This window comes from Diabrotica virgifera, chromosome 9 (genome assembly GCF_917563875.1).
Source record: "Diabrotica virgifera virgifera chromosome 9, PGI_DIABVI_V3a".
Taxonomy (NCBI): Eukaryota; Metazoa; Arthropoda; class Insecta; order Coleoptera; family Chrysomelidae; genus Diabrotica; species Diabrotica virgifera.
Genome location: NC_065451.1, coordinates 956525 through 1078420, shown reverse-complemented (window position 1 = coordinate 1078420; position 121896 = coordinate 956525). Strand labels below are relative to the sequence as shown.

Here is a 121896-nt window from a genome sequence, read left to right as displayed (position 1 = left end):
CATAAGTCAATTTTAGTCCAAGTAATGAAGCTTAAAATAGGACAAAACCTCGCAATTTTTACAGAATGTATCGATTTGCTTGAAAATTTGAGAATAAGTAGTGGATAGTCCAAGGATCAAAATCTATATGATGCCAAAAGGCGCTTTTACCATGGGGGTGGTTGCCACCCCATGTCAGGGGTGAAAATTTTTTATTATATTTTGACCGCAAAAGTTGCTAAAAACATTCATTCTAAGCAAAAAATGTTCTATACATTTTTTTGATAAAATTAATAGTTTTCCATTTATTCGCTATCGAAAGTGTTAGTTTTATATTAAAAAAATTAATGTTTTTAATCAGTTTTCTGCAAATAGCTCAAAAAGTTTTTGTTTTATCAAAACCACTTTGCTTAAAAAAATGTACCTTTTGAAAAAATCAACAAATCAGTGTTTTTAAATTTTCTTTAAGACCAATAGTAATCGAGCTATACTTTATTATATGTTGTGTCTTCTTCGGCAAATGCTAAATACTGTAGTTTCAAAGTCAAAAGACGGGAAAACTATGCATTTTTCGAGGATCACTTGTGCAAACTAATTTGAAGTATTTAAAAATATCTATCTTCAAAAATAAAAAAAAGTCTAGCTCAAAAATTAGGTGGCTTATAATGAAAAGAATGTCAGACCCTATATTTTTCAGCGAAAAAGTGATCGAAAGCAAACCCATAATCACCACCCTGATTAAAATTAGTCGTTGACCTTATTTCGTCTCCTTTACTTATGTATTATTAATAGGTTCTAGAAGTTTAACTGGTTTAGAATGATTAGTTTTAAAAAAAATGGAGTCAAAAGCAAATATCGAATTTTTGAAGTTTGGTAAAAAATTCCCTTTTCTTCAGAATAGAAAGATTATCATCAGAGATACAAAAAAATATTTAATACAAAAATTGTAGCTTATTTAATTCCTAAGAATTTGGTTTGCAAAAATTTTCTCTACGGTAAAAATTGAGTGAGCTATTGACAATTAAAACTTGTAATAACATGCAAAAATCACCACTACCAACCCTTTCAAAGTCACCACTTTTTGCGACTGAGGATTTTAAAAGGATTTGGTATTAACAGTCTTATAGATCTTGTAAAAACCTACCAAATTATTTTTTAACAAACTTTCTAACATGAAAATTAAAAAGGTTACGGTTAAAAAATCAATATATTTTTTTCAAAACAAAAAAAAAGAAATCTAATTGGAAGCATAATAATATAAGTTGGCTTTGCTTTTAGTCATTGGCCTTATTAATTCTTCTTTATTTATGTATTATTAATAGATTTTAAAAGTTTGACTGGCTTAGAATGATTAGTTTTTAAAAAACTAGAGTTAAAAGCGAATAACGACTTTTTGTAGTTTGGTAAAAAATGCCATTTTCTTCAAAATAGATAGATTAGCATCAGATATACGAAAAAAATGTTTTAATATGAAATTGTAGGTTATTTAATTCCCAAGAACTTGGTTTGAAAAATTTTTTTCTACGGCAAAAATTGAGTGATTGGTAAATGAGTATATATCGAAAAACATTGATTTTTTCTATATAAAACTAACACTTTCGATAGCGAATAAATCAAAAAGTATTAATTTTATCAAAAAAATGTATAGAACATTTTTTGCTTAGAATGAATGTTTTTATCAACTTTGCTGTCAAAATATAATAAAAAATTTCCACCTTTAAGATGGGGTGGCAACCGACCCCATGGTAAAAGCGCCTTTCGGCATCATATAGATTTTGATCCTTGAACTATCCACTACTTATTCTCAAATTTTCAAGCAAATCGATCCATTCTGTAAAAATTGCGAGGTGAAATGCTTCCGTTCCTGGACTATTTATGTAGAGGAACAGGAGTGAATGTTGTGCAATTAAAAAGGAGAAACAAGTAATGCATTTGGCGGAAATGAGAACGCTTAGATCGAGACAAAAGGAATGAAACAATGGGTTTTTGCACGGATTTTGTTGTTCTATATTTTATCTTATATTTAAAAATTTCTCGCAAGGGTAAAGAAAAGGTCTAGGTACGTCTAATCTTGAATATATCTACATGTATACTGACTATAACAAAAATCATCGTTAGAAGAGTTTGTAAAATCCATAAAAAGTTTATCCTAGATTAGGTTAAATGTTTTTTATGCCTTTACATTAGGATATACTGACTTTTTTGTAAAAAGAATTTCGTTGTATTCCTAGTAATTATGCAACCAATAATACAAATCCATCATTTTAGGTTTGTTCCAACACGACTGAGAACCGTACATGTAACGATCACCGTCCTGCGCAGTACCATGGAACGTATTATTTCGGTCCCATGGAACCCATAGAACGTTAATTATCTAGTAACGAAACGGTAATCTGACGGTTCTTGGTCGTGTTGGAACAAACCTTTTGTGATTAATCGAAAAATAAAATTTTGTGACCTGTTGGTATCTAGAATGGGAAAGGCGAATCCGCCAAAATTTAGACTGTCAAAATAATTTATGCAACCAGTAATGCATTATCTCAGTGTGTATTTTTATTTTATTCTTACCGTGAATAGAGCTTCTTTTGGCTTCTATAATATATTATGATCTTTTAACATTCACCACTTGATTTTTTTTGTGGTGCTCTCCCGTATTTTGGTACTTTTATTTGGTATATTTAATATAAAAAATTACAAAACAGAAATTTTGCGTTCCCCGTTTTTCTATGTGTTTAATTTTGATCACCTACATTTTCTTTTAAAATATTTTTATTATGAAATTTACAGTAAGTGTATTAGTACTGTTTACTAATTAATACATATTTTGTGTATATATCTCTAAGCAAAATAAATATTTTGTGTTAATTTAATCAAATATCTTTAAAGTTGTATTCTTCCCCATGTAAATGGGCCCTCTATTTGACAGTCCGACAGTGTTGCCACGTCTAATACTGTCTTTTCCTTGTTTATTATTTTAGAATTTTTAATTTTTTATTTTTATCAAGTTTATCAAGGTGTGTTTGACAATTTTGACATGACGCGTCATATATCGACCATTTTGTCATTTTAGCAGTTTTGTCGCGTGTTTAGTTTTGTATTTTATTCGGCGTTGAGCTTTGCAGTGTTCTTAAATCAAAATATCCCGGTTCAGGTGAGTTTTTGCTACCTCTACGTCTTATTAGCATCGTATTTTTGCGGATGTAGCCACGAAAACATTTACATTTCGGCATCTTTGATTTTAGGAGAAACACCATGTCTAGACATCGAGAATGGGAGCTTTCTTGTAAAGTTTATGTAGGCAATCTGGGTTCGTCGGCCAGCAAACACGAAATTGAAGCCGCGTTTGGCAAATATGGACCGTTAAGAAACGTTTGGGTAGCCCGAAGTCCCCCGGGATTTGCATTTGTGGAGTTCGAAGACACCAGAGACGCGGAAGATGCGGTTCGAGGTTTGGACGGAACGTAAGTCAACTCTTCTTTTAACTCATTGTGATTGTAGGCCAGCGTCCTGTTTATAGGACACTAAAAATTTAATTGTTTTTTGAACCATTAAAATTTGTTTGAATTTTAAGAAAAATATAGGGTGTATATTTATGATATAGTAAACTGAATAATAAATTTTGTTTGATTATACAGTAAAACCTCCCTTAACCGAAAAATCGTTTGCCCCAAAACGGCTGACAGTTTCAATAACTTTGTCAATAAAAAGTAAATTTTCATTGTAAAACGGAAATAATTCGATGTTCATTTGTCAACATCTTCAATATTGCTTTCATACAACTAAAGAACACAATTAAATATAGGAGTACAACACATTGTGAAACCTCATAGTATTTTACCAACGTTGACCAAGAATACTATGTACAGTAAAACCTCCGTTAACTGAAACAAAACACTGTTAAATATGTTATTTTCCTTGATTTTATTGCTTTTTTGAAATTTACGTATTGATGAAATTATTGAAAATGTCAGCCATTTCGGATAAACGATGTTTTGGTTAAACAGGTTTCGGTTAACCCAGGTTTTACTGTAATTTGATACAAGAAGAGTACAAAAAATAATGTTACTTTTAACTGAAATTCTTGTTATCTGAAATGACCCTCCCCCCAATTATTTCAGTTAACGGATTTTACTGTATACAAACACCCATTCAACAAAACAATGATGATTATTATTTGTCACAATAATCACAAAAAATCATTAAATAAATCCAAAGAATATGAAAATTTTTTATGTAAAATTCCATTTAATTTAACCCTCTTAGCCGGTGTAGGGTGCAGCCGCACCCCAGACCTTCTTTTTCTCACCTATCTTTTTTGATAATTTTTTTTTATTTTTGTCCTTTTTTTTATTTGCATTAAATTCGATTCAAAACACATTCCACCCATTATAAAATTTAAAACCCATTGCTTTTACATGTTTTTTTGGAAAAGTGACTGTGGGGTGCGAATGCACCCCACACCATTGTTAACATTTGCCATAATATTTTTCAACTTATAATTTCTCAAGAGTGTTCTCCAGATAATTATGTTACAATTTTACGATTCTTTTGTTTGAAATAGTATTAATATAAAATTTGGTTATACAATTCGCAAGATTTTACTAGAGTTGGTGCTGCTTCTTGTGTAGGAGGATATAATATCACGCTTGGAAGCCTGTGTCAGTAACTATTTCAATAGAATCCGCCAATACACATATAAGAATTATTTGTTTTGGTGGATTCAGTATATATTTCAGTTTCTTCCCACGTCCTGTTGAGTATAGTTTCCACCTATATTTCTGTTGTTTCTGGCTTTTATTGTTTTTAGTCCCTTTATTTAATTTTTTTTTCTTCCTTTGTAGGAATTGTATTTCTACTACTACAGTAGAACCTCGATTATCCGTCAGGGCACCGGACTAAGGGTATGACGGATAATCGAAAAGACAGTTAACAGAACATTAAAAGAAAATTAAAAATTCATAGTACAACTCTCAAATTTCTTGAGAATACCAATCGATGAATTATTGCATATGCGATGCAGCTTCTCTAGATTATTTACGCAAATCTTTGTCAGTTACAATAGGTTCATCAACATAGCTACAGTCAAATTCCAAGTCTATGTCAGCTTCTGAATCTGTTTGGTTCACCTTTGTTGCCATTTCAATGATTTCTTTATCTGTCAGCAATGGATAGTTTGTGTCCTCATCACAAATCAAATTAACTTTTTTTTTATTTTTTTTACATTAAAATTTTTGCTTATGTAGTCAATACAACTTCTGTATGTACCCTGACGGTTAACAGAGGTGACAGATAATCGAGGTTCCACTGTATATCGAGGGATTCGAGAGAAAAACCGATAACTAACGAAACCATTATTAAGAAATATCGCGATTAAAGATTTTAGGAAGTTTGAAGATTTAATATCGTCATAGGAAGTTTTATCAAATATTTGTTATAGCCAAATGGCAGAGAATTTAATATTTAGTTAGAATAATTTATTTAAGTTTAATTTATAAAAACCTATTTACAAAAAAAATAAAATGTGACATTTATCGGGTTTTACTTTGTTGAATGAGATAACATTTGACTTTATTGGTTTTTATTTTGATTTTTTTTAGTTATAAAATAAAAGTTAATTTTATATTATTCTAACAAAAATAAATTAATCTGCATTATTTTTAGACAATTAAAAGGTAAAATGTGTGTTCTTCCGATTCTTCTCACATTATTACGTCTGGAAATTTGATCCACGATATAATTACCGTTTTTTAAATTGTTATTCAAGCATGCACCTCTTCTGGAAAATATTTTCTTGGCACATCTTTATCAAATCCGTTTTCTTTGCTTCACTTATTGGAAAGATACTTTTATATAACTTTGGTAAATTGCCCAGAGTTGGTAAGTCTATGGTTGCTTTTTGGGATGAAATTTGCTTTAGCCTTTGAGGGCGTAGAGTAGGAGTTTTTTTTTTTTAATTCAAACCAATATTTTCTGATATTTTTATTAACTGGTTACCGTTTTCCGCTATTGTCTTCTTTACAGTATCATCCAGTAGAATTACTGTTAGCTACAGTATTTATTATTCCATCTGAGAATATACAAAGCGTTTTTTAAAAAACTTTTGACACGCTGGAATTCATTCATGGTAAGCTAGTGGAAAGAAACATTTCTTACTAAATGTTTGTTCCTTTCTTTGAGAAGTTTTAGGGGCCAGTCTAGTCCTAATTAGTTTGACAGTTATATTGTACAAAATAAAAATTTTTCTATACTAGACTACTAATACTAGACTCCAGTCATTTCTACAGAGTTTCAATAGTCTTCAGACAACTTTTCAGTACACTTAAATTTAAATTTACAATTGATTTGCTGTGGTACCTTGGAAGCTCTGAGTTTGTTTTTCATTATAAATTAATATGGGAACCATTCTAACCGCTTTTTTTGTTTTCGTAATATTCAATAATCAATTTTCGCTATTTTTTACTGGGTTTTCGCAGGAAAAAAGTGTGCTGAAATTTAATAAACTCTCATAGTCTAAAATTCTTTATCGGATTTTCGCATGAATATTTTGTCAAAATGAACAATTTTGTAATCTTCATCTCCGATAAAATTAATTATCAGTTTTTAACTTTGAAATATTTCTAATAAAATTAGTAGCTTTACACAGGAAAAAGAAGATAAATGATTCTACCGGATTCTCATATTATAAATATGTTTACAACAAAGTATTTTTATCAGTAAAGTTATATATCGGGTTGGTGTTATTTAAAAATATGAGTTAATGGTTTTTACCATATTTGTTTTTATTAGTTATTGTGCTTAAAAATGTTAATATCAAATAATAACATTTCTCAGTGGTAGGAGACGTGTTTTTACTACAGCAGAAATAAAAATAGCAGATTTCATAATTTTGGTATTTATCAGGTTTTCGCTCGAACCCCTCGATATGATCATCTTCAATTTCATGGATTGTTTCCCCTTCTTAGTTTTTCTCTAAAGTAAGTTTACCAATTTCTCAATATTTCCTTTGGTTCATTTATTAATGTCCCTTCATCATTTTTCATGTATGGGTTATTTTTCTGATATCTTCTCAATTTTCTTGTTTCCTTGTGAATGGATCTTATTTACTTTTTTTGGAAATAAGATCCAAAATTTTTCTCTTGGAGTTTGTTTTTGTTGTATTTACTTTTTGGTTTTTGCATGTTTTTTCATAATTCTCAATTCTCTGTTGTATTCTTACCTGCTACTGTCACTAATATTTCTTTCTATTTTTTTTTTCTAATTGCTTCTGCTCTAATCCAGCTAAAGTTTCATATACTCTTTTTAGTTGTTCATAGAATGCATCTTCCTCCTCTTCTGTGGTAGCTTCTATAGTTGCATGAACATTTATTATGCTTATGTTTTGTTGATCCCTTTTTAACCTGATTTTCACATTCTATCCGATATTGGCTTGATATCTGATATCTTATTTTGAGTAAGTAACAGTTTGCTAATATTTATATATTTTACCAGGCGCTGTTGTGGCACAAGAGTAAGGGTAGAGATGTCAAATGGACGTTCTAGAAGAGGTGGTGGCGGTGGAAGGAGAGGACCTTCCCGATATTCAAGGTGATTGATTTTATTTAATTAATTATATATACTTAATCTCACAATAAGTCTCAAGTGTATTTATAATAATTTAGAGATTAATCTGTAGTCTACCGTGTTCTAAGAGATCGAAAATGGCAGTATTTAAATAGATATGTGTAATTTGAGGCTTATTAGTGAGATAACTTTTCAATTTGTATAAATATTGTCCGATATATCGAACAGAAAGTCATATTTATACAAGTTGATGATATTATAGAATATTACGATAGCTATAAAGTGGTTTCGCGCTCATATTTCAGGCCTTCAGCTCTTCCCCTCTCTCCAAACAAGGACCAATGGTCCGTTACACATCTCTTCACCTCACATCGACTAAACATCTACCCACCCTGACCTGTGGAGCAGATAAAATTGTCATCAATCTACTGAAAAATTATTTTTCTCCAATAACAATTCAACTAGATGTTCAATCCAACAAATGTACAACACAGAAGTTGGCATTCGGCACCATAACCACTTCGGCATCATTAACTTTTCTTCTCGGCACAACACTATCTGGGAATGCACACAGGACAGATCAATAACTACAATCCTGCAAAAATTTTAACAATATATTGATTATCTACCGGAAAATCATCAGCACTTAGTAATACTTTAGACTTTTTATATCTTACCTCATACTTATAAAACTAGATCAGGGACGTATCTATAAACATCATTTTTTACTTTTAAACAATATACACTGCACGTCGGAAAAACCGGGCCACCCACAAAATGGGCCATTTTTGATGTCTTGAATTTCCTAAACCTGTTGTCCGATTTAAGAAATTTTTGTAATACAGTAAGGTCTCTTTTTATGCCGATTATTTTTATGCGATTTTGAAGTTATGCGGTTGGTATTTCATTCAAAAATGTCCATTATTAACAATTAGTATAATTAATATTAACTATTCCCATCCAGTAGTCCGAGAGTTTGCAATTCGGGTATTCCCCTTGTTACATGATGTACCATGCAGCTATTATATCAATCTGAATTTCGCATTGAAAGGTATTATATAACCTGTAATTGTTTTGAAAATTAATTTAAATGTTGCTGATTTCAAGTTGCAATATAATAAAATTTTTGATATAATTAAAATAAAAGCACATTTTGATTTCTGGATTGAAACATTTAATTAAGTGTCATAAAGTTATAGGTTCCATTAGAAGAGGTTTTTGCAATCTCAATATCGTTAGTCTGCGTTTTTAATTTCTTCTTTAAGATTTTGACAAATGAAGAACAGGTCAATGAAGAAAAAAAACATCAAAGACACAATTTTTGGTGCACAAACGTCCACCATTTTATGTGATTTTAGAAAATCACAGAATGTATCCCTACATTTTCAATGCAAGTTAATTTTTTTTTGTGGATTTTTTTATATGCGGTTTTCTGAAGAACGTGTCCACCGCATAAAACGAGACCTTACTGTACGTTATAGCCTTATTCTTTAACAATATTACTGTAATAATATTGTTGCTAGACAGGTAAATTTGTCATTGTATACCGGGCGTACCCATCAAACGCTTTATTTTCTCAAAGTTCACCACACACTATGGAATATTCTAGCATTTAAAAATACTGAAATACTACTATATCCTTATGTTTTCTTAACATTCTGTTTTTTTATTCATTCGCTAGGTTGGATAATAAAACTGTTACAGTTGGAAAAATGAAAGAATACCCATGATCAATCACATCAATGACATATTATTCAGATTATTAATAATCTATCTCTCTCGTTTGTTATTTATGAAAAAAAAACAGCAAATACAAAATATGTGATTAATGTGATCGTTCATGGGTATTCTTTCATTTTTCCGGCTGTAGGAACTTTAACAATTAGCCATGTTCTTCATCAATAGAGGGTGTTTCTAAATAAGTGCAAGAAACTTTAAGGGGTAATTATGCATGAAAAAATAATGACCATTTGCTTGATAAACATATGTCCGCAAATGCTTTGTTTCCAAGATACGGGATGTTTAATTTTTTTCTTAAAAACTGAAGATTTATTTGTTGCTCTAAAATCGGTTGAGATATAATGAAATTTGGTAGGTTTTAAGAGGTAGTTACTATACATTTTTTGACATACAATTAAGAATTTTATATTCACCTTTGTCCAACATCCTGAAGGCCACTAAGGATTATGAGAAAGAAGATGTTCACCATTGGTGCACCTATGGGTCATATTACCTGTATGCGTGCCAATGATGAATATTAAATTCCTAATTGTATATCAAAAAATCTCAATAACTACCTCTTAAAACCCACCAAATTTCATTTGCATATCTCAACCGGTTTTAGAGTCATAAATAAATCATGAGTTTGTAAGAAAAATTTCACCATCCTCTATCTAGGAAATGAAGCATTTGTGGACGTATATTTGAAAAGCAAACTGTCATTATTCTTTCATGCAGAATTACCCCTTAAAATTTGTCGCACTTATTTAGAAATATCCTGTATTGATAAAGAACATGGCTAGTGGTTGGAATTTCCTAACTTTTTTATTATCCAACATAAGCGAATGAATTAAAAAACAGAATGTTAGAAAACCTGAGGGTATAGTTGGGTTTTAATTTCAGTATTTTATAAATGCTAGAATAGAATATTCCACAGGGTGTGGTGAACTTTGAGAAAAAAACACAATTTTATTGGTACACCCTGTATATAATGACAATTTACTGTTAAAGTATAAGGCTATAACATATTAAAAAATTACTTAAGTCGGACAACAGGTTTGGAAAATTCTAGACATCAAGAATGATCCATTTTGTGGGTTGCCAGTTTTCTCTGACACGCAGTGTATTAAAGGGTTTTAAATTGTGATTTAAAAATTTTGACTTTTGAATTGGGAAACAAGATTAAAAGAGTTTATTTAAAAAATTTCACTAAAACTAGACATAAAAAACTGATTATTAAATTTTTAAATAAGTAGGAGTATAAAAGAACAGACATAATTGTTTGCAAATATACAAAAAATTAGTTGATGTTTTAAATTATCTAGAACACTTTATAAGTTGCTTTTACTAAGATGCTAAATAAAAAGTGATTTGTCTGGTGGCTGGTTAAATATCATCAATGAAAACGAGCTGGGTCAACTGCATCCCTCAACCAAAAAGTGAGATGTTTCCAACTCATTCAACTATCCCCCACAACAGGGAAACATTGCTGATAATGTAAGAAAAATAGATTTTTCTCATTGTTACATATTTTTTTAAGCACAGAGTTTACAAATATTCATTAATCAGATTGATGATTAGTAATTTTAAATGTCGAAGATGTATTTTAAAGATATGCAACAATGACTTTAGTAGTAAGTGTCTCGGAACCATACCAGAAATACCTCAAATGTTATTTGTACATGTTTTTTTTCTGTTTTCTCTCGCCTTTGCTGCCGAATTTCTAATGCTTCTAGTAGGTTTTATACATGTATAGTGTTAGGAAATATGCTATGTTGTGCAGCTTCAAATTTCTTCTCGTGAGTTCTTAGATGAGTTACTTTGTTTTTTAAGGTATGACAGATGTATGAGGTTTTTTGTATTACAAAATTCTACATTTTTTATGTTTGATTGTATATACTCAATTTTATCAATCTTATGTTTCATTTTGATGAATAAAAAATCATGAAATATGTATTTTCTCAGTAATTACTTTCGACAAAAATTTCTGAACCACACTCACTGGCACAAAATTCTGCCACCCAAAATTTTTGATTAAGTTTGACAATTTATAATTTTATTATTTGCACTCCGATTTTCAAGATTCTTGCATCAGTTTATAGGTACATGCTTTGGTGTCGTTTGTTATTTTGATAACAAAAAATTTTTGCTTAGATGGCATTATACGGGGGTGAATGGAAGTGTTGTATTTTCTCCTTAACTTTAATAAATTCTGTGGAAAAATTGGAGGATTGATTTTGTTACATACTGTTTTTGTATAATCCTGGAGGTATCCCAAAGATTTAGTTTTTTGAATTATCCGAATATCTCTTTTCTTGTAAGAGCTGTACAATTTTTTGTAAATAAAAACACTGATTGACTCCTAAACATAAATATCTTAAATAGAGGTTGGATTGATAAGATTAGAATGGCCCGCATGCAGTCCAGATCTCAATCCTATTGAGCATTTATGGGATGAATTAAAAATAGCTATTCACCATCTCCTAGGCCTCCAAACAATTTGGTACACTTATTGCCCTGGTAGAGGAATATCAAGCTATTCCCCAAGCAAGGATAACACATCTTTATTCAATGCCAAACAGATTGCAAGCAGTCGTTGCTGCAAGAGGTGGCCATACCCGCTATTGAATTGTTTTGTGTTGTTAATTTTAGTGCATTTGATATTTTTAATTAAGTAAACCTTCAAAGCAGTGTTTTTATTTACAGCTTTTAAATGAAAAGAGATATTTAGATAATTCAAAAAACAAAATCTTAGGATTAAACCTCCAGGATAATACAAAAGGAGTGTGTAACAAAATCAGCCCTCCAATAGGGAACTTACATAAAATTTTAAATTCGAAAAAAATGTTATAAATCACAACAGAACATAATTTAAAACATGTATCAAATATTAAAAAGTTTTGTTTGGCCCCTAAAGATGATTAAAAATTCAAATTAAAACAGGTGGCCCAAAACGCGTCGTGACGTCATTCGTTTAAATTATGTTTACATTCTTCCAAAAAAGTAAACAGAATTTAAAATTAGACATTATAAACGTCAGTAAAAAATACAGTTATGTAACCTCACAAGTGTTTTTGATCGTTTGAACTATTTTAAATGTCATTTAATAGTGTCAGTGTCAAAACGAATGCCAAACCTAATAGGGAACTTGCACATTTTTTCATTGCATAATAACATTCAGTTTCCTTTAAAAATAATATTTCCAAAATTTCACGCCTTAAAACCTCATAATAACAGAAGTACAAATTTAAAATCTATATATTTTTTTTTGTTTTCTGGCCTTGGTTTTGAGAACCTTTAGTCAATTTAAAATAGTTCAAACGATCAAAAACACTTGTGAGGTTACATAACTGTATTTTCTACTGACGTTTATAATGTCTAATTTTAAATTCTGTTTACTTTTTTGGAAGAATGTAAACATAATTTAAACGAATGACGTCACGACGCGTTTTGGGCCACCTGTTTTAATTTGAATTTTTAATCATCTTTAGGGGCCAAATGGAACACAAAAACAACTTTTTTATCTTGGATACATGTTTTAAATTATGTCCTGTTGTGATTTATAACATTTTTTTCGAATTTAAAATTTTATGCAAGTTCCCTATTTTTCCACAGAATTTTTTAAAATTAGGAGAAAGTACAATGCTTCCATTCACCCCCCGTATAATGCCATCTAAGCAACAAATTTTTGTTACCGGAATAATAACAAACGACATGAAAACATGTACCTACAAACTGATGCAAGAATCTTGAAAATCGGAGTACAAAATAATAAAGTTATAAATTGTCAAACTTAATCAAAAATTTTGGGTAACGGAATTTTGTACCGGTGAGTGTATTTAGAAGCGAATGACAATTCCTAGATGTCAAATCTTTGAAATGAGAAGAATTAAGACAGATTTATATAGAGGTGTGTTTTGATATACAAAATTAGGCTTTTCGTTTTGTTATTTTACTAGCCAGGGCTGTTTCGTCGCTGATCCAAGTCCACAGAATTTTAGAATGTATTCTTATATATTTTGAGTATGATCGCTGTTTAGTAATTTTTCATTTTCCAGGTAATTGACCAAGATAATGGTCCTGTTGACCAAGCATTTTTACATTGTTCTGTTCTATGCACCTCTTACTGCATTGACTGATTTTTAGCTGTTACATGTGACATTGTCAATTTTCTTGTCTCAATTGATTCTATGATTCTTAGTTTATTAAAGTTAATTATAAATATCTCGATTAAATTTTAAAAGATTTTGTGGTATGTTTGGTATAAATATTTTTAGTTTGTGTTAAATCTTCCATCTTTTCTTCCCCTCGATTAATGTTACATACGTGATCTGGCAACTGCTTATTTTGACTTCTAACAAACGTTTATATTTTTAAGGTCTAGATCTCCGAGACGTTCCAGAAGTCCAAGATCTCGTTCTCGCAGCCGAGATTCCAGAGGACGATCTGATTCAAGGGACAGACGTTAAATTTTAAGATTTATCATTTAATTTATAAGTTCAAGAAGGAAAGATTTTCTGGATAATAAGTATAATCTTGATATTTTACAGTTTTTACAATGATTTTTATTTCTAAGTTTGTATTTTGTCTATATTTAGTCTCGTATTTTGACTTCATAATCAAATAAAGAAATTACACGTGATTTTTTAGTAAGTCAGTCATTATTTTATCCTATATTGAAATCCTTTTTAGAAGAGCCATGGAACATAAAAAAATATTAATTTGATGATCTTATTCATAAGAAATTGATTACAAGAGAAATGAGCCCTCCATTTTCCAAGTGAAAATGTTGGTTAAAGAAGTCAGCACTCATTCATACAAATACGTTTGCTGAAAGCTTTGAATTCGAGGACTTACAGTTTGACATTGCTATTAAACTTAAGGAATCATCAGGAAGATCAAAATAAATCGAGTGAACCCAATTCCTGTAGAGGATAAGGTTCAACCATGAGTTGTGTCAGTATTACAAACAAAGAACCGTCTATAGCAAATAATGCAAAAACACAAAGGTTGTGCGGGCTAGATCACCTTATAAAAATGGATAATGACAGAAAACCTAGTGGAACGTCGACCGAAGTGAATGAGGGTGGATAACTAGAGGAGAGCAGTCAGAGACTTGTTTATGCTTGGAGGGGGAGGGTGAACGTGTTTTCCTTTGAAAAATCTTTTTAAAACAGAATGTAATGTGAAAAACAATATTTTTATAGGCCCTCTATTCACTGTTGCCAATTTTCAATGTTCGGGGGCTACGATAAAACAAATTATGTCTACTACTAATTATGCAACCCACAATTCGTATCTTAAATAATGATTATTTTTCAGAACTCTAATTTACTTTTTAAATTGAAAAAAATCTTTTTAGACCAGACGAAAACGGCGGGTTCGTTGGAAAAAATATTCCCATGAGATTTTTTTGCATAATCACATTTGTAATACACCCCAGAATAAGGTTAAGTCGCCCACGAGAAAAGTGTTCCAAATTTTTTTTAATGAAATTGTAAAAATTATTATTTTTGGCCTGGACAATTTTTTAGGTTTCTTAGACCATTCTGGACAAAAAAGGTCTATTGTAATTTTTCTCCAGTTGATGGTTTTCGAGTTATAAGCAATTTAAAATTTGAAAAACGCAAAAATGGCAATTTTTAAGACTTTAACTCGGTTAAAAATTATTATTATGAAAGTCAGAAAGTGACTAAATCAAAGTTTAAAGCCCCCCCCCCCCACATGATCCTGAAGAAATGTGTCATTAATTTATTACTAAGCTGTTATTTTTAATTATTAACAATAAGCCGTAAGAGCGTATTGACGCGGCTGTAAATGTGAGTGCGAGTATGATGCCCCATTGGACTGCCGGAATGGCATCTCTCTCGCACTCACCATAGACGGCCACCTAATACGTGGCGGCGTTCATTATTATTACTTAAAAATAACAGCTTAGTAATAAAATTATGACAAAAATTTCTTCAGAATCTTGTAGGGGAGGGAGGGGCTTTAAACTTTGATTTAGTCACTTTCTAAAGTTTTACCTAATTTATTATAAGCCTTGAAAATGGCCATTTTTCGTTTTTTTTTTCAATTTTAAATTATTTATAACTCGAAATCGATCAACTTTAGAGAAAAATTACAAGAGACCTTTTTTTGTCTAGAATGGTCCAAGAAAACTAACAAAAATTTGTACGGGCCAAAAATATTGATTTTTGCAATTTGATTAAAAAAATTGTTAAAAAAAATAGGACCACTTTTCACGTAGGCGACTTCTTGTTCTTGAACCTTATTCTGGGATGTCTCACGAATGTGATTATGCAAAAAAATCTCATGGAGATATTTTTTCTAACGAACCCGCCGGTTTCGCCTTGTCTATTTCTCTCTAGAATATATCGTAGAAACAAAAATAATAAATAAATTGCATTTCCAAGATTATCCTGTATCATTATATTTTTGTCTTTACGTATCTGTCAACTTTAAAGTGATTAAAGATATTTATTTATTTACAGGGCCGTAACTACCATTGGGGCAACCGGGACAGTCCCCGGGGCTTCCGTTTGGTTGGCCGGCGTGCATAGATTTTAACGAGGAAAATAAAAATATAAATTTTAAAAGCCGATCCCAACGAAAGATTTTAAAAAGACCACAACATAGTTTTAATTTTTCACTGGGGAAATTAGTCTTTTCGATTAAAATGCAATTGGAACAGAATAGGGCCCCTGAAGACTGAGCTAAGCTGGGGCCCCCGACACCTTAACATAAAAAATTTAAATTATTACTTACGAAATCAGTTATTTCGGGGTAACAAAACCTAAAATGCCATTGCAAGAGATGGCCCGGGCTAAGCTGGGTATGACGTGGTACGTTAACCCTTAGCATTGAACAGAACTTCTACGAAATAAAATATAATATAGTTTATATTAGTGTACATATGATAAATTAGCGGCATTGACCGCTAATGAACTATGTATGTTGTGATTTAGTATTGTATATATAAACCAACAAGAAGAGGCGACGACTCATTGAGATCAATCGTTAGTCACGCGACAAAGAAATAATACGCTAGTCGTGACATTGTAATTGTTTACATATAGACCGTTGTTATGTTTAAATCGAACACTGTTGAAGTTCAAATATAATTATAGTGGGCGCTATAGCTCGGCCACCAGACGTATTACCAACTCATGGGGCCCCCGAGACCTTTCGTAAACATATAAATTGTGACTGACGAAATTAGTTATTTTGGGGAAATAAAAACTAAAATGCAACCGGAATAGGGCCCCCAGGTCCCAGTTACTTTCTCTTAACCAATTTACCCCAGACCACATCTTGGTACATGAAAGGAACCACATATTGAAAAGAAAGGTACCTATAGATAAGATAGAATGAGCACATTAGGATCAGTCACACCAGTACACTGACCAGCTTCACTGAGTGTGTTTGGCTCACTCTGCAGAAGCTTAGGGCACCTTAAGGTGCATTTAAATAAAAGCGAACACGAACGAAGGAACGAATTCGTAGGTGTTCGCTTGGTTATTCGTTAGGTACAAAGTAAGACCATCATTGTAGCGAACGAACGCATTCGTTGATAATCCGTCCGCAATGTCAGATACAGATGAATATGTAATCATTAGCGCTGCTAATTTTATAGTTATTGCAGGACATGCTGAAAAAAATAAAGAAGAGAGTGTGGTGTTTACACAGGAGGGAAAATGCAAATATCAAACATTTTTCCGGACCCCCTTACTGGAAGTAAATTCCCCAGACCTCCCGGTAGGGGCCCCCAACATCGTACTTACGGCCTGCCAGAACAACATAAATTCTGAAGTTGTAAATAATAAGCTATATGTAATAATATATTTAAAAAACATTAAAAATTGTAAATTCTCGATAAATAATGTTAATCCGACATTTGTTGATGAACTGTAGCCTTCACGCAATTGCTTTTCCCTTGATAAATCGTATAAACTATAAAAAACGTAGATTTTCTACAAAAAAGTTTATACCAGTTTTTTCATATAGAATTTGATTTTGTTGTTTTTTTGCAAATCTTGAAAACTTTAAAAATTGTAAATTCTCGCTAAATACATAATGTTAATCCGACATTTTTAGACGAACTGTAGCTTCCCCGCAATTGCTTTTCCCTTGAGGAATCTTATGAACTCTAATCGTGATTCGAGAGTGCCCCCCGTAACATTCAACGTGTCTTGGTTTGTTTATTTCTAGTGCATCTTTATTGTGATTTTAGTATAGGCATAATTCAACTCATATTGATTGATTTCTACAGCTTATCTCTAAAAATTGAGTCAAGCTCATTCTAAAACTTTTTTTTATTGTAAAAAGCTGTTCTTCAGTGACTATTCTTACCGGGCCATTCTAAATACAATACAACCTGCCACATCCGGACGATTCTACCGTCCGCATCTACCGAGAAAGGCAGTCCTGCTGTTGGACAACAAACCCTCGCATGCCGACCCAAAAGAACTAAAAGATGGCGAAATAAAGTGTCTTTTTTGCCCCTAAATTGTGACATCCCTCTGTAAGCCTATTATAGAATCTATAAAGTGTATATCGACAAAAGCTATTGACGGCGTTGTTTGCTGGAATGGACGACGCACAGTGGTGAATTTTGCCGAACACCTGGCCAAAATGCAAAAATTTAAGTCTATATATTCCGAGAAATTTTATATGAATCTTGCTCTGTAGGTTTCTGAGGATCATAAACGGCCATTGAGAGTAGAACAATACAAGCATATCACATATTTTTATTAGTGTAAAGTTGGGATTGAACGAAAGCGGACCGAATAAAATTAAAGTGTGTTATACAATTGAGGCATTGTTAGGTTTTCGTTTAAAACTATAGACGTATATTATTTTGTTATTTTATAGTGGATGCTATTTCTGGAGGTAAGTGGAGTATTTCAATATACTTTTTAGATTCTTTTCCCTAATATAAACTTTATTTACAACATATTTATAAAATGATGGCAAGAATGTTCAATCGTTTTCTGTTTACCAAGTTTTAAAATGGGAAAAGTAAAAAATTCGGCTTTGCTCAGCAAAGATTTCTTGCTTAATAAATAACTTAATATGTACATATATAAATATTCCTTAAGAAATCATCTGCAACAAGTTGCAAACTTAGCGGAATTCTTCATTTTAAAAAACTGTAACATGCTGGAGAATTTCTACATTAAGAGACTTTAATGTTATGGTCAGTTAATAAAGTAAAAACAAAATATGAAGCAGCTGATCAAGTAAATTTACAGTTTTTTTTTACACAAGAACCGCCGTTTTTTGTTATTTTTTTTGCTTTCTTCTTCTTTTTTTTAATCTTTAAGTTCTTTTACCTTTATGTATAGGTCTATCTTTTTGCTTTCTTATTTTTATATCTTTTAATAATTTTGGCCGTGTGTGTCCAAAAATTTTGACTTTTTTTAAAAATAAAATGCATAAACGATACTTTATATTACGAAGTCAAAAATAGGAAGGTCAACTCTTAATACATCTTAATTGTTTTGTAAATGGATCCGATTAATTATAATTATTCCCTACCAATGTGTGGCTTCTTAACACAAAGTTTCGTTTATGCATTTCATTTTTAAAAAATTAAAATTTTTGGCTCACACGACCAAATTTATTAAAAAATATAAAAGGAAGCAAAAACATAGGATTATCTTCTTCACGTGCCATCTCCGCGACGGAGGTTGGCAATCATCATGGCTATTCTAATCTTAGATGCTGCTGCTCTGAATAGTTCGCTTGATGTGCATCCGTACCTTTCCTTTAAGTTACGCAACCATGAGATTCTTCTCCTTATTTTCAAATATTTCCAGTCTTTTGTTGACTCTTCTTATGACTTCGTTGTTTGTTATATGCTCGGTCCATGATATCTTCAGGATTCTTCTATACACCCACAGTTCAAATGCTCCCAACTTTTTAGTGATCGACGCGTTAAGTGTCCATGCTTCTATCCCGTAAAGCAGGATCGCAGTGGTGTCATGGCAAAATTAGCAGTGCCGGAACGCACTGCTAATTTTTGTTTACAAAACCTAAATTCTCTATTTATTTTTTTTTCTTTTCTTAACCAGTGGGAACGGTGTTCCCACACCATGACACCACTGCAGGGTCGAGAAAATATAACACCTTGCCTAAAGTCTAATTTCAGTTCTCTTGCACAAAGTACCTTTCTCATTTTATTGAAGTTTGTTCTTGCTTTCTCTATTCGAACTTTGATTTCTTTGGAGTACTCCTACATAAGAATACTATAAGATTATATATAAGAGTAATATGACTTAAAGATTAAGAAAATGAATAAGAAATAAAAAAAATAACAAAAAACGGCGGCTCTTGTGTAAAAAACTGTAAATTTACTGGATCAGATGTTTCATATTTTGTTCTTACTTTATTAACTGACCATATAATATTAAAGTCTCTAAATGTACAAATTCTCCAGCATGTTATATTTTTCTAAAATGAAAAATTCCGCTAAGCATGCACCTGGCTGCAGATGATTTTTTGAGGAATATTTATATACATTTTATACTATTTATTAAGCAAAATATCTTTGCTGAGCAATGTAGACGTTTTTACTTTTCCCTTTTTAAAACTTGGAAAACTTAAGACGATTGAAAATTCTTGCCAATATGTTGTAAATAAAGTCTATTTTACGAAAAAAAGTCTGGAAAGTGTATTAAAATACTCCACCTACCTCCAGACATAGCATCCACTATAAAGTAACAAAATAATACACGTGTATAGTTCTAAATGAAAACCAACCAATGCCCCAATATTATTGTGTAACACACTTAATTATTTGGTCCGCTGTCGTTCAAATCACAACTTTACACTAATATAAATATATGATCTCATAGGCGCCCATACCCATGGGCACGGCCCCCCTAGCTTTAAACTATAATATAATATCCAAAGTATACAAAATGTAATGTGCAACACCTTCACGTCTGGCTCTTCCCCTAAAAAAATTTTTAGATGGGCGCCCATGCATGATCTGCTTGTATTGTTCTACCCTTAACGGCCGTTTATGATTCTCAAAGGCCTACAGAGCAAGGTTCATATAAAATTTCTCGGGGTATACCATTAAACTTAAATTTCTACATTTTGACCAGGTTTTCGGCGAAATTCACCACTGTGCGACGGAGAAAACGTTACAGAGACTCTATAAGAAGTGGTCTTGACATCAGGATTTTTTCATACTCGGATTCGTCGGTCGTCACATTGATCCGGATGTGGCAGCTTTTACTGTATAAAATTTGGGGTATTGCCTATTTCACAATCCATTTTGTAATCCGTTTTGGAATCCAATAAAAAAGAATTGAAGGATAAATGAAACACAAAAAAAGGTCAAAATACGTTTTTAATATTCCAAATTTGTAATACCTACAAAATATCTTAAAAAGAACATTTTTAACGTTGGGATAAAACAATATCTCAATGTCATTATTGTTAATTTCTTTCATAACACTCTGAAAGATTAAATTCTTTAATAATTATTATTGTGCTTAATAATATAATACAGAACCAAATAAAGTAAATGCCAGTGTGACAAAATAAGTCCATTAGGCATTTAATCATTCAAAATTAGTTCTTTTGGTGTAGAAAGAGGGACCAATGCGTGATATAATATATGTTAATTAAATACATGCACCATTATTGTAGCTTATGTTATAACAAACACTTTTAGGGTCTTGGAAAAGATGCCTGACAGGTATAAAGAGATCTGGCGCTAAAAGGCTCAATGCTGTCTCTCCTCGTGTTTTATAAGTTTACAGAAATTATTTAAAGGTGAATAATAGAAGGGAACAACATCCATTGCATTGGCGGAAAAATCAATAAGACACAAGAAGATAGATGTAAAAATAATTGCAATCAAGCAACTAATTACAATAGCTTAAAAAACATTGTTAGATTGACCTCCTGACTGGCTGATCTAAAAAGAGAAATCTTCTGCACCGTCGACAGGCAACCAACTTTACGGAAAATGCTCTCGTACAGTTATTTGATACTTTCTTATAAATTCATAGCTCTACTATCAAATACTGACGTTGATATTGCCGCACAAATATGTGCGAAATAAATAATATTATTATTATAAATTAGAAACAAATTCCTATGGACAAAATATTTAAAGTGATCTAAATCATATTGAATATAATGAGAATATAATGTATGTAAGTCAAAATAGTTCTAAAACTGGTATTTTTTAGCGAATTTCTAAGCAGTTGGTTACACTGTGACGATGTATAAATGTCATAGATAAAAATTTAAAAGCAAATTCAGGTATGTGATTTGTTTTAGTTATTATAGACCTATACGAAGAAAACCTAAGTTGAAAATATGGCATTTTTTACAATAAATTGTTAATTATTTAAAAAAGGCGCCAAAATCTCTACAGAAAATGTATAGCTTTTATTTATATACATAAGCCTACAATAACTAAAAAAGTTCAGATACCTGGATTTGTTAAATTTAGTTTGTCATTTTTTCTGCACGATTTTTCCTGATCCTACTCAATTCTCACTATGTATTTTACCTACATATCCACGAAAAATTAGTAATAGTGCAAAAATAGATGTTCAAGATCGGAGAAAATTAAAAACATCATGAAAAATGCCAAATCTATTTGGCATCTAACTTTGAATTGTTATTGAGAAGTTTTGTTAATTGTACAAGGTCACCAACGCCAACCAAATTCGTTAAAAATCGTAATCAAGGTACAAATAATAATCAATATACAGTAACCGCCATGCTACTAGACAAACGGGTAGATTGAGGTAATACAGTCGTGGATCCTTCACTTGTTGCACTGTTTACTTTTATGTCTAGTGACGTCTGAACGTTAGAAAATGTATAGAAATAGAAATATAAACATAGAAAATTGACAAGATGATCGAACAGCTGTATTTAAAGTTTATAGTTGTCATTTAGTCCAGGGCGCATCTGTTTTGAGGTGGACGTTGAGAGGTGACTCAAATTTTTTTGCAGAAATTGCTTTAAAATAACTCAAATAATAATATTTGAGTTATCCTCCCACTCAGAAAGGTCCGGAACATTGTTTAAATAATCAAAATGTCAAAATATGAAGGAAGAATTCGATTTTTTTCTTCGTTTTTTGATTACTTTAAAAGTATTAATTTCCGAGAAAAGTTTTACTGACATAAAAGTTGCGTAATTAAATTTGCTACAAAATAGAATTGGTTGAAAATTTAAAAAATGGTCACCCTTGTTGCAAAATAACAATAATTGCGAAAAAACAAGTATTCGCATTTTACGTTTTTCAACCATTTATGCTACACCTAGGACCTTCATATTTTACCCAGAAAAACTTTACGATACAGTAAAACAATACTCTAAATTTCATTAAGATCGGTTTAATAGATTTTGCAAAATAAATTTTACAATCCAGCTTTCGCAAAAAAATTCATTTTTTCAAAATGTTACAGGACTGAAAATAAAGCAGATAGCAAGTTGAAATTTTTTTTGCATATAGAAGAGTACTGTACCTTTCATTTGCAATTTGCAAAATTAAAATTGATTAACTACCACGGCGCGAGTCAGAAATTTTTTTAAATAAACATTAATTTTTGGTGCTACGTGCAGGACAGCGGTGTTAGATTCACACAAGTTGATTTCCACCAAAATTTCTCCCAATCTTTATCTAATATATTACAGTGGAACCCCGATAAGTCGGCCCCCGATAACCCGGAAGACCGGCTAACCCGGACCGATTTTTATCAGACAAACATTTCAACAATAAAAATGTATGTAATATAATATTTGAGAGATAATGAGTATTTGTGTAATTTTAACTACATATACGATAGTAAAAATGACTCATGGCACACTACGTTCATTGTCGTGTTATCGGAAACAACAGGCACCTGTAGTATCCTTTATTTATTTCAAACTGTCTTAGCATTGTTTAAAAAAACTAAGACTATTAAAAAATTCTTTTTTAAACAATGGTCTTAGTCTTCACTGTTATTAAATAACATAACATCGTTGCGATTGAGACTGTATTGTGTGTAGTACAGTCGTATTGTTCGCTTCCGTTCTGTAATCATTCGTAAATCTATTTAGATTTTGTGTTTGCGTGTTTTTTTGTCTACGAAATGGCAACAGAACGTAAAAATGTTGTAGTGACAATGGAAAAGAAACTAGAAGCATTAGGTAGAAGTGATAAAGGCGTAATTGATACGTAATTTAGATGTGTACTGTGCATATATTATTTCATGTTATTTCAATTATAACGGAGTTTATCTGTAAGTATACCGTATCTTATTAATTTTTACCATTTTCTCCGGCTAACCCGGATTTTCGATAACCCGGATCAGCCGCGGTCTCGATTAATCCGAGTTAACGGGGTTCCACTGTACTTTCTTACTCTATATTTTGTTGTATTTTAATATTTTAATTCCACAAAAATCAAACTAATTTTATTGTTTGTGAAATATTGTTTAAACGATTGCATATGTTTAAAAATAATAAACTTTTATTCTCCAAGTTAAAATATATTAACAAAGAAAGTTTTTGCTAAAAAAGTGTTATTTCAAATAACAGAGTATGTGTTTTTACACATGTGTTTTTAATAACAGAGAAATGTACTAAAAATTAAAATGTATCAATCATTATCAAAGGTCACTAGAATGTCTAATCAGAGCAAACTATCCGTTGTCCTGCGAGTAGCACCAATAATTAATGTTTATTTAAAAAAATTTCTGACGCCGTGGTAGTTAACCGATTTTAATTTTGAAAATTGAAAATGAAAGGTACGGTATTCTTCTATATGCAAACGAAAATTCAACTTGCTATCTGCTCTAGTTTCAGTCCTGTAACATTTTGAAAAAATGTTTTTTTTTGCGAAAGCTGGATTGCAAAATTTATTTTGCAAAATCTATTGACCCGATCTTAATGAAATTCACAGTGTTATTTTATCATATCGTGAAGTTTGTCTGTGTAAAATATGAAGGTCCGTGTAGCATAAATGGTTGAAAAACGTAAAATGCGAATACTTGTTTTTTATGTTTTTTTTTTCGCGATTATTGTTATTTTGCAACAAGAATGACTATTTTTTAAATTTTTAACCAATTCTATATTGTAGGAAATTTAATTACGCAACTTTTATGTTGGTACAACTTTTCTTGGAAATGAATACTTCTTAAGTTATAATCAAAAAACGAAGAAAAAAATCGAATTTTTCCTTCATTTTTTGACATTTTGATTATTTAAACAATGTTCCGGACCTTTTTGAGTTGGAGGATAACTCAAATATTATTATTTGAGTTATTTTCAAGCAATTTCTGCAAAAAAATTTGAGTCACCTCTCAACGTCCAAATGTACTAATATTTTTACCCCTGGTCTAATTGTATTAAAGTTATAAAGTATAGTAATATTTTTGGTGTTTGAATAAAGTTTTTTTTTAGTTGTTTTTTAAGGTTTTCAAGTGAAGAACAATTATTTTCAATAGTTTTATGATAGTCACATGGCATGACAGACATAAAAGTCACAGGTGAGAACGGGCCGGATTAGCCCACACCTAGACCGTGTGTCTACTAGCATGGCGCTTATTGTATATATAACCCAAACATCGGGATGTTCTACAGGAACAACCACTTCTTCGCAACTAAAACTACCAACATCTTCAACACTAAACTGTCGCCCTTCCGGAGCGCATTTAAGACGGCGGTGGCGGAGGTGGTGACGTCAGCAAAGAACTGACGTCTATTCCGGGTGGAGGCGGCGGAGGGAAACTGCTCGGCGGCCAAGACGTGAACGGTGGCGGCGCTCCAGGCGGTGGCGGTTGATTCGACGTCCATGGAGGCGGTAGCGCCATCGTTTGTGGCGGACTTGAAGCACCAGGAGGTGGTGGCGGCGGCATAATTCCCGGAGGCGGCGCTGGAGGCCATGGCATCGGCGCAGGGGCCGGCCAAGACGGCGGAGGGATGCTGCCGCTTGGTATCATTTGCATCGGAGCTCCAGGCATTGGAGGAGGCATGATGGGTCGAGGAGGTGCTTGGGTTTCAAAAATGTTGAAACTTGAAACTGAAATGGAACGTGTAGTATTAGAGTAATATCTTACAAATACTTAAAAATCCTAAAGTATTAGAAGTACTGAAATAGTATATTTAAAACATATTGCAATAACTATTTACAAAACCCACAAGGAAAAGAAAGTGTTTTTCCTGTAGTTGGCTGTATATCATCAATCACAAACATTGGAAAAAATCCTTTGTAAAAAGTATACAATTTTATTAAAATCCCTTTAAAGGGCTACATCACAACAAAACGTTTTCGATTTTTATAAAAAAATCATCATCAGTGTTAGATAAACTGGATGCTAGCTGAGCCACCAAAGAAAAATATCCGGGTAAAAACCCTTTAAATATAACATAGATGCGTTAAAAGTGCAATGACTTAATGGCGACTAAATGTAATTGGAATGTAAACAACTCAATTTGGATCCCACGTGTTGGGAAATTTCAATACATTATCTTAGGGCATTATCCTAGTTGCCATGTGACCATCATCAGGCATTTTATTAAAGTATGCTCCTTATGCAAGTTTAAAATCACCAGTGGCATTTGCACCAAGTAGCAAAGTTAATCGTTCTTTAGACCATTTATAACCAGGCGCAGATTTTTCGGTTTTTGAAATGTACGTGCGATCAGACATTTGCTTCAAACAAAGTCCTGTTTTGTCTACGTTAACCACTTGTTTAGGTTTATAACCACCTTTTTCTATAATTCCCTTTAATATGTTAAGATATTCCTTAGATGCGGCCTCATCTCATTTTATTTTAAAATTATGCATAAACAAGTGGAAATAGAAAAGAGTGTGCATCGAGATTGCGTTTGCTTGATAATGACAACATGGAACCGTTATAGCGAAACATTTTAGGCCGTATATCGAAACCGTGCCATTGTGCCGTAATTGAACAGGGCCGTTATAGCGAAATGCCGTATACAGAGCGGCCGTATAGCGAGGTATGGGTGTATTTAAAAATAATAAAACCCACAGATTTTCAAATCAAGATGTTTTGGACTTCAGGAATATTCTATTTAGACAGACTCTGCTTAAAACCGGCAACACTGAGCTGCAAGGTTCCATAAGTTTTATATTGGGATATGCTGCCCACACTGCAAAGTGACTGCGGAACGCAGAATAGGAGTAATAGTAGAAGAATCCGGATCTCTAGAAGCAGAAATCAATAGCAGAGTAGAGAAAACGCTACAACTGTATAATACAATGAACAAAAAATTTATATGCAGAAAAGTAGAAAAGAAATACATACATAGGTATTACAGAATACATAAATGAAAGTTTTCAAATCAGTTTATAGACCTGTTCTGACTTTTGGCAGGGAATCATGGGTACTGATGGAATAGCAAAAGAGCAAGATATAAGCTATAGTGATGCAGTTTTTAAGAAGAGTTAAAGGTGCTACTAAAATGGATAGAATAAGAAACACGTATATAAAGAACGAACAAATGTTTTGCGGATGATCACGATATTGAATATATGACCCGCAAAATCATAGAAGAGTACCGGAACTGGGGTTTAGAAGTGAATACCAAGAAAACGGAATATATGTGCGTTAGAGGTATACAGCAGGATCTAGCGTTGGAAAATGAAATAACTATTAATAACTGTCAGGAATATAAATACTTGGGTCTTAAAATTACACCAGATGGAACATTGGACAATAATATCCAAGAAAGGTGCACACAAGGAAGAAAAGCTATCGCATTATTGAACAAAATCCTATGGGACCAAAGTATATCCAAAGAAAATAAACAACATCTATAACAGCATTGTTAAGAGCATTATAACATATAGCAGCGAAGTTTGGCCACTTAAAGAAAAGTCCGAAAATATGCTCAGAACAACTGAAATGGACTTCTGAAGAAGAGCTGCTAGTATATCAAGAATACATAAAATCAGAAATACAAGAATATTGGAGATAATGGATGTAAAGCATACAATAATGGACGATATAAAAACAAAGCAACTAAGATGGTTTCGCCACGTACAACGTATGGAAGACGACAGATTACCCAAGCAAGTGCTACGATGGGCACCAAAAGGGCGGCGGAAAAGAGGAAGACCTAGGAAAAGCTGGATAGAAGGAATCCATAGGGAAATCAGAGAAAGAGGCTTGAACGAAGACATGTGCTACGATAGAGAACAATGGCGATTGGGAATCGGAAGACGTCGTAGAACGTTATGAACCGATTATATATAATAACCGAATATATAATATAATATAAAGAACGAACTGAAAATACAATCCACATTAGAGTTATTATGTCTATTCGTGCAGCACATCCTGAACTTACCCTGAGGGAGAACGCCTGCGAATAACAAAATTGGACGTTCGCTAAGGCTGAATTTTCCCCTTTGACTAATGCGCATGCGTTCACCCTCTGGATAAAATCAGGATACGTTCATGGCATGCTGCACGAATACGGCTGATAGAAGACAGCTGAGTTGGTGGGGTCAATTACACTGAACGAAAGATACCATACCAGTGAGAAGAGTGCGAGAAGCAAAAATATTAAAAAAAAAGAGGAAGATCAAGACAAACATGGGATAAAGTCATCGGAAAGATATTGGGGAGAAGAGAAGTGACATGGACAGATACAAGGTAGTTGACAAAAACCGCAAAGGATGGAAGAAATTGCTTAGGAAGTAAATTAAAACTTATACAGTTAGGGGAGTGCATATAAATTTTCACTTCGGAAAAATTCAAACAAGATAGAACTTTTTGTAATTTCATTAAGAAATGTTTAATAAACAACATATCAAAAAGTTCTACTCGAGAATTGGGTGCTTCATTTTTTAATAAACAAAGAACTGCGAAATTAGATGTTTTTTAAATAACTCCGAAAATATAAAATGTAGAAAAAAACTGACTTGACCGTTGAAAAATTCAGAAAATTTTACAAAAAAAAACCCTTTATAAACATTTTTCTAAAATTAAATCTGTAGCTTCTATAATTTTTTATTTATAACCCTAAAGTCACCCTTCTTACAAACATTGGCGCACTGTAAACTAGCGTACGGCGAAGTGCATGGTTGAGTTATTTTAATGTAATTCTTTAACTAATGGATCAAATGAAATTTTATAAATTGATCATGAAAGAAGAATAATTTAGCTATCTTATGGTTGTAATAAAAAGAAATAAAATGTATGGGCATAACTATGGCGTGGGCGGAAAGTGAGACTTACATATGAATTTAGTTTAAAAATTATTTAAAAATGTGTAACTAATACAATTTTTCTTATAAAACTCTCAATTTTGCACAACTTACCTTTCAGACATCTTATTAAACGATGTTTCTCTCAAAAAAAAATCTCAAAAATTTAATTCAAATGATACGACGCACAGTGGGGCAGGAGAGCTAAAAAGTTGGCATAAAATGAAAATACTAAATGCAGTATTTTCTGTCGCATTCATTTTAATTAAATAGTACACAATCCTGCGTATGATTTGGCATCATTTTTTTCCCATTAAATCCCCCTCCACCAGTTGCGACGCGCCGCAAAGGGCACGTGGTCCCGTGTTAACAATGCATAGGCCGCGATAACGTGATTCGACTTACGTTTAATCCACTTATTTCAAGTCAAAAGTTAATTTACTAGTAAAATTGGCTACGGATATTTGATCTTCAGGAAAGTGACAATATTATTACAGATGTGATATAATAATTAAGTAAATATAGTCTCTTATAATATGTTGTTTAAAATTACCTGTACAAAATATCAAAATATGCATTTTTCAAAAAGAGCAAGTGATTTGTTAGTGTTCCCAAACTGAACCAACTTTAATTTTGTTTTATTTTGAAAGCTTGAGTATTATTCTTTAAAAAGTCATTTTAACTTTTTGCTCATATTTGCTCCTTTTTTCATAATTTCATTTTTTGTGAGGTTATGTTCACCTAATTAAATTGAATAACACTCTATTCTAATTTTTCGTTATTTGCATAATTCAAGCATAATAATTCAAGAAAGTGTAGTAGATCCAAAACAAATTAAGATGTATTCCACTTTTTGTTGATTAGTAGTGATCCACTGATCACAAGTAAAAGAAACATAAAAAGAAAGAAATTAGAACACCTGGCAGTGGAAGCACTGCATATTAGTGAATAATATATTATGTTCAAATCTCTGAATGTGCAAGATGTTGACGTCACATCTGATGATCCTGATGATGATCTGTAGTTTAAGCTTTTCAGTATTTTACCTACAAAATTTTATGTTATTCTTATAAATATGCGGTAAATGGTTTTAAAGAACAATTTGATTAAGCAATTTTTCAAAAATAATGTTAACACAATTGTTTTGAGATATAAATAATATTACATAACAAATCTACATAAAAACAAGTAAATTAGACTGTAGATTTATTTTAAATTAAAATTACTAAACTTCAAATATCATTTAAACCAATATCGGTAGTAGCTACGGACATGCAGCTTTGAAAATTTTGAGCAAAACATTTTTTGAACAAGCCATCCTTCAAGGAAAAATATTTGTAAAGCGAGACTCAGGAAGAAGAAGAACATCCTGGTTAAAGAACTTCAGAACCTGCTTTAACACAACATCTGTGCAGCTTTTCCGCGCTGCTGCAGATAAAATAAAGATTGCCATGATGATCGCCAACATTCGTCACGGATAGGCACATTGAGAGGAAGAAGAAAACATTGAAAAAACATCGTTTTTGTTTATGTACAATGTACACACAACTTATAATATTTGAAAAAAAAAATTGGCCATAATATATCGACAATGATTTAATGCCAACTTATGTTGTCTCTTGCCCCACTGTGCGACGTCTCAAAAAATGTAATTTTTGAAAACTTCGTAGTTTTTCAGAATTACCACCACTTTAAGACGGTATTACTCAAGTTTGAACAGATTTATTACAGTTCTATAGGTGCTTTTTTAAAGATTAGGATGTAATCTTTAAAATGCACTGAATTATTTTACTTTAGAAATGAAATACACTATTTATTTTTGAGAAAATTAAGAAAGATAACAAAAACGTAATACAAAAACCGAAAATTATGTACCAGTTAAAAAAATGTTTATACAAAGTGATCAAAACTTTTTTCTATAAAACTTCCCTAAAATACATTTAATAATAAGCTTCAACAATAATAAATGTTCAACAAAAAAATTTTTAGCTCTTATACAGTATGTCTGCGTAACTTGAAACCTATTGATAACTTTTTTATTATCAGTTTTACGAAAAAAAGTTAGTCTTTATAAAATACTCTGCATCGTATATAATCTAAGATGCAACCATCAAATGTCAACTTTTATTAATTTTATACGATGTATGTAAAAAAATATGAATTTCACTAAAGAGTAAAGTACCTTTATATTTCACAATATCGAAAAATGTTATTAAGAAAAGTTGTTTGGAATTAAAAAATATGTTTCAGTGTTTAATTACATCCTTCTAATTAAAATATTGTGAATAATAAAGGCACTTAACTCTTAAGTAAAATTCATATTTTTTACATACCTCGTATAAAATTGCAAATGATATATGTTTATTGTATCTTAGATTTTAGACCAGGTAGAGCATTTTATGAAGAATAACTTTTTTTCGTAAAATTGATAATAAACTAGTTATCATAATTGTAATAAAATGATGATGGGTATCCGTAATTTGAGAAAAAATTGAAAAATTTTTTTTTCGATTAGAATGATCAATTGTATATTAAAACTTAGTTTTTAATTTCAAACAACTTTTCATAATAGTATTTTTTGATATTCTGGAATATGAAGGTACTTTACTCTTTAACGAAATTTATATTTTTGACATATCTCGTACAAAATTGATAAAATTTGATATATGACGGTTGAGTTTTAAATTTTTGACTATCCAGAGCATTTTATAAAGAATAACTTTTTTTCGTAAAATTGATCATAAAAAAGTTTTGCATGTGGTTCCTAGCTACGCAAACATACTGTATAAGAGCTTCTGTATAAGAATTTTCAAATTGTAATGCCATATTTGGATTCAGCATAATCAAAAACAAAATAGAAACATATTTGATCAAAGTAAAATGATGAATTCACTATATTTTTAAAATTATTTATACAAAACAATTGTTATAGTTTAATTAAACAATTAATAAACAATTAGCAGCAAAATCTGCGAGTAGAACTTTTTACTTAAAGATGTATATAAACTAACGAAAAAAGTTTTAGAAAAATATAAGCTTGTTTGAATTATTCCGAAACAATGCATGTTTTCGTTCTAATTGCACTCCCCTAAGTTATATGGTAGAAAGGTTTTTGATTACACATATCAGCGTAAATAAAAATACAAACCTGGAGGTGGCGCTGGTTGCTTTCTCTGATGATTGTTTCCGTTCTGCATAAAAACTGGTTGTGGACCTTCGCCCAATTCGGCCATCAGAGATAGATACTCCTCGTCTATTTTCGCTTTGTCCCCTTGTCCAGGCAACGGAGGACCTCCTTGTCCTGGTCGTTTAGAGCGGCAATCGCGGGCTATGTGACCAGCTGCTCCACAACTCGAGCAAACGATACTGTTGGTAATGTTCGGTTTATCCGGGCACTAAAATTACACAAAAAGGCTTAAATAGATTGTTCAAGTCATTAAATGAACCTTAGAATACTTTTGAACATTTCCTCAGACTTGGAGAAAATGATCTGTTTTTACTTTGAAATGCCCCGTTTTCCCCATGTCTAGGGAAAAAGTATTATATGAGTTAGAGAGCACATAGCATATTTACTCATTTTGTTGAAGTGACTTAACAGACTAGATATATACAATTGAAGTTTAATAAACTTACCAGCCAAGATTTATGATCTGTGGCTCCGCAGTTGTTACATCTCATGCCATCATTCTCTCTTAATGTACCATTTAGTTGTGCGAGTTCTCTCAGTTGCATTCTCCTAAGATCGTTTTGATTTTCTGGAACTTCTACTCCTTGACGTATGACTTCTTTGATCTGGAAAAACAATGTTATGATGCTACGAACACTATATGTCAATATGTACAGTATATTGAAACTATGATAGACTGTTCAGTTATACCAATATTACAGAGAGCCCTCTATAGCATATTATGCAAAAATACAAAGATTGCGCTGGGCAGGTCACCTTATAAGAATGGATAACGACAGACCAAGGATGAGGGATATACGAAGTGAGAACCAATGCTAAAGAGATATTGAGACTGGACAACTGGAGGAGAGCAACTAGAGACAGAGATACTTGGAGGAGGATGTTGGGAAAGGCCAGGGCCCGACTTGGGCTGTTGCGCCATAGGAGAGAATATATACTGTCTTACTGAACTAGCTAGAAAGAATCAAACAGACTAGATAAAAATAATATGTAATGAAAAACAAAAGCAAAAAAGGAAATACAATGGGAAAAATATACATTAACGAAGATATGCACAAAAAAGGCAAAGACATACAGGAAAACTTATGAAAAAAGGTCCAAGTAAAAAGAGACAATCGAAAGAATGTAAAAGTAAGGTTCCAAAAACTTATAACAGACAACTATACAGAATGGAGATGGGACAAAGAGAGTGACGAATTAACTTCTCGAGGAGTCATACAATATATGTGAAGAATAACAAACTGGACAAAGCGAAGATGATGATTGGCAAGAATAAAACTTATTTTTTCATGATTAAGAGAAAAGAACTTAAGGCAATACTCTCATAAAAGACCCTTACCCTTTCTACAGCTTTCTTCACACACTCCGGATTGGTGGCTGTAATGTAGGCATGCAACGGTTCGTCCTCTCCTGGGAGTGGCTGTCCATCCTTTCTTCCGACTTTCCCTTCCTTGACAGATCCTTTTCCTCTTATGATAATCTTCGCACCAGTTTCTTTTTCCATTGCTGAAAATGTGAGTTGTAAATATATTTTATATAACGAGATCAAAAAGACTTACTCTTTAGGGTATTTCCTCTAGGACCAATTAAAAGACCCACAAAATTAATTTCCGGATGTTCTTCTTGAGGTATCATGACTTTGTCGCTAACTCTGGTTACTGGTGGTCTAAAAAAATTAAAAAAAGTTTAAATGTTTCGCCTACGATTTTTTCAAACTTAGAAAACTACTAGAAACGATTATAGGTATACAGTGAGCACATACAGGTTGGAATAAATTCAGTAAATGGGCGATTTTGGAAAAAAATCCCAAAATAGGTCGATTTTTATTTTTAAATTGTGATTTTTTGGCATATATATCATACTCGTGACGTCATCCATCTGGGCGTGATGACGTAATCGATGATTTTTTTAAATGGGAAAAGGGGTCGTGTGGTAGCTCATTTGAAAGGGTGTTCAAGTATCTATTCAGTAATGTAAACAATAATATCATTATTTATATAGGGTAGCCAAAAACAATTTTTTTAAATTAAATTATCTGAAATAAAAAGAAGAATATATGTAATTAATTTAACTTAAAATACATTTTACTGCTGTCAGAAAACAGGAAAAATGTTGACTTGACAAATAAAAATTGTTTTTAGCTTAAATTCAATATTAAAGCACCCACCCCCACCTGCCTCTTGGCAGTTTGAACATTTAATTTAAGCGAAAAGCAATGGTTATTTTTAAAATAAACATTTTTTTTTGTTTTCTGAGAGCAGTAAAATGTATTTCGAATTAAACAAATTGCATACATTCTTCTTCTTGTCAACTAATTTAATTCAAAAATTTTTTGGACACCCTGTATAAATACTTATGCTAATGTTGATATTACTAAATAGATAATTATATAACCTTTCAAATGAGCTATCACATGTCATTGCGCACAGATGGATGACGTCACTAATATGATATATATGCCAAAAAATCATAGTTTAAAAATAAAAATCGACCTATTTCGGGATTTATTTTCAAAATTGCCAATTCACGAAAAAATGAATGTATTCCAACCTTTACGTGCTCACTGTATAAGGTTTTTGAACACCTAGGGGGAGCATAGAGCTTCAGTGAAAACGCGCCGTTGGGTTCTATTTTGCGCTAGGGCCTTCACCTCACCAAGACATTCCTTGACATCTTATCTCGTCCATGATGAAACTTCTCCAAGTTTGCACTGGGCAACTTTTCTTTTTCCTTAAGGATTCCACTTTAGGGTAGTCTTTGCAATACAGGAGCTATTTTTCCAAGTGTATGGCCGGTCCAACCCAACTTCCTTGACTTTATTTCATTTTATACCCTCTTTTGTTCAGATAGGTGTAGTAGATCTTCGTTTCTGATAATGTTAGGCCAGGAAATACGAACAATTCTTCGTAGACATTTGTTAACAAAGATCTGTAGTTTGTCTGTAAGGGTTTTTGTCACTTTCCAAGTTTCACATCCATAGAGTAGAATAGACATGACATTTGACTGGAATATTCGGATATTTGTCTTTGTAGATACAAGACTGTACTATCAAAGTACATATATGCAAAGAAATTGAGACATGATAAGAATAACCAGCCGAGAGATCTATTTAGAAAAATACGCTACTTAACAAGAGACTTCAAAGCCAGAACTTGGGCCATTGAAGACAACACTGGAACTCTGAGAACAAACAGAGAAGATATAGCAGAGACATGGAGATCGTAATGCAGGGACCTATATAAAGATGATCAATGCCAAGAACCTGTTAACTAAATCTCTGACGAGGTAGAAGAAGAACCTGATATACTTGAAAATGAAGTAAGGCTAGCGATCATTAAGCTCAAATATAATAAAGCACTAGGTCCAGATATGATAACAGCAGAAATGCTGAAAGCCACAGAAGAAATTCGCGTAAAATTACTTCATCTACTCTGTAACCAAATATGGCATTCTAAACAATGGCCTGAAGACTGGACAAAATCTACAATAACAACAATTCATAAAAAAGGCAGCTTCCATTGCGACAATTATAGAACTATTTCTCTTATATCACATGCCAGTAAAATAATGCTACATATAATCAATGAGAGACTAAAAACATTCCTTCAAACAGAAATTCCACAAGAGCAAACTGGATTTACCAAAGGTAGAGGTATTCGAGAACGCCTGTTGAATATAAGACAGATAATCGAAAAATCTAGGGAATTCAATATTCCACTGTACACATATGCTTTATAGATTATCGTAAGGCGTTCGAAAGGGTCAAGTGGAGACACTTATGGCGAATACTGAAAGAAGTAGGCGTACCCCAACACCTTATTTCGCTTATAACTGAACTATACAAACACACTACTGGATCAGTTAAAGTGCTTGACACACTTTCAAACGAATTTCATCCAGAACGGGGTGTCAGACAGGGATGTATACTATCTCCACAATTATTCGATATATATGTGGAGAACATTTTATGAGAAGAGCACTTGAAGGATGGGAAAAAGGCATCTCAATAAATGGTCATAAAATAAACAACCTACGTTTCGCAGATGACGCAGCCCTTCTTGCAAATAGTCAAGCAGAGCTGATTGATCTTATACGACTGGTTGAAAACGAAAGTCAAATATTTGGTCTGCAATTAAACATATCACAGACAAAGATCCTGATAGTGGATAGACTACATAACAATCATCCACACATAACCACAATTGATCGGTTTGAGGTTGTGAGCTCATACTTATATCTGGGATCATTAATCACAAACACAGGGTCACTACAAGAAGAAATAAAACGTAGATGTAATCTAGCAAAAGTCGCCACAGCAAAAATGACCACAATATGGAAGGACTGTCAAATTTCAAGAGCGTTAAAGATGAAGTTGATCAACTGCTTATTTTTCCCAATACTAACCTACGGATGTGAATCTTGCACCCTGAGAAATTCGGAAAGAAAAAAGATAGACGCCACGGAAATGTTCTGTTGGAGACGAATGCTACGAATTCCTTGGACCGACCATCAAACAAATAATTCAATTTTAAGAGAGCTAAAAGTTAGCCAACGACTCTCCAGTAAAGTCCATCTCCAACAATTAAAATACTTTGGACATGTTATGAGAGCAAATACAGAAAATATGGAAAGACTCATTATACAAGGAAAGGTGTAAGGCCGAAGATCGCGAGGAAGATCCCCAACAAGATGGATCGATCAAATTACGGAAATATGCAAAAGACCTATGCATGAGTTAAAAGAAATGACCAGAGACAGAGATCTTTGGAGACGGACAATACACGACATCACGTTGACCACTACACTCCCTCCGGGGGGTCAGGATTGAAGAGAGAGAGAGTCTTTGTAGTACATATGATGGCCAGATCTCCAAACAGAGTTGAGCATGTTTAATACTTGTTGAGCTTTTTGTATCATACGAATATTGTCTTCTGTACCTCCGCTTTCTGTTATGATGGCACTTCCAAGATACGTAAATTTTTTCACATTTTCAATCTGCATGCTGTTAATAGTAAATAGTATGTTGTTTCTTGCATTTATTCTCATGGATTTGGTTTTATTAATATTTATTTTCAAACCTACTTTATTGGCTTCAGTGGAAAGTATTTCCAATTGATCAGCCACATCTTTGAACCTTTCTAAATCGCTTAGGCATGAGGTTAACATCCATTGTATACCTCTTCTGTCGGAGTCTAGTTTGGAGAGAACATGGTCTACAGCTATTTTAAAAAGAAACTAGAAACGATTACTCACTTATAATCAAGTGGCGGCTTGAATTCAGGATTGATGCTTTGCATTCTGAGAACCAAAGTGTGCCTGTCCTCTTCAAGACGTTTTCTCGTACGAAACTCCCTGGTATTCAGACGTTTACCATCGCTGCTATAAATCGGCTCAGGTGACGGTGATCTGGACAAACAACAAACGGAAAATATTTAATAAAAAATGTTTACGTTTTAAAAAAACTATTAAAAGCTAAATTAAACATTATAAGGTAATACAATGTGTTACGCGGATTACACTGGAAAACACATGCTTTGTCCCATACATTATCTTCACTATTTGTGTGTATTTTAACGAATAGACTTTAAATATGCAATCGAAAATAGTCTATCACATAAGATATTCCTCAAAATTCTACTTTATTTTTTATTTTTACGTATTTTTTGAATTTTCAAATATTTAAAATAACTGCTACTACTACATGTCGGCCATAGTTTCTTTTCTATGTTTCTTTCCCTGAGTTCTTTGTCTATTCCTTCGCTCCAACTTGTTCTCGGTCTACCTCAATTTCTCTTTCCTTCTGGTTGCCATTTTAGTATTTCCTTTGGTATTCGTTGTTCATCCATTCTTTGTATACGTCCGAACCAGATAAGTTGTTTTGTTTATAAGTCATCCGTGATTGTTCGTGTGAATCCCACTATTTCTCTAATGCGTTCATTGGTAATCCTTTCTCTTCTAGATCTTCCACAAAAATCCATTTCCATTCTCTCAGCGTTGCCAGTGTTCTTTCTTTCGGTGGCCATACCTCACAGATGTACAGAGTGATACTTTTCAATAGTCTCATATCCTCTTTTTATTTTCTTTTCTGATGGATTGGTCCCATAAAATACTGCTATAATATTGTGATGGCTTTTCTACGTGCTGTATTTTCTTTCTCTTATAGCTTTGTCTAATGTTCCATCGTGCGAATTATTGATATCTAGATATAGGCTATTGGTTATGTATTTTAGAAAGGAACTACAACGTTAACGGGGTTTTATTGTTTCATATAGTAAATGGACCTCTAAATATGAAAAAGCCGCGGACTGCTACCATTTAAAGGGGTGAATTAGTCCCTAGGCACAGGGCGAATTAGGGTGAGTCTTATGCACGTTTGGTACAAACACGTCTACAGGAAAAATTTTCCAGGTTAAATTTAATATCGAAATATCACATTTTAAAGTCAAAAATATTTTGTTTTACAAAAATATATTCAAAAGAAAAGCAAGAAAAAAACACGAAAGGTAGCATTTTTGTTTATTGCCCAATAACTCTTTTCTACGGGGATATAGGTATAGGTATTGCTTCACAGAAAAAAAACTTCCATCCTTCCTCTTTAAAATGACGTTTGGTGTAAGTCTGTATGATTTATAGTTTCCAAAATATGATTTTTCAAATTTCGCCACTCACAACAATTTTGGGCCATTTTCCTTGTTATTTCGCAAAAATTGTTCTGTAACTTTTTTTACGTAGCTTTAGGTATATTCAATGTTACATTTAGTAAGAAGAAAAGTCAATTACCTTTAAAATGGTCTTTAGTAGACGGCTGTATGACTATTTTTAAGTAAGATATGGTTTTTCAAAATTTTATACTTTTAATGTTTTTGATATATTTTAAGATTATTTTTCAATTTCTCGTTATAACTTTTTTAATGTATATTTAGGTATATACATTGTGCAATAAAAGGAAAGCTTATTTTCTTTACTTTAAAATGGTGTATTGTAAAAAATTCTAGGTCTATTTTTAAACAAGATATGCTTTTTCAAATTTGACATATACACATGCAATAGGTCCCACTAAGTTGGAACCATATGGAAAACTTTTTATTATTAACTTTATGAAAAAAATTATTATTTATAAAATGGTCTGCATGGTCTAAAACCTAAGATGTAATTATCAGATATAAAATTTTATCAATAGTGTACGAGGTATGTTAAAAAATATGAATTTCGCTCAAGAGTAAAGTACCTTTATATTTCACAATATCGAAAAGTGTTATTAAGAAAAGTTATTTGGAATTAAAAATTATGTTACAACATGCAATTATATACTTCTAATTGACAAAAATTAAAAATTTTTCTCAAATTACGGATAATCTTGGATATGCTACGGATATCTTGTTTAAAAATAGTCCGAGAGGTGATTGCAATACACCATTTTAACGTAAAGAAAATAAGCTTTTTTATTCCAGAATGTATTGTTATATTCCTATTTGACATGAGAAATAAAAGACTATTCTTATATTTAAAATTCAAATTAAAATAAAAATTTTCATATTTCTCAACCACGAGCATATAAATTTTGAACACCCTGTATAGGACAAATTTTGTAAAAATAGTTATAGCTAGTTTTTAAGAAAGTGTTTTCGCAGAAGTGTTGACTAGCAATTAGGATGCTGGTTTTAAGAAAGTGTTCTTTGAACTGCTTATCAAAACCACAGACAATATAGTTTATTATACAAAAGAATAGGTCATTAAGTTTTTCAAGATATGCGGGTAGGTAATTCATTAGCCGCACGGTACATAATAGTTAAAATATACCTGTGTATTAAGATTCTTAAACATAGATAAAAATATGATAAGTGTAGAAAACAGAATTAAAATAGACGGAATATTATTTTTTCTTGAAAATCCATAAAGACATGTTTAGAAAAAGGAAAGAGTTTTGGTAAATACGTCATGATTGAAAGTTGTTCTGATTGATGGGAAAATTAATTCTGGAGGAGAACGATTTGGAAGGATGAGAATGAATGAGGAGAGAGAGTCAGTCTGTTTTGTTGGATCGAAGGGAAGAGTCCAGTTTTGAGGGTAGTGTACAAAGAAAAGTAAAAGGCCGGTTGGTTTTTGGAAAAGTGACAAACATCATATCGTGGAACGAGTAATAGGCCAAGTCGAGAGATGATATAACTCCTTGAGTCTAAAGTATCCAGTGTTTGTTTTAAGCGTTTCAAAAAGTTGGAATACTGCATCAGGAGAAAGCCGGAACGAGTACTGTACGAGGCATAGTGAGGAAAGGGAGAACGAATTTGCAGAGGAGCAGGGACATTATTGGAAAACGTGGATGAGTTTCTTTGGATCGCAACACCAGCAAAGAAGGAAACGTGTTTTGTGTGAAGACATTGTCGAATCATCAGCAAAGGTCAGTTTTATTTTTTGTTGAGACATGAATGTATGGTTTTGCGTATTAAGTACCACAGTGCATATTGAACTACACATTTCACTATTATAAAATCATCAAACCTCAATCAATTTTGTTACTTATAAATCATCATAGTTGTTTTTTTTATATACAATAATATTGATAAAATCAAATTTTTTTATATCAAAAAAATTTGAACAGGTAGAACATCCTGTATAGCAGAGGTAGAGAGATTCATAGTTAATTATTTAAAAAAACAAATTTGGAGACAAAAAGAAATAAGATTCCCATTTTCATAGTTGTTAGATAAAATAAAGATAGAAGAATAAATAAAATGTGCAATATTAAACATTTATTTCCGTTTGATAAAATAAACGACTTTTTATAAATTCTAATTGAAATTCATATGTGTATTATTTTATTCTCTTTTATCTATCCCTATTAGGAAGCCACTGAGAAATATTTTGAAGCCACGAAAGTAAGTATTGATAGCATAATTTAGCTCTGAGATTTACAATTTATTTATGTTTGATTTGTTTGATTAATGAGATAATTAATTGATTAATTAATCAAAGTAGATCACAACAGTATATACCTAAATGTACAAGAAAAAAAGTCATAATGAGAAATTAAAAAAAAATCATAAAAAATATCAAAAATCATTAAAAGTATAAAATCTTGAAAAAGCATAACTTGTTTAAAAATAGTCGTACCTTATACAGTAGACCATTTTAAAGGTAATTGACTTCTCTTTCTACTAAGTGTACCACTGCATATACCTAAAAATGCGTCGAAAAAAGTTACAGAACAATGTTTGCGAAATAATGGGGAAAATGGCTCAAAAATTCTGTGAGCGGCAAACTTTGAAAAATCCTATTTCGGAAACTATAGGTCCTAGAGACTTCTACCAAACGTCATTTAAAAGAGGAAGAATGGAAGTTATTTTTCGCTGAAGCAGTGCCTACACCTATATCCATGTGGAAAAAAATTATGGGGCAAAAACAAAATTGCTTTCTTTCGTGTTTTTTCTTGCTTTTCTTTTGAATGTATTTTTGTAAAAAAAATACTTTTGACTTTAAGATATGATATTTAGATAGTAAATTTATCCTGGAACAATTTTTCTGTAGAAGTGTTTGTACCAAAAGTGAATGGAACTCACCTTAATTCACCCTGTGCCTAGCGACTAATTCACCCCTTTCTCAAAAACGCACCCATTTAAATAGTAGCAATCCGCGGTTTTTTTCAAATATAGAGGTCCGTTGACCATACGAGACAATAAAATCCCGTTAACGTTGTAGTACCTTTTAGCTCTCTTATTTTGAACATAATCAATAGCCTAATATTTGCAGCCGTAGCATTGCTTTTCCGTGGTTATGTCGTCCACTACGATATATTTTTTATGTCCTCCAATGCACAAATATTCGCTTTTCTTTTTTATTGAAATCTAGACCCCGTATATCATACTCTTTAATTAACTAGGGACAGCCTACATTAACATGACTGGCCTTTTGGCTTTGCCAGTGCCATTAACTTGGGAAACAGTAACTAGGGCTGCAACATGTCTCTTAAATCTATATCCTTGTTTCCCAGGACTTTTACCACACAAACCTGAGAGATGTGTAAATGTGATGTACCAGAAGCAAAATATTTAAGAAAATCTCGCACAACCAACTTTTAATGTAGTAAACCAATAATCCGTATATAGTTGTTAATAGGTTAAAAAAATGTGTTATTTGTATTTGGCTGTAATAAGAAAACCATGTGATAGCAAAACATTATCATTTTTGGATTGGATGTAAAAAAGTTCTATAAGAATCAGTCAATAAAACTTTTGGGACAAAACATTTTTTTGTTGTTGTCCAGTGATTATAGTGGGGTTTAACCGAGTTTTTAAATCATCTTCATGGTTTGTTACTGTAACACTTTCCTATTTCTATTCAATGTTTTGCAACGCTTTCATGTAGCTTCTTCAAGAATTTATCTTTATCTGATCTCATAGATAAAGAATTATTAAAAAAGTGGAAGAGTCTCAAAATTCTACATTTTAATGAAGTTAGAAAATACGAACAGATGCTATTCTGTCGAACTATTCTTGCCAAACGAAGAAGTTAGACAGTATCTGCTGATCAAACTGATTAAGATGAAATTCCTTCTTGTTGAATCTTTATCATACTCCCAAAGAAACTACCTATAGCTGAATGAATATAAGTTTTCCATCACGTGATAAAACACTTTCGTAAAAGAAAATATTTTAGTCAGAGGCGTCCCTCAACAATTTTTTAACTGCCTTTTGACATCTATTGACGCAATTATTTGAAAGATTATGCAATATTTGCATAAGTAATTGTGATGTGGACCTTATATTGACTCAACTATACAAGCGAAGCAAAATTGAATAAAATTCATGAAAAAAACCACCCAAAACATTAATTCTAACCAAGGAAAACAAGTCAATAAAGAATATAAATGCATTTCGAGGACTTTTCTTCAATAAATCGTTCTTCTTGTGGTGCTGTCTCCTTTAGCAGAGGTTAGCGACTACACTGGCAAATATGTATCTGTCCAATACAGCTCTAAACAAAGATGTTGAATCAATAAATCGTTATTGTCTTTAAACCTACATCCTGAAAACAACTGATTAGTTAAAAAGATCAAAATATTAGCTTCTTAATCTCTCTGCAGGATCTCGAGTTGTATATTCCACGTTTCACGGCTTCTCTCTTCCAATCGAACTCTTTTGAATCGGTCAAACGATATTATCTACTTGTAGAGCCTACTGAAAGAACATTATATTGAGTATTTAATTAAGATGCCCAAATTTACCTATACTTCTCTTCTCTTAGTAACTTATCTTAATAATCTCCTCAACGGCTCTTCCAAAATAGACCAGGGAAGTCCTGAAATTGCATTAGTAACATGCCAACTTTGTAATAACTAATACGGCGCAACAATCAATTCATTAATGAAAACTATGAATTTCTAAAAATTGATGAAAGGACCCCGCAGAAACCTTATGGGAAATGGCTCTCTGTCAAATGCTCTGAAACTTTGGGTTCTAGTAGTCCTTGATGTGTAGAACAAAAGACTCAAGGGGCGCGTAGCTCCAAAAAATCATGGTTAGATATAAGCCTCTTAGTTATAGGTACAGTGAGGACGTTTCGAGTTGGAATAAATTAATTTTCTCGAGAATGGGCGACATAAAGAAGTTTGGTATTATTGACTGACAATATGTAGACTTTAGTTTTTTATTGAGGTTGCAGTCATTTATTTCTAAGGGGCAGGGTAAGAGAAACTCTGTGTTATAATCAAGCTTTCGCAAAATTTATTTGCTTCGTCAGGATTAGCTAAAATTATTATATAGTTATAAATAAATACAACGAAATGAAAGAACATTGCATAAAAATTAGTACAAAAACTTACAACGTGAGGCTTGTTCCTTAATTTGACATTTCTACAAAACATAAAATATCTAAAAAAATCTTTATCCTAATGGTTTTCAAGTTCCAATGTTTTAATTTTTACAATTCATGAATTCATGAATTGTAAAAATTAAAACATTGGAACTTGAAAACCATTAGGATAAAGATTTTTTTAGATATTTTATGTTTTGTAGAAATGTCAAATTAAGGAACAAGCCTCACGTTGTAAGTTTTTGTACTAATTTTTATGCAATGTTCTTTCATTTCGTTGTATTTATTTATAACTATATAATAATTTTAGCTAATCCTGACGAAGCAAATAAATTTTGCGAAAGCTTGATTATAACACAGAGTTTCTCTTACCCTGCCCCTTAGAAATAAATGACTGCAACCTCAATAAAAAACTAAAGTCTATATATATATATATATATATATATATATATATATATATATATATATATAAACATATCATACTAGTGACGTCATCCATCTGGGCGTGATGGCGCAATCGATGATTTTTTTTTAAATAAAAATAGGGGTCGTGTGATAGCTCATTTGAAAGGTTATCAAATTCTCTATTCAATAATATAAACATTAACAATATTATTTATACAGGGTGCCCAAAAAATTTTTGAAGTTATACTTCTTTACCGGCGATAGAGGGTGAATTTTTATATGGTAAAACCTAGCGACCGCGCGCATGCGCATTATAACTTTGTTCTGATTGGATGTTCAAATGACATGTCAAAAATTATTCAATATGGCGGCTGTGGCACAGCTGTAGTTAGATTATTTATGGTTGTTGCGTTTTAAAATTTGTGTGAAAAGAAACAACAAACAAAAGTTAGTTAATAGTTATACTGCCTTTTTAAATAGTTTTCATATACCTATATTTTTGGACTTTTGGACAAGCAAAACTCATTCTAATTTGGTAAGTAGGTTTTATTATAATCATATTGTAATTATACATTTGGATTAGGTTGAAATACATACATTTATTTTCTCAAGAATGCGGATTTTAGAGAGAAATCCCAAATTAGGTTCGATTTTTATTTTTAAATTATGATTTTTTGGCGTAGATTTATTTATCTAGTAGGTATGTAATGCTTTGATTTACATACTTAATTTGATTACCAACAAAAGTTCTACCAATCTTCATCTAATATATGGTTTTCTTACTGTTTTGTTATATTTTTATATTTTCTTCCACAAAATTTAAACTAGATAATTTAATTTTCAAAACAACTGTCAAACTGTAAAACGTTCAGTTACCGTATTTTTCCACATTATAAATAATGTGGGATTGGACGAGTGAGTCTACGCTTCGATTACGAATCAAACCGCCACGAAATTCACGGGTTCAATTCCCGATGCAAGTTTTATGTTTTTTATGCATGTTATGATTGTAAGTATATTTGTTATATAATTTTTTTTTTCAGAAAATGCGTATTTAAAATTTTTGCCAACAATTATTATCGTTCAGAAATCATTTTTTCTTTGTGGTATTTTTCAATGTGTTTGTGTGCGTTTTATTCTTTTATTTTTTTTAAATTTTTGGTATTGTCTTAAAAATCACATAATATGTAGTAGAAGTATAACTTCTTACGTGCATACAAAGTACACACACATTCTTGTTTTTAATTCAATTAATTGAGACAACAAGAAGAATGTATATGATTTATTTAATTCGAAATACATTTTACTGCTGTCAGAAAACAGAAAAATTGTTCATTTGAAAAATTAACATTGCTTTTCGCTTAAATTAAATGTTCAAACTGCTAAGAGGCAGGTGTGTGGCAGCTTTAATATTGAATTTAAGCGAAAAACAATATTTATTTATCAAATAAACATTTTTTCCTGTTTTCGGACAACAGTAAAATGTATTCCGAATTAAATAAATTATATACATTCTTTTTGTCTCAATTAATTTAATTAAAAAAATTTTTTTGGGCACCCTGTATAAATAATATTGTTAATGTTTATATTATTGAATAGAGAATTTGATAACCTTTCAAATGAGCTATCACACAACCCCTATTCTTAATAAAAAAATCATCAATTGCGCCATCACGCCCAGATGGATGACGTCACTAGTAGGATATATATGCCAAACAATTATAATTAAAAAACAAAAATCGACCTGATTTGTAATTTATCTCCAGAGTCGCAAATTCTCGAGAAAATAAATTTGTTCCAACTCAAACGTCCTCACTGTACCTATAACTTCAGAGGCTTATATCTTAAAACCATGATTTTTTGGAGCTATGCGCCCATTGCGTCTTTTGTTCTACACATCAAGAACTACCAGAACCCAAAGTTTCAGAGCATTTGGCAGAGATCCATTTCCCATAATGTTTCTGCGGGGTCCTTTATGAAGAAACTTGAGCAAGCTTCGGTGATAAGCTTCTGAACCCGGTATAGTGATTTGTTATCATATTAATGTCGTCTATTCTTTTTATTGTGGTCTGGCCCCTCCTTAGGTTAACTTTAAACCTAGACGAGCACACCAATGTTTGTTCGATGTGCATAATGTGTCATCAATTTTAGGTCTAGACAGCATTCTGTTCTCTAATTCCTTCAAAATAACGGCATTCACTCGTTATATCGATTATGATCTTGATGAAATTTTATTTGGTGAGGTGATTTACGGCATGAATCCCTTCAAAAATCGTTGCTTGTCCCTCTCCCATCTTATCTGTTTCATCCGTTTAGCTTACCTTCATTTAAGCTTCTGCATTTGTTGATCGTTCTCTTAAATTGTTTTTCTGCAAGTCCAAATATTAGACTACAGGCATCATCATCATCACACCATTACTTTTAGAAAATATGGCTCATTAGGTTAAATTTCAAAATATGGATGTGACTAGATGATCTGATTTGACTTCTCACATCAACAACCTTAGAGCCAGGCTTGTTTTTATGTATAAATGTGGTAAAATTAGGGAATTGAATATTTTATCATCCCCAACACTGAAAGTGGAAATTTAAAACTATTTTTGAAAGTATTTACATTAAGGTGAGGTTAGTTTCAATTTTCATTCCACATTATTATATCACAAAAAAATGTAGTGAAAAATGCCCTTTATAAATAAAAACTTACCCTAGGATTGAACAAAAGGTGGAATTTTTAAAGTTCTTTCATGATATCAATTGGATGGGTCCGCCGAATAACGTTGTAAGGGCCACATTGTTCATTTTTAAGAAGTCGAAGAAAAAGTTTTAAAATTGTGACAATGGTGAGTTTATACATTTTAGGGTTGAGTAATACAGTTTGTAATTTGTATTTACAAACTTTATCACTAACTCTTAAAATGTTTAAGTTTGCCATTGTTATAATTTTAAAACTTCTTTTCGATTTCTTAATAACGAGTGATGTGGCGCTTACAACGTTATTCGGCGGACCCATTCAATCATCTGGTAACAAAACTATAAGAAAATGAATAAGAAAAATGATACGGAATTAGTACCAAAGCTAATATTCATACTTCTTTACAAACTTCTTTACATACGTCAAATATTACTTTATTAGACTTCGTCGATCTGTAGCAGTTATCTACCTAAAATTGAGTCTTAAGGTACGATTCCGACATCTAACTGCAATTGCTGTCCGACAGAACGTCAGTTGCTAATAACTACACAAATTAATGGTGCAAAGTAAATATGTATGTCATGGTAACAACTATAACTGCCATTTGCAGTTGCCGTCAATGTCAGAATCGTACTTTACCCCAACGCCCAGTGTCCTACTTATAGGTCACGTCATAATTAAAAAAATGCAAAGATACAAATTAATTTCATGAATATTTCCTTATTAAGAACAAGATTCCTGATAATTATGTAAAAGTAAAAAAATTTTGAAATTTGAAAAATACATTTTAGGCGTTAGTGGGTTAACACATTGCGTGTGGATGTCTGACCCTAAAACTTATACTCTGAACAGACGAAAAAAAAACATATACATATTAAAAATGTGTATAATCAATAGCATACATGCGCGCCGTCCGCACATTGGTGAAGGCATCATGTGGCTCACATGTATGCCATCCGCACGGAACGTGATAATGGAAACCTCTTGCTAATTGCTTTAAAAATTCCACCTTTGTTATTAGTTGTGAAAATAAATATCTTAATGTAAGTGTTGTCAAACCACTGCTGCCGAAGGGCTGCGATGGCTTCAACGTAGAAATAACCACACCTTTCTTCGGGATTTGGCGGGATGCCCAAGTCTCCGGATCTCAGCTTACGGCTCACTTCTTCGATCTGCAGCTGAACTAGAATAAAAACGGGTTAAAGGGGCGTGAAAGCCCTACTGTTAGAAAAGTTGTTTACAATAAAATAGAAATTTTTATTAAAAATACACTTTTTCATGTCTGAAAACCTTTTTTTTAACACTAAAAGAAGGTGATTAGAAAAATAAATCAAACCTATCTTTAATGTCTTTAAGGATTATTATATTAACAAGGTACAATTGACAATGATAGATGTGGTTTATTTGTTAAATTGGTCAAAACGAATGTGATACACGTACTTGGTTTTGGAAATTGATTCCTGTTAATATTTCTGTAATAAAAAAATGTTAAAAGATAGTTTCAGATAGATAATTAATTTCCATAAAAGAGTCGAGCCATATTTATAAGCATATGGAAATCTGTGGTTAGATTGAGGAATTTTATTAAAAAAAAATGAAATTCTGGCAATACTGGAACAAGAAACAGTAAGTTGCCTATATTTGAAGCACTCTGTGATAAAAAATGGAATTTTACATAGTTCCTTTTACTGATTTTTCAATTTGTTTGCTTAAAAATCATGAACAAACCAAAAACTTTCAATATTAATATGAATAGACAGTAGAAACTTTCATAAAGAGAAAGGACAGCACTCATACATGAAGCACACAGTGATTTTTAGTCTTTGCTTTAACACCAATATCATTTTTCACAAATCAACCAACTATGAGCAATACTATAGGCATTGAATAAATTTCATGGCAAAATGACAACCAAACGAACCACAGTGAACGTAAAAAATTGTTTTCCTCAAATAAGTGGTTCCATTTCGCAATTAACTTACAAATTTCATTATTTCTCAGTTAATTTCAAGATGCTTTGTAGCTAGATGTTACATAAATGTCGGAATTGATAAAATGAAGATAGTAAATAAGTATCACAACACTAATTAGAGATAACTATTGATCTGTGTCTGTTATATTTCATTTTTCCATTTCTATTAATCAAGTATTTCTGAAAGAAAATGTTATGATTAACTGGAGATTGCCTAGAACAAAGTGAATTAATTATTAATTCATTAATAAGTGGGTTTTAAAACTTAACATATCAGATTTTATATTGATTTCTGTATTTAAGACTCTTCAAACCAAAAAAAATCAAAAAAATAAATTGTTTAGTAAATTTATCTTTCTGACATTTTTTTATGGATCTATAGTGGTTGAAATCAGTTTCAAAATATTTTAGAATGCCACTTAAATCAACAAGAGATGTTTTAAGGAGCTTAAAATGGACATTTGTACAAAGCTTGCCTATTGGAGAAGAGAATGAAGTATAGTAGGTATATTCACTTTATTGAAAAAAGTGTCTTTTGTGTAATTGTGCAAATGTAACATATTGAGACATATAAAAAAAAACACTCATAAATAATGGGCCTGAGCATTTCTAAGAGTACCTGCATCTGTAACAGTTTATATGTAGAGTCTGGGAGGCTGATAGTTAGATAGATCTGTCATCTAAAAGTTTTTTGGCTACAACACTCTCCAGTGTTACCACACGTAATGTATGCCACAGCTTCAGAAGACACTAATACAAGAAATAATTTTACCGCAGTTGACAACCATCAAACTGCATGAATAAATACTAAAAAACTATTGTAGTGCACTACATCTGATCGAATACATCATAAATACATGAATCAATATAAAACTTGACATATTTCAAGTATTTAATCAAACTGCAACAAAAAACTAATTATAAAAAGAATAACCTATATCGAATTCTATACAATTGCTGAAAAATTAAACAGATTAAACCTGTAAAAGTGAAAAAGTGAATTAGAGATGCTAGAAGGAGGAAATAATTAGTTATTAAAATGTCTAGAACATGGGAAAGAAACCTGCGAAGGAATTTGTTATTAAAACAATTACGTTCACTAAAACTAGCATTACGAGGTCAATCTCTTGTCTGGAATAAAATTAGTTTCATTATTATGCATTAAATATGACATGAATTTCTGAAATATAAGGTCTTAATTACATTTAACTTTCTTTTATACAGAGTATAACAATCTATAGCTCCTTCAAAAATACATGCCATCCTACACCTAATTATCATTAAATTTTGTAATATTATTATATCTTTCAATACTTTATTTCTTTTATAGTATACTAAATACCTTTTGGAACAGGTTACTAATACATATAATGGATGAATTAAGTAAATTCTAGTTTTTATTCACTTTAGATAAAAAAAAAAAAACGTTAAAAAATGTACCTTATACAATTTTTAACGTTTTCTTTTTGTGACTAATAACACTACAGTCACGTAGTCTATACTTACGTAAATATGCTTCCTCCTGTTCCTTATTAAGATTCTGTGGTAATATGGTAGGCATTCCAGGAATAAATATTTTCTCATGTTCGCTACCTCCCCATCTAGACCTCCTTTTTCTCCTTCTTTCATCGTCACTGCTCTCTATTAGAATAAAAAATAGGTATGTAATAAAGTGGTAAAATATTAAAACTCTGGCAACACAGCAATAAGGAACTGCAAGTTGCCTATATTTGGCACAACTAAAAACATACTCAACATGAGACTTCAATCATATTCAGAATGAATAATAGGAGAATACCAGAACAGGTTCAGACCAGGGAGATGACAATTAATCCCATACATACAGTGGAGTAAATAATTTAAAAATCAAATTCAAAAATATGCGAATAGTGGGCCTAAAGAACCCAACAGCAAAGATCAGTTTCAACGGAACAACTTCTAAGGAGATCAAAATGAACAGAGGCATGAAACAAGGTAATTCTATCTTCCCAAGAGTGTTTAACCTAATGTTGGAAGCAATAAGGAGGACAAATTTCGAAAACAAAAATTTCGAAAACCACAAAATAGAAAACAGAGGAAAGAATTCTGAAAGGCAAACAAACATATAGAATGAATAGAAATCTGCTGAAAAGCAAAGTAAGAGAACAAAGATAAACCTATATACGACTTTATTAAGTCCTGGTGTTACATATGGGATGGAAACAACTATGATTAACAAGAACGAGGAAAATAGCCTTCTGAAATTTGAATGAAAAATAATGAGAACTATACTGGACCACAATCTAACAAGAGAGGGAGAAAGAATAATGACATTGAAAAATAAATGCTCAAATTGAAGAATGATTAACCCTCGTAAGGCGGTGCGGGGTGCAGCTGCACCCCAGACCTCGTTTTTCTCACCTATCTTTTTTAATAATTTTTTTTTGATTTCTGTCCATTTTTTTATTCGCATTCAATTCAATTCTAAACGCATTCCACTTATTACAGCATTCACAACTCTTGGCGTTTACGTGTTTTTTTTAGAAAAATGACTAGATTGCAAATGATGAAAATTTCATATCTTGATTTGGATGTTTCTCATGTTCCACATGGAGCTAAGGGGCAGGGTCGGTGTTACTTATGTCGGAGAAAAAAAGACTGAAAGTCTCTGTATTATGTGAAAAAACTTAGTGTTGTCACTGTTTGAAAACTGTCATGTATTTGTTTTGCAATGATAATAACTTTTTTTAAGAAGATATTAGTACTTTTTTGTAAAATTTTGTTTCATACTATAATAAATTAGTCCTAATTATCTTTCAAATCAATTTTCCCGACGTTCACATACAAAAAAAGGGTTATACAGTTGGGGTGCAAATGCACCCCGCACCGTTGTTTACGTAAGAATCTAAGCACCGTCTTACGAGGGTTAAGTGGAGAAAATATAGTCAAATATATAAAAGCTCTTCACTCAGAATAGATAGGACATATCGAGGGGTTCGAGCGAAAACCCAATAACTAACAAAACCATTGTTTACAGATAATCGTGATTAAAGATTTTAGGATGTTTAAAGACGATTTAAAATAGTCAGAGGAAGTTGTATTGGACAATTCGACGTAACTCTCAGGATCGAATTGTTTTGTAATGCCTCTTTGTCCGCTTCTTCTCGATCAACGATGGTAAATAAATGTTTGAGTGTGGAGTAAAAAATATGGTTTTATTGACAGCTACTTACAATTACACTAAAGATGTTGTTCAGGTAACTTTCTATTATAGACTGCCCTTAATGACAGCTACTGATAATAATTACACTCGGCATAACTTCTAAAAACGACTTACGCACTTGTTAACAAGGTAACTATTTCAATTAGACTGCGACCCAAACTAGTCCCTTTGGTTAATTTAAATCTCGTCAAAATATACCATTCATCAATAAGTTGCATGACAACCGAACTACGGACTTTGCATGTTGAAAGATTGCAACTACAGTTTAAAGGAAGCTATTGCAAAACTTATAAAGTTCAATTGGAAAATATATTATTTGGCAATCTATTAAGTTTGCAGGTTGAATGGACTCTAGTTATTAAAATATTACTCGATGTTTTCCAATGTTTCAATTAAACACGGTGAAACTATAAAAGTTTAGGAAGTTAAGAAAGAATGTGAGATTACAAATTAAGGGATTAATTTGAGATTGAACATGTATCAAACATTTGTTATAGCCAAATGGTAGATAATTTAATATTTAGTTAGAATAATTTATTTTAAGTTTAATTGATACATTCTTTTTAGATAATTAAAAGGTAAAATGTCTTCTTCCGATTCTTCTCGTGACAGATTCAAACTATGAATTTTTTATCTGCATTTTTTACACCTTTTTTAGATACCATATATATCGTATTTATTCAAAGGGAAACTTCATTTTCACTCAAAAAAAGTTCAGACCTGAAAGGGTTAATGTAATATGAGGACTATTTGTCTCCTAATGCAGCCAAAGTGTTAATGAATGAATGAATATAATAAAAAATGTATAGATATTGGGTGGAATGCATAAAATTTAGTAGATGCTATTGCTTCAGCAAATAGTACCTACTTTGTTGCATTTTATTTTACATAAAAGTAGGTGCTTTTGTTGAGAACAACATACTACACAACAGAAGTACCTACTACTGACCTGAAGTATCTACTACAAAGCTTAGAGCCAGCCGTGTCCGCATTACACCAATCGAGATGGAACTAATTTTCCATGTGCTTGTGATTTGTGAATTCACATTTTTACGTACCAAATTATTAGAATTGTACATGAGCAAAAATGAGCGACTCAGATTCCGAAGTGAGAAAAGAGTTACGTGAGGATGAAAATGAACAATTGTTATTTGTTAATCTTCTTGAGAATTATTAAATTTTATTTGATAAAAGAATGTTCCCAAAAATTAAAAACTTTCTTTCTAGTTTGTAGATTTTTCTATTACTCACATTCATAAATGCTACCATATTGTAACAAAAAAATACCTATGCGTAAGTTGTCCATCCACCAACTTCATTTAAACTGAAGCAAATCGTCTGTATACTACAAAAACCAGACAAATGTCGAAATACCGAAATCGAGAAAAAACGTTTTTAAAGTTTAGTGCTTTATTTTGAATTAGGTGTACCAGTTGTGTTTGATATTCGATATGCTAGTGAAAGATGCATATATCAGAAATAATATTCTATCATTAGTTTGAAATAGTTAAGAGACCTAGCTGATTAAACCTAAATTTAAGATCGAGGTGGGATCACTTTCCTGGTTTTACCTGTAAATCAAAATAAATCACACTGTATTAAAGACACTTATCACCTTTTTACTGAATATGGTAGATATACAGCAGTAGAAATATATTGTTGTCCGGCAAATATATATGTGCGCTTAGTTGGTTTTACATGCAACAGAACTTTGATTTTATGGAAGTAAGTAGCGATATATTGTTTTATTTGAAAATGAAAAGTTGGTTAGGTGTAATTTATTTGTTTATTACACAAATTATCTGCTGAATGGTAAGTCGTATCATTTATTGGGTTTTACCTGTATGTTGAGCGTAAAAAGCTGAGAATTTTGGTATACTTAACTCAATATTTTAAAATTTGTCATTTATCTGGTTTTCGCAGTATACTGACGAAATATTACTAAGCTAGCAAATACTTCAAAAGCGCAGTACATCCTTTTATGTATCTGGTAAATAGTAGCAGATGCTACGAAGGAAAGTAAATGCTTTGTAAGTGTATCTTCAAAATCTAAAAAACTGTAGTACATACTTGAAGCATTAGCAAGTACTACGTTTTATGCATTCGACCCATTGTAGTGATGTAATGTACATGTCAATATCATTAAGTAGTGTTGCTGAAAAGCTACTTGTAAATCTATATACAAGAAAACCATTAAAATACTTAAATATCCCACAAATGATTCTTATATTAAAAAATTACTGAATAAACATATTAACTTTATTTAATGTCAACAATTTACCTGTAGACATATTCGAATTGCCATCTCCCTCTTTTGAAATCAAACTGGCGAAGTTTCTGGTGGCAGCTAGAGTAGCAAGGGTGTCTGCTATCATTTTATCGCCATCGGGTTCTGGTGGCGTTATAGATCGCTCTCTTTCACGGCGTCTTTCGCGATCGCGATCACGACTTCTGCTTCTGTCCCTTCGACGATCCCTATCTCTGTACCTGTCTCGAGATCTACTACGTTTCCTATCGCGTCTGTCTCGGTCTCTGTCTCTAGACCTGGAACGGTCTCGCCTGTCTCGAGATCTGGAACGATCCCGTCTCCTCGACGAACCCATAGTTATATGGGAATTTTTAGAAATGGAATAAATGGTTGATGTTAAACACGTTCACTTAAATAAAAAAAAAAGGCTCCTTCTGCCTTCTGTACATTGACGTAAAATGACTGTGTTGTGTGTGACGTGACGTAAACGTATTGATTGACAAATGACAAATACCATTGACAGACAACCGCAGAACGCGAATGAAAAGCTGACAGACATGCGATGTACAAACTTTTTTATTTATGAAAAAAATTGAATTGTACTATAAAATACACATAAGAAGTGCTTCTAAACGTATTTATATTGTAAATATTTCCAAACTTATCATAATAGTTGTAACAGTTCCTATTTCACATATTTTTTATCCCTGTCAGTTATGCAACCAATATCTCCAAATTGTGAAGTGAATGGTTTGTTAGTGATAAATATCAAAAATACCGTTCCTATCAAATTTATTCTACAAAAAATAAATTCAAACAAAGTGGTTTTATTGTTACTTATTTACCAGAATAGTTATTATACTTGTATAATAATAATTAAAGTTAATGAAGTATGTGCGTTATTTAAATATTGGCATTTGCTTGAAGTTTCTGTTTTATGCACAAAATGTCAACTGTCGTTACTATCTGCACTTGCGCGTTTAACTTTCTTTTTCGTTGGATGTCTTTGTAGGTAGTGTACAAAAATTTATTATTTTTATATTCTAAAAAATATTCCGCATCCATCTTTATGGATATTGTTTTTTAATTTAGTTCAGTGTTAAGTTGTATTAAAAACTCTCTCGTAGGTGTATTTTTTCAAAAACATCGTACTTCGAAAAATAATATACAATATAAACAGTTGACTTGAAAGTATGGTTATGTGTTCTAACAAGGTGTTTTTTACTATTTTAGGTTTTAAAAATGGGAGCCTACAAGTATATACAGGAGTTGTATAGAAAAAAACAAAGTGATGTTCTTAGATTTTTACTGAGAGTGAGAGTGTGGCAATATCGCCAATTGACTAAACTCCACAGAACTCCCAGACCCAGTCGGCCTGACAAGGCTCGCAGAATGGGTTACAGGGCCAAGCAAGGTAAATAAAACTCTTTTCTATCATTTAAATCAACTGTTGTTTAAATTTCAAACCATTTTAATGCCCAAAAGTACTTTAGATGATTTTTTTTCCTAATAGTTTCCTGATACCTTGTCTTTGTTTTAGGTTTTGTTATTTACCGTATTAGAGTACGACGTGGAGGACGCAAGCGTCCAGTACCAAAAGGTGCCACCTACGGTAAACCCAAAAGCCATGGAGTTAATGAATTGAAACCTGTCCGTAACTTACAAGCTATTGCTGAGGTGAGTACTACATGATATTGTGCTTATGTACAGAACTATATTAAAAAAGAAGCTGTTTATCTTTTCTTTTTATGATTGAAATGTCTTGTTTTGTGACATAATTAATATTTTGAATTGATGTCACTATTTTCGCCTATATTGTTGTCATACTTGAAATTATTTGATGTACATCTGTATCATTCTCTCAGGTAGCACAGCCACAATATTCTACTTCTTCCTAAGCTTCTTTTTCCTTGAAACTGTATAATCTATTGGAGCAAGTTGTATCTCTCTCCACATGTAATTTTCTTGTTTTGATTGTATTTAAGATATCCATTTCTTTATTCATCTTTATCAGAACCTCTTTGATTGTGACATGTTCTGTTTGCGATATTTTCTGGATTCTTGTATACATCCATCACTTGTATGATTCCAATTTTTTCATTGATGCTGGATTCAAGATTAAGCTTCTATTCCACAAAACAAGTTGAGAAAACGTAGCACCTAGCTGACCTAACTCTAGCTCCAACTTCAAATCTCTTGTAGAGCACTCTATTTTGTTAAAATTTGCTCTAGTCTTGTGCCATATTTGGTGACAATATTTTATACTTTCGAATCAATGTCACTATTTCCATCTATAAATTCTAGGTCCATAGTATTTATTACCTATGTATTCTTGGTTGTAATTTTTGTAGTATTTATAGTTATTTTTTGTATTCTAGGAACGTGTAGGAAGAAGGTGTGGTGGATTAAGAGTCCTAAACTCCTACTGGGTAGCCCAAGATTCAACATACAAATATTTTGAAATCATTTTGGTCGACCCCTCACATAACGTAAGTAATAAAGAAAGATATATTTTGTTATAATTTTATTATTTTTTTCTATATTAGATTGCATTCTACATGCTACATAAATTTAGAATCTAGATTCTACATAAATTTAGAAAATAGGAAAGACATGAGACTGAGTTCCTGAAGTGAAAAGCCAAAGAACTAAAATATTTTTGGGACTAATCCCAAGTTGTGGAATATCTGCTTCACCTACACTGACAATTTGTCTTAACACTTTAATTGCCACCAATTTTTGGTTAGTTTCAACAAGGAGCCAATTCAATATCCCTCATAACAATAGTTTTTAAAAGCGGATCTTTTAAGAGTCAGCAGCAACAGTGTCTATGCAGTGTTTGGCTCTTATCAGAGCCATCAGCAGTGAACGAGTTAATTACACATTTCAAATATGAGGCACATTCAAAAGACATTTTCATTGTTCAGGTGTATTCTTGGAGCAACTTTGGTTGAGGATCCTCTGTTTGATTACCTGAAAACAACTGTAGTCTATCCCACATACAGTTATAGCAAATGTACAATATTACACATCCTATCACATCCAATCATAACAGGAAACCGGTTATACTATGGTTTATTTTTTAACCAGGAGGAGTAAACTAAAAAGACAGATTCACACCCAAGAAAGTCACTAGAATAATCACCAAATACATTTTCTTTTTTTGGTTGATCATGTCGGCCCTCAACGGTAATCTATAAACGTTATATTAATATGTCGCTAAAGAAGTCCAAAAACAACTGCTTTTTATATAAAAGCAGACTAAAAATCTCAAAATTAAAGGAATAACGCAGAAAATACAAAAAATCGCCGATATAACTTAATTAACCTATGAAATGACAATAATTGTGTCAAAATTTTATAACAGTGGAGTAAACTTGCCTGTGGTTGGACCAATTACAAACAAGCATTACTGCGTGGTAAATTTCAATCACTCCTCTTGGTTAAAAAACAAACCATATGACAGTAAAACCATTGTGGTGGCTATAGCTCAATGGCTATGTTAATGGCGTAACAAGTTGAAGGGCCTGAAGTGGATTCCAAGCACATACATGAGGAATTTTCAATTTCTAAATTAGCTGAGCTACCACTGTGCTTCAGAGGACACATAACATAATAGGTACTAGTTATTTAAGTGGTCGTTACCCATATTTAGGGACGCTTACAAAACCTGAAAGTCCCAACACTAGATCTTAGCCAGAAGGTTATCCAAACTTCAATTTTTTTACTGACAGTGTAAATAAAGTCCTAGAATGAAAACCTTTCCTACAGTTTTTTGTTTATATTTTAACTATATCAATAACTGCCCAATTTACTTCAGCTCTTCAGTTTTTTAAGATTATCCTGTAAATTATGGAAAAATATTCCTACCTTTAATAACAAAAAAAACAACAAAAACTCATGGTTGATGTATAACTGCTTCAGCAATCGTTTTCTAATTTTTATCAATCCACATGTAGATATTTTTGTAAACCTTTACTTATAGTACAATTAGAAATTTTTGTTTCTAGGCTATTCGCAAGGACCCCAAAATTAACTGGATTGTCAACTCAGTACACAAACACAGAGAACTCCGTGGCAAAACTTCCTCTGGCAAATCATCTCGTGGTTTGGGCAAGGGTCACAGATACTCTCAAACCAAGGGAGGATCCAGGCGTGCCGCTTGGCTCAGAAGGAACTCACTGCAATTGCGCAGAAAACGTTAAAATTTATTTTTTTATAATTAGACCAATAAAATTTACGGATTAATATTGTTTTTTTTATTTAATAACCTGTTACATGAAAGTTAAGAACACATTTTATGAATGTTCATTCATTTTTTTAGGAATATGTTTTTGTTAATAAACTTCTTGATATTTAGAATTTTTTTGTTGATGGTTTCATATATGAGGGTCTTAAAGCCAAAGTGGTGTAAGTCATTTTTGTGAAATGATGTAAGTCTTGCTTTATATCCTTGATAAATAGACCTCTTTTCATTGGAAAATCAGGAAAAGTGGTGTAAAGATTTAACCACTTTTTCTTCTAACATATATCAATATTACTTATATCATTATTATAAAATAAGGCTTACATCATTTCAAAAATATGACTTACATCACCACTTTGGCTTTAACCCATTCATTTGACTTATGTAAATACTTTGTATATTGACATCAATAAACTGAATTGAATTGAATATAAATAGTCCTGAGATACCTAAGAGACGAAGCTTTCACAAAGTGTCTCCAGTGAACTCAATATTTTTGCCTAGTGATTTGATTTCAAGCCAGGATTTTCATTCATCCAGTGCTACCCCTCTGTAAGTTTGTTAGGTCTGGAGAATTTACCATTTTTAATGTTTTTGGCAGAAAATCAAAGGTCTGCTCTATTTTCTCCAAATCTTGAAATAATTAAAAATTGTAAATTCTTGATAATGTTAATCCGTGACCTTCTGATTAACTGTTGCCTGCCCGCAATTGTTTTTCTCTTGGTGAATCGTAAATTCTAAAGAACATCGATGTTTCTTACAAAAAGCTTCATAACAAATTTCTGCTGTATTTTTCCCAAAACTTTCATTAAAAGTGGTAGATTTTTTTTATGAACTGTTGCCTGCCCGCAATTACGTTTCTATTGGGGAATCGAACTTAAAAACCGATATTTCTACAATAAATTAAAAAAACTACAAATTTATGACCTATAGGTATCTAGAATTGGAAAGCGAATCCGCCAAAATTTAAACTGTCAAATTAATTTATGCAACCAGTAATGCATTATGTATCGCGGTCGCGCCTTCACCGAATTCCTAAAAATCTAAATTGACAGTAACTTTCGGCCGTGTCTACGCAAACAAATATCCGGCAGAATTCGTAACTAAATTGAAGTTGTTAAAGTATATTTATTCAATTTTATGCAATAAATATCTTACAATATATTTATTTTTGGCTTATTTATAACCTTGTTGTTTATATTATTAATAACTATTATTTAATCCTGATAACTAATGACTCACGGACTCAGTAATAAATTTACTAAAAAAGAAGAAGTCTTATTTGACGTTTCACAAATAAGGTTAGGGATGTATAAAAATTATTAAAAATATACTTTTACAAATTAATCCATAATTTACTTCGGCAAAAATGTCAGCAAAAACTGTGGCCACTGCAACAGTGAGAGCAGTTAAAAGGAGAAGTTTGTTACCCACTCGGGCAGCATTACTTCTGGTAAGTGTCTTTAAATGAGTACTGTTCTTGGTTTTTGAAAGATGCATCAAATAATAGAAATTAACTATTTTTTAGACCCCGTCTGCAGTTAACAGGATAAAGGATATTTTAAAGGATAAAAAGCAATATGTAAGTAACACTGTTTGATCATTTTGTAGTCCTAATATTGAATAAATGTATAACTACTACTTAAGAGTTTCCACAGTTTTCACTGTATTCCTTCACATTTCTTCCATTCTTTCCAGTTCTTTTTGTTTTGCTAGTCCCCTTCCTCCAGATTTCTCCTTTTCATTGCTTTGTCTATTTCATCTTTGAAAGATCTTGGGGGTCTGCCTCTCTTCCTTGTTTCTATTGGGCTCTACTCCATTATCCTGTTTATCCAACGATTTTGGTCTGCTCTTCTGTCATGTCCGTATCAGGTTAATCTCTTTTGTTCAATATAATCTATTATATATGAGTACATTCCCATTCTTTTCTTAATCTCTTATGTTATTTATTCTTATTCTCTTCTTTCTTGTTACTCTGCAGCTTCTCCATAGGAATCTGTTGCTCTTATTTTTATTTGGTTTTCTTATTTATTGCCCAATTTCCACACCCATAAGTGTCATAACTTCTTGTCCTAGTGTTATATATTCTTCTGTTTGTTTTTATACTAATGTTCTTATCCCACAGTACCAGGTTCAATTTTTGTATCTAGTCTCTTGTTTGTCCTAGTCTATTTTTTATATTTTCTTCAGTGATTCATTTAGTTTCCTTTCAGTTTGATAATATGAAACCTACACTAGGTTCGCTTTCAAGATGCAGTAGAAATAAACAAACCAAGACACGTTAAATGCTACTAGGAGCACTCCCGAATCATAATTTACAATGTATAAACTTTGGAAATCATGATTTGGGATTTACAATGTATATACATTGTAAATTATGATTCAGTTGCGCTCCTAGTGACATTTAACGTGTCTTGGTTTGTTTATTTCTACTGCATCTTGAAAGCGAATCTAGTGTAAATACTTGTACTTGTCGTTTCTTTGATTTGTTTAACTTTGTCTATTTCCAGTTGTTTTATTTCTGTATTCTCCGTTGTTAGATATTCAGTTTTCTTTACGTTTATTTCCATCCTATTCTAAGTATATTCCTGTTCCAGTTTTCTTGTCATAAAACAGGTCATCTTCGTCTTGTGCAATTACTATTGGTTGTCAGCAAAATTTAGGGCATATAGGTATTCCCTTTACTGATATACCCATTCCTTCTTACTTTCTTTTCCATGGTTTCAGGGTATTTTCCAGGAATATTTTGAACAGGATAGGGGATGTGGACCAGCCCTATAGTAGTCCCTTTTTCGTCTCAAATGGACTGCATATCTATGCATATAGCTTTTGATAGCTACTTTGTTATTCTTGTTGAGTGCTTTTACTGCTTTTATTAGTATTTGTGGAATTTCGTTGTCTTCCATGGCTTTCTTTAGCTTGATTCTAGGTATCGAGTCATAGGCCTTCTTAATATCCAAAAAAGCCAGATGGATGGATCTATTTTTGGCCATTCTTTTTTCTATTAGTTGTTTAACTATGTAATTGTGATCTGAGCATGCATTGATATTGAATATTGATACCAAAATTGATACCAAAGAGTTGTTGTTATGCAGATCATTAAGTATTATCATTAATTCTAGAAAATTATCATTAAGTATGTATGTTCTAATTAACTTAAACAAAAATGTTTTTATATCTTGATGATTAATCAATTCTTATCTTGTAGATTGGACTAAAAATTGGAGTGCGACAAAGAGGCTGTAATGGATTGTCATATACTTTAGATTATGCTGAAAAGAAGGGTGAGTATTCGTATTTATATGATGAAATGACTAACACAAGCTCAAGAACCAACTTTATACATATGTACGCACGTGCGATCACAGCGAAATGCAAACTGCCTTGGGCGCTCTTGCTAATGCTGAGAGAGCTAAAACCGGAAATGGTAATAACGACACAGGCGCAATACAGGGTGAGGCAGATAAAGGGCCTATTAGAAATATCTCGAGAACTAAAGGCAACAGACTCATGAAAATTGGCACGAAGGGGTTTTGAAGAGTGATCTATTTAATGAAAAGATTTTCATCTATTTGCTACTTCCGGTTATACCGGAAGTTGCTTATAACTTCGTTTTTTTAAATGGGACACCCTGTATATTTTTACATTTTTGGATTTTACTCGAAGTCTTATTTCTTAAAATATGAGGTTTTGTATTGTTATACAGCAGGGGTGGGCAAACATTTTTTAAAAAGGGCCACAAAATGTTCTTGGTCTATTACTGAGGGCCGCAATATTTGTTACCTTAACATGTTCGAATTTTTAACTTTTTACTAATATTTTGTTAAGGAGGGGGGGTATGGTTTGAAATCAACAATTCAAGCACCTTATTTTGAATTTTATTTGAAACTATGGTAGAATTATTTTATTTTTAAATTAAATAAACATATTTAATATAATATTGAAAAATAAGCCAACGCAACGGTGGCAAATTTCTACAGACACCTCAAAAAAAAATTTTTGCATTAAACATCAGAACTTGTAATTGGATTATATGAAACAAAAAATTCAAAAATATTTTATTAGCATGAGTTTCTTGTTGAGGTAACGCTCTCGAGTTTTTTAGTTTTAACGATTTTTGAGATTTTTAAATCACCCAGAAGTCAAAATAATGCTTTTTTTTGTAAAAAGGGTAAAATCAACATATTTATTATCGTTAAACAAAAAATAAGCCTAAAAAATATCTCCATCGAAACTGCCTTACCTCACGAAATGCCTAAAGAAAATTTATGAAAAATTTCAGGTGGATCTGTCAAGTAGGTAGCTTTCGGGTTACAATGTCCACTGCCTTTGATAAAAGTAGTTTTGAGAAAATCGCGTTTAAAGTTTTGACAACTTTATTTCCAATTTCTTTTGTCTGTCAAAGCGTAAAGTGATGCACATCGGAATATGGTTTTGAATCGCAGAGTAATTTACAAAAGAGAAGGTAACGAGTTTTTTTTGGTGCATGCTTAAATCGGTGTATTCAACTTAAAATAACAGAGAAACGGTCGATTTTAGGTGTAAAATGTTTCCAATACCTTTTGTAGTTCTTGAAAAGACCTTTAAAATGAGCAATATTAAATGTCGATTACATTCAAACTAAGCGAAACATGCTGCAAGAAAATTGATGACTAATGTATTTTAAGAAAAAAATGAGAAGTATATTTAACCCCTCATCAACTAGAATTTAAATGCATCGTTTTTTTTGTACATACAATACATTTTATTATAGTGTTACTTCTATGTTCAAAAAGTTGGACGGGTATAAAATGAATTTTTTTTGAAAAAAAATAGGATCAAATTATAGAGCGCATTTTTAAATTTTCTTAAAAATCTTCCTTTTTCTCCATATAACTCGAAAATGATAATAAGAGATATGAAAACAAGATACTTTACAAAAATGTAGGGTTTTTTAGATAAAAATTTTGTTCTTAATTTTCATTACTGTATCTCTTATCATTTACAAGTTACATGGAGAAAAAGGAAGATTTTTAAGAAAATTTAAAAATGCACTCTATAATTTTTTATCTTATGTTTTTCAAAAACCATTTATTTTAAACCTGTCCAACTTTTTGAACATAGAAATAACACTGTAATAAAAGGTTTTGTATAAGGAAAACAATGCATTTAAATTATGGTGGATGATGGGTTAAATATACTTCTCATTTTTTTCTTAAAATACATTAGTCATCAATTTTTTGCAGCTTATCTTACTTAGGTTGAATATGTAATCGACATTTAATATGGCTCATTTTAAAGATCTTTTCAAGCACTGCAAAAGGTATTGGTAGCATTATACACCTAAAATCGACCGTTTCTCTGTTATTTCAAGTTGAACACACTGAGTTGAGCATGCACCAAAAAACAAACTCTTTTCACCTACCATATTATCTCTTTTTGTATTATAACTAGAAGATTTATGAACGAGCCTCTTCGTTTTCTTATAAGTTACAACAATATTTTATATAGCTATTTTAGTTAGATGCATAGTTTTTAAGGTATTCGCAAAAAACCGTCCGAAAAGGTGATATTTTTCAATGAAAATGGCCAATTTTCAACCACGAATAACTCAAAAAGTATTGAGTTTTCAAAAAAAATTATAGAATAGAATTAGGTTCCAAAAATTTATAGGGTATATACATAGGGTAGACTTTGAATTAGGAGATAAGTAGAGGCTATTCCCAAAATTTCATTAAAATCCATGCAGTGGGATATAATTCGGAGGTAATATCCTGTTCTTGCTCTCATTGACTGGCGTATAAAGCAATTTCCTCTCCTAATTCACAGCATCTTTTAAGAACCTTTTTTAAACTTAACCATCGAAGATGATTGTGGTATAAGACATCTATGTTCTGTTTCTAACTCTTCCAAAAATGCTATGAATGCACGATGATTTAGTCATTTTGAACGAATACAATTAACAATATTAGTTATAATTGAAATGACGTTGTCTACTTGCAAAACATTTTTGCATAACACCTGTTCTGGAAATTGTGTATGAACGTAACCTTTAAGTTTTCTCAACATTACAATATTTGCTCCTCTTAAATTTGGTGCTCCGTCGCGCGTCGGTTGTTACACTTATTAGGTGGTTACGGGTTAATTTAAAAATTTTCAAACAGTTCCTGATTAGTTCAAAAATATCGTTTCCATTTGTTGAAATTTCATGGATTTCATTGAGGGAGCTGACAAAATTCTGTGCCGGAAACTCAAATAATTGCCCGCGTTATGTTGAAAATTTGCAGAAAAATCACCTGCTGCGAAAGTGTCAATTAATAGCTGCATTATCTATATTTATTTATTAATATTGGCAATAATTTTAAAAAAATCTTTAAATGAAAATAATTTACTTTTTTCCGCGGGCCGCAAAAAAATGTATAAAGGGCCGCATGCGGCCCGCCCCTGTTATACAGGGTAGTTTAAAAGATAATTACGTTTTTTTATTAATTTTGTAGCAAGTTTCACACCCTGTAGAATTAAAGTACTTTGACATCAAAAACTTTATTTATGTTCAAATGATTTTTAATATAGTCTACTATTGTCAGAAATTATTAGTATAGTTGATTATTGAATTTTAGTATACAGGGTTGGTCGAAACTCGGAATGAAAGTATTTTGATATCTCAACCATTATTGGGAATTTTAACGATCAGTCTAGATTAATAGGTATTTATTTCCGAAAAATTATTTGTGACTGAATATTTTCAAGGCCAACCTAATAAAATTTCACGTATTTTTTGTTGTAATTAATGTTTGGCTTGAATCACCAATAACTGACAAATTAAAGCAGTTAGGTATAGGGAATACTTATAAAATAAAAAAGTACCATAAAATATCATTTCAGTACAATACTAAAATACAGGGTGTTCCATTTAAGAAAACTCATAAAATATTCATTCCGTGTTTTGACTAACCCTGTATACTAAAATTCAATATATAGCTATACTAATAATGTTTAACAATAGTAGACTATATTAGAAATCATCTGAACGTAAATAGAGTTTTTGCTGTCAAAGTACTATAATTCTACAGGGTGTGAAAATTGCTACGAAATTAATAAAAACCCGTAATTATCTTTTAAACTACCCTGTATAATAATATAAAACCTCATATATTAAGAAAGGAGACATCGAGGAAAATCCAAAAATTTAAAAATATACAGGGTGTCCCATTTAAAAAAACGAAGTTATAAGCAACTTCCGGTATAACCGGAAGTAGAAAATAGATGAAAATATTTTCATTAAATAGATCACTCCTCAAAACCCCTTCATTCCAATTTTCATGATTCTGTTGCGTTTAGTTCTCGAGATATTTCTAATAGGCCCTTTATCTGCCTCACCCTATATACAGATTCTAAGATACTCGTAACTATATTATTATAACATTCCACAATGAAGGCAATGCCTAGAAGAACGTGTTAGGCCAAAAACAGATTTTCCATATTTTAGGGTTATGGCACTATTAAAGTCGGGGTGTGACATGATGAAATGACTTTTACTGTAGACCAATGCCAACTTTTAAGACACTTTGTTTTCTTTTAGGAACAATGGACGAGGAGGTGATTCAAGACGGTGTAAGAGTTTTCATTGACAAAAAAGCACAGTTGACACTACTAGGTACCGAAATGGATTTCGTAGAGAGCAAACTTAGCTCAGAGTTCGTTTTTAATAATCCAAATATAAAGGGAACCTGTGGGTGTGGAGAATCTTTTAGTGTATGAAACCAAAGGAAATTAAATAAATAAATATATGTGTGATATATTGTAGCTTATAGTAACTAAAAATAAATTATAGTAAACTGTTAATGTTGTTTTCTTTTGATATTTCACTTCTTTTTTCTAATAACCCTTAGTGTCCTTCAAGGCGTCCTATGTAGGGTTCCACCTCTTATCCATTTTTTCCATTCACTTCTATTGGTGGCCAGGTTCTTCATACCTCTTACATTCTTGTCTCTTTTCATCTATATCATGGATTCAGTTCATCCATGTCTTCCTCTGCCTTCCTTTTTTATTTCTTATTTTGGCTTCATGTACCTTCTTTGTTAGTCACTTTTGCTCCATTCGCTCTATGTGGCCAAAACCGTTGAATTGTTTGTTTTCGATCTTCCTCATTAACGGTTATTGCTCCAGCTCTCTCCTTATATTTTCATTACTCTTCTCTTCTAGATCCTTTAACAACTCATTCATTCATATGCTTTTGTTTTTGTAACATTGCAACTTTATTTTTTTCTTTGTATCCATTTTCATGATGTTCTTCTTTGTCAGTTTTGATATCCGTTTATTTCGTGCATGGTTGTTCTGTTTAATTTTGGGTCGGATTCTGTATCGAACCATTCTTTCCTTCTTTTTATTTCCCTCTATGTCATAGCACCCCTTCAGTTGAATCCAAAATGGATTAGTTTATATTTTTCCATATTTTCTCTCTATTATTTATTTTAGCATAGAACTCTTGACGATGTAATTTCCTGTCTCTTTTCTTCCTCTTTATAAGGAATTCTGCTTGTTCATTGGCAGATTTATACCTCTATGGAAGGTTTTCACTCCATCTTTTGCGCAGTCGGCCGATACTTCTTCTACCGATTGGTGATTTATCTCTTGCTATTTTGACCACATGTGTCTTCCCCATTCTGCTTCTGTGGTTATTCCATTATTTTTTTTTCGATTTAGTGTCCATTCACTTTCCTTTCGGCCTCTAAGCGTATTTCCTGTAATTCTTCCCAGTACTCTCATCTCTGCCGTTTCTAGTAGACTTTGTATTGTGGCTGTATCGTGTCTTGTTTCTGATGCATATGTCATTATTGGTCTTACACTGGCTTTATAAATTCTTGACTTCTCACCTCGACACCTTCCGGGCTTTATAGCTGTCCCAAGCTAGAAAAAGGGATGATGGTTTCATGACAAGGTCTAATAAGAACAGCCTAACACAGAACTGGTGCGGGAGCACGCCAAATAGAATTCTATTTTACTGACGTCACGTTGCCTAGCAACCGTCGATTCTCCCATTATGAAATTCTATTTTGTGACGTCAGCAAAATAGAATTCTATTTGGCGTGCTCTGGGCCCTGACTTTAAAATCAATGATTGATGTTTAATAAAGAACATGAGACATGTTGTATTAATTACTTTATTAGAAGTATTTATCATCCAATGATACCACACGTGTTGCATCCCGGTACAAATCGTCCTTGTACTTGTCCCGGTACATATGGTCCTTGTACTTGCACTTGTCCCGGTAGTACTTGTACTTGTCCTGGTAGATAAACAGGATTTCCCTGCACCACTACAGGATTTGCTGGTTGTTGATGTATAATGACTTGTGGTGGATCTCGACTATCACCAATAACAGCCAACGCACCTTGACCAAAAGCATCAGCTACACCATTGGCTATTTGTCCGAGACTAGTTACAACTCCGCTAAGACCAGTGGCTCTCAGGGCTACGGGGTCTCTAAAACCATAAACGTTATCATCCACAGCATCTTCAATTGCGAAGTTGTCGTTGACATATCTCACATCAGATAAGTCATCTTCCACGCCAGCATCGTTATGGGGATGAAGATGATGAGGAAAGCATTGGATGTAAACGGTATTACAAAGGACTACCTAAAAAATATGTAATTTTCAGTTGTATAATTTTATACAGGGTGGGCCAATGAAAACAGCCCACCTCGATATTTGACAGTATTTATTGGATTTTAAGGAAATGAGGAAAAAAAGGACTTTTGTTCTAACACATTCTCACACATTCTAACACACAGTGGCGGATCCAGAAATTTTTTTTTGGGGGGGGGTCATGGGTATTGATAGTGATTTAATTACTTCTCTCTGATGCAAGATCACTTAGTCTTATCAACCCTAGGATAAGGTGGTTTACAATTATGGAGGGGGGGGGGTCATGACCCCCTGTGACACCCCTGGATCCGCCAGTGCTAACTCATTTTCTAACACGTTCTAACACATTTTTACTATACATACATCTGCCATCATATCAATCACATATTATTCAGATTATTAATAATCTCTCTCTCTCGTTTTACTATTTATGGAAAAAGACAGCAAATACAAAATATGTGATTGATGTGATCATTCATGGGTAATCTTTCATTTTTCCGACTGTATATAATACCGGGTGTCCACTGATATTTCCCCCCATTTTAACTGCCTATAACTTCTAAACGGCTAAAGATAGAAATATGCGGTTTTCTATGAAATGTCGTTTTTTTATTTTTATTTATTTTAGTAAAAGTTTTGTCTGAATGGATTGAATTTTTTATATCGCTTTCAAATACAAGAAAATGGCGGATTTTTGAAAAAACATTGTTGACTTTTTTTAATAGAACACCCAGTATATTTTTTTGTAAATTGAAAGAAAGGTCATTCACCTATCCAGCGATATAAGGTTTTTTAAAATCGGTTGTCAAATCACTGAGTAATTATTTTTTAAAATGAGAGGTGCAACGTGGATATCACATACCTAAATAACATAACTATTAATAAGCAAATTGATATTGTTATGTGATTTCCACATTGCATCTATCATTTTAAAAATTAATTGCTCACTCATTTGACAACCGATTTAAAAAAAATTATATCGCTGGATAGGTAAATGACCGTTTTTCAAGTTTTTAAGTAAATGACCATTTTTTATACCGCTTTTAAGTAAAAAATGGCAGATTTTTGAAAAAAAAACGTTGACTTTTTTTATTAAAACACCCAGTATATTTTTTTTGTAACTTGAAAAACGGTCATTTGCCTATCCAGCGATATAAATTTTTTTAAAATCGGTTGTCAAATGAGCGAGCAATTAATTTTTAAAATGAGAGATGCAATGTGGAAATCACATAACATAATTACAATTTGCTTAATTATGTTATGTAGGTATGTGATATCCACGTTGCACCTCTCATTTTAAAAATTAATTACTCAGTGATTTGACAACCGATTTTAAAAAACTTTATATCGCTGGATGGGCAAATGACCTTTCTTTCAATTTACAGAAAAATATACTGGGGGTTCCATTAAAAAGAAGTCAACAACGTTTTTTTTCAAAAATCCGCCATTTTTTTTCGTATTTGAAAGCGATATAAAAAAATCAATCCATCCAAACAAAACTTTTACTAAAATAAAACATTTCAGCGAAAACCGCATATTTTTATCTTGAGCCGTTTAGAAGTCATAAGCAGTTAAAATGGGGGAAAATATAAGTGGACACCCGGTATAACAATTGAAATAGAACTAAGTAAAATACGAAAAAAGTTATAGTCACTTACCAAAAGAGTTAGAGATTTTGGCCCCATTATGATTCTGGAGTAACTGCCCTGGAGTGACTTAAGCGTCGAAATGTATAACAGTAATTTTATTGCTCCGATAAAATTTGTAGGTTGCATTCAATTAAGTTTTTATTTTGTTTACAGTTTATGTCTTCTTTATAATTTTATATTATCCACCCTCATTTTTACTACTAATTATAATTTTGTAGCATCGAAGAATCTCCCACACTAATCTAATTCTATACTTTTTTTTAATGTAGAATGTGCACATCCACGCAGACTGTTACATACAAATCGATTAGACGAAGAATAGGTTGACGAAATAGAGCGTCCCAAGCGAGAAAAAAGGATGAGTGTCTTATAGTAAGGTACCGGGATAGCATAACAACACCGACTTTATGATATTTAATAAAGAACATGAGACATGTTATTTAAATGACTATATTATCATCCGATGATAAATACTAATTTACACAAGGTGCTTCTGGTATATCACAAGGTGGTTGTGGTATTCCACAAGGTGGTTCTGGTATTTCACAAGGTGGTTGTTCATCGCTACCAAAAAGAAAATCTGCTCCTTTAACTACAACATCAACTATGCCACCGGCCAGTTGTCCCAAACCACCTAAAAAATATAATCCAAGGCCGAGGCATCTAACGGCAACTGGGTCTTTCAAATCAACTTCGTTATTATCCACAATATCTTCAAGTGGGAGGTTGTTGGTAACGGGCCTCACATCAGATAAGTCATCCTTCACAGCAGCATCGTCATGGGAATGAAGATGATAAGGAAAGCATTGAATGTAAACGAGATTACAAAAGAATACCTAAAAAATATGGAATTTTCAGTTATATAATTTTATACAATGATATAATTTCACTAATGTATAGGGTTGACAGACCTGATTGAGTATTCCCACCATCAGAACTGACCTCCGAAACACCTGACGCCCAAGTTGACTGCGAAGGCATGTTATCTTCTGCAGTTTGAAGGGTTTTTGGACACCAGGTGTACCGGGGTCAGTTCTGATGACGTATTCTTGTTCAGCAACCCAAAGAAACCCCGAGTAATCTGCTTGCTGCATCAATTTAGTGCAGAAGACGTGCCTTAGCAGTGAACCTGGGCACCAGTGGCTCCGGTGGTCGGTTCTGATAGCATATTTGTCTTCAACGACTCCAAATAGCACCGAATAACAAAATATGGCTCTTAATACACCTCTTTTGGCATGTTTATGCATTATTGGACGCATTTCATGCACTTTAAAATGTAACTAATAAGCATTTCTACCCTTTTTTCTATAGTATACTTTTTATTGTCATTCACATTGAAATTATACCACACGCTCTGTTTCAAAATAGTCTCGGTTACAAAATAGTTCGATTGAACCTAACTTACAAACTTTAACTTAGTAAGATTTAACTTAGTACAAATTTACTCATAAAAAAGTTACAGCCCTTTGAAGTTACAAAACGAAAATCGATTTTTTTAATATATCGAAAACTATTAGAGATTTTTTATTGAAAATGGACATGTATCATTCTTATGGCAGGAACAACTTAAAACAAAATTATAGTCAAATTTGTCCACCCCATAAAAAATTTATGGGGATTTTGTTACCTTAAACCCCCAAACTTTTGTGTACGTTCCAATTAATTCATTATTGTGGTACCATTAGTTAAACACAACGTTTTTAAAACTTTTTTGCCTCCTAGTATTTTTTCGATAAGCCAGTTTTTATCGAGATGCGGCTTCTTTTTTAATACATTTACGTAAAAATTTTATGGAGGTTTTGTTCATTAAAACCCCCCAAATGTTTGTGTACGTTCCAATTAAACTATTATTGTGGTACCATTAGTTAAACAGAGTGTTTTTAAAACTTTTGCCTCTTAGTCTTTTTTTCATAAGTCAACTTTTATCGAGATGTAGCTTCTTTTTCAAAATATACCGAAAAATGTAAATTATAAATAAATTTTCAGATTATTAACAGGTGTACTTAACCATATAAAAATATGTGCTAGATTCGATAAATATTCAAAATATTTCGATAAATACATACTGGCAAAGTATTAAGAGGCAAAAAAGTTTTAAAAACATTGTGTTTAACTAATGGTGCCACAATAATAATTTCATTGGAACGTACACAAAAGTTTGGGGGGTTTAAGGGAACAAAACACTCATAAAATTTTTACGGGGTGCACAAATTTCACTTTAATTTTTTTCTAAGATGTTGCTGCCATAAAAATGCCGCATGTCCATTTTCAATAAAAAATCTCGGAGTTTTCGATATATGAAAAAATAATCGATTTTCATTTTGTAACTTCAAAGGGCTGTAACTTTTTTTGTGTGCACTATTGTATATAGGTAAGTGAGGTTCAATCAACCTATTTTGACCCCAGAATCTGTGGTATAATTTATGAGCAATCTTTTCGGGACACCCTGTATAGTGTGCTGTATTTAAAATTGGTTTTATTTTGTGCTAAATGCCCTGGTCTATTAAATAAAACTGAGTAAAATACGAATACAGTTATAGGTTATAGTCACTTACCACCAGAAATACAGTTTTTTGCCTCATCATTAAGTATAGGAGTACCTAGGTACTGTTTTTTTTCGATTTAATATAAAATATTTATCAAAACAATTGTTATAATAAAAAAATATCCTTGACTTCGTTTAAAATGTAATTAATATTGTCAAGATTAATTAAAAATACCCTTTTTTATCATATTAATTAATATACATTTTAAAACAAACAATAGTTAATTAATATACTTATTAAAACAAACAAAATAAAAGAATATAAAATAGTTTACATATTTAAACAAACAATAGACTATAGAAAACAAAGGTTTTAATTTTCATTTACAAGTAAATAATAAAATGCATGTAGGAGGGGTGGGCGCCACTATAAAATAAATATAAACATAAATAAATATAAATAAAGAAGTCAATAGTCAAATATTTATATATTTATTGTATATATTTATGTTTATTTCTCTCTATCTATAAATACATAACAAATATAAATATATTATAACAAAGTTATTAACAAATATAACAGACAGATAACAATTACAACAGATTGAAATTAGAATAGAAATGATGTTTTTTGACTCTTTACTCTTGCTACCTTTAAGAATTGTTTAAGGATTCTTCTCTGGTCTTCAATCTCTCTATAAAGAATAATCTTTACTTACATAGGTAAATGTCCATTTCAATTAATATTCAGGTTATGGTACAGAAATTCAAAGATGTTGTACATCCGGTTTATATTTGTTTTATTGACTTTGAGAAGGCCTTTGATCAAGTGAAACATACTGAAATGATTGCAATTCTTTAGCAGGTAGGTATTGATGATAAAGACCTACGCATTATTAAAAATCTTTACTGGCATCAACGTGCAAACATCAGGATTAGCCGTGACACTTTATTGAAGCTCGTATCTGCCTTGATTTCTCATTATATGTCCCAAATACTGCTGCTTACGGCCCTTCACGATGTTGACCCTTAATGTTAATTAAAAATACCCTTTTTTATCATATTAATTAATATACATTTTAAAACAAACAATAGTTAATTAATATACTTATTAAAACAAACAAAATAAAAGAATATAAAATAGTTTACATATTTAAACAAACAATAGACTATAGAAAACAAAGGTTTTAATTTTCATTTACAAGTAAATAATAAAATGCATGTAGGAGGGGTGGGCGCCACTATAAAATAAATATAAACATAAATAAATATAAATAAAGAAGTCAATAGTCAAATATTTATATATTTATTGTATATATTTATGTTTATTTCTCTCTATCTATAAATACATAACAAATTTAAATATATTATAACAAAGTTATTAACAAATATAACAGACAGATAACAATTACAACAGATTGAAATTAGAATAGAAATGATGTTTTTTGACTCTTTACTCTTGCTACCTTTAAGAATTGTTTAAGGATTCTTCTCTGGTCTTCAATCTCTCTATAAAGAATAATCTTTACTTACATAGGTAAATGTCCATTTCAATTAATATTCAGGTTATGGTACAGAAATTCAAAGATGTTGTACATCCGGTTTATATTTGTTTTATTGACTTTGAGAAGGCCTTTGATCAAGTGAAACATACTGAAATGATTGCAATTCTTTAGCAGGTAGGTATTGATGATAAAGACCTACGCATTATTAAAAATCTTTACTGGCATCAACGTGCAAACATCAGGATTAGCCGTGACACTTTATTGAAGCTCGTATCTGCCTTGATTTCTCATTATATGTCCCAAATACTGCTGCTTACGGCCCTTCACGATGTTGACCAAATCTGCGGTTGTATTCACTCTCCGTAGCACTTCTTCATTTGTGACTTTGTCTATCCATCGTATCTTCAGGATCCCCCAAAGGCCTGAAGTTTTGATAGAGTGTCCGCCTTCTATGTCCGCGTTTCTACTCCGTATAGAAGCATTGAGTACATATAACATTTTTGTTTATATCCAGCCCATATTATAATATGTTCTACATGTTTCCGTTATTTTGTTCATTAAGTTTTGCAGCCTTCTATCGTATTGGAAAACACTATTGTATCATCTGCATACCGCAGGTTACTTAGCTTGACTCCATTTATTGAGATGCCTTCATCAATATCTTTTGGAGCGTCTTCAAAAATGTGCTCTGAGACAGACTGAATATTACCGGTGCAATTATGCACCCCTGTCTCACTCCCATTAAGATTTTGACCTGATCTGCGATATTTCAGCGATCCCAAGCTAGAAAAAAAGGTGAGCGTTTTATGGTGAGGTATCGGGATAGCATAATACAGAACTGACTTAATGATGTTTAATAAAGAACATGAGACATTTTATATAAATGATTTTATTATTATTATTTATCATCCAATGACAGGATTAGTTACAACATGGTACTTTTAATAATAATATGATATTATTCATTATTAATTACTTCTGCTGGCACTTGTTCCGGTAGATATGGTGGCACCACTATTGGAGGTGGTGGAAGCTGATGCACAATGATTGTTGGAGGATCATCACCGTCACCAATAAGAAACTCTGCACCTTTACCTAAAACGTGGACTATGCCATTAGCCATTTGTCCCAAGCCAACTATAAGCCCTCCAACACCACTGGCTCTCAGGGCAACTGGGTCATTCAAACCAACTACGTTATCATCCACAGCATCTTCAACTACGAAATTGTCGCCAACTTGTTGCAGATCAGAGAAGTGATCTTCTGCCCGAGCATCGTTATGGGAAAGAAGATGATTAGGAAAGCATTGGATGTAAACAAGATTACAAAAGATTACCTAAAAAAGTAAATTCCAGTTATATAATTTTATACAATGAAATAATTGCACTAATGTATAATGTATATAGGGGAGTGCAATTAGAACGAAAACATGCATTGTTTCGGAAAAATTCAAACAAGCTTATATTTTTCTAAACCTTTTTATTATTTTATGTAAATGTTAAAGTAAAAAGTTCTACTCGCAGATTTGGCCGCTAATCGTTTATTAATTGTTTAAACAATAATAATTGTTTTGTATAAATAATTTTAAAAATATCATTAAATTCATCATTTTACTTTGATCAAATATGTTTCTATTTTGTTTTTGATTATGCTGAATCCGAATATGGCATTGCAATTTGAAAATTCTTATACAGAAGCTCTTATACAGTATGTCTGCGTAGCTATAGGAACCACATGGAAAACTTTTTTATTATCAATTTTACGAAAAAAAGTTATTTTTTCATAAAATGCTCTGGATAGTCAAAAATCTAAAACTCATCCATCAGATATCAAATTTTATCAATTTTATACGAGTTATGTCAAAAATATGAATTTCGTTAAAGAGTAAAGTACCTTTATAATCCAGAATATTAAAAAAATGCTATTATGAAAAGTTGTTTGAAATTAAAAACTATGTTTAAATATACAATTACATAATTCTATTCGATTTTTTTTTAAAATTTTTTCTCAAATTATGGATACTCATCATCATTTTATTATAATTGTGATAACTATTTAATTATCACTTTTACGAAAAAAGTTATTCTTCATAAAATGCTCTCCCTGGTCTAAAATCTAAGATACAACCATCAGATATTAAACTTTTTTAATTTTATACGAGGTATGTAAAAAATATTAATTTTTCTTAAGAGTTAAGTGCCTTTATTATTCACAATATTTTAATTAGAAAGATGTTATTGAACACTAAAACAATTTTTTTTATTCCAAACAACTTTTCTTAATAACAATTTTCGATATTGTGAAATGTAAAGGTACTTTATTTACTCTTGAGTGAAATTCATATTTTTTGACATACCTCGTATAAAATTAATTAAATTTGATATTTGATGATTTCATCTTGGAGTATATATGATGCAGAGTATTTTATAAAGAATAACTTTTTTTCGTAAAACTGATAATAAAAAAGTTATCAATATGTTCCAAGTTACGCAGACATACTGTATAAGAGCTACAAAAAAATTTATTTGCTGAACATTTATTATTGTTGAAGCTTATTATTAAATGTATTTTAGGTAAGTTTTGCAGAAAAAAGTTTTGATCACTTTGTATAAAAATTTTTTTAGCTGGTAATTTTTGGTTTTTGTATTACATTTTTGTTATCTTTCTTAATTTTCTCAAAAAGAAATAGTTTATTTCATTTCTAAAGTAAAATAATTTAGGGCATTTTAAAGATTACATCCTAAGCTTTAATAAAGCACTTAAAGATCTCTAATACATCTGTTCAAACTTGAGTAATACCGTCTTAAAGTGGTGGTAATTCTATAAAACTACGAAGATTTCAAAAATTACATTTTTTGAGACGTCATATCATTTGAATTAAATTTTTGAGATTTTTTTTAATGAAACATCATTTATTAAGATGCTTGAAAGGTAGGTTGTGCAAAATTGAGAGTTTTATAAGAAAAATTGTATTAGTTACACATTTTTAAATCATTTTTAAACAAAATTCACGTAAGGCTCACTTTCCGCCCACACCGTACTTATGCCCATACATTTAATTTCTTATTATTATCACCATAAGATAGCTTAATTACTCTTCTTTCATGTTCAATTTATAAAATTTCATTTGATCCATTAGTTAAAGAGTTACACTAAAATAACTCAACCATGCACTTCGCCGTACGCTAAGATACAGATTTAATTTTAGAAAATTCTTTATATAAGGTTTTTTTTTTGTAAAATTTTCTGAATTTTTCAATGGTGAAGTCAGTTTTTTCTAAAATTTATATTTTCTGAGTTATTTAAAAAAAAACATCTAATTTCGTAGTTCATTTGTTTAATAAAAACTGAAGCACCCACTTCTCGAGTAGAACTTTTTGATATGTTGTTTATTAAACATTTCTTAATGAAATTACAAAAATATCTTGTTTGATTTTTTCCGAAGTGAAAATCTATATGCACTCCCCTAATAGAAATGTAGACGAACCTCAGGAAGACCACCCACAAGATGGACTGACGACATAAAGAGGATTTGTATCAACTGGATTGCAGTAGCGCAAGTTACATCTGGATGGAAGTTTTTCGAAGAGGCCTATGTTCAGCAGTGGAAGACTATAGGCTGATGATGATGAAAGGAATGAAGTCTTCTTTTTATTTTTATATACACATAACTCTGTCTGTTTTTTCAATGTGCCAGTAAGTTGTCGTTCCATCGTTTTCGTGGTCTTCCCACTGATCGTCATCCTATTGGATAACCTTCTCTCGCTGCCTTTATTACTCTATTTGTTGTCCTTCGGCTTATGTAGTCATTCCATTCTATTCTTCTGTTTCTTACCCGGTTTTTAATGTTCTCTACCTTGCATCTCTGTCGTATATGTACTTCTAGCTCTGTCCCATAGTGTCTTACCAGCGATTTTTAGAAGGGTTTTTATCTCCGTTTTTCGAGCAATATTTTTGTCCTCTCTGTGTCAGGTCGAGTTTCTGCCGCGTATGTCATTATTGGTCCAATGACTGTTTTGCAAATTCTGCCTTTCATTTCTTTTCCAATATTTTCAATGAAGGAATGAAGTCAATACTCGCAATGATAAGCAGTTTTTATTGATCTTAGATTTGGGCTACCGGTTTAGAGGCTCAAAATATTTGCCTCATTATCAGACCCCAGTACAAAAGTCTTTCAAAAACAAAAGTATGCGATATTAGTTACAAGAACTGCTCTGCTAAATTAGATGATTTTGGGTATCACCAACTCCATCAAGAGACTCATTTATTCAAATGTTGGGTTCTTTCTGTTTGAGTGATATATTGAAAAAAGTATAAAATTGAAAAAACTATAGAAAATTTTATTTCAATATATCACAAACAGACGTATTTCTTCGAAGAAACAATACGTCGCAGAACAAAAACAACAGAAGCTGTTGAAACAATCTGCTGTAAGGAATAAATGAAACAGGTCCAAAATTACAGCAACTGAAATGTAAGTAAGTAAGGTATGCTTTATTGTCAAACAATTTTACCAATTTGTGGACAAAGCTTATACAAAATAAAAAATACAATAAAAAACAAAAAATATTAAAAAACTACAAACAAAACAAAAACAGAAACAGACACCAAGTAAATGGCGTGAGTTATACTACTTAATATAATTTTATAATTATTAAGTACACATTAAAAAATTAAAAATTTTGCAAACAATATGTATACAACGTCAGAGCAAAAAGAAGGCGAACGAGGAAAAGGGAAAGGAAAAGTAAATCAAAAGTTCTATGCCGCTGAAAATATGTACAAAAGTACTCGAAAGTAATAATCCTGCAAGTCAATTTGCTGAATTCAAATCGTTTATAAAAAAGTCATTCACTGTATAAAAAGCTCTCTCCAGCAAATAAGCTTTCAAGGCCTTGCGAAAAGCGGGAAATCCTGCAATAGATTTGATGTTAGATGGCAGGTGATTGTACATTTTTCTCGAATTGTATAGTATAGAGCACTTAACCAGCTCAGACCGTGGGGTTGGCAGATAAAGATTATGCTCCACGTTTCTAAGGGGATAGTTGTGAGTGGGTCTCTCTGGACCTTCTGATGTATGTTTGCGGATTAAACAAACGGATTCAAAAACAAACAAAGAAGGAAGAGTTAATATTTTAAATTTTTTAAAGAATTCTTGGCAAAGAACTCTGCTATTGAGTCTCAGGGAGTAACGAAGAGCTCTCTTTTGTAGTTTAAAAATACGCTCAAATTGAGTCGCACAACACGTACCCCAGAATGGAAGGGCGTACCGAAGATGAGACTCAAAAAGGGCATAATAAACGGTCCTAGATGTTGACAAATTCATTTCCGTAGCAACTGATCTTAGCGCAAAACAAGCAGAACTTAATTTTTTGTGTAAGGCATCAATGTGCAAGTTCCATTTTAGAGACTTATCCACAATAAGCCCTAAGAACTTCACCGATTCAACTACCTCTAGACTGTTGTTATTAAGTACTAAAGGTTGCATTATACTGTTGTAAGGTAGGACTTTGGTTTTAGCAACGTTAAATAACAGAAGATTCGAATCGCACCACGATTTAATGGTGACTAGGTCTGTAGCTATGGTATCGCGAAGATCCATAATATCCGTGCTACTCCAAGTAATACTAGTATCATCTGCAAAGAGACATATTTTACCTTTAATGTTCCGACTAGAGATGTCATTTATGTATATCAGAAACAATATAGGGCCTAGAACTGAACCCTGAGGTACCCCACATTCTAATGGCATGCAAGAAGACGTCTTCGTGTCAACCCTTACAAACTGACTTCTTTTATTAAGATATGATTTAAGCCATTTAAGAGTCTTTCCCCTAAATCCATAGTGCTGTAATTTGTCAGTCAAGATGTTATGGTTTACACAATCGAATGCTTTAGAGAAATCACAGAAAATTGTTGCTGTAGAGTGATGGTTGTTTAGACTGGAGTAAACATGATCGAAAAGGAAGAACATAGCATCATTCGTGCATTTGTCACTCAGGAATCCAAATTGATGTGGAGTAAGCAATTTGTATTTCAACAGAAAAGATAAGATTCTTTTTTTTACCAGACTTTCAATTATCTTCGACAACGTGGGCAGGAGTGCAATAGGGCGATAATTCGAAGCAAGATCTTTATCGCCTCCTTTGTGTATAGGAATAATTATCGCTGTCTTAAGGCAGCTTGGAAAAACTCCAGTTTCGAATGACCTGTTTATTAAGGTAGTAAGATGGTTTAATGGAGTAAGAATGGAGTTCATGAGAAGAAGCTGCAGAGTGACAAGAATAGATTGCATTAGAAAAGAGGAGATAACACGAAGAATGGCAGTAGAACAAGACATACTCAGCTATATCGAAGAAAAACGTTTAATTTGGTATGGATGTTATAGTCAAAGCCCGAAGTTCAGGCACTCCTAGGTTTGACTAGTCAATCCTCAGGTCTGACTGACGGTCTTAGTCAAAGCCCGAAATAAATTACAATTTCGGCCTTTGACTAGTCAAACCTAGGAGAGACTAAGTTGATCAGGAAAAGGTCGAAATTTAATTTTATGAAAACGGGGTTTGACTGGTCAAACCCCGATCAGCTATTAAAATGTCGTAATTTGTTAGATTAGGTTTAATAAAACGTAATTTTTTAATGATAATGTTTATTATTTTTATATTTTCGTAATTAAAATAAAATAAATAGTGTTTATTCTCACATGTTGAGGGATTATGGCATTTAGAGTTGCACAATACGTTAGACCTTTTTTACACTGACATAATTTTGAAGGGCATTTCTTATTGCAGTAGCATTTTATAAAGCCTTGTCCTCCAAATTTAGAATCTTTTGTACTAATTTCTCTTAGAGAAATCTTAACGTCTGAAACATCTTCGAAATTAAGAAAATTCTCTTTGCATTCTTTTATTTGATTTCTTGAAAAAAGAATGTTTATTGTTCCGTATTTTGGACCAAATCTATATAAACCGTCAATTGTTTTAGCTTTTATGATACCCAAAATATTTCGAGCATCTCCTTTGGCTATATCAAAGCTGAGAATAAGTATTGTTACACAGAGAGAAAAGATTAAAATAAATATAGGAAAGGCGATTGAAGGTCTTCATGCCCAGGCTAATACTATGAAACAATTAAGTGAAAAAAAAATTTCCTCCAATTTCGATCGGAGCCAAAGGAGATGCTCGAAATATTTTGAGTATCACACAAGATAAAACAATTGACGGTTTATATAGATTTGGTACGAATTACGGAACAATAAACAAACGTGTTTCAAGAAATCAAATAAGAGAATGCAAAGAAAATTTTCTTAATTTAGAAGATGTTTCAGACGTTAAGCTGGCTCTAAGAGAAATGAGTATAAAAGGTTCTAAATTTGGAGGACAAGGCTTTATAAAATGCTACTGCAATAAGAAATGCTCGTGTAAAAGGTCTAACGTATTGTGCAACTCTAAATGCCATAATGCCTCAACAAGTGAGAATAGACGCTATTTTTTTAATCTTAATTACGACAATATAAAAATAATAAACATTAAACTTAAAAAATGACGTTTTATTAAACCTAATCTAACAAATTACGACATTTTAATATCTGATCGGGGTTTGACTAGTCAAACCCCGATTTCATAAAATTAAATTTCGACCTTTGCCTGACCAACTTAGTCTCTCCTAGGTTTGACTAGTCAAAGGCTGAAACTGTAACTTTATTTCGGGCTTTGACTAAGACCGACAGTCAGACCTGAGGATTGCCTAGTCAAACCTAGGAGTGCCTGAAATTCGGGCTTTGACTATAACATGGACATTTGAAAAGAGCATATCGTACAAGGTGGATATCAAAGATTTCGGATTGGAGCCCAATAGGAAAGAGAAGAAGAGGTAGACCCCGAAGATCATGGAGGGATGAAGTGGACGAGGCCTTGAAAAGACAAGACCTTAGAGATGGAGAATGGGAGAACAGAAAGGACTGGAGACGTTGGCTGAAAGAAGGAAGGCGGTGACAGCTGTAAAAATCCTTATATAGATAGATGACTACAATAAGATGGGTCAATGTGGTCTCCAACATCACTAGAAAATAGGCACCTCTAGAAGAAAAAATAATACAATTATAGTTACTTACCACGAGAGTTATAGTTTTTGGCCCCATCATTGAGTAGGAGTTAATAGTTTATCTCTGATTTTGTTCGATTTAATATATTTATCAAAACAATTGCTATAATAAATCTTCTTTAATTAGTTTAAAGTGTAATTAATCATATAAATATTAATTAAAAATACCTGTTTTATTGGATCAATTAATATATAATAGCATTTACTTTTAATATTAAAACGAGCAATAAACTATAGATACAAAAGAAGGTTTTAATTGTTCATTTAAAAGTAAATAATACCCCAATTAAGTCCTACGAAATCGCAAGAACAATGAATAAGACTCCTACTTTATTGTTAAAGTTGGTAAGAATTTTTAACTATTCGCTATAGTAAATATACAAGTAAAATTTTAATTACTTTAACTAGATAAACTAGAAGAAAATTAGATATTTTTCGCATCAATTTCTCTTTTTTTTTTCAATAACTCAAGTATCTTTCAGGATCATCTCCTTCTTCAGCTTTAAGTAATCCAACTTTGGACATACGTCTCCCCCAATTCAATCCAGTGTTTTCTATTTTGCGCCACTTACGACCTTTCGACCCACAGGAAGGTAAGTTTCTTCTTCTTCAGATGCAAATCCACTAATGGATGTTAGCAATCACATTGTCCATTAACTCTCTGTTTCTTGCAATATGTATCAGAAATTGTATGTCGATACTCCCTGTCCATTGCTTTATGTTTCGGAGCCAGGACATTTTATTGCGTCCTATTCCTCTCTTGCCTTCAATTTTACCTTCGATTATAAGTTAAGGGAACTGGTATTTTTCATTTCGCATGATACGGAATATGGAAGAGAGATGGAAAAAATTGAGAGACACGTTATGGAGCACTGCAAAACAAGTATGTGGAATAAGAAAGAATGGAAAGAATAATAAAAGAACTGGATGGTGGAATAAGGAAATAAAGCAAGCAGTAAAAAAGAAGAAAGAAATGTGGAAGCGATACATAAACACAAATGAAGAGCAAGACAGAGACGAATACATAAGACAGAGAAATATAGTGAAAGAACTAGTAAAATATGCGAAGAAGAAGAGCTGGAAGGAATTCGGTGAAGAATTGAACGAAGGTTTTTTGAATAACAATAAACAGTTTTGGAATAAAATAAGAAGCATGAAAGGAACAAAAAGGAAACAGATAAGAGGAATTAGAAATGAGCGACATGAATTGAAAACAAACATACAGGATATACTAACCATATGGAATAAGCACTATAAAGAAAAATTCGAGGCATTCAACTAACAAAATGAGGAGAGAGGACAGTAGGAAAGAGAAGAGGATAGGGACAATCGAGTAGACGAAATTCATATCAAAGATATTGAAGAAGGATTGCCAAGAATAAAGATTGGAAAAGCGGGAGGTGCAGATGACATAGATCCGGAGATGATGAAGTACGTGGGAGAACGAGACAAGTTTTGGCTACTGGAAATAATGAGGGAAGCATGGAGAACAGAAAAGATACCGAAAGACTGGGAAGAAAATTTATTGATATCAATACACAAGAAAGGAGATGAAGCGGAATGTGATAACTGTAGAGCTATATGCTTATCATCAGTGGCATATAAAGTCTACAGCGGAATAATAGAAAAGAAGCTCAGGAAAAAACTGAAGGGAAAATTAAAAGAACAAGCTGCTTTTAGGAAGGAAAGAGGAACAACAGATAATATATACATACTGAGAAATATAATTGAAAGGAAAAACGAAATAGGAGAAGAATTATATATTACGTTTATAGATATTAAAGCTGACTTTGATTCTATAAATAGAGAAGTAATATGGTCAGTAATGGAAGACCTGCAAATCCCGCAAAAGATAGTAAACGTGGTAAAAAGTACATATAGAAACGTACTTGCTAAAGTAGAAATAAACGGAAACAGATCGCCAATAATAAACCTAAGGAGAGGAATAAAACAAGGGGACAGTTTCAGCCCAGTTTTGTTTATATTAGTAATGGATAGAGTAATGAAGAGCGCTAAAAGAAAGTCAAGGCAATTACAGTCAACAATAGGGTACAGGAATTTGGTACCAGTGAGAATGGAGGGATTACTATATGCAGATGACCTAGTAACAATAGCAGACAATAAAGAGAAAATGCAAAAATTAATCGATATCTGGGTGGAAGAAATAGAAAATGGAGGTAAATGTAAAGAAAACGAAGACCATGATAGTAGCCCAAAAGAAAAGGGAAAAATAAACCAAACGATATTTAGGTGCAAAAATGAAATAATAGAAACAGTCTCGACATTTGAATACCTGGGAGTAATAATATCAGAGGATGAAAAGCTAGATCAAGAAATTTCATACAGGGCGAAAAAAGCAAATAAGATCTACTATGCATTAAATAGAACAATATTTGGAAAGGAAGAAAGAGATAAAAAAATAAAACTGAAGGTATACAATGCAATATCTGTACCAACTTTAATATATGCAAGTGAGACATGGGTAAACAATGCAAAAAGAGACAGTACAATAAACGCAGCGGAGATGAAGCAGCTGAGAAAATAGGAAAAACGAAATTGGATAGAATTAGAAATGAAGTTATTAGACAAAGACTGAAACAGGAATCGATAATAACCAAGATCCAAAAAATAAAATTAAAATGGACCAAGGAAGACTATTAAAGCAGGTGATGGAATCAAAAAGATATGGTAAAAGAAGGAAAGGGAGGCCAAGAAAGAGATGGATTGATCAAATTATAGAAATTGGACAGGAAAAATGGCGATTAAGCCACATTTCGAAGGCTTCTAATCTGTTTATCCCTCGTTTTGAGTGTCCAGTCCTCTACGTCATACCTATAGTAGCACCGACCATACGTAGCACTTAGTAAACCGCAGTCTCAGTTGAAGATCGAATTCTGAACAGGTCAATACCTTCCTGAATTTTACGAAAGCTTGTCGAGCTTGCTCAATGCGACGTTTTACTTCCCTGTCCGATGCCCAGTCTTCAGAAAGCCACGTGCACAGGTATTAAACTTGCTCACTTTTTCAATGGACTTGGTATTCAGTGTTATGGTGTAGTTTTCAAGTTCATCCAAGTTTCTGGAGATGATCATTCGCTTACTGCATTCTCCGATTATAGTAACAAGTTGTTGAAGATCGACTATGTTAAATAAAAGAGGGAAACGCACACATCCCCGTCGAACACCCCTTTTTATATGTACGGGTTTGGAGATAGAATTGTCTATTTTTAATTGTGCCGTTTGATACGAATACAAATTTTTCTATTTTACAAAATAGATTTTTGTATTTAATACTAATACAAAAAATGGTCTATATCAAGTTTCTTGAGGATCTGCATTAACCTGTGGTGTTGGACACGATCAAACGCTTTTTCGTAATCCACTTAAATAACACATAAATATAAATAAGCACAGGGACAGAATGCACCCTTGTCTCACTTGTCACATTCCTATATCTATGGAAACTGCCTCTATCAACTGGTCATCCACTTTAATGTTGGTAGTTTTTGGTTTGGACGTTTGATATTATGATGATTTTAAAAACCTTTCTGATTTTAGGTTATACTTTCCGCCATATTTGTATGCATCCATGGCAATGTTATACTACCACCCAAAAAATGTTATTTCTCTCAAGGCATAGAGCGATTTATGGGATCAATATCAAACACCTTCTCTGATCTAGTCAACTTCTTCTCAAAAAAACCGCTGACATCAATGAACCCCACCATAATACATGTTCAAGATGGACCCTCAGGACAAGTAGTTGTTCCAGGTGCGTCATGCTGTCCCCCTGCAGTTTGCTGTGCGACCTGCTACTGCAAAGCAGGTTAATTTTATTATATTTTTTGTCTGAATACAGGGCGAGGCCAATAAAGGGCCCATTAGAAATATCTCGAGAACTAAAGACAACAGAATCATGAAAATTGGAATGAAGGGGTTTTGAAGAGTGATTTATTTAATGAAAATATTTTTAACTTCGTTTTTTTAAATGGGACACCCTGCATATTTTTACATTTTTGGATTATTCTCGATGTCTTCTTTCTTAAAATATGAGGTTCTGTAATGTTATATAAAGTAGTTTAAAAGATAATTACGTTTTTTTAATTAATTTCGTAACAATTTTCACACCCTGTAGAATTTTAGTAGTTTGACACCAAAAACTGTGTTTATGTTTAAATGATTTTTAGTATAGCTAAATTTTTAATTTTAGTGTACAAGGTTGGTCGAAACTCGGAATGAGTAATTTTTGAATTTTTTTAAATGGAACATCCTGTATTTTAGTATTGTAGTGAAATGATATTTTATGGTACTTGTTTATTTCTTAAGCATTCCCTATAGCTAACTGTTTATTTTGTGAGTTATTGGTGATTCAAAACAAACATTAATTGCAACAAAAAGTACGTGAAATTTGGTTTCACGGCTGTGAAAATATTTAATCACAAATAATTTTTCGGAAATAAATACATATTAATCTAGACCTAGACTGATCCTTAAAATTACCAATAATGGTTGACCTGTCAAAATACCTACCTAGTTAAGATTGCTGGTGCGATTAACAACTAAGCCCAAATTAAAGCAGTTAGGTATAGGGAATGCTTAAGAAATAAAAAAAGTACCATAAAATGTCGATTCAATACAATATTAAAATACCAGTTCCATTTAAGAAAACTCAGAAAATACTCATTCCGAGTTTCGACCAACCCTGTATACTAAAATTCAAGACTTAGCTATACTAATAATTTTTAACAATAGTAGACTATGTATATTAAAAATCATTTGAACATAAATATAGTTTTTGATCTTAAACTACTACAATTAAAGGTGTGAAAGCTACGAAATAAATTAAAAAAACGTAATTATCTTTAAACCAACCTGTATAATGTATAACATTACAAAACCTTATATTTTAAGAAAGGATACATCGAAGAAAATCCAAAAATATACAGGGCGTTCTATTAAAAAAAAAGAATGTGTGTGTACTTTGTACGCACGTAAGAAGTTATACTTCTATTATTATGATTTCAACGAAATTAATATACTTAACAGGTTATTTGTATTTTATTTAAATATTAAACTAACTTTCTTTACCTACCACTTTTAAATTTTTTTTATTAAAACGATACCAAAAATATAAAAAAAGGAATATGAATCGTCCGGGATTTGAACCCGGGACCTCTTGATCTCCGGTTACACGCTCTACCACTGAGCTATATTACTTTTGCTTTGACAGGTTACAAGATATATATACATACTGACAAATTTAATGGCCAAGTGAAGTATACAAAAATACTTTAAATATACTTACTATTATTATAAAATATCTTATTACCGAGGAAGACAAATCCAAAGACACAAAAATTATAATAAATAATACATTTACTAGGAACACTAATATATCCTTTTATATGATATAATATGACTTATTTGCGCTGGCAGCGCTGATACATATATATCTTGAAAGATTAGCAACGAAATACATACTGTCTGTGTGCGCATGCGCCCGGCATTATAAAATTTCACTCTCGATCGTAAAGAAGTATAACTTAAAAAAAAACGAAGTTATAAGCAACTTCCGGTATAACTGGAAGTAGGAAATAGATAAAAAATATTTTCAATAAATAGATCAGACTTCAAAACCCCTTCATTCCAATTTTTATGATTCTGTTACCTTTAGTTCTCGAGATATTTCTAATAGGCCGGTTATTTGTCTCACCCTATATATAATTAAATTTATTTTACATGTACAAGCATCATGTCTGCACATTTGAGAGTCAAATAAAATCTTATTTAAATAAAATTTACATGAATTATAGACACGATTATTTGTATTTTGTACTTCAGTTACTAAGGTAATCGAGCTACCTCTAAGGTTCCTAGGGTAAGGTTCTTAAGGTACAGTTCCTACGGTAAGGTTCCTATTCTAGATACCTCTAGGAATAATTAAAACGATCGAAAATGTCTACCAGAACAACACAATAAAAGTAAAAGTAGATGAAGAACTGACCCAATTTAAGCTGGCAATGGGATAAGAGAGGGAGACTCTCTAAGTTCTGTATTGTTCAACCTGATCATGGATAAAATAATAAAAAAGTAGGAACAAAAAAAGGATACCGAATGGGAAAAAAAACAACTTATAATAATCTGCTACGCAGATGACGCAATACTAATCTCTCAAAGTGAAGGTGATTTACAACATATGCTGCACCAATTTAATATAACCGCTAGAAAATTTAAAATGTTAATTTCTCCAAAAAAAGACTAAATGCATGGTTATAACAGCAAATCTAATAAGCTGTAAATTAGAGCTGGAGAGTCCGATAACAGAACAAGTTATAGAGTTTAAATATCTAGGCATCACACTATCTAGCTACGGAAAGCTCGAAACAGAAGTGGAAGATCAGATGAATAAAGCAAACAGAGCAGCAGATTGCCTGAACGAAACAAAATGGAGAAATAAAAATATCGGAAAAGAAGTGAAAGCAGAATTTACAAAACAATCATCAAACAATAATGACATATGCGGCAGAAACACGACCTGATACAGAAAGGATAAAAGGAATGCTAGAAACAGCAGAGATGAAAACAAAAATCGATTGTAAGATACTAAGAGCTAGAGCTAGAAGTGCAGATGTACGACGGAGATCCAAGGTGCACAACATTAATGACTGGGTGAAAAACAGAAGAGTAGAATGGAACAACCACATAAGCCGAATGACAACAAATATAGTAGTAAGGGACAGCGAGAGACGGTTCTCCAATAGGCAGACGTTTAGTGGGAAGACCACGAAAACGATGGAACGACAACTTACTAGATGCACATTGAAAAAACAGACAGTGTCATGTCAATACAAAAAGAAGAAGAAGTTCCTAAATAGAAGAGAAACCACAATAAAATATGTTAGAAACGCGTTTATATTTAAAGAGGCACTGGAGGAATCAACGAATGAGATTCAGGGTGACTATCAACACCATCAGATACGCCGACGATACGGTGTTGATTGCGGGTTCTGACTTGGTCTACAACGACTCATCGACAGGACACACTCGGTCTGTGGGCAATTTGGAATGTATTCAGAAAACCAAAGTGATACCAATTCTAAAAAACCAAAATGTACCTCAACCTTGCACAAAAATGACAAACCAAACTCTATAGAGTCTTTTATAAAAGACAGAGTGAAGAAATACGAGCGAGATGTGGTACCTATAGTGGAAATAAACATGTGGACTAAAAGAAGAAAAATGAAATGGAATTAACACATAGAAAGAATGACATAAAATAGAATAGTACGAATAGAAAGAGACAAATCGCCAAATGGAAGAAGATCATTGAATTGGGACGACCGAGGAAAACATGGTCAGACAACGTTAATTGAGGCTAAAAACCGAAATGAAACAGGCATGAGCCTAGTTATAAAGTAGAAAGAAGAAGAAGAAGAAGAAATTTTTTATATACTGTTCATCTTCAAACTGGGAAGCGGTATTTTCCAGCACAAATAAAAAAACCTTAAATGCTACACCTAAACAAATGTCTAACAACATTAAAAAAATAAAGTCTAATTTTTCTATAAGTTTAATTCTAAACAAATTATATTGACAATCAAGAACATCATCTTAAGACGTGGTTACAGTAAATGGTACGTTCAGATAGTTGTAACCTGGTGGGCAGGTACACCAATAGGTGTTAGGAACCAGTCTAACTCCAAGTGCAGCATAGAACTGATAAATTGAAGGTATAGATGCAGCACACACATTTAGGTTGACAGCGACTTTTGGCGCTAAAATAAAACATAAACAATAATTAGACAAACGTTAATACAGTGGAACCCCGATAAGTCGGCCCCCGATAACCCGGACCGATTTTCATCAGACAAACATTTCAACAATTCAAAATAAAAATGTAGGTATGTAATATAATATTTGAGATATAATATGTATTTGTGTAATTTGAGCTATACGATAGTAAAAATGACTCATGACACACGGCGGCAGGTTCATTGTCTTGAATTATCGGAAACAACAGGCAGATGTTGTAGTATTCCTTTATTTATTTCAATCAAACTGTCTTAGCATTGTTTAAAAAAGAATAAAGACTATTTAAAAAATTCTTTTTTAAACAAAGGTATTAGTTCTTCACTGTTCTTAAATAACATAACATCGTTCCGATTGTGATTGTATTGTGTGTAGTACAGTCTTGTATTGTTCGCTTCCGTTTGCTTAGGTTTGTGTTTACGTGTTTTTAGTAATTTTTAGATGTGTACTGTGCATATTATTTCATGTTATTTCAATTATAACGGAATTTATCTGTAAGTATACCGTATTTTATTAATTTTTACCATATTCTCCGGCTAACCCGGATTTTCGATAAACCGGATCGGTCACGGTCCCGATTAATCCGAGTTATCGAGGTTCCACTGTATACACACCGGCATTTAGGCGTCAACGCTCTTGCGGTAGGGATCTATGGAAGAGTATCACTGAGACGCAGGACCTTATCCCTTGCCATATTCCTCCTCTAGAGCCTGATCAGATACCAGTGTATTCCAGTCTAAGCCTCAGATTCAATTTTAAACTGCTGCGTTAGCTTTTTTGTTTTTCCGTTCACCGGGCCAGGATTTGAAGTCACATACATCACAGCGAAGTGATGGGCAGGCGATCTGCCGTCCCGCTTGGCTATCCGATCGACAAAAACACTACAGTCAAAAATAATACAGAAGCATTTATAGAAGAACATCAATATGGTTTTTGAACATTTTATCGCAAATAAAAGAAGAGAAAAGAAAAGAAAAGAAAAGAAAAGAAAAGAAAAGAAAAGAAAAGAAAAGAAAAGAAAAGAAAAGAAAAGAAAAGAAAAGAAAAGAAAAGAAAAGAAAAGAAAAGAAAAGAACAGAAAAGAAAAAAAAAAGAAAAGAAAAGAAAAGAAAAGAAAAGAAAAGAAAAGAAAAGAAAAGAAAACTGTCAGGAAAAAAGTTTAGGAATAAAGACTGAAGACTGAAAGACGGAGAAGAGTACTAAAGAATAAAAAGACATGTTGGTGGTCATATAAAGTTCAAGAAAAAATAAAAGGAAGGAGAAAATTATATAAATAGTAGAAAGAACATAGATCGGACACTTCTTCTTCAGATGCAAATCCACTAATTGATGTTAGCGATCACATTTTCCATTAACTCTATGTTTCTTGCAATGTGTATCAGATATTGTATGTCGTTAATTTCTGTCCATTGCCTTATGTTTCGGAGCCAGGACATTTTCTTGCGTCCTATTTCTCTCTTGCCTTCCATTTTACCCTCGATTATAAGTTCGTTTCGCATGGAGACAGGAACAGCAATGGTCACCAAGAAAGAACAAACGAGGAAGTGGTTCAAGCATTACAAAAAATAAAGAAAAGAAAAGCACTTGGATCAGATGATATTTCTGTGGAAGTGTGGAGAGCCTAAGTAGAGATAAGAATATGGAAGTTGGACATGCCAGATGAATGGAGAAGCAGTATATTAGTATTTGTTTAGAAAAAGAAGGAAGATATACAAAAATATACAAATTACATGGCCATAAAACTACTTGGTCACACCATGAAAATACCAAAATATCCGATCAACAGTTTGACTTCATACACGACAGATCAACAACAGATGCAACATTCATTATAAGGTAGGTGATGGAAAAATACAGCAGTAGAGAAATAAACACTCATATTATGATATTTAGGCTCTAAGCCTGCTTAACGATAATATCAAATAATTTGTACATTAGAGTACTTCAAAGTCATGTAATGCAGTTTTTCTACTTACTTTCAATTCCAAAAAGGCTTTTGGCTCCTCTAGCAGTAGCATCTACAGCTCCATTTACAGTTTTCCCCAGTCCTCCCAAAACTTCTACCGCACCTGGCTGAGGATCAGCAACAGCAAGTGCTACAAGCACGGAAATGAGTACCTGAAAGGAATTGATAAATATACTATTTAAAAAGATGCCAAATCAATGATAAATGCTTCTTCGTCTTCTTTCTAGTATGATCGGTCATGCTAGTAGGCTAAGGCCTGTTCATTGCCATCAAGTCTTTCCCGGATGATGACGTCCAACATTCTCACCATCGTTTCAAGCTTTTAAGTACTGAGTTTTTATCGGTTTTTGCGCTTTTAACGAGTCTGCTATCCTCCATTCTCTTTATATGTTTGTTCCAATATCTTCGTCTTTGTCTGACCCACCTTCCTATGTCCTGTGTTTCCCAGTTTTGTTTGATGTCTTCACTTCTCGCCAAAGAACTAAATATGTATGCTCATCAACACCAAGAAGACAAAGTGCTTAGTAATTTCCAAAGAACCGATAAGATGCAAATTGGAAATCGACTCCAATACTGTGGAACAGGTGAATCACTTCAAATATCTTGGAAATGTCTCAAAAGAGGTCAGAGAACAAACAATGAAAGCAGCTAGAATCTCGGAATGCCTGAAAGAAATCGTATGGAGGAACAAATATTTAAATACTAAAAGCAAAGTCAAAATATACTGGGTTGGGATAAAGTATGGAACCAAGCAAATATCGTTGAAACGTAAAGAACAATATTTATGAAACTTTGCATGCAAGTACAGTGACGCAAAAGGCATCTGTTGCCATATTTTTTTGTTATTACTCCACTTCCAGTTTCACCGGAAATACCCTTAACTTATTTAATTTAAATGGGACACCCTGTATATTTTTGCGGATTTTAAAAGAACTTGTTATTTTTAATTTATACATACCCAAATTTGGTAGAAAAAATTAGTTAAAAAGTGTCAGTAGATAATTTTTTGTATTAGTACAACGTAGTAGGAAATAAACGAGTACCATCTATACTGTAGTGTAGACTAAAATTGTTGTTTACATGCACTGCATGACTTATTTGAATTTAGTATAGTAGGTAAAACTATTACTGAACTAATTGACAGAAATAAGTTGTATTAAACATAGTTCATTTAAGTGAAAAAGATCGTATTGGAATATTAATGATAATCGGTTATGGTATGGTGAATTTTCATTTTTTGGGAGTGAATTTTCCAAATCGATGGATTGAACGTAGAGGATTCATAGAGTGGCCCGCTCGTTCTCCAGACCTCAAACCGTTAGATTTTTTTCTTTGGGGTTATCTAAAATCACGTGTTTACGTTAGGCGACCAACATGTTTGCAGGATTTGAGACAAAGAATAATTGATGAATGCGAATACGTGGAGAAATCTTGCAAAAAGTGACTCACGAATTTATTTATAGGCTTGCACGTTGTCAGGAGGTGAACAGCAAACATTTTCAACATTTGAAATTATTTTTTTTTATTTTTAATATCATTGGTCTAACGTAAATAAATTAACCTATTTTTTAACTGTAAAGAGATTTATTTATTGTTTTAATAGTTTTTTCTTCAAAACTTGTTATGTATGAATTAAGAATAACAAGTTCTTTTAAAATCTGCAAAAATATACAGGGTGTCCCATTTAAAGTAAATAAGTTAAGGCTATTTCCGGTGAAACCGGAAGTGGAGTAGTAACAAAAAATATGGCATCAGATGCCTTTTGCGTCACTGTACTTGCATGCAAAGTTTCATAAATATTGTTCTTTTCATTTCAAAGATATTTGCTTGGTTCCATACTTTATCCCAACTCTGTATAAAAAAACAATAATACTTATTATAACATATATGCGGCAGAAACAAGACCAGACAAAAGTAAAACGTTACAAATGATGAAAACACTTGAAATAAAAACATTAAGAAGTATAAAAGGTAAAACTCTACCTGACAGAATAAGAAGTAAAGACATCGTACAAAACTGTGGAATACAGGCCGTAGGAAGGTGGGTCAGACAAAGACAAAAATATTGGAACAAATATATAACGAGAATGGAGAAAAGCGGATTCGTTAAAAAAAGCGAATAACCCAGTGGGTAAAAGACGACAGGGTAGACCAGTGGCGTAACAAACTCCGTCGGGCCCCTCGTAGAATTGTAAATGGGGCCCTTTTCAAAAAATGATTAATGCGACATGTGTAACAAATACCTATGTATATGTGTTACAGCCCAGTAAATCAACGTAAAATATGGCGATACCGTGTAATTTTCAGTGTCACCACCGAAGTGGTCAACTCAAGACTTTTCGAGTTATTTATGAGTAAAAATGTTTATTGTTCAACAAAAAAACCACGTTTTTAGGCGACTTTTCGCAAATAGTTCAAAGAGTAAGTATTCGATCGAAAAGAATATTGTTAGCAAAAATGTATCTAGCTTATAAGAAAAAAATGAAACAAAAATGAAGTCTATCGACTCAGTAAAAGAAAACTTGTAGCTCATGAAAAGTTTTTCGTATTCGTCAAATTCCAAATCGAATATTTCAACGTGAAATAACCAAAAAATGAAATACTGTTCGGGGAAACTCATTACAAATTTTTTAAAGTGTTTAAAAGAAGCTTTATTTTTTATAAAAGTTTCTAGCATCAAAACTAAGCCAGTTACGCTCAAATTACAGTTAATACCATTTTTTGGTAAAAAAATGTGAAAAACTTCCCCCTATTTGGCACCCCAAATAACACTAATCATTATCGCCTTATAAATTACCTAACTTTTTTTATACGACCTTAAGTTTCACCTGTTCAAAGTGCTTATTTCTAAAAGGGTTCTAGTTAAAAGGGCTTGAACGAGTCACTAATCACGAGTATGTATATGCAAATTTTAAACAGCCATGTCTTAACCAATTTTTGTCTTACAGAAAAACAAAATAAAGCCAAAATATTTATAAAAGCAAGATCTACTTACATTTCTTTACTCTTTAAGATTTTTCGTATCACTAATACTTTTTAAGTTATTTTGAAAAAAAGGCATTTTTCCAAAATAAAAAAACTTAATTTTTTCAAAAATAAGAACTTTGAACCGGTCAAACTTACAGGCCATATAAACAATATATATTTAAAGTAAATGGTAAAGCGTTAATGATAAATTTTATTTGGGGTGCGAAACAGGGGCAGATTTTCATGATTTTTTTTACCAAAAAAAGGGGCTAAGTTTATTTTGAGCGTAACTTTTATAGTTTTGGTGCTAAAAACTTTTATAAAAAACAAAAATAAAGCTTTTTTTAACATTTAAAAAAAGTTTTAAGAGTTTTTCCCGAAAATTGGTTCATTTTTTGGTTATTTCAGGTTGAAATATTCCATTTTGGAATTGGACAAATAAGAATAATTTTTCATGAGCTTCAACTGTGCTTTTACTGTGTCGATAGACTTCATGAATAATTACACCATTTTATGTATCTTACAAGCTACATTTTTCTACAAATATTCTTTCGATATCTAATATTTAATTCGATAAATACTTATTTTTGAGTTATTTTCGAAAAACTCGTCTGAAAACGTTGTTTATTTTCACTCGCAAATTGCTTGAAAAGTATTAGCATAGATAAAGAAACTCTATAGAAGAACAAAAGTTGCTTATAATTAGTCAATTTATACATTTCCGGACATTTTTACATAATATCAGATGACAAGATGGGGCCCCTAAGCGATTGAGCCCCCCGAAAGCTTCACGCTGCGGGGGCCTCTGTTACGTCCCTGGGGTAAACTAACAACAGGAAGGCGAGAATGCTTGATCTCATCGTCCGGGAAAGACTTGATGGCAATGAACAGGCAGCCTACTAGCATGATAGATCATGCGAGAAAGAAGAAGAAGAAGGAGAGCCAGAAATGTTCCAAGAACAGCTAAACTGCGAATCTACTAGGTACTAATCAGACCCACGGTGATGCATGCCAGTGAAACATGGATTATGAAGAAGCAGGAGGAAAAGAGTACATATCTGGAATGGAAAGGTGCTCAGAAAAATCTTTGGAGAAATACAGACGACAGAAAATATTTGGAGAAGATGAAAAAATAAAGAAACGATGAAAATGAAATAATAAATATAAATATAATAAATATAAAATAATAATATAATAATAAATATAAAATGAAAATGAAATAATAAATAATAAACGATGAAAAATAAAGCGGGCTGTATGAGATCTACCCCCACTAATGCTTTGTTAGCAGAAAGTGGAGAAATTTCATTAGATGCAAGAAGGAAAATACTGTGCGCTAAGTTCTATCTGAAAATCCTAGCTGATCTGAAAAATCCACTGAACGAAATCCTGTCAGAGTTGGGAACCAAAGTAAATTATAAAATAGGATTTTGGAAATCACAAGAGCCACCATATTTGATTGAAATCAAAAATAATTTTGACAAATACCTCATTAATCTATATAAAGAGAATATTAAATCCTGCTTTCAGATCGAACTGAATTATCTTACGGGAACATTTCAGACAATTTTCTCAACCCACAAAAAAATGGAAATCTATACTCATCAGGAATTTCTTAATGAATTTTCAGCTTCATATGGAAATTATACATGGGTATTTACAGATGGTTCTTTAGATCCCGAGTCGAGGACAGTAGGTTTTGGGGTACACATACCTTCAATCAATTATAATTATGCATCCAGATTACATGAGCACACTCAAATATGCACTGCAGAAATTATTGCAATTAACAAGGCAGTATCAGTTTGTATTGAAAAAAATATTAAAGAAGCAATAATTTTTTCAGGTGCTAAAAGTGCTATCCAAAAATTACATAACACCACCTGGGGGACAAACAACCATATTGTAAACCTAACTAAAAGACTTATTATTGAGTCAATGGAAGCAGGATTTAATATAATCTTAGCTTGGATTCCAGGCCATACTGGAGTAAAGGGGAATACAGAGGCTGATAAATTGGCAAATATAGGCAAGACTTTAAATGTTCCTGCAGACATTAAAATAGATAAATTTGACTTTTTGCCTTTTATTAAACAAAAAATTGTAAACGAGTTTAAAGTTGAATGGACAAAGCAGTTTAAAACTAAAGGGAAATGGTATCAACAATGCCAAAGTGATTTTTCTATAAACCCTTGGTTCCACAAATTCACATTTGTGGATCGAAGGCACTTGACATCTATTATTAGAATGCGAACGGGCCATTGTCACACACCAGACCATTTGTTTAAAATTAATTGTAGTGATACTCCTTTTTGTGAATGTGGACAGACGGGAAGTATAACTCATATGTTACTTGAATGCCCAATTAACAAAACAAATCAATTTGACCTGTATCAGGAACTAGTTAATATAGGAAGTCCAACCCCCATTTCAATACAAAATCTCTTACATAATATTAATGACCAAACCTTAAGAAAGATCAATCAATTTTTAACAATATTTCAAATTAAAATATAAAATAAAAATAGTTATTTGAAAATCATGTCACAATGAATTTAAAGAAGGGAATATGGAAAAATCCAGACCCTTTGAAAAGAGGATTCCCTTCCAGTTAGTCTAAATACGAGGACTGGCCAAGTACCTAAGAGGTGGAGGCCATGAAACTACAAGAAGAAGAAGAAACGATGAAAATGTATGGAAAATCAATAATTACGGGAACAGTGCGAACCCAAAGAGCTAGATATCTTGATCACATTATACGAATGCCAGAGAAACGAAATGTTAAAACAATGCTAAAGGAGGGAAAAAGGGGAAAACGAAGAGGACGCCAAAGAAGAAATTGGACCAAATTAGAAAGCAACCGGAAAAAATGGAGGTAAATAATCCAGTTTTTGGAAGCCGGGGGTATCTAAGGGTTTGCTCACTACAAAGGCCAAAGGATGGTATCCTAGCCTAGAGCATGGTATCGTACTCTTCATATTCGTGAATTCTCGCATTTAAAATAATGTATTTATTTTACCTGGCGATCGAAACTATATTATCGATCGCGATGTAAAATAAATGCATTATTTTGAATGTATGCCAGAATTCACGAATATGAAGAGTGTAATACTATTCTCTAGGCTAGGATACCATCCTTTGGTCTCCGTAGTGAGCACACGCTAAGGCCTGTAACGCTATTGAGTATGTAAACCAGAAATGAAAGAAAACATAAAGAGAAAATATATATAAAAGAAATATATTGTGACTTAAAAAATATAACTTTTATGTATAAAATCACGTCAAATTAATATGGCCGAAAAAAAGAAGAATAATTTTTTTTTAAATGCACTTAACAAAAAAATGATTAATAAAAATGCATAAAGAGACAAATACTCACAAATTTCATCATTGCTGAATATTGCTGTAGGTCAAAATTCGATATGATCGTAGGATTAAAAAAGTTCTTTTATATATTGTTACTATCGGTACCAGCTTTTCCCATGTTCTAATATATTTTTAATTGACTGCGTTAGTTCACATCTTTATCTGAAACAAGAATATTAACAAATAAATTTGGATTGATTATTTTTTTATCTATTTACAGGGGTTTTTATTTCATACCCTATACTACCGACTTCTTCTTCTTCCCCTTCTGGGTCAATCCAAGCCAAGTTGTCCAAAGGTGGTTGCTTGATTATTTTTAATATTTTTTATTTTTCTACCTTTTAAACTTCAGTCTATGGAGAGTACAAAATTGTATTCATTTTATTTTTAAAAATTTTATTTTGCCGATGACGGCCATTTTTGTTCAAGCATATCGATCATTTTCACGGAAAACATGGCTTCGCACTTTAGCCAATATTTTCACTGAGGTTTATCCTAGAGCAATAAATTAAAAACCAAACTTTTTAGAAAAGCATGTTCTAGAAAAAGACCTATAGCATTATTTAATTTCAAACTACCCTTAAGGCCTTAAATGAACCTCAAAATTTGAAAAGGTAAACTGATAAAATTCCATTTTCAGAATTTTTTTAACAGCATAAGGCAAGCCGATAATGGTTTGTAATTTTTTTCTGGAAAAGACATACGTACATACTTTAAATAAAAAAAGTTTGAGCTTTGAGACTTGAGTAAATTTTTTCAAAAAAATCTCAAAAACGTAATTTTTTGAAAAATCTTAAAGTTTGACCCCTTATATCTCTGATGGGCACAAATGAAAAAATTTGAAATTTAACTGAATGTTAGCCCCTAGCCAGTAAAATAAGGAGCAAAAATTTGGAGTTGTAGACTTACGTAATATAGGAGTTAGAGGCCTGAAAAAATGGTAAAAAATCATTAATTTGAGCGTTTCGAACAGGGTAATTAAAATTCAAATAAACTATCTAATGAAATAAAAATTAATGTATTTTCACCAGATTTCACAACGAATACAAATTTATACAGGGTGAGCCAAAGAAAAGAGTCCTCCTCGATATTTGGCAATATTTACCTATTAAGTTTTAAGGAAATGCCGAAGTAGGTCCATTTTTATATTGCAATTTTTTGGCATATATTTCATGCTACGTGATGTCATCCATCAGAACCGATGACCTAATCGATGATTTTTTAAATGCGAATAGGGGTCGTGTGTTATCTCATTTGAAAGCGTGTTCAATTCTCTATTGAGTTTATGTTTATACATGTTTATTTCACAAATAAACATTTCTTTTCGCTTAAATTAAATCACAAACAGCCTCTCACCGAGCTCTTGACAGTTTGAACATTTTTAATTTAAGCGAAAAGCAATGTTTATTTACCAAAATATTTATTTTTCTATATTATGACAGCAATAAAATGTAATTTGAGTTAAATAAATTACATACATTCATACAGAGAATTGAACGCTCTTTCAAATGATATAACATACGACCCCTATTCCCATTTTAAAAAATCATCGATTACGTCATCACGCCCAGATGGATGACGTCACTAGTATGACATACACATAAAAAATGTAATTTAATTATAAAAATCGACCTGTTTCGGCACTCCCTTAAAATCTAATAACTGACAAATATTAAAGTGAACTCTTTTCTTTGGCCCACCCTGTATAAATTTGTATTCATTGTGAAATCTGGTGAAAATAGATTAATTTTTATTTCATTAGACAGTTTATTTGAATTTTAATTACCCTTCCCGCAAACGCTTAAATTTTAACCATTTTGATTTTTGAACAATTTTTTCAGGCCTGTAACTCCTATATGACGTAAGTCTGCAACTGTAAATTTTTACTCTTTATTCTACTTGCTGGGGGCTAACACTCAGCCAAATTTCAAATTTTTTCATTTGTGCCCATCAGGGATATAAGGGGTCAAACTTTGAGATTTTTCAAAAATTTACATTTTTGCGATTTTATTTGAAAAAATTTACCCAAGTGTCAAAGCTCAAACTTTTTTTATTTAAAGTATGTACGTATGTCTTTTCCAGAAAAAAATTACAAACCATTATCGGCTTACGTTATGCTGTTAAAAAATGCTGAAAATGGAATTTTATCAGTTAACCTTTTCAAATTTTGATGTTTATTTAAGGCCTTGTCCTGTCGCCAGTAGGGGTACAACGGCGTCCTTAATTCAGATGGACTTACCCAAGTTTTCTTTATGTACTTTGACCCGTAGAACACGAATTTTTTGGGTAACAGTCGATCCGGATGTCGATAAGATTGTTATAAACAAAGAACTTGAGGAATCACATAACAGCGATTTTTCGCAAAAAAAGACATTTTTTTTGTATTTTTTGGGCCATTCTAAGCAAAAAATGTTTTTACAAATTTTTTCGTAGGATGCATAGTTTTCGACATAAACGCGGTTGAACTTTCAAAAAATCGAAAAATTGCAATTTTTGAACCCGAATAACTTTTGATTGAAAAATAAAATAGCAATTGTGCTTCCGAATTTGAAAGTTCAAGTTAAATTCTATCGGTTTTGATTATTTTCATTGCTAAAAATTAATTTTTTTATTGTTAAACGAAGCTATAAACACATAGTGATTAAATGATGTTTTCAATGCATTTCTAATTTGAAATCGAACGAGTAAGCGCGCATACAGAATTTCTACGTATATTACGTACATTAAAACGCATGCATTGGGGACGGGAAACACTATGTGTTTATAGCTTTGTTTAACAAATAAAAACTTAATTTTTAGCAATGCAAATAATCAAAACCGATAGAATTTGACTTGAACTTTCTAATGCAGTAAGCAGAATTGCTATTTTATTTTTTATTCAATAGTTATTCCGGTTCAAAAATGGCACTTTTTAGATTTATTGAAAGTTCAACCGCGTTTATCTCGAAAACTATGCATCCTACGAAAAACTTGTAAGATCATTTTTTGCTGAAAATCACCCAAAAAATACAAAAAAATATTTTGTTTTGCGAAAAATCGCTGCTATGTAATTCCTCAAGTTCTTTGTTTATAACAACCTTATCGACATCCGGATCAACTGTTACCCAAAAAATTCGTGTTCTACGGGTCAAAATACATAAAAAAACTTGGCTAAGTCCATCTGAATTAAGGAGGCCGTTGTACACCCCTGGCAACAGGACTATTAAGGGTAGTTTAAAATTAAATAATGCTTTAGGTCGTTTTTTTAGAACATACTTTTCTAAAAAGTTTGGTTTTTAATTTATGGTTCAAGGACAAACCTCAGTGAAAATATTGGCTAAAGAGCGAAGCCATGTTTTCCGTGAAAATGATCGAGACGCTTTAACAAAAATGGCCGTCATCGGCAAAATAATTTTTTTTTAAAATAAAATCCATGCTGTATCTCTCAAGACCTCTGTCACACAGTCCTTCCATCTTCTTCTCGGTGCTCCTCTACCTATCTTTTTCTACGTTTGATGTTACCAAACCATTGAGATTTTGTTTTCGAATCTCTTTTGAGACTGTAGCAACTGTAGTATTCAACTTCTAACATGTTTTCAAAACCATAGTCAACCTCTGCTCCTTTCATTTTGATATATTTGTTATTATTTGTTATGTCTCATCTCATTTCCATATATTGCGTTTTTGTTTGGTTTCCTCCTTTGGTATACCTACCCCCAAAATTTTCGCACTCCATTTTGTAACCCTTTTTATTGATAGGTCAAATTAAGAACGCTATTTCGTTGTACAGTCATCTCTTCCTTTTGCCAAACTGCTAATGTCAAGCACAATATTCTTTCTTTTAGTATTTCGCCGCCTTCCTTAAAAATCTCAGCTGGGATACGACTTTCTCCTGCCCTTTTGTTATTCTTAACATCTCTTATCCTTTCTTTAACTGCGTTCAAAGTTGGTTCCTCTCACGTCCCTTTTTCATCTTTTTGCCAATTCTCGTTTTCCTCTATTTTCTCTTGCTGATCTGTATTTAACTGATATTCAATGTATTCCGCGTATCTGGTCAATTTTTCTGTTGTTTCTCCTAGAAGTAAACCGTTTTTGTTTTTGCAATACTCTTTTTTGTTTCTCTGGATTTCCTAACATCGTAGTAGAAAATGTTTAGTTCTTTACTTACGTGGGGTTCATTTATGTTCTTCAATTGCTTTTCTAGCTGTTATCTTTCCTTTTTAATGCAACTTCTTGCCTCTAGCCATATATTTTTCAATCGTATTTTAGGTAGGTATGTTTTCTGCCTCTTTGTACTTTTGCCTATTTCTTCTAGCCGATCTAGCCAAAGCATTCGTACATTCTTCGTCGATTCATTCTTGACGCCTCTTTATAAGCTCTGTTCCTATACACTTTTCTGCAGCTTCTGATGGCTGTCTGTATGGACTACCATTCTTCTTCTATTTCCTACTTGACTAAATTCTCTAGCATTTTATTTACTCCTCTAGTCTGTTTAATACCTATTTCTCTTGAAGGTTCTAATTGATAATAATCTAACTTACCTCTAAGAGGTTTTGAAAATATTGGTAATTCTTGTTTTAATGTAAATAGCTATTACTAGTTGGTATTGTTGGTATCTGCCCTTCTGTAACTCCTGCAATCGACTATTGCCTTATCATATTTGCTTTCTATTATTAAGACAAATATTAACAAGAAGCATATAGATTCAGACGGAAGATCACCAACAGCAGGAAAAAAGAAAATATCGTATGTGGTCACAGAGCTCGGAAAAAATGGATGAATTTAGCACAAAATCGAGACAAATGGAAACAAATAGAGGAAGTTTTTGTTCAATGATTGACCGAGGAAATCACTGAATAAAGCAGGAGAAACTATATTAGTGAAAATATTTTCTTATTATTAAATCTTTTAGGTCTGAAATCATTTGTCAATTTTTATCTAATCTAATTATTCTAACTTTATATACATAGTTTTTTTTCGTACGGGTTATATTTCTATTATATTTGTTGCTTCTTCTTCACGTGCCATATCAGAATTATCCGACGTTGGCTATCACCATTGCGAAGACATCTCGATCTTCTGCAATATGGAATAATTATTGTCCTGCATTTGATATCTGAGTCCATTCAGGAATGTTTTTTAACCAAGAAACTTGTTTTCTTCCTACACTTCTACGGCCCACTATTTTGCCTTTAAGGATCAGTTGTAATATTTTATATCGACTTCCCCTGACTATATGTCCCAGATTAGACATTTTTCGATGTTTAACAATCTTTAGCAGTTCTCTATCTTTGTTGACCTTCTTTAGTACTTCTTCATTAGTTTTTCTTGCTGTCCAGGGCATCTTTAGCATCCGTCTATTAATACACATTTCCACTGCTTCAATTCTGTTCATGATCGATAGTTTTAGCGTCCACACTTCTGCACTATACAAAACTACGGACCAAACATAGCACTTAACCATTCTTTGCCTTAGTTCTAAACTGAGATGATTATTGCAAAGAAATGACTTCATTTTCAAAAAAGTAGTTTTAGTCATTGCTAGTCTACGTTTTATTTCTACGTCTGGATCTAGTTGATCCGTTATCACAGTTCCCAAATATGTCATTTTGTGAACTTTCTCAACTTGGACTCCGTTTAATTGAAGCTTTGCATCGGGATGTGGGTCACGACTAAACACTAAAAATTTGGTTTTGTTTGAGTTTATTTTAATGCCTATTTCCTCTCCTACCTCGTGAATACGATCAAGCAGAATTTGGAGACCTTCAATATTATCTGACATAATTACTGTATTGTCTGCATATCTTATCACGTTAAGTAGTTCTCCGTTGATTTTTATTCCATATGGCTGTCTCTCAAGTGCCTTTTTAAATAACTGGTCCGAGTAAACATTAAACAATGTTGGTGACAAAATGCAACCTTGTCTGACTCCTCGTTGTATGGAGATTTCATCGGTGTAGTTATCTCCAATTTTCACCGTAGCAGTTTGATTCCAGTACAAATTTTTAATGACACGAATATCTTTGTCACCTATTCCGATATTTTTCAGTATTTGCATTAATTTTACATGCTGTACTTTATCGAATGCCTTTTCGAAGTCCAGGAAACATGCAAATACATCTTTTCTTTGATCACGGCATTTTTGTAATAGGATGTTAAGCGCAAAAGATGCCTCTCTGATACCCATAGCATTTCTAAAACCAAATTGGGTATTTCGAGATCTTCTTCGCATTTGCGTCTAACTCTGTTGTGAAGTATTCTTAGGAAAATCTTAAGAGTGTGGCTCATTAGGCTAATTAATCGATATGCTGAGCATTTTCTTGCATTGTGTTTTTTAGGTATTGCGACAAAGATGGATTTGAGCCAATCTGTGGGAATCACTCCGGTGTTAAATATTGAATTAAAAAGTCTTACTACTACTTTTATGTTATTTGTTGCTACCTTATATAATAAAACTTGTATTTTTTTATTTATATGTACTAATATTTATAGCTTAATGCCTCGACAACTTATGGCCATTGGCATGGTACTGTTAATTTCACAATCATATACTGTAGTGTTTGTGTTAAATTTTTTTGTTACTTATATTAAATTCACAACCGAGATTCAGTAGAAATAAACAAACCAAGACACTTCAATGTTACGAGGGGCACTCAAATTATTATTTCCAATGTATATAGGATTTCCAATGTTTCCTACATTGTATAAATCTCAAATCATGATTTACAAAGTTTATACATTGTAAATCATGATTCGAGGGTGCTCCTCGAAACATTAAAGTGTCTTGGTTTGTTTATTTTTACTGCATATTGATTGTGAATTTAGTTTGGTAAAGTAGACTTCATTGTCTTTACAAAGATATGTTAATTGTATCCGAACGTCTGCGGTCCCTCCGCTCCGATGTGTACCGATCCCACAAGGATAGAAACTATTTTCATTTACGAAGAGTGGGGAAAAACGGGAGGTGATATATACCATTAAAAGGAGAAAGTTAGAATATCTCAGACACATAATGAGAAACGGCACTAAATACAGATTACTGAAGGTAATCCTTCAAGGCAAAGTATTCGGAAAGCGAGGAATTGGGAGAAGAAGAATATCATGGTTAAAGAACCTGAAGAAATGGTTCTCTACAACAGCAACTAATCTATTTAAAGCATCAGGTTAATAAAATAATTATAGCCAGAATGATCACCAATATTCGAAACGAATAGGCACCAAAAGAAGAAGAATTTTTAATAAATGAAAATTTTTCTCAAAACTGGGATTCGCACTCACAACCTTTGGATCCAAAGGTAGGCTCTCAAAACTTGTATTTAAAAAAAGTAAAAATTGCCATTGCATTTTGGATTACACTATCTTAATTTTATGTGATATCTACAGGAGACAAAACCGTTTAAAAACAAATTAATTTTAACTTTTTAGACCAGGTTGAAGATTATAGGTGTATTTGATAATTTTATCGGTCTAGTTTGGTAATTTTTTACAATTTCGGTTATCATTGTGCTGAGATATCAAAAAACAAGTCAGAAAATACACTTAAATTACAATTAGAAGAACTGTATATATTCAATAGTATTTTTTAGAAGCTTATATTCATTTCCTATAACGAAATATAGACAACAATCAAAATGATGAAAATAGTAAGTACATCATTTTTATTATTTACATAAATAGCATGTAAAAATTATTTATAAACTATTTATTTATTTTTATTTTTATTCAATAAATCAACAACACAATTTTGTTAAAGAGTCTCTTCTGGTCCAGTCCTGGACATAGGCATACCCTTGTGTTTTCCATATTCGCCTATCTTAAGCTATCTGGTGGTAGTTTCTTACTGTCTTTTCTTTAATGTCGTCGATCCATCTTTTTTGCGGCTTTTCTATGTCTAGCTTATGTGCTGTTGGTCGCCATTGCACTATTCTCTTTGTCGACTTCTCTTCGCTTTCTCTTGCCACATGTTTTGTCCATTTAGATTTTGCAATAGCTTCGACAACATCTTTTACTTTATTTCTTCTTTGTAGATCTACATTTCTCATATATGATCTCCTAACCTTAAATTTATCATAAGTCTCTCAATAGCTCTTTGAGTTGTTCCAAGACTATTGAGACATTGGTTAGTAAGTGTGTCCATTTAGATTTTGCGATAGCTTCGACAACATCTTTACTTTATTTCTTCTTCGTAGATCTTCATTTCTCATATATGATCTCTTAACCTTACACTTATCATAAGTCTCTCAATAGCTCTTTGATTTCTTATAAGTCTATTGAGAGATTGGTTAGTAAGTGTCATGGTTTATATTCATAAGTCATGACAGGAAAGATCTTCTTCTTTGGTGCCTATTCGTTTCGAATATTGGCGATCAGTCTGGCTATAATTATTTTATTAACTGATGCTTTAAATAGATTAGTTGTTGTTGTGGAGAACCATTTCCTCAGGTTCTTTAACGATGATATTCTTCTTCTCCGTATACCTCGCTTTCCGAATACTTTGCCTTGAAGTATTACCTTCAGTAATCTATATTTAGGGCCGTTTCTCATTATGTGTCCGCGATATTCTAACCTTCTCTTTTTAATTGTAAACATCAATTCTCTTTCTTTCTCAATTCTTCGTAGTACGGTCTCGTTGGTTATCTTGTCCGTCCGTGATATTCTTAGGATTCGCCTGTATAGCCACAGCTCGAAGGCTTGAAGTCTTTTCTCCATTGCTTCAGTGAGTGTCCAGGATTCAACTCCATAGTACAATATTGAAAAGATATAACATCTCCAGACTACGGTTGCGGCTTTTAAAGAGTTTGGCCATGTTTTTGAATGCACTCCTAGCCTTCTCTATTCTACAGTTTCAGTTTACTTCTTGTAGAGAAGGAAGGATATAGGTGTCAAAAACCTTTCGTTTTAAATTAACACTGGGAGTTGAAGCACTATTGGACAATTTTGAATATATTCTTCATCTTAATGTGCTTTATTAAGCCCCTCTGACGTTGGAAATTAACTTAGCAGGACTCTTCCTGTTTGAGCTATTCTGAACAGTTGTTCTACTCTCCGTATCCCAGTCCATTCTCTAATATCCTTCAATGAAGCTTGATTTCTGAAAATTCGGAATATTATACCTTATTCCCGCATTAAATCATCATCATTCTCTTTGCCCTAACCCTATGCGGGGTCGGCTTCCCTAATTGCATTTCTCCACACAATTCTATCTTGGGTCATATCAATGTCAATCCCTTTACCAACATGTCCTGCCTTATCGTCTCCCCCAGGTCTTCTTTGGTCTTCCTCTCCTACTCCTTCCAGGAATCTTCACTTCAGCTATTCTTCGTATTGGGTGATTAACGTCTTGACGTTGAACGTTACCAAACCATCTTAACCTATGCTCTCTCATTTTGGCATCAATTGGTGCCACACCTAGACTTCCCCTAATATACTCATTTCTAATTTTATCCTTCTTTGTCCCTCCACTCATCCATCTAAGCATTCTCATTTCCGCCACATGCATTCGTTGTTCCTCTTTTTTCTTCACTGCCCAACATTCAGTTCCGTACATCATAGCCGGTCTTATGGCTGTTTTATAGAATTTTCCCTTCAGCTTGGAATTGGAATTTTTCTGTCACACAACACACCACTCGCTTCTTTCCACTTCATCCATCCAGCCCTAATTCTACTGCATGCATCTCCATCTATTTCTCCATTACTCTGTAATACCGATCCCAGGTACTTAAAACTATTGCTTTATACAACCAGTTCACCATTCAAAGATACCATTTTATTTGTAGTAACTCCATCTTTAAATGAACATTCCAAATACTCTGTTTTTGTCCTACTGAGTTTTAAACCTTATTCCTCCAGAGCTTGCCTCCACTGTTCCAATTTTTGTTCTAAGTCTCTTTCACTATTTCCTACTAACACATCATCAGCATACATTAAGCACCATGGAATGTTACCCTGTAGTTTCGCTGCTATCTGGTCCAAAACTAATGAGAATAAATACGGACTAAGCACAGAGCCTTGGTGCAATCCTACTTTCATATGAAATTTATCAGTCTCTCCCACACCTGTCCTAACACTAGTCGTAACTCCCTCATACATATCCCTCACAATCTTTACATATTCACCAGGGACTCCTTTCTTATTGAGTGCCCACCACAGAATCTCCCGAGGAACTCTATCATATGCTTTCTCAAGATCAATGAATACCATATGAGCGTTTGTTTCTTTACTTCTGTGTTTTTCCATCAACTGCCTTATAATGAAAATTGCATCTGTTGTTGATCTGCCCTGCATAAAGCCAAATTGATTCTCGGATATTTCGGTCTCTTCACGTATCCGTCTATCAATTACTCTTTCCCATATTTTCGTGGTGTGGCTAAGCAGTTTTATAGCCCTGTAGTTTGTACATTGTTGTATATCTCCCGTGTTTTTGTAAACAGGTACCAGTATACTACTTCTCTATTCGTCTGGCATTTGTCCAACTTCCATAATTCTATTAAATAGACCTGCTAGCCACCTTACTCCTGTCTCTCCCAATGCTCTCCATACTTCCCCACGAATATCATCTGGTCCTACCGCTTTTCCTTTCTTTATTTTTTGAAGCGCTTCAGCCGCTTTCTCGTTTGTTATTTTGGTGACCATTGCTGCTACTGTCTCCGTTGACTCTACAGGCTGTCTGTCAAATTCTTCATTTAATAAGCTGTCAAAGTACTTTTTCCATCTCTTTTTGACATCCCTTTCGTGAACTAGTATTTTATTATTTTCACCCCGGATACATCTAATCTGATTAAAATCTTTTGCTTTTCTTTGCTCTCTGTGTGGCTATTTTCCGCATTAAATATCCAAAATAAATGTCATTTTCCTAGATTTGATGTTATTCATCAGCTGACGAGTAGTTTTTGCTCTGTTGATACGTTTATAGTAGACACTTTCAAGGTACATGCTTCGACTCCATATAAGGCAATTACTATATGTACCATAAACACGCATTTCCGAAGTTGAAGTTTCAAGTTCTCGTTTCTCGTTACAGAAGTTCTTAAATCGTCAGTTCATCTGTAGATGGTCGACCAATATTCCTCTTGTATTCCCTTGGTATCCATTCCAATAGCCTCTTTGTACATCGCCAATCTGTCATTCTAGATATGTGTCCTGCCCATCTCCATTTTAGTCTGGCTATCGTTTTGATGACGTCAGCCACCTTGGTTCTTCTCCTGATTTCTTCGTGTTTTTTAAACGCTTTTATTTAGTTCAATAGTTTGCGTCAAATTTTTAGACGTTAATTTGACTGCATTTTCTCCAATGCAAATGAATGAAAATTTGCAGACATAATATGTCTGCAGGGAACAATTCACGAATAGTCAATAAAATTTTTTTTTATGTTTAATAATTATTTAAATAAAAAAAAACGATTTTAATGAAACATGCTTAAATTCTCTTGTTTTTTACATAGGGGAGTGCAATTAGAACGAAAATATGCATTGTTTCGGAACAATTCAAACAAGCTTATATTTTTCTAAAACTTTTTTTGTTAGTTTTTATACATGTTAGAGTAAAAAGTTCTAATCGCGGATTTGGCCGCTAATTGTTTATTAATTGTTTAAACAATAACAATTTTTTTGTATTAATAATTTTAAAAATATCGTTAAATTCATCATTTTACTTTGATCAAATATGTTTCTATTTTGTGTTTGATTATACTGAATCCGAATATGGCATTGCAATTTGAAAATTCTTATACAGAAGCTCTTATACAGTATGTCTGCGTAGCTAGGAACCACATTGAAAACTTTTTTATTATCAATTTTACGAAAAAAAGTTATTCTTCATAAAATGCTCTGGATAGTCAAAAATCTAAAACTCAACCATCAGATATCAAATTTTATCAATTTTATACGAGTTATGTCAAAAATATGAATTTCGTTAAAGAGTCAAGTACCTTTATATTTTAGATTATCAAAAAATGCTATTATGAAAAGTTGTTTGAAATTAAAAACTACGTCTAAATATACAACTACATTATTCTAATCGAAAAATTTTTTTAAATTACCGATACTCATCATCATTTTATTACAATTATAATAACTATTATATTATCACTTTTACGAAAAAAAGTTATTCTACATAAAATGCTCTCCCCGGTATAAAATCTAAGATACAACCATCAGATATTAAACTTTTTTAATTTTATACGAGATGTGTAAAAAATATGAATTTTTCTTAAAAGTGCCTTTATTATTCACAATATTTTAATTAGAAGGATGTAATTGAACACTAAAACAAATTTTTTAATTCCAAACAACTTTTCTTAATAACAATTTTCGATATTGTGAAATTTAACGATACTTTACCCTTGAGTGAAATCCATATTTTTGACATACCTCGTATAAAATTCATTAAATTTGATATCTGATGATTGCATCTTAGATTATATACGATGCAGAGTATTTTATGAAGAATAACTTTTTTCGTAAAGCTGATAATAAAAAAGTTATCAATAGGTTCCCAGTTACGCAGACATACTGTATAAGAGCTAAAAAAATTTTTTTTTGCTGAACATTTATTATTAAATGTATTTTAGGTAAGTTTTACAGAAAAAAGTTTTGATCACTTTATATAAACATTTTTTTAGCTGGTAATTTTCGGTTTTTGTATTACATTTTTGTTATCTTTCTTAATTTTCTCAAAAAGAAATAGTCTATTTCATTTCTCAAGTAAAATAATTTAGTGCATTTTAAAGACTACATCCTAAGATTTAATAAAGCACTTATAAATATCTAATAGATCTGTTCAAACTTGAGTAATACCGTCTTAAAGTGGTGGTAATTCTATAAAACTACGAAGATTTCAAAAATTACATTTTTTAAGACGTCATATCAATTGAATTAAATTTTTGAGATTTTTTTTGAATGAAACATCATTTAGTACGATGCTTGAAAGGTAAGTTGTGCAAAATTGAGGGTTTTATAAGAAAAATTGTATTAGTAACACATTTTTAAATCATTTTTAAACAAAATTCATGTAAGGCTCACTTTCCGCCCCCACCGTACTTATGCCCATATATTCTATTTATTTTTATTATAACCATAAGGTAGCTTAATTATTCTTATTTTAGGTTCAATTTGTAAAATTTCATTTGATCCATTAGTTAAAGAAATACATTAAAATAACTCAACCGTGCACTTCGCCTTACGCTAGTTTAGAGTGCGCCAATGTTTGTGAGAAGGGTGACTTTAGCGTTATAAATAAAAAATTATAGAAGATACAGATTTAATTTTAGAAAATTCTTTATATAAGATTTTTTTTGTAAAATTTTCTGAATTTTCCAATGGTCAAGTCATTTTTGTTCTAAAAAATTTATATTTTCGGAGTTATTTAAAAAAACATCAAATTTCGTAGTTCATTTGTTTAATAAAAAATGAAGCACCCACTTCTCGAGTAGAACTTTTTGATATGTTGTTTATTAAACATTTCTTAATGAAATTACAAAAAGTTCTATCTTGTTTGATTTTTTCCGAAGTGAAAATCTATATGCACTCCCCTAACAATGTAAAAACTTGAAACATTTACGGATTGTAGGTAATGATATGAATTACACATAATTTCACTTTTTACGTTAATTGTTTACGTTATGCTTCATAAATAAATAATAAAGTTTCAAATTTTTTGCCGATTCCGACTACTTTTCATGTTAGTACATCATATGTTTTATATACATATATTTTAATAAACATGACGATATATTTTAATGTTTGAAAAGTGTAAGACTAAAAAATAAAAAATAAAAAAATATGAAAAAAAAATTTTAAGAAACGCTTTTCTTTAGTTACGAGTGACTAAAATTAAAAATATATTCTTATAAAAAAATCAACTAAAAAGCAGAAAATAAAAAAAAAATTGAAAAAATCCAACACATTTGTTAAAGAAAAGCGTGGGGCGAAAACCGTTTATTGGATTAAGATGCGCCACGCTGTTATTTGACGAATGTGTTAGATTTTTTCAATTTTCAAGTCACTCGTAACTAATAAAAAATCAAAATGTAGTATGTCAAAGTGTGTAAATAATTTATTTCCTTAGCTGAGCGCTTTCGACATAAACGTCATCATCGGAGCTAATGCTAAAATAAAAAAAGAGATCTTGTAAGAAAAAGAAGTACAAAACTCTTTTTTTTATTAACATAAACTACATAAACATTAGGGTTTCAACTTAATAAAATATCCATACACCAAGTCAAGGTCATTGCAATGACTTACATAAATGACAAAAAGATGATAAATAACAACAATATAATATTATCTCAATCTTTAACTTCAACAAGCTAACATCTTCTGAATATTGAATTTGAGAATTCACAATCAAAATTAATCTTTCTCATTACTTTCTGTTTAATAATTTTTTTGGTTTTTTAATTTTTTAACTTAACACAGTGTATGTAAGTTGGGCCAATTAGTCTCAAAATCAAGCATGTCATCAATTAATTTAATAGTTGATTAGTACAAACATCTAAGGTACATTTCCTTATCAATTTCATTGTAAAAATTTTCAATTTTCCTTTCAATATGTTTAAAATATTCATGTTTCAACGTCAGCTGTCAACGTCAACGCAGAACAGATAAAAGCAGATTTGAATATCCGACCTTGTCAGTCAGCTGTTGTTACTAGGCCAAGGATGGACGGGTGATATCGACACCCGGACCATGAAAAAAGTTTATATGTTTTTGTGCAACGTGTATGTGGCCGTTTCTTTCTGTTTTTTTGCTGTTTGCTGTTGTACGGAGGACTAAGTTAGCATTCACAATTTAAAAATCAAATTTACATTCCTAAGATGCACTTGTTTACACCTCTATGTAGCGGTACTTTTTTAGTATTTGACGTAAATTAAAAAAAGAGTTTTGTACTTCTTTTTCTTACAAGATCTCTTTTTTTATTTTAGCATTAGCTCCGATGATGACGTTTATGTCGAAAGCGCTCAGCTAAGGAAATAAATTATTTACACACTTTGACATACTACATTTTCATTTTCCCTTATTCATTCAAGTGTGTACAAACTTATCAGTCTTTCAACTATTATCGTTTCTTAAATTTTTTTTTTCATATATTTTTATTAACTATAGATTAAAACATTAAACCTTCCCCATTTTAGGTACTTGTAGCTGCCATTCTCGTCGTTGGAGCTCATTCTGCCGAAGTTGTGAGTGTTGCGGGAGGAGTTACTAATCCTTTGGGAGCAGCAGTGGATACTGTGGCGCAGACAGCCCAAAGTCTTGTAGGAGGAAACAAGGTTGTTACAGTCAGTAAGTAAACAATTTAATATATTTTCAGTAGCAACTACACGAGAGCTCTAAAATTATCGATTTGTATCCGGAGTGACACTTTGACAGTTTTAATTTCACGACCCAAAGGAACCATTAGGTCTAATAAGACCTAAGGAAAAGAACAGGTATCACTGATGTCGTCGAATGTATAGCCAAGCTGAGGTGGAATTGGGCAGGCACGTAGCGAGAATAAAAGATTTAAGATGGACCAGAAAACTAATTGACAGGCGCATAAGAGAAGACAAACGTAGCAGAGGACGACCACCAACACGCTGGATGGACGACATTAAACGAATGTCCAAGAAATGGCAACAAGATGCACAGAACCGTGGAGAGTCGAATAGTGGGAGAGATCTATGGCTAGCAGTGGAGGGAAGAGTTTGCATAATGATGATGCAACAAAACTTCCCTGTTTTCAATTTTGGTTTATACAACATTTAAATTTCGTATAGTACATTCTTTCACGGTTTTTGATGTAAATTTTAAAGAACCGCTTGGATTAACATGAAATTTGGCATATCCATAGCTAACATGTTAACGAAGTAACGTGATATTGTGCAGATGTGTGCTTTTGCCCTGGGGGTGAGTTTCACCCCCTCTCGGGGGTAAAAAATATATGTCCGAAATAAGTCCGGAAATCGATAAACTGACTAATTCTAAGCAACTTTTGTTCTTTAGAGTTTTTTCACCAAGTCAATACTTTTCGAGTTATTTGCGAGTGAACTTGTTCATTTTTCAATAAAATAACCACGTTTTTAGACGATTTTTCGCAAATAACTTAAACATTTTATTTACTTACTAGCTGACCCGGCAGACTTCGTACTGCCTCAATAGATAAAAACAAACTGTTGTATACAATAAACTTAAAATTAACAAAAGGAATTCGTAATTAATAAACAAAAATGCTCGATGTGAATGAGGTTTTATTATTATTTTTAATTAATTACACATGATGTTTGAAATAATAAAGTTTAGTTAGAAGTAACAAAATAAAGTTTGTAGTGCAACAGTTACAATCTTAAATTTGTTTATCTTATAATGAATATAACAGCTTTATTATATCTACATTCAAAACAACCATCTATTTATTATTAGGTTCGGGGAGATTCCAAGTCTATAGGTGTTGATTAAATAAAATTAAATTCAATTAAAATTAAATAAAAAGTAAATGAAGTAAATTAAAATTAAATGAAATTGAATAAACGTAAATAAAAATAAAAAAAACTGAATAAAATTAAATACAAATAAATAAAATCATATTAACTTAAATACAATTAAATAAAGTTAAAAAAGAATTAAATAAAAATAATAAATAAATTAAATAAAAGAAAATATAGTCTAATAAAAATAAATAAAATTTAATAAAATGAAATAAAATAAAATAAACAAAAATAAATAAAATACTTAAACTAAATAAAATTAAACAAAATGAATTAAAATTAAATAAAATTTTATAAAATAAACAAAAATAAATAAAATACTTAAACTAAATAAAATTAAACAAAATGAATTAAAATTAAATAAAATTTTATAATTTGCTGCTTGTTCTTTTCGTGTGCTCAGAATTTTTCTCCTGCTTACGGTTCCGTTTAGAGATATTTTTTGAAAATTTCGCAAAATTAAAAAATTCATATTTTGCCCAATTTGAGTCCCAAAGTTAAACTGTGCCACTTCTCTTCTATGAAATTTGTCGCTCGTTCTTCTTCTGTCCTCAGAATATTCCTACGGCTTGAGATATTGTATTTCGGACACCGATTGTGCTAGACAAAAAATTTTAGTACGGTTCTGCTCGGAATTCAGCAAGGAGTCTACCTACTTAATTTCATATTTTTCACGTCATTATTGTGAGAGTTACGGCGTCATGGGCAACCCCCTAATGACATACGGGTATGAAATATAGACAGCAACCTACTCCCAGTACAGTCCAATATACCTGCAAAATTTCATAAAAATCGGTTAAGTCGTTTCGGAGGAGTATGGTAACAAACACTGCGACCGGCGAATTTTTATATAGATGTAAAATATTTAAATGGCTATTAAAAAATAACGGTCTGAGATAAAAAATTGAAAATTTAGGATTGTATGTATCTTTTGCTTCTACATCTCATAAAAATAGTAAAAAACGGTTTTTCCAAAAATTAAAAAAATATATCAGGGGGGGCAACACCCCTTATGACGTACGGGTATGAAACTCCATATTATCCTATTCCCAGACCGCTAGAATATACATGTAAAATTTCATAAAAATCTGTTCAGTCGTTCTCGAGTTATAAATGGTGTAACTAACACAACCTCGACTTTCTTTTATATATATAGATGTAAAATATTTAAATGGCTATTAAAAAATAACGGTCTGAGATAAAAAATTGAAAATTTAGGATTGTATGTATCTTTTGCTTCTACATCTCATAAAAATAGTAAAAAACGGTTTTTCCAAAAATTAAAAAAATATATCAGGGGGGGCAACACCCCTTATGACGTACGGGTATGAAACTCCATATTATCCTATTCCCAGACCGCTAGAATATACATGTAAAATTTCATAAAAATCTGTTCAGTCGTTCTCGAGTTATAAATGGTGTAACTAACACAACCTCGACTTTCTTTTATATATATAGATGTAAAATATTTAAATGGCTATTAAAAAATAACGGTCTGAGATAAAAAATTGAAAATTTAGGATTGTATGTATCTTTTGCTTCTACATCTCATAAAAATAGTAAAAAACGGTTTTTCCAAAAATTAAAAAAATATATCAGGGGGGGCAACACCCCTTATGACGTACGGGTATGAAACTCCATATTATCCTATTCCCAGACCGCTAGAATATACATGTAAAATTTCATAAAAATCTGTTCAGTCGTTCTCGAGTTATAAATGGTGTAACTAACACAACCTCGACTTTCTTTTATATATATAGATGTAAAATATTTAAATGGCTATTAAAAAATAACGGTCTGAGATAAAAAATTGAAAATTTAGGATTGTATGTATCTTTTGCTTCTACATCTCATAAAAATAGTAAAAAACGGTTTTTCCAAAAATTAAAAAAATATATCAGGGGGGGCAACACCCCTTATGACGTACGGGTATGAAACTCCATATTATCCTATTCCCAGACCGCTAGAATATACATGTAAAATTTCATAAAAATCTGTTCAGTCGTTCTCGAGTTATAAATGGTGTAACTAACACAACCTCGACTTTCTTTTATATATATAGATGTAAAATATTTAAATGGCTATTAAAAAATAACGGTCTGAGATAAAAAATTGAAAATTTAGGATTGTATGTATCTTTTGCTTCTACATCTCATAAAAATAGTAAAAAACGGTTTTTCCAAAAATTAAAAAAATATATCAGGGGGGGCAACACCCCTTATGACGTACGGGTATGAAACTCCATATTATCCTATTCCCAGACCGCTAGAATATACATGTAAAATTTCATAAAAATCTGTTCAGTCGTTCTCGAGTTATAAATGGTGTAACTAACACAACCTCGACTTTCTTTTATATATATAGATGTAAAATATTTAAATGGCTATTAAAAAATAACGGTCTGAGATAAAAAATTGAAAATTTAGGATTGTATGTATCTTTTGCTTCTACATCTCATAAAAATAGTAAAAAACGGTTTTTCCAAAAATTAAAAAAATATATCAGGGGGGGCAACACCCCTTATGACGTACGGGTATGAAACTCCATATTATCCTATTCCCAGACCGCTAGAATATACATGTAAAATTTCATAAAAATCTGTTCAGTCGTTCTCGAGTTATAAATGGTGTAACTAACACAACCTCGACTTTCTTTTATATATATAGATGTAAAATATTTAAATGGCTATTAAAAAATAACGGTCTGAGATAAAAAATTGAAAATTTAGGATTGTATGTATCTTTTGCTTCTACATCTCATAAAAATAGTAAAAAACGGTTTTTCCAAAAATTAAAAAAATATATCAGGGGGGGCAACACCCCTTATGACGTACGGGTATGAAACTCCATATTATCCTATTCCCAGACCGCTAGAATATACATGTAAAATTTCATAAAAATCTGTTCAGTCGTTCTCGAGTTATAAATGGTGTAACTAACACAACCTCGACTTTCTTTTATATATATAGATGTAAAATATTTAAATGGCTATTAAAAAATAACGGTCTGAGATAAAAAATTGAAAATTTAGGATTGTATGTATCTTTTGCTTCTACATCTCATAAAAATAGTAAAAAACGGTTTTTCCAAAAATTAAAAAAATATATCAGGGGGGGCAACACCCCTTATGACGTACGGGTATGAAACTCCATATTATCCTATTCCCAGACCGCTAGAATATACATGTAAAATTTCATAAAAATCTGTTCAGTCGTTCTCGAGTTATAAATGGTGTAACTAACACAACCTCGACTTTCTTTTATATATATAGATGTAAAATATTTAAATGGCTATTAAAAAATAACGGTCTGAGATAAAAAATTGAAAATTTAGGATTGTATGTATCTTTTGCTTCTACATCTCATAAAAATAGTAAAAAACGGTTTTTCCAAAAATTAAAAAAATATATCAGGGGGGGCAACACCCCTTATGACGTACGGGTATGAAACTCCATATTATCCTATTCCCAGACCGCTAGAATATACATGTAAAATTTCATAAAAATCTGTTCAGTCGTTCTCGAGTTATAAATGGTGTAACTAACACAACCTCGACTTTCTTTTATATATATAGATGTAAAATATTTAAATGGCTATTAAAAAATAACGGTCTGAGATAAAAAATTGAAAATTTAGGATTGTATGTATCTTTTGCTTCTACATCTCATAAAAATAGTAAAAAACGGTTTTTCCAAAAATTAAAAAAATATATCAGGGGGGGCAACACCCCTTATGACGTACGGGTATGAAACTCCATATTATCCTATTCCCAGACCGCTAGAATATACATGTAAAATTTCATAAAAATCTGTTCAGTCGTTCTCGAGTTATAAATGGTGTAACTAACACAACCTCGACTTTCTTTTATATATATAGATGTAAAATATTTAAATGGCTATTAAAAAATAACGGTCTGAGATAAAAAATTGAAAATTTAGGATTGTATGTATCTTTTGCTTCTACATCTCATAAAAATAGTAAAAAACGGTTTTTCCAAAAATTAAAAAAATATATCAGGGGGGGCAACACCCCTTATGACGTACGGGTATGAAACTCCATATTATCCTATTCCCAGACCGCTAGAATATACATGTAAAATTTCATAAAAATCTGTTCAGTCGTTCTCGAGTTATAAATGGTGTAACTAACACAACCTCGACTTTCTTTTATATATATAGATGTAAAATATTTAAATGGCTATTAAAAAATAACGGTCTGAGATAAAAAATTGAAAATTTAGGATTGTATGTATCTTTTGCTTCTACATCTCATAAAAATAGTAAAAAACGGTTTTTCCAAAAATTAAAAAAATATATCAGGGGGGGCAACACCCCTTATGACGTACGGGTATGAAACTCCATATTATCCTATTCCCAGACCGCTAGAATATACATGTAAAATTTCATAAAAATCTGTTCAGTCGTTCTCGAGTTATAAATGGTGTAACTAACACAACCTCGACTTTCTTTTATATATATAGATGTAAAATATTTAAATGGCTATTAAAAAATAACGGTCTGAGATAAAAAATTGAAAATTTAGGATTGTATGTATCTTTTGCTTCTACATCTCATAAAAATAGTAAAAAACGGTTTTTCCAAAAATTAAAAAAATATATCAGGGGGGGCAACACCCCTTATGACGTACGGGTATGAAACTCCATATTATCCTATTCCCAGACCGCTAGAATATACATGTAAAATTTCATAAAAATCTGTTCAGTCGTTCTCGAGTTATAAATGGTGTAACTAACACAACCTCGACTTTCTTTTATATATATAGATGTAAAATATTTAAATGGCTATTAAAAAATAACGGTCTGAGATAAAAAATTGAAAATTTAGGATTGTATGTATCTTTTGCTTCTACATCTCATAAAAATAGTAAAAAACGGTTTTTCCAAAAATTAAAAAAATATATCAGGGGGGGCAACACCCCTTATGACGTACGGGTATGAAACTCCATATTATCCTATTCCCAGACCGCTAGAATATACATGTAAAATTTCATAAAAATCTGTTCAGTCGTTCTCGAGTTATAAATGGTGTAACTAACACAACCTCGACTTTCTTTTATATATATAGATGTAAAATATTTAAATGGCTATTAAAAAATAACGGTCTGAGATAAAAAATTGAAAATTTAGGATTGTATGTATCTTTTGCTTCTACATCTCATAAAAATAGTAAAAAACGGTTTTTCCAAAAATTAAAAAAATATATCAGGGGGGGCAACACCCCTTATGACGTACGGGTATGAAACTCCATATTATCCTATTCCCAGACCGCTAGAATATACATGTAAAATTTCATAAAAATCTGTTCAGTCGTTCTCGAGTTATAAATGGTGTAACTAACACAACCTCGACTTTCTTTTATATATATAGATGTAAAATATTTAAATGGCTATTAAAAAATAACGGTCTGAGATAAAAAATTGAAAATTTAGGATTGTATGTATCTTTTGCTTCTACATCTCATAAAAATAGTAAAAAACGGTTTTTCCAAAAATTAAAAAAATATATCAGGGGGGGCAACACCCCTTATGACGTACGGGTATGAAACTCCATATTATCCTATTCCCAGACCGCTAGAATATACATGTAAAATTTCATAAAAATCTGTTCAGTCGTTCTCGAGTTATAAATGGTGTAACTAACACAACCTCGACTTTCTTTTATATATATAGATGTAAAATATTTAAATGGCTATTAAAAAATAACGGTCTGAGATAAAAAAATTGAAAATTTAGGATTGTATGTATCTTTTGCTTCTACATCTCATAAAAATAGTAAAAAACGGTTTTTCCAAAAATTAAAAAAATATATCAGGGGGGGCAACACCCCTTATGACGTACGGGTATGAAACTCCATATTATCCTATTCCCAGACCGCTAGAATATACATGTAAAATTTCATAAAAATCTGTTCAGTCGTTCTCGAGTTATAAATGGTGTAACTAACACAACCTCGACTTTCTTTTATATATATAGATGTAAAATATTTAAATGGCTATTAAAAAATAACGGTCTGAGATAAAAAATTGAAAATTTAGGATTGTATGTATCTTTTGCTTCTACATCTCATAAAAATAGTAAAAAACGGTTTTTCCAAAAATTAAAAAAATATATCAGGGGGGGCAACACCCCTTATGACGTACGGGTATGAAACTCCATATTATCCTATTCCCAGACCGCTAGAATATACATGTAAAATTTCATAAAAATCTGTTCAGTCGTTCTCGAGTTATAAATGGTGTAACTAACACAACCTCGACTTTCTTTTATATATATAGATGTAAAATATTTAAATGGCTATTAAAAAATAACGGTCTGAGATAAAAAATTGAAAATTTAGGATTGTATGTATCTTTTGCTTCTACATCTCATAAAAATAGTAAAAAACGGTTTTTCCAAAAATTAAAAAAATATATCAGGGGGGGCAACACCCCTTATGACGTACGGGTATGAAACTCCATATTATCCTATTCCCAGACCGCTAGAATATACATGTAAAATTTCATAAAAATCTGTTCAGTCGTTCTCGAGTTATAAATGGTGTAACTAACACAACCTCGACTTTCTTTTATATATATAGATGTAAAATATTTAAATGGCTATTAAAAAATAACGGTCTGAGATAAAAAATTGAAAATTTAGGATTGTATGTATCTTTTGCTTCTACATCTCATAAAAATAGTAAAAAACGGTTTTTCCAAAAATTTAAAAAAATATATCAGGGGGGCAACACCCCTTATGACGTACGGGTATGAAACTCCATATTATCCTATTCCCAGACCGCTAGAATATACATGTAAAATTTCATAAAAATCTGTTCAGTCGTTCTCGAGTTATAAATGGTGTAACTAACACAACCTCGACTTTCTTTTATATATATAGATGTAAAATATTTAAATGGCTATTAAAAAATAACGGTCTGAGATAAAAAATTGAAAATTTAGGATTGTATGTATCTTTTGCTTCTACATCTCATAAAAATAGTAAAAAACGGTTTTTCCAAAAATTAAAAAAATATATCAGGGGGGGCAACACCCCTTATGACGTACGGGTATGAAACTCCATATTATCCTATTCCCAGACCGCTAGAATATACATGTAAAATTTCATAAAAATCTGTTCAGTCGTTCTCGAGTTATAAATGGTGTAACTAACACAACCTCGACTTTCTTTTATATATATAGATGTAAAATATTTAAATGGCTATTAAAAAATAACGGTCTGAGATAAAAAATTGAAAATTTAGGATTGTATGTATCTTTTGCTTCTACATCTCATAAAAATAGTAAAAAAACGGTTTTTCCAAAAATTAAAAAAATATATCAGGGGGGGCAACACCCCTTATGACGTACGGGTATGAAACTCCATATTATCCTATTCCCAGACCGCTAGAATATACATGTAAAATTTCATAAAAATCTGTTCAGTCGTTCTCGAGTTATAAATGGTGTAACTAACACAACCTCGACTTTCTTTTATATATATAGATGTAAAATATTTAAATGGCTATTAAAAAATAACGGTCTGAGATAAAAAATTGAAAATTTAGGATTGTATGTATCTTTTGCTTCTACATCTCATAAAAATAGTAAAAAACGGTTTTTCCAAAAATTAAAAAAATATATCAGGGGGGGCAACACCCCTTATGACGTACGGGTATGAAACTCCATATTATCCTATTCCCAGACCGCTAGAATATACATGTAAAATTTCATAAAAATCTGTTCAGTCGTTCTCGAGTTATA

At 32.0% G+C, this 121896-nt stretch overlaps 9 protein-coding genes across 10 annotated transcripts; 4 read left to right on the top strand and 5 right to left on the bottom strand.

Moving 5' to 3' along the window:
• The first annotated feature begins 2984 nt into the window (after window positions 1–2984).
• On the top strand, window positions 2985–13900 carry LOC114324906 (RNA-binding protein 1). Its single transcript, XM_028272812.2, has 4 exons — window positions 2985–3130; window positions 3222–3440; window positions 7468–7563; window positions 13637–13900. Exons 2-4 carry the CDS (start codon window positions 3232–3234, stop codon window positions 13725–13727), a joined length of 396 nt encoding a protein of 131 aa, XP_028128613.1. The 5' UTR covers window positions 2985–3130; window positions 3222–3231; the 3' UTR covers window positions 13728–13900.
• Window positions 13901–20603: 6703 nt separating this feature from the next.
• On the bottom strand, window positions 20604–54455 carry LOC114324904 (splicing factor 1). Its single transcript, XM_028272810.2, has 9 exons — window positions 54010–54455; window positions 50033–50167; window positions 47662–47737; window positions 36903–37055; window positions 33209–33315; window positions 32989–33155; window positions 32096–32254; window positions 31611–31857; window positions 20604–25306 (listed from the first exon to the last, which is right to left on the bottom strand). Exons 1-9 carry the CDS (start codon window positions 54329–54331, stop codon window positions 24939–24941), a joined length of 1734 nt encoding a protein of 577 aa, XP_028128611.2. The 5' UTR covers window positions 54332–54455; the 3' UTR covers window positions 20604–24938.
• A 403-nt stretch (window positions 54456–54858) lies between these two features.
• Window positions 54859–58224, top strand: LOC114324903 (60S ribosomal protein L15). Of its 2 annotated transcripts, none has more exons than XM_028272809.2 (5): window positions 54859–54988; window positions 55210–55390; window positions 55517–55653; window positions 56355–56465; window positions 57987–58224. In XM_028272809.2, exons 2-5 carry the CDS (start codon window positions 55219–55221, stop codon window positions 58179–58181), a joined length of 615 nt encoding a protein of 204 aa, XP_028128610.1. In that variant the 5' UTR covers window positions 54859–54988; window positions 55210–55218; the 3' UTR covers window positions 58182–58224. The 2 variants fall into 2 exon arrangements, with proteins under 2 accessions (XP_028128610.1, XP_050518822.1); XM_050662865.1 differs by having other exon boundaries at window positions 54980–55099.
• Window positions 58225–59454: 1230 nt separating this feature from the next.
• Window positions 59455–66046, top strand: LOC114324908 (iron-sulfur cluster assembly 1 homolog, mitochondrial). Its single transcript, XM_028272814.2, has 4 exons — window positions 59455–59675; window positions 59751–59804; window positions 61431–61506; window positions 65784–66046. Exons 1-4 carry the CDS (start codon window positions 59592–59594, stop codon window positions 65960–65962), a joined length of 393 nt encoding a protein of 130 aa, XP_028128615.1. The 5' UTR covers window positions 59455–59591; the 3' UTR covers window positions 65963–66046.
• Window positions 66047–67348: 1302 nt separating this feature from the next.
• LOC114324901 (uncharacterized) lies at window positions 67349–69678 on the bottom strand. Its single transcript, XM_028272807.2, has 2 exons — window positions 69510–69678; window positions 67349–67842 (listed from the first exon to the last, which is right to left on the bottom strand). The coding sequence occupies exons 1-2, from the start codon at window positions 69624–69626 to the stop codon at window positions 67381–67383; spliced, it is 579 nt and encodes a 192-aa protein (XP_028128608.1). The 5' UTR covers window positions 69627–69678; the 3' UTR covers window positions 67349–67380.
• Window positions 69679–69899: 221 nt separating this feature from the next.
• Window positions 69900–72203, bottom strand: LOC114324902 (uncharacterized). The gene is made up of 2 exons (XM_028272808.2): window positions 72056–72203; window positions 69900–70336 (listed from the first exon to the last, which is right to left on the bottom strand). The coding sequence occupies exons 1-2, from the start codon at window positions 72083–72085 to the stop codon at window positions 69974–69976; spliced, it is 393 nt and encodes a 130-aa protein (XP_028128609.1). The 5' UTR covers window positions 72086–72203; the 3' UTR covers window positions 69900–69973.
• Window positions 72204–74363: 2160 nt separating this feature from the next.
• On the bottom strand, window positions 74364–81713 carry LOC126892933 (uncharacterized). The gene is made up of 2 exons (XM_050662868.1): window positions 81601–81713; window positions 74364–74826 (listed from the first exon to the last, which is right to left on the bottom strand). The coding sequence occupies exons 1-2, from the start codon at window positions 81628–81630 to the stop codon at window positions 74449–74451; spliced, it is 408 nt and encodes a 135-aa protein (XP_050518825.1). The 5' UTR covers window positions 81631–81713; the 3' UTR covers window positions 74364–74448.
• Window positions 81714–81798: 85 nt separating this feature from the next.
• On the top strand, window positions 81799–87408 carry LOC126892934 (uncharacterized). The gene is made up of 2 exons (XM_050662870.1): window positions 81799–81935; window positions 85148–87408. The coding sequence occupies exons 1-2, from the start codon at window positions 81903–81905 to the stop codon at window positions 85418–85420; spliced, it is 306 nt and encodes a 101-aa protein (XP_050518827.1). The 5' UTR covers window positions 81799–81902; the 3' UTR covers window positions 85421–87408.
• A 1733-nt stretch (window positions 87409–89141) lies between these two features.
• Window positions 89142–97853, bottom strand: LOC114324900 (uncharacterized). Its single transcript, XM_028272805.2, has 3 exons — window positions 97711–97853; window positions 91375–91516; window positions 89142–89364 (listed from the first exon to the last, which is right to left on the bottom strand). Exons 1-3 carry the CDS (start codon window positions 97720–97722, stop codon window positions 89201–89203), a joined length of 318 nt encoding a protein of 105 aa, XP_028128606.2. The 5' UTR covers window positions 97723–97853; the 3' UTR covers window positions 89142–89200.
• Window positions 97854–121896: the final 24043 nt, after the last annotated feature.

Coding starts and splice junctions, on each gene's coding strand:
- LOC114324901 (XM_028272807.2), bottom strand. CDS start 69,626: ATGCAACCTACAAATTTTATCGGAGCAATAAAATTACTGTTATACATT. Junction 67,843..69,509: donor CAAAATCTCTAACTCTTTTG/GTAAGTGACTAT, acceptor CATATTTTTTAG/GTAGTCCTTTGTAATACCGT.
- LOC114324902 (XM_028272808.2), bottom strand. CDS start 72,085: ATGATGAGGCAAAAAACTGTATTTCTGGTG. Junction 70,337..72,055: donor AAAAAACTGTATTTCTGGTG/GTAAGTGACTAT, acceptor CATATTTTTTAG/GTATTCTTTTGTAATCTCGT.
- LOC114324904 (XM_028272810.2), bottom strand. CDS start 54,331: ATGGGTTCGTCGAGGAGACGGGATCGTTCCAGATCTCGAGACAGGCGA. Junction 32,255..32,988: donor TGAAGAAAGCTGTAGAAAGG/GTAAGGGTCTTT, acceptor TTGTTTTTCCAG/ATCAAAGAAGTCATACGTCA. Junction 31,858..32,095: donor CAGATCATAAATCTTGGCTG/GTAAGTTTATTA, acceptor GTGTAATTTTAG/TGCCCGGATAAACCGAACAT.
- LOC126892933 (XM_050662868.1), bottom strand. CDS start 81,630: ATGATGGGGCCAAAAACTATAACTCTCGTG. Junction 74,827..81,600: donor CAAAAACTATAACTCTCGTG/GTAAGTAACTAT, acceptor TTACTTTTTTAG/GTAATCTTTTGTAATCTTGT.
- LOC114324908 (XM_028272814.2), top strand. CDS start 59,592: ATGTCAGCAAAAACTGTGGCCACTGCAACAGTGAGAGCAGTTAAAAGG. Junction 59,676..59,750: donor CTCGGGCAGCATTACTTCTG/GTAAGTGTCTTT, acceptor ACTATTTTTTAG/ACCCCGTCTGCAGTTAACAG. Junction 59,805..61,430: donor TAAAGGATAAAAAGCAATAT/GTAAGTAACACT, acceptor CTTATCTTGTAG/ATTGGACTAAAAATTGGAGT.
- LOC114324906 (XM_028272812.2), top strand. CDS start 3,232: ATGTCTAGACATCGAGAATGGGAGCTTTCTTGTAAAGTTTATGTAGGC. Junction 3,441..7,467: donor GTTCGAGGTTTGGACGGAAC/GTAAGTCAACTC, acceptor ATATTTTACCAG/GCGCTGTTGTGGCACAAGAG. Junction 7,564..13,636: donor GGACCTTCCCGATATTCAAG/GTGATTGATTTT, acceptor TATATTTTTAAG/GTCTAGATCTCCGAGACGTT.
- LOC126892934 (XM_050662870.1), top strand. CDS start 81,903: ATGAATAAGACTCCTACTTTATTGTTAAAGTTG. Junction 81,936..85,147: donor CTACTTTATTGTTAAAGTTG/GTAAGAATTTTT, acceptor TTCTGATTTTAG/GTTATACTTTCCGCCATATT.
- LOC114324903 (XM_028272809.2), top strand. CDS start 55,219: ATGGGAGCCTACAAGTATATACAGGAGTTGTATAGAAAAAAACAAAGT. Junction 55,391..55,516: donor GGGTTACAGGGCCAAGCAAG/GTAAATAAAACT, acceptor TCTTTGTTTTAG/GTTTTGTTATTTACCGTATT. Junction 56,466..57,986: donor TGGTCGACCCCTCACATAAC/GTAAGTAATAAA, acceptor TTTTGTTTCTAG/GCTATTCGCAAGGACCCCAA.
- LOC114324900 (XM_028272805.2), bottom strand. Junction 89,365..91,374: donor AAGCCTTTTTGGAATTGAAA/GTAAGTAGAAAA, acceptor GTTTTATTTTAG/CGCCAAAAGTCGCTGTCAAC.